This window comes from Engystomops pustulosus, chromosome 6, assembly GCF_040894005.1.
Source record: "Engystomops pustulosus chromosome 6, aEngPut4.maternal, whole genome shotgun sequence".
In the NCBI taxonomy this organism is placed as follows: domain Eukaryota; kingdom Metazoa; phylum Chordata; class Amphibia; order Anura; family Leptodactylidae; genus Engystomops; species Engystomops pustulosus.
The window spans coordinates 36551871-36696049 of record NC_092416.1 but is presented as its reverse complement, the minus strand read 5'-3'; the positions used below and the strand labels follow the sequence as shown (position 1 = coordinate 36696049).

The window sequence follows — 144179 nt, the reverse complement described above, 5'->3', positions numbered from 1 at the left end:
TGCCTTCAGAACTGCCTCAATTCTTCGTGGCATAGATTCAACAAGGTGCTGGAAGCTCCTCAGAGATTTTGCTCCATATTGACATGATGGCATCACACAGTTGCCGCAGATTTGTCGGCTGCACATCCATGATGCGAATCTCCCGTTCCACCACATCCCAAAGATGCTCTATTGGATTGAGATCTGGTGACTGTGGAGGCCATTTGAGTCCAGTGACCTCATTGTCATGTTCAAGAAACCAGTCTGAGATGATTCCAGCTTTATGACATGGCGCATTATCCTGCTGAAAGTAGCCATCAGATGTCGGGTACATTGTGGTCATAAAGGGATGGACATGGTCAGCAACAATACTCAGGTAGGCTGTAGCGTTGCAACGATGCTCAATTGGTACCAAGGGGCCCAAAGAGTGCCAAGAAAATATTCCCCACACCATGACACCACCACCACCAGCCTGAACCATTGATACAAGGCAGGATGGATCCATGCTTTCATGTTGTTGACGCCAAATTCTGACCCTACCATCCGAATGTTGCAGCAGAAATCGAGACTCATCAGACCACGCAACGTTTTTCCAATCTTCTACTGTCCATTTTCGATGAGGTGCAAATTGTAGCCTCAGTTTCCTGTTCTTAGCTGAAAGGAGTGGCACCCGGTGTGGTCTTCTGCTGCTGTAGCCCATCTGCCTCAAAGTTCGACGTACTGTGCGTTCAGAGATGCTCTACTGCCTACCTTGGTTGTAACGGGTGGCGATTTGAGTCACTGTTGCCTTTCTATCAGCTCGAACCAGCCTGCCCATTCTCCTCTGACCTCTGGCTTCAACAAGGCATTTCCGCTCACAGAACTGCCGCTCACTGGATGTTTTTTCTTTTTCGGACCATTCTCTGTAAACCCTAGAGATGGTTGTCCGTGAAAATCCCAGTAGATCAGCAGTTTCTGAAATACTCAGACCAGCCCTTCTGGCACCAACAACCATGCCACGTTCAAAGGCATCAAATCACCTTTCTTCCCCATACTGATGCTCGGTATGAACTGCAGGAGATTGTCTTGACCATGTCTACATGCCTAAATGCACTGAGTTGCCGCCATGTGATTGGCTGATTAGAAATTAAGTGTTAACGAGCAGTTGGACAGGTGTACCTAATAAAGTGGCCGGTGAGTGTATATATATATTGCTTACTAATCCACGTATACGCAGATCCACAGAATAAGATTGTTTGTGAAATGCGAGTACTGATGAATCACAAGTAATCTCATTTTGGGGGCATTTTAGGGGCAGTAAACGGAGTAATCTCCCCAGCAGTGGTGAGCACCACATTTCCCTATGACTTTCTCAGCTAAAGCCGCTGCATGAAGTCACCATGGGATTCCCCAACAGCCGCATAGACTACGCTACTTCATTATGTGCTTAATGACAAGCCATCATTAATCTGTTCTGGCTGCGCCATCTGCTCCTGTCCATTACAATATCGGAGAAAAACACAGACCTTTCACTGTCTGGCAGATGTGAAATTGGTTACAGAGTCCATATACAAAGCCATTTATATGTGCAGACAAGTTAATACTCAGGCAGCTGTGCAACAGGACTGTGAAAAATGTGCAACATCCCTCACTGGGGCCTAGCCTTTTTATTGGGGCCTGGAGGCAGCCGGGGCCCAGAATACCGAAGTGGCTGGCGGTTGCGGCCTAGGCACACTGATGTCACGGTGCTTGGTATGGGGACCGGATGGCCGTACTACAGCCTGGCAGGTCTCCAGCAGGTTGTGTGTGCAAGAAAATGTAGTATGAGTCCCTGGGTAGTCGATGGGGCATCCTTGGTGTAACAGCCGTACTTAGGGACCCAAACGATCTCGTTACAAATGCCGGATTGTTGGCAGGGGCAGACTGGGAATTTAAAGTGGCCCTGGAAAAAACTGTAAAAGTGGCCCCATTCTGTGGGCGGAGTTAAAACAAGTAGGCGTGGCCTTGTGGTGTGGGTGGAATTACTAAACTCCATACAAACTGTTAATAGATGGTCTAAATCAACATATACACCGCAGAGAAAGAGACTCATACTGACTCCTTGTAAAGGAATAACACTTTTATTTTAAGAACACACAACTTAATACTGCCATATATGTACACTGAAAACATGTTACAATACCTTCTCCAATAAACAAGAATGTAAATACTATAATACTGCCCCTAAGTAATATATATTGTAATACTGCCCCCCTATGTACAAGAATATAACTCCTATAATACTGCCCCCTATGTACAAGAATATAACTACTATAATACTGCCCCGTATGTACAGGAATATAACTACTATAATACTGCCCTCTATGTACAGGAATATAACTACTATAATACTGCCCCCCTATGTACAAGAATATAACTCCTATAATACTGCCCCCTATGTACAAGAATATAACTACTATAATACTGCCCCCTATGTACAAGAATATAACTACTGTAATACTGCCCCTATATACAAGAATATAACTACTATAATACTGCCCCCTATGTACAAGAATATAACTTCTATAATACTGCCTCCTATGTACAGGAATATAACTACTATAATACTGCCCCCTATGTACAAGGATATAACTACTATAATACTGTCCCTATGTACAGGAATATAACTACTATAATACTGTCCCTATGTACAAGAATGTATCTACTATAATACTGCCCCCTATGTACAGGAATATAACTACTATAATACTGCCCCCTATGTACAAGAATATAACTACTATAATACTGCCCCCTATGTACAAGAATATAACTACTATAATACTGCTCCCTATGTACAAGAATATAACTACTATAATACTGCCCCCTATGTACAAGAATATAACTAGTATAATACTGCCCCCTATGTACAAGAATATAACTACTATAATCCTGCCCCCTATGTACAGGAATATAGCTACTATTACTAGTAGCCAGCACCCCCCCCAGTATACAGTCAATGTGCCACCCCAGTATACATCCATCCCACTGTAGTATATATATATATATATGTATCTGCCCATGATACAGCCAGACTGCCCCTGTCCCAGTGTACAGCCAGACAGCCCATAGCCCCAGTATACAGCCCCTGACCCAGTATACAGCCAGCCAGCCCATATCCCCAGTATACAACCTGCCAGCCCATATCCCCAGTATACAGCCAGAAAGCCCATAGCCCCAGTATACAGCCCCTGCCACAGTATACAGCCTGCCAGCCCATAGCCCCAGTATACAACCTGCCAGCCCATATCCCCAGTATACAGCCTGCCAGCCCATAGCCCCAGTATACAACCTGCCAGCCCATATCCCCAGTATACAGCCTGCCAGCCCATAGCCCCAGGATACAACCTGCCAGCCCATAGCCCCAGGATACAACCTGCCAGCCCATAGCCCCAGTATACAACCTGCCAGCCCATAGCCCCAGTATACAGCCAGCCTGCCCATAGCCCCAGTATACAGCCCATAGCCCCAGTATACAGCCCATAGCCCCAGTATACAACCTGCCAGCCCATAGCCCCAGTATACAACCTGCCAGCCCATAGCCCCAGTATACAGCCAGCCTGCCCATAGCCCCAGTATACAGCCCATAGCCCCAGTATACAGCCCCTGCCCCAGTGTACAGCCCCTGCCCCAGTGTACAGCCCCTACCCCAGAGTACAGCCCCTGCCCCAGAGTACAGCCCCTGCCCCAGTGTACAGCCCCTGCCCCAGAGTACAGCCCCTGCCCCAGAGTACAGCCCCTGCCCCAGAGTACAGCCCCTGCCCCCGGTATACAGCCTGCCCCCGTATGCAGCGCAGTACATAAAAATAAAAACACATGAAACTCACCTCTCCGATGCCCCAACGCTGCTCCCCTGCTTGATCCCAGTCCGGCCGCGGTGACAGCTCCGTACGGGCCGGCGTCGCACAGACCATGACGTCAGCCGCTTGCCGACGTCATGGTCTGTGCGACGCCGGCACGTCCGTTGTTGTCACCGTGGCCGGACTGGGATCAAGCAGGGGAGCAGCGTTGGGGCATCGGAGAGGTGAGTTTCATGTGTTTTTATTTTTCCACCTGCTCTTGTGAAAGAGCTGGCAATTGATCACAGCAGAAGGGATAGGTCGGGGAGAAGCTCAATGCAAAGTGCTGGAAGCACAGAAGTTTGATGAAATATCTACTTGGAGATGATATAGTCCTGAAATATAAAGCCATTATTCCACAGTCTTGCTGCTACCAATAACACACATAAAATTATGGTTAAACAGGTCTCCAAGACCTATACCTAACACTGTCTGCAAGGTCAAAACTGCTGTCAGATTCCCTTTTTCCAGGAATTTTAATAAATGAACTAAAAGCAGGAAAGTTGATAAAATAAAATGCATATCCTGGTAAATGATTGAACCCAAGAAGTTTTGACTTATCCTGAAGTAATAATGTGAAGCTGTGACTTGCACATGTATGGCACATCCTCACTGTAGGGTAAGCCAAAAAAAGATTGGGGGTCCACCCTGGGACAGGAGATTTACCAGTTAGGGGTGGGGTTTTATTTGATCATAATTGCTGCTTCTAGATATGTGGTCATAGCTTGCAAAAATTGTACTTGGGAGTTTGTTTATTCCTTTGAATACCTCTGCTGCTGCAGAACCTCTTTTTGGAGAGAAAGGAAAGACTCACTTATTCATTAATCAAATAAACCGTATTAGAGTTCTTTGGCACCTTGGGGATTTGCTTCAAAAATGAAGCTACTATACTATAATACTAATAAAAGCCGACCAGAGTATAAGCCGAAGCCTCTACTTTTACCACAAAATAGTCAGGTGTATTTTTAGTGTGGGAAATAAATTGGTCACAACCTCCCCAAGTAATGAAATACCCAGCAGCCTCCCCCAGTAATGACATGCCCTGCAGTCTCCCCCAGCAATGAAATGCCCAGGAGTCTTATCCAGTAATGACATGCACTGCAGCAGCCTCCCCCAGTAATGAAATGCCCAGCAGCCTCCCTAAGTAATGAGATGCCCTGCAGCAGCCTCCCCCAGTAATGAAATGCCCTGAAGCAGCCTCCCCCAGTAATGAAATGCCCTGCAGCAGCCTCCCCCCAGAAATGAAATGCCCAGCAGCCTCCTCCCAGTAATGAAATGCCCTGCAGCCTCCTCCCAGTAATGAAATGCCCAGTAGTCTCCTCCAGTAATCAAATGCCCTGCAGCAGCCTCCCCGGTAATGAAATGTCCAGCAGCCTCCTCCCAGTAATGAAATGCCCAGTAGTCTCCCCCAGTAATCAAATATCTTGTAGCAGCTCTCCCAGTAATCAAATGCCCTGCAGCAGCCTCCCCGGTAATGAAATGTCCAGCAGCAGTCTCCCCAAGTAATCAAATATCTTGCAGCAGCCTCCCCCGGTAATGAAATGTCCAGCAGCAGCATCCCCCAGTAATGAAATGCCCTGTAGAGGCCTCCCCCACTAATGAAATGCCCTGCTGCTGCCTCCCCAGTAATAAAATGCCCAGCAGCCTCCCCCAGTAATGAAATGCCCAGCAGCCTCCCTCAGTAATGAAATGCCCTACAACAGCCTCCCCTCAGTAATGAAATGCCCTGCAGCAGCCTCCCCCAGTAATGAAATGCCCTGCAGCAGCCTCCCCCAGTAATGAAATGCCCTGCAGCAGCCTCCCCCAGTAATGAAATGCCCTGCAGCAGCCTCCCCCCAGAAATGAAATGCCCAGCAGCCTCCTCCCAGTAATGAAATGCCCAGTAGTCTCCCCCAGTAATCAAATATCTTGTAGCAGCTCCCCCAGTAATCAAATGCCCTGCAGCAGCCTCCCCCGGTAATGATATGTCCAGCAGCATTCTCCCCCAGTAATCAAATATCCTGCAGCAGCCTCCCCCGGTAATGAAATGTCCAGCAGCAGCATCCCCCAGTAATGAAATGCCCTTTAGAGACCTCCCCCACTAATGAAATGCCCTGCTGCTGCCTCCCCAGTAATAAAATGCCCAGCAGCCTTCGCCCAGTAATAAAATGCCTAGCAGCCACCCCCAGTAATGAAATGTCTTGCAGCAGCCTCCTCCAGTAATCAAATGCCCAGCAGCCTCCCCAGTAGTGAAATGTCCTGCAGCAGCCTCACCCAGTAACTAAATGCCCAGCAGTCTCCCTCAGTAATGAAATGTCTTGCAGCAGCCTCCTCCGTTAATGAAATGTCCATCAGCCTCCCCAGTAGAGAAATGTCCTGCAGCAGCCTCCCCCAGTAATAAAAATGCCCAGCAGCCACCAGAGTAATAAAATAACCCATGCAGTACTCCCCTGATATAAGGGATAATCATCATTTATTCATATACAAATCAGCCAGCAAGTCTACCAGGGGAGGGGCCTGATTTGCCTAAAGAGTGCAACAAAATAATTAGGAAAATCTTGGACACTGGAGTGTCGGATACAGAGATGGACTGAGAACAGCGGAGTTAAAGAGGACCTGTCACCCTGAAAAATGACACAAGGAGCTGCTTACTAAGTGCTAAAACAAACACAGCCATGTTACAATGTTAGAAACGCCGGACCGCTCTCAAAGTGGTCCGGCGTATTCATGAGGGGGCGGGATGAGGGGTGGTGAAAGCCGCATGACGTGTGGCAGTCACCGCTGGCCTATGGAGTGAGCCGGGTACTCCAGTGTAGAGCGCAGCGGTGTTTGCGGTGTTTTTGCGTTACCAGTCCTATAACGCTAGCAGTGTAACACTACGGCGTTTGTTGTAGCACCTTAGTAAGCAGCTCCTAGTGCCATTTTTTAGGGTGACAGGTCCTCTTTAAAGTGCTGGAAAGTTGGTGAAAGAGGAGATAGTAGAAAGTAAAAGATAGTAGAAGGTAAAAAGTATTTTTATATTGACATTCAATCTCATAGCCAACTAGCGCAAACCCAAGGACAAATCCTATTCTGTATAACTATGTAGTAATATTTTCTGAAGGATATAATATCTCCCCAGCCGTCTGAGCAAGTCACGCCGCCTCTTTTACAAGTATACGGGCGGCCGTTGTTCGCTTTGCGGCACTGCTTTAAAGATTTCTATCTCCTAACCATATTCAGGTGATTACAAGAGTTGAGGGTATTATTAACATAACTGACGTCAATGCAGGAATCTTATCCACTGACCAGGCTCGTAGCAAAAATAAACCAGACCTTGCATTATTAATAAGAAACCCAGTAGGAGCTGGGTGTCCGGAACAGTCAGCGCATCAAATAATGATTACGTCAAGGGCACGCTTTTCTGACAGTCCTTTTGAAACTGCCCGCTGAGACATCTGGAAAAATGCCGCCACTTATCACTTCACAGACAGATTGAGGACTGAATTAGGCTTCAGAGATATGAGGGCGAGAGGGATTTAAAGGGGAAGCGTCATGTACATAACCTTCGTAAAAAAGTATTGGTAAATCAGTATCAGTATTAGTAAATCAGTAAATCAGTATCTGCTGATCCAAGGATGTCCTCATGAGTACATAGCTTACTTATAGGCAGGGCTGGCGCTAGCACTGGGCTTGCCTGGGCAAGTATACCATGGGGGGCTGTATATAAATAACCATGAGAGGGCTGTATATAATATAACCATGAGGGGCTGTATATAATATAACCATGAGGGGGCTAGATATAAAACAACCATGAGGGGGCTGTATATAAAACAACCATGATGGGCTGTATATAAATAACCATGAGGGGCTGTATATAATATAACCATGAGGGGGCTGTATATAAAATAACCATGAGGGGTCTGTATTAGAGATGAGCGAACACTAAAATGCTCGGGTACTCGTTATTCGAGACGAACTTTTCCCGATGCTCGAGTGCTCGTCTCGAATAACGAACCCCATTGAAGTCAATGGGAGACTCGGGCATTTTTCAAGGGGACCAAGGCTCTGCACAGGGAAGCTTGGCCAAACACCTGGGAACCTCAGAAAAGGATGGAAACACCACGGAAATGGACAGGAAACAGCAGGGGCAGCATGCATGGATGCCTCTGAGGCTGCTTAATCGCACCATTATGCCGAAATTATGGGCAACAGCATGGCCATGACAGAGTGACAGAATGAAGCTAGATAGCATGTAAAACATCCAATAATTGACCCTGACACTATAGGGGACGGCATGCAGAGGCAGAGGCAGCGGCAGCAGGCTAGAGAGTGGCATGGCGACATACCCTAATTGGACTCAGGCTTCAAACCAATGGGTGTCAGAGAGGAACCAAAGGAGGTGAGCAAGAAGCGCTCAAATAATATCGGTACATGATAAAAGTTTGTAAAGCTCTGTATAATGCTGCACCCCCCTACCTCTCCTCTCTTATCTCAGTCTATCGCCCAACCCGTGCTCTTAGATCCGCCAGTGATCTTAGATTAACCTCTACCCTAGTGCGGACCTCCCACTCGCGTCTCCAAGACTTCTCTAGAGCTGCACCAATTCTATGGAATGCTCTGCCCTGGACTATCAGACTAATACCTAACCTCCAAAGTTTCAAACGTGCTCTTAAAACCCATTTCTTTAGGCAAGCCTATAACACTCATTAACTGCATGAAGTTTTAACTCTTCTACTAACCCGTCCTGTGTCGTCCTCCCATCTGTTATCCAGCAACCAACAGGCACCAGACTTCTCTGCAGTCCCATTCACCCTGGACCTGGTATATAAGATGACGGCTGAGTGGTTCAAGCGACAGCAATTCCATTTATTATATTTTTTTCTATTCCCTAAGAAGAATGGCTTGACCATTAAATATTCTTTTACCTCGTGTTACCCCATCATCTTCATAAACCGTAAGCTCTGGCGAGCAGGGACCTCACTCCTGTTGTTCCATACAAATGTTGTGCTCTGTTACATTACATTTGTATTTGTTTCCTATGATTTGTAAAGCGCTACAGAATATGATGACGCTATATAAATAAAGATTATTATTATTATTATTATTATGGAGGCAGTGAACTAGTAGTAGATTAAAGGTGCTGCAACTATGTTAGTTGGATCTTGGGATGGAGCTGGCGCTCTGCAGCCAGGCGAGCTTTTGCCAATCCAAGCCCCTGTCTCTAGGCTACTCCCCAAACAGCACTTCTAAGAACCTTTTGTATAAGATCAAGTGTAGTAGCGTTCTTATAAGTTTAGGATATGGCGGGTGAGGGGAATGTAAACAGATGCGCAAGAAGCGCTGAAATAATATCCCTAAATGGTAAAAGTTTGCAAGTATATTTTGTGGATTACACAGCAGGGTGGCGACAAAGTTAACAACTTTGATGTGGAATGCCCTGTAATAGCTCTTGGGCGGTGTGCCTTTTATCGCCTAGGCTCAGCAGTTTCAGCACCGCCTGCTGTCGCTTAGCGACGGCACTGCTGCTGTGCCTAGAGCTACCGACTGATGGCGCCATGCCCACGGATGGTAATTCGGAGGAGGAGGAGGTGGAGGAGGGGTGGGAGGAGGTATAGTAGGCCTTTGAGACCTGGACCGAGGTAGGCCCCGCAATTCTCTGCGTCGGCAGTATATGACCAGCCCCAGGGTCAGACTCGGTCCCAGCCTGCACCAAGTTAAGTGTAGTAGCGTTCTTATAAGTTTGGGATATGGCGGGTGAGGGGAATGTAAACAGATGCGCAAGAAGCGCATGATGCGCATGGAGCTGGCGCTCCGCTGCCAGGCGAGCTTTCGCCAATTCAAGCCCCTGTCTCTAGGCTACTCCCCAAACAGCACTTCTAAGAACCTTTTGTATAAGATCAAGTGTAGTAGCGTTCTTATAAGTTTAGGATATGCCGGGTGAGGGGAATGTAAACAGATGCGCAAGAAGCGCTGAAATAATATCCCTAAATGGTAAAAGTTTGCCAGTATATTTTGTGGATAACACAGCAGGGTGGCGACAAAGTTAACAACTTTGATGTGGAATCCATGAAAACAACCCAAATTTCTGCCTGACACACCTCGTTTGATAAAGGGACGATGTATGGAGGCAGCTATATGGACGACTTTTGGAGGTAGCAATGGAGACAACGTGTGGAGGCTGCTATGGAGACAATTTAATTTGGATAGTGCCTGTATGTGGCAGTCCCAAACATTTTTCAAACCAGAGGAGCAGGTAGGTGGCCCTCCAGTAAAATGGAATAGATTGAGTGCCTGTATGTGGCAGTCCCAAAAATGTTTCAAACCAGAGGAGCAGGTAGGTGGCCCTGCAGTAAAATGGAATAGATTGAGTGCCTGTATGTGGCAGTCCCAAAAATTTTTCAAACCAGAGGAGCAGGTAGGTGGCCCTCCAGTAAAATGGAATAGATTGAGTGCCTGTATGTGGCAGTCCCAAAAATGTTTCAAACCAGAGGAGCAGGTAGGTGGCCCTGCAGTAAAATGGAATAGATTGAGTGCCTGTATGTGGCAGTCCCAAAAATGTTTCAAACCAGAGGAGCAGGTAGGTGGCCCTGCAGTAAAATGGAATAGATTGAGTGCCTGTATGTGGCAGTCCCAAAAATTTTTCAAACCAGAGGAGCAGGTAGGTGGCCCTCCAGTAAAATGGAATAGATTGAGTGCCTGTATGTGGCAGTCCCAAAAATGTTTCAAACCAGAGGAGCAGGTAGGTGGCCCTGCAGTAAAATGGAATAGATTGAGTGCCTGTATGTGGCACTCACAAAAATTGTTTCAAACAGAGGACCGGGTAGGTGGCCCTCCAGAAAAATTAAATGCATGAAGTACTATAGCAAGAGCCAGTGGGCCCTGTCAAAAAATAGCCATTTTCCTCTGCTTTACTGTACAAAGAGGAGGAGAAGGAGGAAAATGAGGAGGAGGAGGAGTGGATCAATTATTCAGGTTGAGCTTCCTTCACCTGGTGGAGATTGGAAATTCTGAGAAATCCAGCCTTTATTCATTTTAATAAGCGTCAGCCTGTCAGCGCTGTCAGTCGACAGGCGTGTACGCTTATCGGTGATGATGCCACCAGCTGCACTGAAAACCCGCTCGGACAAGACGCTAGCGGCAGGGCAGGCAAGAACCTCCAAGGCGTACAGCGCCAGTTCGTGCCACATGTCCAGCTTTGAAACCCAGTAGTTGTAGGGAGCTGTGTGATCATTTAGGACGATGGTATGGTCAGCTACGTACTCCCTCACCATCTTTCTGTAAAGATCAGCCCTACTCTGCCGAGACTGGGGACAGGTGACAGTGTCTTGCTGGGGTGACATAAAGCTGGCAAAAGCCTTGTAAAGCGTACCCTTGCCAGTGCTGGACAAGCTGCCTGCTCGCCTACTCTCCCTCGCTACTTGTCCCGCAGAACTACGCACTCTGCCGCTAGCGCTGTCAGAAGGGAAATACTGTTTCAGCTTGTGCACCAGGGCCTGCTGGTATTCATGCATTCTCACACTCCTTTCCTCTGCAGGGATGAGAGTGGAAAGATTTTGCTTGTACCGTGGGTCCAGGAGAGTGAACACCCAGTAATCGGTGCTGGAATAAATTCTTTGAACGCGAGGGTCACGGGATAGGCAGCCTAGCATGAAATCTGCCATATGCGCCAGAGTACCAACGCGTAAGAATTCACTCCCCTCACTGGCCTGACTGTCCATTTCCTCCTCCTCCAACTCCTCCAACTCCTCTTCTTCTGCCCATACACGCTGAACAGTAAAGGACTCAACAATGGTCCCCTCTTGTGTCTCACCAACATTCTCCTCCTCTTCCTCCTCATCCTCCTCCACCTCCACCTCCTCCGATATGCGCTGAGAAACAGAACTGAGGGTGCTTTGGCTATCAACAAGGGAATATTCTTCCCCTGTCTCTTGTGACGAGCGCAAAGCTTCCGACTTCATGCTGACCAGAGAGTTTTTCAACAGGCCAAGCAGCGGGATGGTGAGGCTGATGATGGCGGCATCGCCACTGACCATCTGTGTTGACTCCTCAAAGTTACTCAGCACCTGACAGATATCAGACATCCACGTCCACTCCTCATTGTAGACTTGAGGAAGCTGACTGACCTGACTACCAGTTCTGGTGGAAGTTGACATCTGGCAGTCTACAATCGCTCTGCGCTGCTGGTAAACTCTGGATAACATGGTCAGTGTTGAATTCCACCTCGTGGGCACGTCGCACAACAGTCGGTGAGCGGGCAGTTGGAGGCGGCGCTGCGCTGCCCTGAGAGTGGCAGCATCTGGGCTGGACTTCCTGAAATGCGCACAGATGCGGCGCACCTTCGTGAGCAAATCAGACAGATTGGGGTATGTCTTGAGGAAACGCTGAACTATCAGATTTAACACATGGGCCAGGCATGGCACATGTGTCAGTCTGCCGAGTTGCAGAGCCGCCACCAGGTTACGGCCGTTGTCACACACAACCATTCCCGGCTTGAGGTTCAGCGGTGCCAGCCACAGATCAGTCTGCGCCGTGATGCCCTGTAATAGCTCTTGGGCGGTGTGCCTTTTGTCGCCTAGGCTCAGCAGTTTGAGCACCGCCTGCTGTCGCTTAGCGACGGCACTGCTGCTGTGCCTAGAGCTACCGACTGATGGCGCCGCGCCCACGGATGGTAGTTCGGAGGAGGAGGTGGAGGAGGGGTGGGAGGAGGAGGAGGCATAGTAGGCCTGAAACACCTGGACCGAGGTAGGCCCCGCAATCCTCGGCGTCGGCAGTATATGAGCAGCCCCAGTGTCAGACTCGGTCCCAGCCTCCACCAAGTTAACCCAATGTGCCGTCAGCGATATATAGTGGCCCTGCCCGGCAGCACTCGTCCACGTGTCCGTGGTCAGGTGGACCTTGTCAGAAACGGCGTTGGTCAGGGCACGGATGATGTTGTCTGACACGTGCTGGTGCAGGGCTGGGACGGCACATCTGGAAAAGTAGTGGCGGCTGGGGACCGAATACCGAGGGGCGGCCGCCGCCATGAGGTTGCGAAAGGCCTCGGTCTCTACTAGCCTATAGGGCAGCATCTCCAGGCTAAGCAATCTGGAGATGTGCACATTAAGGGCTTGGGCGTGCGGGTGGGTTGCACTATATTTGCGTTTCCGCTCCAGCGTCTGGGGTATGGAGAGCTGAACGCTGGTGGATGCTGTGGAGGATCGTGGAGGCGACGATGGGGTTTTTGTGGCAGGGTCCTGGGCAGGGGGCTGACTAGCAGCTGACACAGGGGAAGGAGCAGTGGTGTGCACGGCCGGAGGTGAACGGGCTTGTTGCCACTGAGTGGGGTGTTTAGCATTCATATGCCTGCGCATACTGGTGGTAGTTAAGCTAGTAGTGGTGGAACCCCTGCTGAGCCTGGTTTGGCAAATGTTGCACACCACAGTCCGTCGGTCATCCGGTGTTTCCTTAAAGAACCTCCAGACTTCTGAAGATCTAGCCCTCGCCGCAGGAGCCCTCGCCACGGGAGCTTCACTAGTTGACACATTTGGCGCTGATGCACCAGCTCTGGCCCTGCCTCTCCGTCTGGCCCCACCACTGCCTCTTCCAACCTGTTCTGGTCGAGGACTCTCCTCCGTTTCAGAAGCACTGTGTTCACCCGGCCTCTCAACCCAGCTTGGGTCTGTCACCTCATCATCCTCCGATCCCTCAGTCTGCTCCCCCCTCGGACTTCCTGCCCTGACAACAACTTCCCCACTGTCTGACAACCGTGTCTCCTCATCGTCGGACACCTCTTTACACACTTCCACTACGTCAAGAAGGTCATCATCACCCACAGACTGTGACTGTTGGAAAACCTGGGCATCGGAAAATTGCTCAGCAGCAACCGGACAAGTGGTTTGTGACTGTGGGAAGGGTCCAGAAAACAGTTCCTCAGAGTATGCCGGTTCAAATGCCAAATTTTCCTGGGAGGGGGCAGACTGGGGGGGAGGAGGCTGAGGTGCAGGAGCTGGAGGAGTGGCGATTTCGGTGACATGGGTGGACTGCGTGGAAGACTGACTGGTGGTGGACAAATTGCTCGAAGCATTGTCAGCAATCCACGACATCACCTGTTCGCACTGTTCTGGCCTCAACAGTGCTCTACCACGAGTCCCAGTAACTTCAGACATGAACCTAGGGAGTGTAGCTCTGCGGCGTTCCCCTGCTCCCTCATCAGCAGGTGGTGTCTCACCCCGCCCAGGACCACGGCCTCTGACCCCTGCAGTAGTTGGACGCCCACGTCCCCGCCCTCGTCCTCTACCCCTAGCCCTCGGGTTAAACATTTTTAAAATGAGAGTTATAACTTTATTTTTTTTTTTACTTTTTTTTGTTTTTTTTTGTGTTTTTTTTTTTTTTTTGTGTTTTTTGTTTTTTTTTGAGTTTTTAAAACCAAACAATGCTATCCTATTGCTATGGCTATTTTCTAGCCAAGTATCAAAGCACACTACTATGCCAGATGAGATGACACTGAGTTAGTGCCTAATTGAAATCCAACCCCTACTAAATTTTCCCACTTCGGTCTTTGCTATGGATATGTGCGTCACTAAGCGCAGAACACAGCGGTCGCAAGTCTCACTACAAATTGCTCAGAATTGGCTAGTACATGCACTGCAGAAAGTACAGCCACCAGCAGATCAACCAGAAATCAAATATATAGAACGCTACTGTATGCGTAAGTAAGCTCTTTGTATTCTCCTATGGCTATTTTCTAGCCAAGTATCAAAGCACACTACTATGCCAGATGAGATGACACTGAGTTAGTGCCTAATTGAAATCCAACCCCTACTAAATTTTCCCACTTCGGTCTTTGCTATGGATATGTGCGTCACTAAGCGCAGAACACAGCGGTCGCAAGTCTCACTACAAATTGCTCAGAATTGGCTAGTACATGCACTGCAGAAAGTACAGCCACCAGCAGATCAACCAGAAATCAAATATATAGAACGCTACTGTATGCGTAAGTAAGCTCTTTGTATTCTCCTATGGCTATTTTCTAGCCAAGTATCAAAGCACACTACTATGCCAGATGAGATGACACTGAGTTAGTGCCTAATTGAAATCCAACCCCTACTAAATTTTCCCACTTCGGTCTTTGCTATGGATATGTGCGTCACTAAGCGCAGAACACAGCGGTCGCAAGTCTCACTACAAATTGCTCAGAATTGGCTAGTACATGCACTGCAGAAAGTACAGCCACCAGCAGATCAACCAGAAATCAAATATATAGAACGCTACTGTATGCGTAAGTAAGCTCTTTGTATTCTCCTATGGCTATTTTCTAGCCAAGTATCAAAGCACACTACTATGCCAGATGAGATGACACTGAGTTAGTGCCTAATTGAAATCCAACCCCTACTAAATTTTCCCACTTCGGTCTTTGCTATGGATATGTGCGTCACTAAGCGCAGAACACAGCGGTCGCAAGTCTCACTACAAATTGCTCAGAATTGGCTAGTACATGCACTGCAGAAAGTACAGCCACCAGCAGATCAACCAGAAATCAAATATATAGAACGCTACTGTATGCGTAAGTAAGCTCTTTGTATTCTCCTATGGCTATTTTCTAGCCAAGTATCAAAGCACACTACTATGCCAGATGAGATGACACTGAGTTAGTGCCTAATTGAAATCCAACCCCTACTAAATTTTCCCACTTCGGTCTTTGCTATGGATATGTGTGCCACTAAGAGCTAAACACAACGGTAGCAAGTCCCCCTGCTAATTCCTCACAAAATGGTACTAGATGCAAATTAAAATAAAAAAAGTAGAACGTTATTGTAGCCCTAAGAAGGGCTGTTGGGTTCTTTGAGAATCACTCCTGCCTAACAGTAAGCTAATAGAACACCCTAACGCTTTCCCTGAGCAGCAGCAGCTCTCTCCCTAGCGGCATCCAGACACAGAATGATCCGAGCAGCGCGGGCAGCGGCTAGTCTATCCCAGGGTCACCTGATCTGGCCAGCCAACCACTGCTATCGACGTGTAAGGGTACCACGTCATGCTGGGTGGAGTGCAGAGTCTCCTGGCTTGTGATTGGCTCTGTTTCTGGCCGCCAAAAAGCAAAACGGCGGGAGCTGCCATTTTCTCGAGCGGGCGAAGTATTCGTCCGAGCAACGAGCAGTTTCGAGTACCCTAATGCTCGACCGAGCATCAAGCTCGGACGAGCATGTTCGCTCATCTCTAGTCTGTATATAAAATAACCATGAGGGGGCTGTATATAAAATAACCATGAGGGGGCTGTATATAAAACAACCATGAGGGGCTGTATATAAAATAACCATAAGGGGATGTATATAAAATAACCATGAGGGGCTATATATAATATAACCATGAGGGGGCTGTATATAAATAACCATGAGGGGGCTGTATATAATATAACCATGAGGGGGCTGTATATAAAATAACCATGAGGGGCTGTATATAAAATACCCATGAAGGGGATGTATATAAAATAACCATGAGGGGGCTGTATATAAAATAACCATGAGGGGCTGTATATAAAATAACCATAAGGGGGCTGTATATAAACAAACAACCATGAGGGGGCTGTATATAAACAAACAACCATGAGGGGCTGTATATAATATAACCATGAGGGGACTGTATATAAAATAACCATGAGGGGGCTGTATATAAAATAACCATGGGGGGCTGTATATAAATAACCATGAGAGGGCTGTATATAATATAACCATGAGGGGCTGTATATAATATAACCATGAGGGGGCTAGATATAAAACAACCATGAGGGGGCTGTATATAAAACAACCATGATGGGCTGTATATAAATAACCATGAGGGGCTGTATATAATATAACCATGAGGGGGCTGTATATAAAATAACCATGAGGGGGCTGTATATAAAATAACCATGAGGGGGCTGTATATAAAATAACCATGAGGGGGCTGTATATAAAACAACCATGAGGGGCTGTATATAAAATAACCATAAGGGGATGTATATAAAATAACCATGAGGGGCTATATATAATATAACCATGAGGGGGCTGTATATAAATAACCATGAGGGGGCTGTATATAATATAACCATGAGGGGGCTGTATATAAAATAACCATGAGGGGCTGTATATAAAATACCCATGAAGGGGATGTATATAAAATAACCATGAGGGGGCTGTATATAAAATAACCATGAGGGGCTGTATATAAAATAACCATAAGGGGGCTGTATATAAACAAACAACCATGAGGGGGCTGTATATAAACAAACAACCATGAGGGGCTGTATATAATATAACCATGAGGGGACTGTATATAAAATAACCATGAGGGGGCTGTATATAAAATAACCATGAGGGGCTGTATATAATATAACCATGAGGGGACTGTATATAAAATAACCATGAGGGGACTGTATATAAAATAACCATGAGGGGGATGTTGGGATGATAAACTAGGGAATATTTTAGGGAACAGGAGACTTTTTTAGTTTCTGAATTTTTGATGCCGACGCGTGAGTTCACTGGAAAGGGGCCTACTGAGGCTCTGTCGCCCAGGGGCCCAGGTAATACGATGTCAGTAATGATAATTTATTAGAAAGCCCTCCAACAATTAAAAGAATAATTAGAAAATTGTGTTAGTCTACTTTAAAAAGTAGGTGGGGCAAGAACAAGAAGAGCTTTGTGGCCTAAATGCTGGTTTCATATCCTTGTGATAAGGATTGTGTGGTGCCCGCATTTCACAAACTGACCCTGAAATGTCTTTGCAACATTGCCAATCTGAAATCTCACCCTATTACCTTAAAACTGCCAAAGTCATATCCAAATGAGCAGAGAAGAGTCACTTTTTGAGACTAATAATAAAAAATAGCTGTGCCACATAAGACACAGATAGTGGAACACCAGAAATCTGGAGAAAGGGGGATATGAAAGTTTCCTGAAGTGTTAAAGGAAAACACACGCACATATCCACCCTGCCCCCATTCACTTCTTAGGAACCTTTCCCCAATCCCATACATCTGGGTGAAAGTCTTTTTGGCACAACCTCTTTAAAATATTTGTACACACAACAAATCCTGTCATTTTTCTCATTCCTATAATTAGGAGTTGCAGAAATCTTTGCAATTTCCAGAAGAGACGATGAATGAAGCAGATTTATAGTTACAAAACTTTCGGTGACAAATCTGCCCCATCTGAACACAGCCTAATGAACAAGTAATGCTTTCTTTTAAATGACACCTGACCCCAGCAGGATCATCGGAACCCAAGATTCATCTTATTCGAGAAAAAAGATGCTATAGCTTAATTGAAACAGGGGTACAGGGTCAGATCGAGGTTGGTGGGGGCCCCTTGGGTACAAAATTACCCACCTAGTAATACATCTATATACAGCCTTTTCCTCAGTAAAAAATTTATATACAGCCGCTTCCCCCCCAGTAATACATCTATATACAACCTCTTCCACCCAGTAATACTTATATATACAGCTGCCTTTCCCCCATTAATAGGCTGTATATAAATGTATTACTGGGGGAGGAAGCTGTATATAGATGTATTAGTGGTGGGGAGGTGGCTGTATATAAATGTATTACTGGGGGAGGAAGCTGTATATAAATGTATTACTGGTGGGGAGGGGGCTGTATATACAGCAACCCTCCCAGTAATAAATCTATATACAGCCACCAACACCCCCAGTAATACATCTATATACAGCCACCTCCCCTCAGTAATACATTTATATGCAGCTGCTCCCCCCCCAGTCATAGGCTGTATATAGATGTATTACTGGGAGGGGGGTGGCAGTATATAGATGTATTACTGGGGGGGAGGCTGTATATAGAAGTATTACTGGGGGCAGGAGGATGTATATACAGCCAGCAACCCCTCAGTAATACATCAATATAGAGCTGCCTCCACCCAGTAATCGGCTGTATATAGATGTATTACTTGGGCGGAGAAGGCTGTGTATAGATATATTACTTGGGGGAGGAGGCTGTATATAGATGTATTACTGGGGGGAGGAGTTTGTATATACCGCCGGCAACCTCTCAGTAATAAATCTATATAGAGTCGCCTCCCTCCCAGTAATAGGCTGTATATAGATGTATTACTTGGGGGCAGAGAAGGCTGTGTATAGATATATTACTTATTGGGAGGAGGCTGTATATAGATGTATTGCTGGGGGACTATGACACAGCAGGGAATGTATTGTTTTTTCCTCTGCCATCGACAGAAGTCTACCGGCTTGGTGGAAATCCCTTGAAACAGTGGTAGTGGCCCTGGGAGCCCACCCTATAATCCAGCCCCACAGGGGTACAAGAGACCACCCCATAATCCAAAGAGCCACAAACCTCAAGATTTGGCATTCTTCCCGGCAGTCCAGTTATGTCTATACTATTAGTTGACTATTAGTTGACTTACTCTGTGCCATATTTTAGTGTAACTCTCGCCTGTACTGGTGCCTCTCCAGCAGATTTCTATGGTAGAGGGTATTGGGGATCACTAGAGAAATGAATATGACTAGTATTTGTATATGTACCCCATGATACGTACTGCGATGCACAATATGATGCCAATATATGTATATAATTATTAGGATTATATCTACCGTATATATATATATATTATTACTCCAATCCTAATAACAAAGTCTCCCCAGCCGGATGCTTCTCGGATCTCCTTTCCTAAACCTCTATAGAGAAGCAGCAGGATCACAGTCATCGGGCATCAGTGCACAATATGCTGGACGCGTTGTAAATGGTGATAAATTGGTAATGAAGGTAGGATGACCTGATGATGTCGGATGTAATGGGATACAGCACAGGAGATAGAAAAGGGAAGGAGGAAGAGAAGGAGAAGTCGGATTACAAGTAACTCTTCCATACAGAACTATCACGGTGATACCTAATACATGGAGTGAGTCATGTGTGGGCTGATGGACAACGGCACAGAGCCAAGACGTCTGTGTATCGCCTTAATATGGAGACATGTGAATTGTCTTTCAATGTTGAAAAACATGGCTGCTTTTTTCCCCAAAAAAACACCTTTCCTGGCCATGGGTAATCTATACAGCTGAGCTGCAGTACCGGCACTAGCCATAGTAACGGGTGGTGCTGCTTTGTGGAAGAAATCAGACATGTTTTTCAACTTGTGGACAACCCCTTTAAAGGTGTGTATTGTAAAAATGAAAATATATAGGATTTAGGATTAAGACATTTGACTCTTTCTTTCACCCGCCAGTTTATTTCGGTGCCTGCGACCACCGGAGATGAGTAGGTGATGTCCTGGGACAGACTAGATGCTTTGTTCTCCTTTATCCAGTCTAATTACTGGATCTCCTCTAACTCTACAGATTACGGCTATCTCATCGTCTTCCTCCATTTCTGCCGAATCAGTCACGTCCTTTTAGAAACTGAACAATCGGTTACGTTTCAGCCCAGTGAAGAGAGTCCAAATCACAGATTTTCATCTTCAAAAGTACAAAACATGAGAAAATAAAATTAAAAATACCCCTTTTCCCGGTTTTCAGGCTTATAATTAACAAATTGCTAAAACTAATTGGTAGAACTACGCTACACTTCATTCTGAGGATATACCCGCCACCGATTTGTGGGAGTAGAGGTTATATGAGGACATGGCCACCAGTGGAGAGGACTGTTCTATCCAATGACTCCTGCAGTTTTGTAGTCCACCATCCTATTACTGTCTGGCCATTAGTGGGTGCTTAGCAGAAGTAAATTCGGTATCACAGTGCCCATATCACATTCTGCCATAAACATTCAGCCATCGTTGCCATTATTTTAATGGCTGTTGTAGGTAAGAAACATGGACTGGAGCCAAGTCATGGGATAATTCCTTGGTTTTCTGTTTGGTATTACCACAATTATGGTTTATACTTTTATAGATTTTTCTCATTTTTGGCTCCCACTACGAAAACAAAGCAAAACAAGTACAGGTGGATATCAGTGGGACATTTGTCCAAGTGGTTCAGATCTCAAGGGTCCCAATGGCTTTGGTCTAGGTATAGAGGGCGCCTAGACAGGACCTCTTGCCTCACAAAATGAACGGAAAGGATTGGGTATCCAAATATGGAAGGTAATTTTTGGCTGTGACAGATTTTAATAGCTTTTGTTATGCTGATTTTTAAAATGCCCTTGGTAGTTCTAAATAATTTCTGTACTTTATAAAACTTTATTTCACATTACCTGGCTCCCTGCCAGCAGCATGTGGCGAGTCCCTGGGGAGGGGCAGCTACAGACTATGAGTCTCAGTCTCCTCCACATCCCCCTTTCTGTAACCTACATTGAGCAGGTAGGAAAGGAAGGGGAAGGTGGGGAGTAGATAAAGGATGCACACAGGCACACAGATTTTGCTGCAGCAGTCCCCTCCCTGGGACTCACCACATGTTGCTGGAAGGGAGCCCGTAATGGGAAATAAACTACTGAAATGATTCAGAATTCTGACAAAGGCATTTTTAAAAATCAGCATAGCATAGGCTAAAATTGACCTTCCTGGTGACAGGTTCACTATAAGCTTTGACCCATGAGCAATTTTCACATACTGCAAAGTTTCTGATGTTGACTTGGACAGAACTCTGACTCATTGATAGTCTATTGTTCTATGAACACATCAGGTGTTTTTCACAGTCCATTGATCTGATCCGTTCAGAATGAAAACCCAGCATGCACTACTCTGATCCGAATTGTGCTCTAAACTTGCCTTTTGTGGTCAATGGATGCGTGGAAAAACAGACGTTACCAGAATGCCAAAGTTTTTTGTGTTCATGTTGGGGAAAAGGGAATGGGGAAAAGGTCAAAACAAAAACTTGGATGCAGTAAGTCGCTCCCCCGTAGATGTTACGTCACGGTTCTGATCTGATGACAGAAGGTACCTCAGTTCTCTCATACGGAAACATCTTTATCACTTTGTAAACCACATTATCCATTACTCCTGCAATAACTGTAGACAATCTGTAATTGACAACGTCCCTTGTGCATTGAGATGAAAACAGTCAAACGACTCCGGTCATCACGGCATCTCAGCGACCTACCCCGGAAATGGCGATAGAGGAGGGAATCCGAAGATTGTACAGAACTGCCCCACTTTTCATGACGCCACCAGACTTTAACCCAGTCACCACCAGAAGGGTCTAGCAGTTCACTTCTGATTTTTTTTTATGGGTTATAGCAAATATGAAAAGAATAGCTGTGCATTGGGGGCAAGGAAGTGATGGGTTTTATGATTGAAACATTTTATTATGCTCACAAATTGATGGCAAAACTATGACAAAGACAAAAATAATTTACCATTATTTCTGATTCTATGGTCATTTTTAAGGGGATATTTTTCCATTTTAGATTGTGTCCTATCTGCAGCCAGAATTATATAGACCAGGAGGAGCAAACCAGGTTGTACCAGAGAGGCATATCGTCTGTTAGAGATTGTCAGGAGATTGTACATAGTGTCCTATCTGAAGGCAGCATGTTATAGAGCAGGAGGAGCTGAGCAGATTTTATATAGTTCCCCATCAACACAGAGCATGTTGTGAAGCAGATTGTACATCATGTCCTATCTACAGGCAGCATGTTATAGAGCAGGAGCCGAGTAGATTGTACATAGTGTCCTATCTGCAGGCAGCAGGTTATAGAGCAGGAGCTGAGTAGATTGTACAAGGTGTCCTATCTGAAAGGAGAATGTTATAAAGCAAGATGAGTTGAGCAGATTGTACATAGTGTCCTATCTACAAGCAGCATGTTATAGAGCAGGAGCCGAGTAGATTGTACATAGTGTCCTATTTGCAGGCAGCAGGTTATAGAGCAGGAGCTGAGTAGATTGTACATTGTGTACTATCTGCAGACCACATATTATAGAGCAGATGGTGCTGATCAGCATATAGTTTCCGATCTGCAGACAGCATGTTATAGAGCTGGAAGAGCTGAGCAGATTGTACATAGTGTGATATCTGCAGGCAGGATGTTATAGAGCAGGAGAAGCTAAGCAGATTGTGCATAGTGTCCTATCTGCAGGCAGCATTTTATAGTGTAGGAGGAGCTGAGCAGATTGTACATAGTGTCATATCTGCAGGCAGCATAATATAGAGCAGAAGGAGCTGAGCAGATTGTATTAAGTGTCCCATCTGCAGGCAGCACGTTATAGAACAGAAGGAGCTGAGCAGATCGTATATAGTGTCCCATCTGCAGGCAGCAGAATGGACACTTTGTTTAACATTACAGGCATGTATACCATCACACTTCACCAAACATTTGATACAGATACATACCCTTTAAATGAAACTTGCTGTTATGTGGTAACATGGGCACCGTTACTTGGATAGAATAGAGCCCAATGTATACATCCCAATTTGGTCCCAATGTGATTTATATATAAGAGGAGTCTTTGAATAGGCACCTTACAATATCCCTAATTATAATACTACATATTTCATACGAAAACCCATAACTGTTCTAAAACAAAGCTTAAATTAGTAAAAATCCCATTTTCCTTTCCCATAGTGATTGATTTTAATAACAATTTAAGTCCAGAGCTCATGAAATGTTAATTTTACTATTTTTTGTTTATTTTCTAAAACAAGGAAAAGAATGTATATTTTGGCCTTACTAAACCTAATTTCTCATTCTTCTACCAATTGTATGGATGACAAATGACAAACACAATGATAGTTTAGGGCAAAAATAAACTACATGTCAAATGTAAAAAATTCCCCTGAATTTCCCAAGAAATATAAAATATAGGATGCAAAATAATGTCAATGTTAGAATCGATGTTTTCTCCATTTACTTGTATTATGTTTGTCTCAAAGGATATCTGCCCTTTTGCAATTAAGATTTTAGTTTTATTTCAGAGCATCCCAGAAAAAAAAAAGTGTTTTCAAATCTCTCACTGTTTTGTGTAGAAACCTATGCATCTCCATGGTAACAGACTACATAGAATCACAGTGTAGTCTGATTCTCATTCCTTGTGTCCTTTATTTTCCATTAACTCACTAACCTGATTTGGCTTGGCTGAGATAATTGTGTTCATTCGGGAGCTACGGCTAATTTGCATATTTTGTCCCCATGGAGAATTCCCATAATCTGTAGATTACGAAGAAGTAGAAGAGATACTGAAGAAAGGAGGACTGCACAGGGTTTGTTAGTAGTGTGTAACCATGGCAGCAAATAAGTCTTAATATGAGTTTTATACAGTAAAGGGAACCTGTCATCAGGAATATCATTTTTAGCTGATGATAGGTTCCAATAGCCAATGCTATGCAGATTTTAAAAATGCCTTTGTCAGCATTTTGCATCATTTAAGTGCCTTATAAAAGTTTAATTTACATTATCTGGCTCCCTGCCAGCAGTATGTGGTGAGTTCCAGTGGGTTGCATTGGTAGCAGCCTGTGTCTCCTCATGTATGCCTCCTCTACTTCACACCATCACCATCCCTCCTCTGCCTGCTCAATGCACAGGAAGTGGGGAGCTGCATGAGTGTGGATGAGAGGAGACTCACACAGGCTGCTGCTACCCCTATCCCGATTCACCACATGCTGCTAGCAAGGAGGCAGGTAATGTGAAATAAAGTTTTATGAAGTACTGAAATGATCCAGACTGCTGACAAAGGCATTTTTATAATCAGCATAGCACAGGCTATTGGAACCTATCACCAGCAAAAAAAAATGACATTCCTGGTGACAGATTCACTTTAAACAATTAAATATTTTTAATCAAGACTATTTCTGGAATTACAGAATCTTTTCTTTCTTCGTGCACTGAAGCAAACTAAAACTTTGTTTTTACTTTTTATTGTGTGTAGTTTTGATATTTTGATTAACTTTGTCCGATATAACAGCTCATATCAACATCTAACGCAAGGTTCATACCATGTTATTGATCTGATTTTTGGGGAGGATTCCTGATATACTCTTACGATGGAGGGCTAGGCCATAACCACCTGTATGCTCATACACATGTGCCTGTTTCTTCCCCTTGAAGGCAGGAAGAAGAGTGATCATTGGCAGCAGCCAATTTTCTATGTATGAAGTTCTCAAATTGTGATCTCCTGCTTTAAACCACACATTGATCTACAATTATTTCAGTTCTGGGTTCCGCAGGGGTGTGAACACTGTGTGTTTATGCTAATTCTAGAACAGCCACTCCCCCGCAGTTCCTTACAGAGGAAGCAGCTAAGGAACTAGGAAGAAAACCGTTACCCAAGGTGCACTGCTCCGTCCAAGGCAAACTGCAAACCACAGGTTTATTGCACTACAGTATATATACAACTCTAATCTGCAAATTCAGAGAGGACAACATTAAAATAAAAACGAAAACAGCCTGGGAAATGAAATGATGCACCTTTACTCTTTACTTAGTAAAAATTAGTCCTAATGGGTGATGTTTGCAAGAATTTGTCATTTATTTACAAAAAAATAAAACACATTCCAATTTTTTCAGACGTGAACAAATGCGTGATTTCATAAATAAGAAGAAAATCCTAAACGCGGTTCTTTGTACCTTGCAATTATCTGACCATTTCGTTGACTTTTTACGCCTTCATCTAAATGCGTTTTTTTTTTTTTAACAAAACTTTATTATTGTCAGTAAGAAAAATGGGGCACGAGTGCTGCCAGGACGCTCTGCCACCTTCTTTGCCCAAAGTTCAGCACCAAAAATGTAACATCTAGGCTGATCTATGGTGACCGATATCACATAAACTGGATCGGTACGGTTCTAGCAGCGAGGATGAGGGAAGGTAGCGGGTCAAGCCCCCGGCCATTCTTCTTCTCAACAGAGTTTTTAATCAGATTTTTCTAAAAAATAACTTCAGTCCTAGAACAATGAATCAGGTTTGGGGAATAGAAACTCTTATTCCCAGAACCTTATTCATTTGTAGTCCCAAAGAACATTGTTCTCTACGAAGGGCACAGATTGGTTGAACTGAACTTACAGCATTGTAGTGATTTATGAAGCTTTCAGTCTGTCCCATACTCACAGAATCTCTTCAGTACAGAACCTGGGGTCGGCCCGAAATTCCACAGCATCATAAATCAATATAAATGCAATAAGTTTTGTTCAGAAAAGTCAGTCTAGGAACTGTAGCCGACACATGGACTGGATTTCTCGACCACCTGAAGTGATTTTTATATGTTTGTCCTTGTTTTGTCAATGTCAGTAACTTAACGGGAAGCCTTTGGTGGTGGTCAGTATAAGGGGGTTGTCCAAGATTAGGGAAAAAAAAAAAAAAGGTTATCGCAGCTCAGATCCCTGGTATAAAATCCATTGCTCTATTAAATCTAGACTTCCTATCTGCAGACCGAATGTTATAGAGCAGAAGCAATTGAGCAGATTGAGCATAGTTTTCAATCTGAAGACATCATGTTATAGAGCAGGAGGAACTGAACAGTTTCTACATGGTGTCCTATCTGCAGCAGGAACTGAGCATATTAATTGTCCTATCTGAAGACATCATGTTATAGAGCAGGAGGAACTGAACAGTTTCTACATGGTGTCCTATCTGCAGCAGGAACTGAGCATATTAATTGTCCTATCTGCAGGCAGCATGTGATAGAACAGGAGTAGCTCAGCAGACTGTACATAGTGTCCTATCTGCAGGCAGAATGTTATAGAACAGGAGTAGCTCAGCAGACTGTACATAGTGTACTATCTGCAGGAAAAATGTTATAGAGAAGCAGGGGATAAGCAGATTGAACAAAGTTTCATATCTGCAGGCAGCATGTTATAGAGCAAGAGGAGCTAAGCAGATTTCACATGGTGTCCTACCTGCAGGAAGGATGTTTTAGAGCAGGAGGAGCTGAGCAGATTGAGTACCATTTCTATCACTGACTAGGCCCACCCACCACCCAGGCATTTTATAAACAGACATGTGAATGAATAAGTGACAGGTAGAACCTACTGAATCTGTATTCTGAAAAGCCATACATCAATCTATTTAGCTTCTTCTGCTCTATAACATGTGGCCTTAATATCAGACACCCTGTTCCAAAATAAGCTTACCGTATTTTTCGGACTATAAGGCGCACTAAAAATCCTTTAATTTTCTCAGAAATCAAAGGTGCGCCTTATAGCCCAGTGCGCCTTATATATGAACCGTACTTGCAGACAACAGCTGCCTTGAACTGTGCACAGGTCTGCCATCTGCTGGTCATTCATCCTCATAATCAGGTGCGCCTTATAATCCGGTGCGCCTTATATGTGAACCTAGATATTTTAGCAGGCATTTATTGATGGTGCGCCTTATACTCCGGTGTGCCTTATAGTTCGAAAAATACGGTAAATATCAGACACAACTGTACAGAAGACATTTTTTTTCATATCTCGGACACCCCCTATAGAATGTATGGGTGCACATTTGGCAATACCAAAGAAAAAAAAAACCACAGCAGAACATGGCACCGATGACTTCCCGAGTCCAATTATGTATAGAAATGACTCGCTTCATAGCTCTGAAATGAATGCTGGGAGAGCCACCAATGTCATGTTCCCATGCAGTTTCTCATTGAACTATAGTACAATGTGCACATATACATAGAATTAGTGTTATGTGACCTGGAAGGGACACAAGTGATGTGTATACATTGATATGGGATGGGGCAGAAGTAAATGAATATAATCATACAGTCCTTCTTTTCCGAAAATGGTGGTGATATCATCGACCAATCTACCACGTTATGGCTATATCGAAACTTCAACTTCTACAGAAAGTGCAACATGTGATCCGGTAGGTATACTAAATCCGAGGTTACGTCTCTAGCTAGCGCAACCTATAGCGAATACTACTCCCATCGGTAGGTAGGGTACGACGACTCCCTCACTCCAGCTTCTTCGTGATACATCAATTTGCCACGGTTAATATCAACAGTTCATGACATTAAATAGAATTAAATATTGCTATAATACTTTTTCATCTTTTAAAACATTTTCCTTTCTACAAACGAGCGATCGGAAAAAAAAAAACCAAAAAAAAACCAAAAAAAAAAACCCATTGAATTCAACGCTTTTTGCTTTCCACACAGTGGAACAGACGTACACACACACAAACTCTGAATCGACTTTGGATGTAGCATTGATAGAAATGGAGAGGGGGATGGTCGAACGTAACTGGGTTTCATCCGGGGAAAAGAAAAATTAAAAAAAAAAAAAAATTATATCTCTATTATGAAAAAAAATGAACTTATAAAGGCACAAAACTACCACATATCACACAGTTTTTTGTAGCTCGTATTGAGTTTTTTCCTGACTAAAATCTAAATCGTTTACCAAATGTACAAAGCTTTGTCGACAAACAGCAACATATGGTATTACTGTGACCTGAAAACACAGTTGAGATTATTATTTCTTCATTATGCTAAAAATTGACAAGTTTCGTAACGACTGTGTCTTTCCCCTCCCCCCCCCCCCCCCCGAAAACCTCCTGTACCTCCAAGCGGAGGGAACGAGACAGAAAGTCTACCACCAACATATGAAACATCTACTGCCAGACGCTTATCTAAGATCTCAAAACACACGTTGTCCATGAAATATGGGAAGCTTATTTTTCTGTTCAGTCCAAAAAAAAAAAAATACGAGTCCAAGGTCATCGCACCGAGTCTGTCGAGGCTCATCGTAACGCGTGTACCTCCCAAACAGTAGTGTAGTAATGCGCTCACAAAGTTCTTTGCTTCTCCATATTGTTCTGGGAAGGTGCTTATCTCAGTAGCTTAGAATAAAAAGTTTTCCATTTAGAAGAAGTTTTTGGATTGAACTTGAATGTCAGGGTCACTTCCTGAAGAAAAAACAAAAACTATATTGCTTTCGATGGGGCCTCGTCACACACGAGAGCTCCATATTGCAGGTCCTCGGAGGACCAGCGTGCTAATCTAGTAGCAAGAGTTTGGTGGGTTATTTTTGGAAAGGTCCACGTTAGAAGATCTGTAAAACGTTCTCCTTTCAGGACGTCTTCCTCTCCAGGACTTGAGAAATCCCTCACGACCTCCGCCCGATTCCTTGTCAAGTAGACTTCTTCTTCATTCCAGCATTAGAAAAAAGTAGTTACAAGTAAACTTTCTCCTCCTACGTCGTTACAATACAGGAACCTTCCGATAGACTAATTGACCAGAACGTAGCCGCTGTGCTGAGAGTCTACAGTTTCCATCATCTCACAGTCATAAGGCTCATTGAGGTTCAACGTTTTATAAGATGTTTGAGGATCGTGGCCCGTAGGACTACCCTGGGTTTCGTGCAATGCCACTCCACCTTGGTGACTTGTATCTAGAGAATACTGGCAAGGGTTTGTATATTCTGATTCAAGTGTTGGCACCCCGGGTAGTTCGCATGTCTGGTAGGCATACTGTAAGGGTGGCTGCTGCATGTGAACTTGAGTTAGGACCTGCGGCTGGCTGGGCTGTACCATGTGTTGCATCTGCTGGGAATGCAGCTTGTGATACTGACTTAAGAATGGATCGTATTGCATTTCGTCAGATGCCGGCTCCAATACTGGACTCAGGGGCTGAGACAAGCTGAACTGGTTCTGTTGCACGGACTCCTGGTGTGACAATGGGAGCTGTTGCCCCTGCATCGGGTAAGTGTTTTCTGCTATCTGCATCTGGTTGAAATACGCCTGTAGTTGTGGTTGCTTCTGCAGGAAGAGTCGCTTTTGAAGAAGCCTGTGTGATTAATAGTGAAACAAATTACTCTTTGATGGCAAAAAATGTAAAAACATAAATGGAAGACAGCAGAACAATACGACTATACATTGCTAAAAAAAAAACCCCAAAAATAAGAAATTTAAAGGGAACCTGTCATCAAGAGCCTTTTTCTGGCTCCCCCGTGTCCCCTTAGAGAATAGTGTGCACATTGCCGAGAGTTTTTATAGTAAAACAGTTTTTTCTGAAAACAGGTAAGTTACATAAAAAAAGTTTACCTTTCTGTATGCAGAGCTCTTTGGCAATGTGTACACATGAGGGAGCTGTAAAAAGGGCTCCCCCCTTCACAACTTATAGCTTACAGTTTAAGCATAACAAAACTTGTAAAACTATTTTTTATCTGGCAAATCATAATGGTAAACCTTGTTACATACTATACAAGAGAAAAAAATCTCTTGTTCTTTCAGCTTTTTTCATTCCTTCCTGCAATTAGCAGTGTGTAAAAATCAGCTTAATTGATGGAGATAAGGAGAAGCTAAGAAAGTTTGTAATGTAACTCCTTATAGACACAGGCACTGGGAAGAGCTATTTCCCGATAGACACAGGCACTGGGTAGAGCTGTCTCCTTACAGACACAGGCACTGGGTCGAGCAGTTATCTAACAGGCACAGGAACTGGGTAGAGCTGTCTCCTAACAGTAAATAGGCTGATCTATCTCCCTACAGACTTAGTCATTTGGTAGAACTAGCTCCTTACAGACATAGTCACTACGGAGAGCAATCTCTATACATACATAGTCACTATGTAAGAGATGTCTCCTTACAGACACGGTCACTAAGTAGAGATATCTCCTTACAGAAAAAGTTACTAGGTAGAGCAGTCTCTTACAGACACAGTCACTAGTTAGAGCTATCTTCAAACAGGTGGTCACTATATAGAGCTGTGTGTTTACACAGCTGAATACTTAGTGGAATATTCCCAGCTGTGTAAGGAGTTATGCTTTGCCTTCTTCCCTTATTTGTCTACAATGTAGAATTTTGAGATACACTGCTCAATGCAGGAAAGAGGGGACGCAAACAAATAGGAAAAAGAAGCAATATAAAAGTTACTGTTACGACATGCACCATTCAGGACAATTATTTCAGCACTCCCGATCCTTTCTTATATAGCATGTACTGGGTCGTGTGATTACCTATGTTCTTGAAGCTGTTGCTCCAAACTTCTGGGTGTTTCCTTACAATATAGGGGGCAGCTGTTCTGTGCTTTCACCAGCAGAGTCCCTTTCTGTAAAATAAAGCAATAAACTTATTGACAATGGGAAGCAATACATGTGAACAAGAAACCTGAAGCGGTAAACTAGGATTCATGATAAGGAAACAAAATGGTATAAAAATATACATAAATGTCATGTAAATGATCAGCGGATTAGTGTTAGTCACTACACACCGGGTTTACAAGTAGGTCACCAACTATATTCCTAATACCCGTGACCGAGCTCTGCTCCTATGTCCACATACAGAACTAAGCTTAGCATCCGTACAGAATCATCATCCCTGTACAAAGCCTACATGTAAACTGACTATTCACACATCGTATACAGATACAACCTCATATCCTACCTGCAGCCGGTGCTGTAAATACTGCGTCTCCAAACTCTGACGCCTGGACAGTAGCTGAGGTTGCAGGTTATTAGGGAACGTTGAAATATTTTGAAGTTGTGCGGAGAGATTATTCTGCAAAAACAAAGGCAGATGAATGCGATAAACTCATAATAGAATATACAGATGTATCATAAACACCTAAATACAACATAAAAGGAATAGCTCAGATTTCATTGCCAGCTTTGTCTATGTGGCAGAGTACGTCAACCACCCTATTAGATATAGAACATCTTCGGTGGAATAAATTACCAAAAGGACTAACCAGTGGTAGGTACAGTGGCCACTACTTCTTCCAAAAACAGACCCTCCTGAACTGATCTAAGGACAAATCCAGGAATACCCAATTCCAGTCAATGGTAGGTCAACCCCTAATTTAGCATAGTAAGGGCAATAGGTTATCCCAGCATGGCTTACATTATACCTGGGGGTGATTGGGGTCCTGTAGATTATGGGCTGTAAGATTTGGATCTTCTGTAGGTCCCATTTGCTCATACAGCATCTGGATCTTGTTGAGCTCCAAGATACCCTTGGTTCTTGCCAAGTTCTGAAGGTGCTGCCGGAATGCAACGATTCCTAAAGATCGAAAAATAAAATACAAAAACAACATAAATGATAGAAAATCAAATCCATTCCTGTTCCCACAACCAGTGATGAAAAATGAAGGATGAAATTATTGATGGAATATGAACACTACCTTGTGTAAGTGAGGTGTCAGAAGCCCGTCTTCCTTCCCGAAAACTGACTGGAGATCTGTTGTGTGCTTCACGTTTTTGAGTGGACATGGCTGGCATGGCCAGGTTGGTAGGCCGTAAACCAATGTATGGAGGAGTAAGCCTGGTGACAGACTGGTTAGCCATAGCCACTTCTTTTAGAGCTCCAGCATCTTCCTGAAAGTTGAGATCGCTCTGGACAGATCCCATGTCATATTCAGAGTCTACACTTCCCAGGGATGGGTTGTTACCAATAGTAAAAAGTTTTCCTGCAATACATGATGAGATACATGAATGAAGTCCACCACAGTCTTTACTCGAAGATTTCACAGAAGCCAACATCACTACTCTCGGGGCTTCTCAGGACCCCATAATGAGTGACAGTTACAATAAGTAAGGACCGGTTCATATCTCTGTTAGGTCTTCAGTTATTTCCATAATTACTTTTGAGCCAAAACCTGGTGTGGTTGAACACACAGAACAGGTGCACGTTTTACAGTGACTATACAGAGGTAAAGGATCATGGAAAGACGAGCACCTGTTCTGTGCATCCAACCATTCATGATTTTGGATCAGAATAACTGAAGGAAATAACTGATCGCAGATGTTGACAATGCATTATATTGGTAGCTGGACATGAGTTTTCGAGACCAGATACACTTCATTTAAGTGATCACTTGACCAAAGAATGTTTATTAAAGTTTCACATGTCCATGAAATATACATTCCATACATGTTATCACAGAATAACAAAAGGTGAAGTACAAGTATTTTATCCAAACACCCCCTAATTCCCAACCCCCCTCCCTTCGCAGTCAGTCTGTCCCTCCACAGTCATATAACCAATCACTCCACACCATTCACTTTCTCCTATGTCCAAAAATCCTCCTGAATGCAGTCCCACCCAGCTAAGTAGTACCTGGTGCCATTCTCCGGCTTCCAATCCATTAGCTCCATGGCTTCTCGAACATCTTTACTGACCCCCTTTTAATATAGACCTTCAACTCTATCTGGACAGTGACATTCAGAAATCTTTCAGCCACTTTGTCTGGTGGGTCAAAATCCAGCCAATGTCTGGCTTTTAGTACAAAATACAGAATTTTTTACATCGACAGCTTCTCCATACTGGGCAACTCCATGCTCCCCACATGCCCCATTAGACAAATTTTTGGTTAGCATGGAAACCTAACTCCAAATGCTTTCTCCAGCAGTTGCAACAATTTGTCCCACAACGCTGGGCAGATCGTCTGCTCCATCCATCATACATTTTGGGCCTGCTGGTTACACTTAGGTGAAAAACCCCTTTAGCTTCATTACTCAAGAACTAGAATTTATAGTGACGAGCTATTTTTTCATGGCAGAATGCGAGGCCATATAAACGTTTCACAACCATTCATAGTCCCCCATACAAACATACTTGTTATTGTTGCACATGTTTTGATGAATGAGCGGTCAATGTCTAATGTGTGGAGGTCACCTTTACTTTAAATATCATTGGAGGTCTTGGCAAAATTTTCAAGGCAAATCAATGAAAAGCGGCACTTGTATAAAACAGCCCTTGACTGAACATATTTAGCTGAAGGATAGCACAAAGGCTGAATGTAAATGAAGCTAGAAAAATTCTAATAGCTGTGAAGGGAATCCGTACGCCTACAACCGATAACATTCTACTTAGCAAACAAATAAAATTCCTGATTTAACAAAATTCCGTGGAAATAGAATGTGTTATTGACAGCCTATCCTTAGAACAGGTCATCAATATTTTTAGCCTAGAAAAAACGCTTAATGGTCATCATACACATAAAAGAAAAGTCATCCAGACCTGCAGGTTACGATGGGATTGGTTGACTAATTTACAATGCTGTTAGGGCAAGGTAAATAGATACTGGATAAAATCAATACAACAGAATTTGGGCGATTTGGTTAGTCTACAACAAAAAGTTATGGCTTCTTTTACATGCCCTACTGGCACTCACTATCCTAAACCTGATATCTAAGCTACTATAGGTAAATCTACTTATACATAAGGATACCTGGTGTCAGGTTCTGCAATGGGAAACCAGAATAATGCTTTGAAAAATAATTTATTATAAGTTATTTTTCACTCACCTTCCATATCTGGTGCCATACTTGGCAAGACCACCAGCTGGTTGGTCACCTCTGCCAGAGTGTGTCTCCTTTGCCCACTACGTCTGCCTTGAAACGCTGCGAAAGTTGCAGCAGGATCGTCTTCAGAGTCGTCTTCGGTCTCAATTCCTTCATCGATGGAGGTCTCCATCATGTTACTAGGCAAAGACTGGCAAGCCTTTCTCATTGCTAGAGGGGGTAGAGGATCCATGAGGCAGCCATTAACCTGTAGGTAAAGCACAAGATAAAAGTTAGAATTAGTCTCCGATCCTCTATACATTGGAGTTGTAAACATTATATGTAGACATTGCATAAAGCAAGCAATGTCTTCGAAGGTGAAAGAAAATTATCCGCTCCCCATACACACTAAAGAAGACAGCTCAGCCAATCAGTGGTTATGGCCAAGACCCGCCTCACTTGCTAATTGGTTGAGTAGCCTCCCTTACCGTTTCCTGTCATGTCGGGAGACACACAGGAAGAGGAAAGGGTTGAGGAGCGGTAAGTACAGGTTAACCTCAACCAACCAACAACTGTGAGCATCACTTTCCTTCAAAGAGCATAGTAAAGGGATAAGAAGGGATAAGAAACTGCTATGACCACAGATTGGCCGAGTGGCTTCACCGACGGACAGTAAATACAGGTTATCCTCAACCAACCCTCCCCTGAATATGGGAGCATCACTTTATTCAAGAAAGCAAAATTAAAGGGAACGCACCTCTACCACCCCTCTGCTACTAGTGTCAGGAGATTCACAGATATTGGAATGCATCAGGATTGGGAATGGTGATACCAGAGTGACCGTGGAGTGTGGAGCAGTATGTATAGGTTTATTATTTGTTATGGGCCCCAAGCAGATCCGCTTTCCACATACTAATACAACCACAGACAAACCCTTTAATACAGATTCCCTCCTGTAACCTCAAAAGCTTTGGAGCTGTCACGATTTAGCATGAGGCAGTGTCTACAACCCACAGAAGCTGCTGAGGTAGAATGGTACATCAATGTGAGTAGTGGCAAGAAGGTAAGTTATGTTTGAATGTACGGTGTCCAGAGCATGGAGCAGATACCAGGAGACAGGCCAGTACTGCACTTGGTGGAGCCATAGCAGGGCAACAACGTTCTAATGTATGCAAAACCCTGGCAGGTATTGTATCATTGCACAGTCATGCTCAGAGTCTGACCCTCAAAAATGGCTGCGGCCTATGTGACGGGGCGCGTTTACGACTAAAACTAATTAAGTTTATGATTTCGTGTGAGTCCAAGGTCACCCTTGCAAATGATGTTATATCTACATAATTAAAAGGGGGGAAAAGTGTTCCGCTGAAAACTTGACATCAGCGAGGCTGGACCCAAATCAGCGAGATGACAACAATGCCTTTGGCAGGGAAGGAGCTTGAAAGAAAACCATGCAGGAAATGGTGGCAGAGACTTGGGAATTTAATCATTTCTCTCCAGGATGTGACTAAGGAATCGTTCCAGAGGAAAACTGCATCTGCGAGCAGCTGATCCTATGAACTTCAAAACCGGAGGGGGCCTCCTATGCCGTGTAATTTCTTTCCGGCCTTGATAATGCCAGCGCACGTTGCCTTCCCCTTTAACTGGATGTCCACGCCGCGGCGTTCTCACAGGAGGAATGTGCATGTTATGAGGACAGAAATTAAACAATTAGCTCTGAAGCTTCCCTCATGAAACAGGAATTGTACGCGTCTTCTGATGAAACGATTTCCAAATGTCACTTTTCCTTTGCCAGAAGGAGCGGAGCCGGAGATACGTGTACAAAGCTCTACTCATTATACCTTAAAGCGACAGCCCCCAATATCACACGCAGAATACGGGGTTTCTGACATTGTTTTGGATAACCTATGAAACAGTAAGCAGTACTTAGGAAACATGTTTTTAAATGCTCCATATGTTACTCGAATGCAGATATATCATATGGTAAAGTTTACCTGGCTCCCTGCCAGCTTATCCACTGAAGTCCCGGGGGTTGTGCTTTTCAAAGGGATAACGTCCGTCCCCATGCTCATTATTATTCCCCCCCCCCAACCTCCCTCTATTCCCCCTCCCCAACCTCCCTCTATTCCCCCTCCCCTTGTGACCTAGGTTAGACTCCGCTCACTGCGCATGCGTCCCTTTGCTACGCTGTCTTACTAGGCAGTGCAGAGGTAAGCAAACTACGTAGTAAGAAAGCACAGCAAAGGGACGCATGAGCGGTGAGCAGCCTTGCGGCTCACTGTGCATACCGGGATTAACCCTACATCACAAGTGGGAGGGGGAATAGAGGGAGGTTGTGGGAGGAGGTATGGGAGAATAATAATGAGCGGGAGGACGGGCCAATGCTGAATTTAATCTAGCAGCCCAACGTTATTCCCTTGTAAAGCACAACCCATGGGACTTCAGTGGGTGAACTGGCAGGGGGACAGGTAAACTTTACCATACAATATTTCTATATCTAAGTCATATATGGAATATTTTAAAACAGGTTTCCTCAGTACTGTTTACTGTCTATTGCAAGCTGTCCCTGTTTAAAAAGAGCCCTATGGTGACAGGTTCCCTTTAATCAAAAGGTACATAAGATAGGGGTGTCTGAAGTGACGCTCCCCCCGCAGCCACTAAACTTGACTCATCTCAGGCAAAATATCACTCTTCTCTGCTCATCTGCACATGACTTTGGGGGAGATTTCTTATAGGCGAAATTTCACAGAGGGAGTTCTAGAAAGGACATTTCAAAGTAAAATCTAGTGGCAGGTTCCCTTTAAAGGGGTTGTCCACCTCCTTGATTTTATTGAGTACCAAAATATTTTAAAAAATCAATCTGGGTAATTATCACATTATCAATCCCCTCTACTCAGCTTCAATTTCCTGTTTCTGAATCCTAATGTGCGGTCACACGCCGCGTTGCAACAGCTGAAGAGTGATTTGCCTAATTAAACAGCAGTTAACACTTGGGTTTACAAAACACAACCATTAACACATTGTTAGCGCATGCGTCAACATCGCGGTTAATGCGCATGTTTGTTAACACAATGTTACCGCGTGCGTTAGCACAAGCATTAACATTTGTGTTTTGTAAACGCATATGTTAACAGCTGTTTAATTAGGCGAATCACACTTCAGCTATTCCAATGCGGTTTTAAACGCATGCGTTAAAAGCGACGTGTGACTGCACCCTCACATGACATTTTTTGTCGACACTAAAAAGGTCATCAGTGATTGGGTACGGGAATCACATGTTCATGTTGAATATCATCACTGGAGACAAACAGGGGACTGGCATATCAAGTATTACTCACTTTCCTTCTAAGCAGCTATCTAAGTCAGTGGTTAAAAAAGTCAAGTGGCTAGAAAAACCCTTTAAGGCTACTTATGGATATACTTTAAAGAGGAACTATCACCAAGCCAATGGATAGCCTCTATTCCCCTGATCATTTTGGAGTTTGTTTAATCCAAATCTGTTCTGGCGTTCCAATGATGTGACCCCTGAGAAGTTTGTGTGTGAATGATCTCATATTAGCCAAGGGGGCAGTAACCTTTTCTTTTCTCTGGGGGCGTGTCTCTGTGTGCTATAAAACATAACCACACCCCTTAGTATGAGTAAAAACTTCTCGGGGCCATATCTTTTGACTGGGTGGACGGATCCTAAAAGAACAAACACCAAATGGATCAGGATCACAGGCTTATGAATTCTGAATTAGCTGTCAGGGCTTTTGAAGTGGCAAAATTTTTTTGAGAAAATAAAAAAAATGACCTAAAATAAGAGTAATATGTAATTATAAAGGCCTGGTATGCCGGATGAGTAATGGAGGGCACACGGTTAGATCATCAGGGCTATTAGGAGTCTGTATTAACAAATATTTACCCAGCAACTTTGGCATCTGCCTTTGGCTCCCCAGACAGAGCTAATCTTGTTAACATAAAAAAGAATGATTTTTTTTTTAATATCCCCCTGGTGCACTTAAAAAAAGAGGTTGCCGTTCCCTGTGTGTGGAAGCAGCAGCACATTTCTGAGAGGATCCCCGCGGTGAAGCTAAAAATACAGGATATTACACATTGTTTTTACAGCTCTCCGCGGTTCAGATGAGATTTTTTTTTTTTTTCTTAGGCTGAACTATCACGACTCCTCAAGTGATTGTTCATCGTTGCAACGTTTAATGTACCTATCATAACCTCCCCCTCGCCTAGGCTGGAACATGTGCATGTAATAAAACACCAATTCACTAACGCATTTCATGCCATGTGCCAGCTTTATGGATTTCTAATGCCGACCATTGGGCTGAAAATATCCCCGCCATAAAGTACAAGGAGGTTATGTATCTCTTATTATAAGCCCTCTATGTACTGGACTGTACTGTCATTTACTTATTGACAAAACCAAGCCATGTTTTAAAGGGGTACACCATGAACCATTTAGTTCATCAAAATGTTGATCAATTTTAGATTGGCGCAGAAGAGAGGGCACAGTCACTGATCAGACAAGTGTTGCAGAGACCACAGCATTTAGGAAAGGGGTGCAATCACTGTATGTTGTATAGTGGGCATGTTTGGTATTGCAGCTGTACCACATTTCACTTCAATTGGACTAAGCTACAAAGAGGCTTTAATAACTCTACAACCATTGAACTGCAAAGTGTCCAGTTTTAGATCCATGTCAATCTAATATTGATTTAAAAAATTCCAGTAATTATATTGATCTGTAGTTACTGGCAGCAGAACTTTGAAGAATGCATTTATATTCTAAGTTGTAACTGTACTTCTCTGAGGTAGAGTCCTCATATTCTGTGTTCATTGATGTCTACATTCAAACTGCTCCCCAACCTATCCCCCTCTGCTGTACTATCTAACCAGAAGCCTACTACAGCTTCTACTAGAGCAGCTAGGCTGTGTTCTGTGAAGAGATCCCACACCACAGTGCACCATAGCGCTCCAAGTCCAGTTACAATCCTGGTCTATAAAAGCATTTTTTCATATTCACAAAGGTATTTTTACACAGATCTCCTGGGCCAATCCAGTAACAATATATATAATACAACTTTGCATTGTAGTAAACTATAACTTTATAACTTTTTTAGGCTTCTCTTTCTCCAATATCAAAAATGTCTCCTAATAGTACGGTTACACTTTCAGGTTTACTCTGTTTCCCCAGCCAATCGATTTTGGTCTAACTTCCAGTTTTAGAGTAGACATAGTGTAACTCAGGTTCTGGGAAAGAAGAAGTGATGTTTGCAACTCAGACAACTCTGCAGAAACCATGAGAAAACTGAACGAGAAGACACAACAAATAAGGTCATCAAAGCAACCTGATGGTTTAGGAATTATCAACACAACTGTGTAGCCACTAAGAACAGAAAGTGGAAAAACCCAGCATTAGGGTCATCGAGCCAACCTGACTGCTCGGAAATGACACATCACATGCATTTTTTTTTTTACAGCCACCGGAAATACGTTGGATCGCTGGATGACCGGTGCCGCTATTCTCCGACGAGTAAGCTCCTACAACACTGAGTAGACGTGACAAGTCAACAGCAAGCACAAAATGACTAAACTGTGCCACATGGGGACAGAAACTGGACTAAATTATCCCCCAACACTTGAATTTTAAGGAGAAATTTGCTCCGACCTCCAGCTTGAAAGCGAAAAATTAGCTAATTTTAAACTAATTTAACCAAATTGAAAGTATTTGATACACAATAGAGGACATGGTATAATCCCGACATTCAAGACAATGGGTATTTACCAGTGGTGTATTCACAGCCTCCTCCTCTAGGAATGTGGTATCAGCCTGGCAGCTGGTCTGAGGGTAAGAGAAGGGCTCCACCGCTGAGGTTTCTGGGAGAACTGGTGTCCTCATCATCCTTACATTTTGAGGCAAGAGGTTCACCGGAGACACCACTGTGCTTGCCTAGAAAAAAGTCAGACAAATTTAGTGCTTAAACTTCAATCGGAAAATTGACTTATCAACAGTATATGGAAAAAGCGTTGGACCATACATTGAAAATTCTAATTAAAAAAACAATAAAAATACAAATGATAGAATGCCAGGATAACACATATTGATGGATATTTTTTATTTCTTACAGGCATCAAGATTTCAAGCAACTTCCTACCGGCGGGGTTGTCAAAATGATTGAAAGACAGATCTGATATAAGTAACCAGAGTATAACTTTCTTTTTTATCCATATTTTGTGTATATATACAGGCCCCTACTTAAAGACACTCGACTTACAGACGACTCCTAGTTAAAGACGGACCCATCTGTCTACTGTGACCTCTGGTGAAGCTCTCTGAATGCTTTACTGTAGTCTGTCTGTAATGAAGTTTTATTGATAATCCTTGGTCCCATTATAGCAAAAAATTTGGAAACTCTGGGGCAAAAATAAATTTTGTCTGGTGCTACAATTATAAAATATACAGTTTCGACTTACATACAAATTCAACTTAAGAACAAACCTATGGAACCTATCTTGTATGTAACCCTATACACACATACATACATACATACATACATATAGATATATATATATCCCAGCCTATACCATTAATGAAAAAACATAAAAATGGGTGTCCGAAGCCCCTGTTATGACAGTTGTGCCAAAGCAGGACTGCACTATATATCTGCCTCAAAAATATAACATAAGATGGCGATGTATGTTTGTGTTATTGTGCCCTCTAAATGCACAGACAGATATCGTTCAATACCAGCTGACTTCATGATGGTTTATTGGCTGCAATCCATGTTCCATCAGGCGTCTGATTCAATAACAGCTAGTAATGCAGATATCTATATATATGTGTGTGGACGTATAGTAACCAGCTGTAACATATGATACCCACAGCACATTCCGTATGTTACTGAATGCATCGCGCCGTATACCCATTACATGCAACATTTGCTGGTAAACAGCAGCAGGTTTGACTCATAAAACTAAAAGGTCAAGTATATAAATTTATATTGCGTCAGTCATGCCCTGAAATAATCAGTTAAATGTGTGAAATGTAGCATCTGGTGTGTTAAATGAGCTATACATCCACTGACATTCCGGATCTAATATGGCTAGATTTATCTTTATGCTATCTTTTTTTTTAACCCAGAATTTACCAATTCATTTAATACAAATCAAAATTGATTCGCAAAAAAAAAAAAAAATGGTACCTGACAAGGACATTGTCAAAGTCGCAATGTAATTTCGTTAAATGAAAAAGTAGTTCAAAGTAATTGGGAGAGGGCTTATTGACACCTATGAGTGATGAGGCGTCTCCAAGCCCCCAGACCCACTTTGTGCTTGTGTCCATGATAGGACAATGGATGTTTGCAAGGAAAGAAGAGGTTCTTCAAAGTCTAATTATAGAAACCTGAAGCCACGTTTGACCTACAAGTAGTAAAGCCTAATCCACGTGGGCACCACCTACATAGCTCCCAATAGTTGGTCCATGTAAAATTGAAAGTGGAGAAGTTGCATAAAGATTCCCCCTTTAATTTCCAAAACGTTATCAGTCTCCAAATTGTAAGCACTCCAGTTTCACCTCGGACCAGTCATCTGCCTGGTGTTATGTCTGGTTCAGAGCTCGAGGGTGACAACGCATGACACAGCAATGCAAATATCTAATGTCTTTGTAATGCTCTGTCTCCTCGGGACTTGATCATCAGTTTTGCCTTAGGTGTTCCTCTAACATTAGAAAACTTCTTTAATTTGAAACATGCATTGAGTAGGTTTTGTTCATTGTTTAAAAAAAAATCCACATTCCCCCGACGGCGCAGGGATCTGTCTCGTCTTTGGTTAATGTGTGGCAGCTCTTCACTGTATCACTATGGGAGCACATGGGCCTCATTTATCAAATCTGTCTGGGACATGTGTTTCCCTGCTTCAGCATCCACCGCACATACTCGTGCATTTCTATGGGCTGTGGTTTCTACATTCCCGGATGTGAGCCGACTGCCCGAGCCACAAATTTAGGAAAAGGTCTTATTCCTCCCGGTGTTTATGGCTAGGGAAACCTTATTTTCTGTCACCAGCACAAGAGCAAAGATGGGTCACAAACAATGGACCATGGATCTGTTGCCTACAACCCTTGAATGCATACTGTGGGGCCTATTTACTTACCCGGTCCGGCGCGATCCCCGATCCGGAATGTCCGCTGGAATGCACATCTGTCACGACTTCTTGCCTGTGTCGCTTCCCCGTTCAGGTCGGCCGGAGTTCACCATCTTCCTCCCGGTGCATGTAAGTGCATTGGATGCGACACAAATTTAAATGTTAAATCCTTATTCCGATTCCGTCTGATCCGACAGCCTGCCCCCCGAATTCTGTTGCATGAAAGCCGGTGCCGATGCACCAAAATCCGATTGTGTGCGGCACAATCCCCGAAAAGTTGAGAAACCCGACAGACTGCGGCAGTGGGACCCTTAGTAAATAAACCCCTTTATGTTCGTGTGTAGGTGGCTCGGGACACACCTGCGAGTTCACAGAAACTCAGGTTTGATTCTGCAGCGTCTTTTAGCCGTGATGGCTTTGCAAATATTAAAACCTGTGACGTATGTAAATCCCATCGACTATGCTTTGACTGTAAATCACTACGGGTTAGCTACCAGCAGTCTCCTAGCTGCAGCAAAAGTACCCCATGTGTCCCTGACTTTAGGCTGGGGACCCAACGGAAGATTTATACGAAGTCTAAAGTAAAACTCTTCTAGTTGCTCATAGAAACCAATCAGGACTCAGATGTCATTTTATAAACTGCTGTGGGAAAATGAATGCCGAGCTCTGATTGGTTGCCATGAGCAACTAGAACAGTTTTACCTCAAATGCATAGTACAAACCTCCCACACAGTTTTTGTTGCATGTTAATGCATATTTTGCAGATTTTTATTGAGCCACCGTCCACACCCTATGATCTACAGACGTTTTTTACAAAACAAAGGAAATGTGAGCACTCACAGAGAGGTTTATATCATAAAGTGCAGTATTTAATAACAAGGTAAAAATTCATTAAAAAAATACAATTTATACCAATTTAAAAGAGTTTTCTCTATAGTATATAATATATAAAACTATAGAATTTCAACTTCTAAATATAATTTTTATATATATATCATTTTTTTTTGTTATTTACTATAGAGGAAACTAGTGTATACATCCTAGAGGTGTTTTAAATACCGTATAAATCGTATTTTTCATGAATTTTTACCATGTTAATTAATAATGTATTATTATTAAATACTACACTGTATGATAGACAGGCAGTCCCTGGGTTACGTACAAAATAGGTTTGTTCTTAAGTTGAATTTGTATGTAAGTTGAAACTGTATATATTTTATAATTGTAGCTCACAATTTCAAAGTTTAAATTTTTTTTTGCTGTAATTGGACCAAGGATTAAAGCTTCATTACAGACACCTTACAGCTGATCATTACAGCCTGGGACTAAAGTGAAGCATCCAGAGAGCGCTACCCGATGTCACAGTGGGCAGGGAGGTCTGTCTGTAACTAGGGGTCAACTTTAAGTCCTTAAGTAGACCACCTGTATATAAATTCTGTAAACCTGTCTGTTAGTGGCCACTTTTCCTTTGTTTGCAGAATTTTTTTTAACCTGTTAAGGGTACGTGGAAGCACAATCAGATTGGTAACGTCAAACTAAGAAGTGCAAATATTTGTTTTTCACTAAACATCCTGCAAAATCTAAGTGAAAAACCTACCTAAAAGCCATTTTACGGAATAAATTCCTATTTCATGTGAGCACCCAAACCCTCCCCTATTGAAAAATTCCTGAATTATAACAATTAGCTATGTTACGTAATAATGCGATATAATTGCATAATATTTGAAATTGTTCATTGCAAAAAAAAATTTATTGGCAAAGGAAAAAAAAAAACAAAAAAACAATAACAGCAAAATACTTAATATATTACGTTATTAACAAGAAGAGATTCCCTGAAGAAGAGACAGCGGTATCTGTCAGTGACCTTCACCAAGGTCATGTTGCCTCTCCATGCCACAACAATGATAAGACGAAAATATTTCATGAATGGCTTAAGAAGCACAATAGGAACAGAGGCTCGTGCGTAACCCGATTGTTCAGTGACTGCTCCAAGACAAGAAAGAACTTGTTATGCAAATAGGAGAGCGAGTTTATCCCCGCACGGCCGTCACATGGCAGTCTGCGGTGACAGTCTGTTTCTGGGACCGCTTCTCTCTCTAAAAATCTGATTCAATTCTGATTCAACGATGGCTGTATCTGTTCCATCACAGTGATTTTTGGTACTGACTATTGATGTGGGTAATAGTCTATGTAAAGAGTTTATTACCAAGTCACCCTAAAAATACCCACACAATATTAGTGTTCAAATTATTATGGGAAACGCTTTTACTAAGTTCCGTGAATTAACATCCCTCTGTGTGGTTTCATTTGGTATGGTATTTATTCATTGTTATAGTCATATTTTTGCATGTTTTTTGTCTATTGTCTTTTAGTCTTGCATTACAGTGCACTGATGTTTTATGGCAGTCTGTATGACTATTCCACCTACCCTGAGGCTTATGTTTAGCCATCTACTCTACCACGCAGAGTTTTAACTTAATGTTGCTTGTCCAGTAATTGTCTTTATTGTGTATTTATTTTGCATATCCTTAATAAAGTATTTTCTTGTTGTTGATATACCGTATATACTCGAGTATAAGCCGACCCGAGTATAAGCCGAGACCCCTAATTTCAACACAAAAAACTGAGAAAACCTATTGACTTGAGTATAAGCCGAGGGTGGGAAATGCATTGGTTACAGCCTCCCAGTATATAGTCTGCCAGCCCCTGTAGCATACAGCCTGTCCCGCCCCTGTAGTAGGAAAAAAATAACACTGTACTCATCTTTCCGACGTCCCCCATAGGTCCTCTTCTGTCTCAGACTGTCTCAGACAGAAGAGGACCTACGGGTGACGTCAGAAAGGTGAGTTTTGTCTTTATTTTTTTTAGCTGACTCGAGAATAAGCCGAGATAGGGTTTTTGAGCACAAATTTTGTGCTGAAAAACTAGGCTTATACTCGAGTATATAAGGTACTTCTTTGAGTGTTATATCACTTATGATCAAGTTGTTGGTACATATAGGTTTGTTCTTAAGTTGTATTTGTATGTAAGTCGGAACTGTATACTTTATATAACTGTAGCTCCAGGCAAAAATTTTTTCGTTTCTGTGACAATTGGATTTTAAAAATGTTGGGTTGTCATAAGAACCCGGGTTAACAATAAATCTTCATTACAAACACCTCTAACTTTTATAACCGTTTATTGTAGCCTAAGGTTAAAGTACAGTAAATTACCAAAATCCAGAGGTCTGTTTGTAACTAGAAGTCGTCTGTAAGTCGGGTGTTCTTAAGTAGGGCGGCCGTCTGTATATGGACTGAACTCTACTACCACGAAACATGGACTCCCAGCACTGTAGTCAGGTATGACAGTTGGGGTCCGTTTATCATGGACAAGTTTACTGTAAAAGAGTCTTATGATTGGTGAATAACTTATGCGCCAATTAACAGAGTCCTTTACTCCTCATTACCTCTCACCGCTAATTAAAAAGTGAAATCCATACTTTAACACATCACCGCATGGGCCACAAGGTGACAAGTTCTTCATAATTTGGTTGTAGGGAGTAATGTAACACCTTCCTGAAACGCTATATCATGGGAAGGATCGGCTTCCATGTTCTCCTCCTCTATGATGATCACAGAAGAGTCCTATGGGGTTATGGTTCTATTCACACCAGGTTTATAGGTTCTCACTGTATCCTGTAAAGTCCCCATAGGTTTCCCTTGGATAAAAGTAGGACTCCTCAGCGATTGATTTAACTTTTACATAAGCCACAAAATTGTTTGAGATTTGGGTGACCCTACATTCGGTATCAATTGTTAAAACAGAGGTGGTTCAAGGAATTAGTTAAAAGCAGGATTCTGAACCAAAACTGTATACAGGCAGTCCCCGGGTAAAAAAAACAAGATAGGAGGTTTGTTCTTAAGTTGAATTTGTATGTAAGTAGAAGCTGTATATTTTATAATTGTAGATCCAGACAAAAAAAATGTTGGCCCCAGTGACAATTGGAGTTTAGACATATATTGCTGTAATGGGACCAAGGATTATCAATAAAGCTTCATTACAGACACCTTACAGCTGATCATTGCAGTCTGGGACTATAGTAAAGCATCCAGAAAGCTTCACCAGAGGTCAGGGGGGTCGGTCTGTAAGTCAGGTGTCCTTAAGTAGGGGACCACCTGTAATGCCATGATATAGTACTCTTAGTAGTTCGTTCTAAATATAAAGTGTTTAAAGGAAATGCAGGATCAAGAAACTTTGTTAAGAAAATCCTTGCTCTTTAGATGGAGACATTAGCTTCCCTCACCCTCGCCATCTGGTTCTTATAAGAATGACGGTGGCTACATGTCTTTACATCTCATGTCCCCATCTGCCCTGGATTCTTCTCACATAGCTGGGAAGGTGAGGTTGTACCCAGCCTCGGTCTTACATCATTCACCACATGTGATACCCTGGCCCACAGCCCAGAACCCTTTTCAATGACCACACCTGGATCATCAGTTTCAAGACCCACAATCCGTCTCTGTCTACATTGCAAAGATGTCATGAGAACTTGTGTGGTGCGGAAATCAAACCAACGTGCTGTCCCAAGACTGCAGATTAGGTATGTAATAAGGTCGTACATCTACAAGGTCCTAATCTGTAGCCTGAATTTGGTGTGTGTTCATGTCAATGTCACATCTTCCACCTATATAAATATCATCCGTCACACCAAATCGACACTGCTCCGCTCCCTATACCAATGTCCATGGTGAAATATACCTAAATTAGTAGAAATGTCAGTATTAGGAATGTACAAGAAGCTTGAATTCTTCATAGTGGTGTGATATTCCAGCATTGCGGTGACACACAAGTGCCATTGTCCACAGTTACCAAGTGATGTCAATAATATGATCAATCTGTCACTCTGAGTTATAATTACACTAGTTTCCATCACACTCCACCCCTTAAAAACAATGTACAGGACTGTTCCTGTAACATTACCTAACAGGCAGACATTACATAACCAGAACAGGTATTCGCTTTATTCCTTCTCAAAGGAATCGGGGGGACATTACGGTACGACTATTGTTTGCCACAAGTTTATGACCTTTGTCATTTCAAAGAGTCATTTCGCTGAGTATGAATTCTCGTAGAGATTCCTCTAAAGCTCTGCATGATTGGGATAAAAAAGCTTTAATGGGAGTATAATATACATGAAAAATATATTATAAGGAAGGTAAAAGTAAAGGACTTGGCCCCTAATACAAAAAGTTAACAGTTAAGCACAAGACCCAAATGCACAGCCTAATAAAACTACAGGTCACATGACTCACCAGCAGGGCTCATGACTTCCCGTGCCGTTCTCTGTCCTGCTGGCTTTCAGCAGATGCTGGAGGTGCCCCTCCAAGATGACTACTCCCATAGCAGTGGTTTAGGGGGTATGCCAAGGACATCCGCACACACCTCCAACCATAAATGGGAGCGATTTTCATGGAGGGGTCAGTATTTAGTAATGACAACACCCAGCCAAAATGGCACAGGGAGTCCATGGACCTCCTGTGACCTGCGGCTTCTGCTGGCCACACAAAAACTACAACATAGTAACTAGAGCTGAGCAGACTCAAACTTTAAGTTTTGCGTCCTCTGTCCGGCAGCAACACCTATCCCGGACATGCTGTTTGATCGGCTGCAGATCAGCCTATAAGGCAGCTTTACGCCCCTTGCATCTAAGCATGGCTGTGAATGGCCACGTGTGTCCACCTGACCAATCACAGCCATGCCTAGTAGTTAGGGGCATAAAATTGCCTGATTAGTTGCTCGGAATCCCATCAAGCAACATGTATGAGTTACGTGGAGCTTTTGAACTTAGGATAGCAAAACCTTAAAGGGCATCTACCACCAGGACAAAGGGCTGTATGCAAATGAGCCTCAGGGGCTCCAGGCCCCATAGGTGTTAATGGAGTCAGAAGCCCCTTAGGCTCATTTGCCTACAGTCTTTTATCCTGGTCGTAGATGTCCTTAAAGTTCGGGTCCAGTCATCTCTAATGGTAACCCCCTTTCAGTAGTAAGCTGAAGTTTTGGTGCAAGGACATTTTTGGGGTGAAATGTGTGACTTTTAGTGCACTTGTGTCACTCAAGAAAAAGGTTAAGTATTCAGTATTTATTCAAACACAAACAAGATATTTCAAGAAAGACCACAGATTCACACAAAATATTCTCAAGTAAAAACTGGGGCTGTTGCCCGTAGCAACACATCAAGGTGAATTTTTACAGATAATAAAAAAATGCACATCTCCAGCTAACTACAGTACCCTCTGTGTATTTAGTTATTATTACAATTGCATCTTTTTAGGATTCAAAAGACAACCCCTGTAGAAAGTAAAACATTGTTACCTTGGCAACGGTTTGTTCTGCAACAGTACTTGGCCGCCGTTGTCGTGCGTCGATCCGGGCCTCCACGGGGAAGCTACTTCTGTGAGATTTTAGTCTCTCCACCAGGAGGTAATATATGGCAGCAAAGTGATTGTAACTACGGTCCTGTAAAGACTGCAAGGAGAAACACGACGGCGTTAGCAGGTTAAACGCTACTTGGAGCCCCTGAGTTTCTAGGTATATGAAAAGGCTTTTCATTTGTTAAGAACTTTTATTTTGGATTTTTGGATATTTTTTTTCACTCAGTGACTTGGTAAAATGGAGGCTTTTTTTGTTAAACTCTTCAAGGGAACCTGTCAGCAGAAATTGGCCTAAAAACCAAGTCAGTTTGTTGTGAAGAAGGGTAACACCTTCCAGATCAAGTCTCTTTTATGATTGAATTTTCCAGAAAATTTTACTTTGAAGTAAGAGATGTAAAACTGATTGGATAAAGTCAATGAGGCAGCAGAAAATTTAGCGTTTAAGTCAAGCTCTCCCTACCACAGAATGCTTCATTTACTGTAATTGACACCACTGAATCCGTGAACATCAGTTAACGTCTCTCCTGAAGTCTGCCCATCACATCTTTCTAAGGTGGAGAGAGCTGGACTTCAGTGCTGACTCTGAAGGTGACTTTATACCACCAATTTACATCTCACTTCAAAGTTGATTTTCTGGATGATGATTGGACATGACTTAACTATAACCATAGAACCATGTGACTTGAGTTCTGCCTCTCTCTCTCACCTCTATGGTCTTTTGCTGGTCTATCCCCAAGCTGTGCATGAGCCTCAGGACTTGTTCATTGTGTTCCCCAATAGAAGTTTCCTTCTCTAGATTCTGTGCATACAAGACAGGTCGGTTCACCGGCACCTCCGCCATCATCCACTTGTGCTCTTTGATTTGAGCAATCGAAAGACGTTTTGAAGGTTCTAGCACCAACATCCTTCGAATTAAGTGCTCACATTCTACATAAGGAAAAGAAAGAAAACAAAACAAACGTATAAGCTAAAATATATATCTAAAAATGTATACAGACTTTGCCACACATTGCAATTTCAACGCAACGGAGAGGGGCAATAAGGCCAAGCCCCCCCCCCCCATTTAAATATTGTGTTTCAAAGCGTAACTGAAATGCGAGTGTGAACATAGCCAAATTGTTGAGAAAAAGTCGCCAATATTCTATGTTTATTCTGTGAAGTAACCAGGGATCTAACTACAGGTGGTACAGATCTGATCATCGTCAAGAGAAGGTTTGGGCGGCCACCTGGAACCTAAGGCTTCTAGGTGGCTCTTGGCCACATAAACCATAATCCAAGTTTGATGCTTTAGAGATAAAAAGACATATAGACATTGTATACATAGCAGTTCCATGGCTTGTATACAAGAGCCCTTCCAGGACCTTTGAAGGTCCTTAAACTGAAGAATTAAAAGCAGACAGAAGGTAACCACACCTCTTTTCCCAATTAGACTTAATGGGGGGCCCATACTTTTTAAAAAAAAGCTAAGGGCCCAGACTACAAAAAAAAGTCCAAGGGTGAATAAATGTCTTACAGATTTATAACAAAGCTTTAGATCATATTTTGGGTTCATTACACCATTCACTGACAGATCATCAATTAAACAAAACTGTGATTGGTATTTAATGCTTCTTTCTCACTGCCAAATTACATCCAGTTCTGAGCCTTGGAGTCGATAACAGACGGCATGACAGACAGGCGACATGTTGCTACATGCGAAAAAGGGGTTAAAGTAGATAGTGTGCCTCAGGGGATCACAGTTTAATGAATCTCCCTACGTCATCGCTTTAGCCTGAGGTCTGTGTTTCCACCACAAAGAATCTGGAGAAAGATTAGGGCTTTGTTTCCATTATTAATCCTGTCATTCTTTACTTGTAAACATTCGGACAGGAAGGAGGGAAAGTGGATAGGGACGAAGATGACCTACAAGTATTTCTGTCTGTCACACATTATGATGAGTGGGACTGCAGGATGATCACAGACACATACGGAAACAAAGTCACGTACACTATTAACCCAAAATAATGGAAATTTTCCAAATCTGTAAGAGAATAACCAAAGATAAAGTAAAGCTGAAGTTATTGGCAACTGTTCTTCTGTGCGCCAGAACTGTTCTTCTGTGCGCCAGAACTGTTCTACTGTGCAAACTTCTGAACCTCAGTAGGTTTACAATAGGTCAATGAAAACTTCCAGATAGAACTTTCCCTCATCAATGGGTTCTGCTGGATCTCTAAGAAATCCCCCAATGACGTAGTGAGTAGGACTACACAGACACAGGGGCAGATTTATCAAGCAGTCTGAAAGTCAGAATATTTCCAGTTGCCCATGGCAACCAATCACAGCTCCCCTTTAAATATTCATGAGCACTGGTGAAATGAAAGCTGAGCTGTGATTGGTTGCCATGGGCAACTGGAAATATTCTGACTTTCAGACTGCTTGATAAATCTGCCCCACAGTTCAGCATCTACTACTTATTCTACATAAATCCTTATTAGTACAGGGATTGTAAACTACACTGACTGCATCCCATGCATGTCTCTTAAATTAATGCAACCTTGTTTACAACCAATGGAACATTTGTGGCCAGTTATTTGGTGCCACCGCAGGAAAAGTCTGATGGCTCTTTCCCCATGACAAGTGTAAGGATATAGAAGAATTGAGAAATGGAGTTTAACAAACGTGATCCGTATGTTCTTCCAGAAAGATATTTAGTGTATGAAGGGATATGTAGAGTGCCTAAAGAACAGGGAGAAAAGTGGCAAGAATCACCGCAATGTCTGCAGGGACATTTCCAATCTCAAACAAAACCCACCTAAAATGAGCAGGTTTATGTAATCGAAATCCTCCACCACTTCCCTGCAGATTTCAATGTTCAGTTCCCTGTGTGGCTATTACCTTACAGCTGCTATTACTAGTTTTGTGTTTTTTTGAAAAAAAGATTATGTTAGAGCACTAAAAATGGCTGGCAGACCATTATAAAACTTTCACCAAAATTAAACATTGGGCCAAAATATATGGCCCAATGTTGACTGAACAGGATCCGTTGGCTGGATTTACATGGGGCAATCATTGCTACCTTAAAGGAAAAATTTACTTGGTCACACGGTGTGCAAGAATCTGTAAAAAAAAAACAAAAAAAAAACCCCATGTAGATAGGGGTGACCCAAAATAAAAATGAAAGCCAACTTGCTATATCTCCTTGTTGCAGCATCGGTTTTCCAATATTTGGTCATAAACCCACTGTAACCAATCAGGAGTTTCAACATAGATCATATGGTCCACATCAGTCGGAGAACCCTTGGCGGCCATAATGCTGGAACCGGAAGCTGTAGCAGGGTATGTAAATGTTTTTTTGTTGTCACTTCTCTAGCCCCCTTGGAGTTTTACAGGATTTTGGTAAAACCACATTAGGCTAGATTCACCCTATGATGTGGCCGCCGTATCGTAGCACGGTTGCACACGTTGGCGCCCTCTCCACAGGAGGTTGTTATGGCGGACTCTATGTACATGTTCAAGAGAGGCCTGGATGCCTTTCTGGAGAGAAAAAATATCACGGGTTATGGGGATAAAACATTTATTTAATTCTTAAAGGTTGGACTTGATGGACTTGCGTCTTTTTCCAGCCTTATATACTATGATACTATGATATGGTGCGCTGTGCCATATTACGGGAAAGGATAAGACATACCGCTCCCTTACGGCGCCATGTGCTCATTGGCGTGTATGGGGAATGTATATACGGCGTATATACGTTGGCCGAATATACGTCCCCCATACACCTGTGTAAATGTACCGACAATGAGCAAATAAATGGCACGTTTAGGCAGGCTAACTATTAGAAGGATGAACCAATGGTAGTTCCCGATAACTGTCCATGTAAGGGCCTTAGGGGCTCGTGTCTGATTGCTGCTTGTCACTTCGGGGCTCCAGATCCAAGCAATGGTAATCATTGTTATTCCATGCGCATTATTATCCGCAATCCCAGGAGGGATATTTTGACTACAAACATAAAGTTAATTAAATGACGTTCAGAAACAAAACACCATAGTAAAGATGCTTTGTAAATTGATAGAAACATACGAACACACAAAACCGGATCGATCCGCCAGTGTTTTAATTGTCAAGATACATTTCATTTACAGGAACGTCAAGCAGATGATCCCTGACGGTGATGTCTGAAAGGTTTGTCCACTCGGGAACAAGCTGCTTAAGAGATGGATGACGGGGAAGGGAAATCCCTAGCGCTCATCTAGTTACTGAGATCGCAAGAGCAGAGCATTGTGGGTAACTCGACTTAAAGGTCAGTGTCATGATTGTTTTTGTGCTCAAAATAAAGGCGATATAATTATGACTTTTAATTTTACCATAGAGAAATGGCGACTGGACTTGTTTTTACTAACATTTATACCACATTAGTGACCGCTTCTTATATCACTGTCTTAAAGGGAACCAGCTGCTCTTCAGACAGGGTATGAAATGTCCTTTCTAGAATTCCCTCCTAATTTTAAAAATATACCCATAAAAATCCTCCAAAGTCAAGTGAAAATAAGATGAGGAGTCATTTTTTGTCTTAGATGAGACACCGGTAGAGCAGGAGGGGATTTCATTGTGCAAAATATCATTTGTGGTTTTGTATGCTACAGAACCAGAGATACAGGCAGTTACAAACAAACTGGATCACAAAGTACAGAGTGTCCGAAGATAATGCATTCTGCCGCGATTCACTAAGATTGTGTGTCCTGCATGTGTTGCTTCCCCGCTCAGGTCCGGTGTATGTAAGTGCATTGTCTTGCGACACAATTTGAATCTTAAATCCTGCGCTCAGTCCGAATCAGTCGGATTATCCGGTGGCACGCCCCCCGATTTCTGTCGCATGACGCCATAGCAGCTACGCCACAATCCGATCGTTTGTGACACAATCCCCTGTTAAATACCTGTCACAGCGGAGCAAATCCCGAAAACTTTGAAAATCCCACGAAAGTGCAATCCGGGGACCCTTAGTAAATAAGCCCCAATGTGTTTTAAAAGATGTGATTCTTGTCTTTGCAATGACACCAGAACCATGATTCTAGCTGCTACAGAGCTCAAGGTAGGGGGATTATGAAGTAACGCTTCCCTCTTCAGCCTCCATGAACTGAGCCAGATGTTAGGTAACACTCTACAGCCCTTAAAGGGGTTGTCGCGCCTATTATCTATTATTAATAATGATGAACAATCTGCAGTATATGGAATGACGATTAAAGTAGTGGCGGTTTGACACCCAGATCCCACATCACTTAACTGCTTCAGTTGCCAGAACCTTAAACACTATAGGTAAAAATGAATGGATGGCATCCTATCCATTAGCGTTGGGCTAGATCTCATAGTGCTGACCCTGCAGAATTAATAGCAGGAGGTCGCTGATTGAAGGGACCTCTCAAAGGAGCGCCCGTACCGCTTCATAATGCATGGGGGGTGCCAGATGTCGGATCCCAAAGAATCTGGTATGGATAACATATCCTAAGAAAAGATCATCAATATTTAACCCCATTTAACCCTGAATTCTAATACAACCAGATTATAGGTTTAAATTTTGCAATAGAGCTGCAAAGTATTTAGCGGAATAATCTCTGACATCTTGACACGTCTCCGACACCCAAGAAACGATGGCCTTAATTTGCAGTAGTTAAGAAGAACAACAAACATTGAAGTCACCTGACAACACACTTCTCCAACACCTGAGTTTTCTTATCCCATGTCTTAGTTCCTGGCAGCCGCCTCCTTATTATGAAGCACGTGAAGATCTTGTCTGGCTTGTAATTATATTGGGCTAGACAAACAGTGCTGATGCAAAACTTGTCTCCTCAGCCTCACATTACAGGTTACTCAGGGCAGTGGAGGCTACTTATAAGCATCTTCCCAGCAAGGTGCGGTTTTATTTCGGAGAGACCCGTCTCTAAGGACCTTATTCTATATCAATGAAAAAGGAGGAAAAGAAAAATTCACCTCACGATGGTCTATGTCAGTGATAAAAGCCAAGAAACCCATTTTCTTATGTCATCTTATACCTTTGGTTTCAGCCTGAGGTTTTATTTGCGTACGTTAAGCAAATGTCACTTTAATTATCAGCAGGATATTCCCGCTCCCTTTCGTATATATAGAATTATTGTTAGGTACATGACAAGCGCGCCGTATAGATACAGGTAAATTTGCTGTAATGCATTCCTAGAGTCTGCAAAACTACGTGAAAAAAAAATTCCCTGTTTCCATAGAAGCAAGAAGCAGCCATTTTGTGAGCAGAGAAAACAAGTAGCTCACAAGATGGCTACTTCCGGAATTTTAAGACAGTCATAGGGATGCCCTTTTTGGGATAAGATGCAGGTACAGAGGCGGGTTAGACATCTTGGAAGTGGAATAACAGAGTACTTATATTATTATTACATTACATAATCGAGTCAACAACAACAAGCACTGCATTCAGCGTCTGAATCATCTTAGCTGGGTGTACATTATTCATGAAAAGCAAATAGTACCTTCAGACATGAAATATGGAATTCGGAATCTTCCCTCCAGCACTCGCTGTCTCAGGATAGGGAGGGTAGGACCGTCGAATGGTAAAGCGCCGCACACTAGGACGTAGAGCACAACACCCATACTCTGCAAGAGAAGAATCACAGGAGGACATTAGGATAGCCAAGGCTTTTCTCATTGTTAGGCCCCAATCACATTGGTGTATTTAGAATGGAGAATACGGATATAAGACGGCCATATTCCCTGAAGCCCACAGGATGTAGGTGGAACAGTGGCTACTAAGATCTTATATGACATTTGGCCTGGAAAATAGGGCCGACATAAGGTGCGAACGACACTTTAGTCATTAATACCCAATATTGTGCACTGGTGTGTGAGTGTATTGCTGCACAGCTCCTTCCCCTGAGTAACTGCTGTAGGATTCCAACAAAAATCTCAACTCTCTGCTGCCTGTGGCAAGCTATTGAACGGCACCACTTACGCCCCCATCCAGAAGTAATTTTTTATTGTTTTTTGCATGTCGGTTCTCTATACAGTGCTGATTTCGAGTGTCAAGTGACAATATTTTAAGGTGTCAGGTCCTGCTTTATAGCAGTTTATTGCGCCCCTGATGCTGGTGGTGCTGCCTGAGACAAGAGGCTCAATTCGCTTCATGGATGGTGCACCCTGGATCTCATACACCAGTGCACCAAAGTGCTTTGAGTTCAGCTACACTCCTGGGATATAAATGCATTTACACAGTCCTGCAGCTACTAACAACACACAGATAGGTATAGTTATACAGATCTTGAGGGTCAATACGTAAACTGTCTGAAGCTTTGTATGGTTAAAATTGCTGACAGATTCGCTTGAGATAACTACATACTTCTACAATTTCGTAGTTAATCCTGTTTAGTGTAAAATATAGGAAACATTTTGGATATTGATAAGTGGGTTAGCGCTAGTCATGGAAGTTATGTGTAATTTGTATTTATTATTAGGGTTTTTTTTAGTATTGTAACACACCTTTTAGTCCTTATACATGTATGGCTTATTCCTGGTAGCACATTTCTGTACGATAATATAGATGGGAGGCAGAGGAGTCCTTTAGTCACTGCCTGTCAGTGACATCTGACCTGGAGGGGGGGGGGGTGGACTCTCTGGGCAACCAAGTAAGTGAGAAATTAGCCCCAAGAGATGAAAAGTGCTGAAGACAGGAGGATTCTGGAGCACAAACTGCTGAGCTTAGAAAACCAAGGCTATACACATCACAGTTTGTATGTTATGATGATATACTGTACAAATACTATTTGGGGTATATGGGATGAAGCCTCAATCCAGTTTTATTGTTTTTATCCAAGGACATAGTAGACAAAGCTCCCTCTAATACACAACATCACACAAATATAGAAGTACCCATATATCCAGCTGGGGTCCCTCATACTGCTGTCCCTCGAACACTTCTGGTGCAGCATATGGTGGGCTACCGCACCACGTGGCAAGGGGTTCTCCAGTCTTGTAGAAGTTGCCAAAACCAAAATCTATGAAAAGATAAAAACAAAAATGTTTACAGCAACTTATATTTATCAATTTGTTAGAAACAAATAATAATAAGAAGAATAAGAATAATCCCTTTATTTATATAGTGCACACAGATTACGCAGCGCTGTACAGAGCTTGTCACATCAGTCCCTGTCCCCAATGGGGCTCACAATCTAATCAACCTACCAGTATGTTTTGGAGTGTGGGAGGAAACCGGAGGACCCAGAGGAAACCCACGCAAACACGGAGAGAACATACAAACTCTTTTGCAGTTGTTGACCTGGATGGGATTTGAACCCAAGACTCCAGCGCTGCAAGGCTGTAGTGCTAACCACCTTTTTTAGTATTTGTACATAAAGAATAATACGGCTTCTGATCATTATGTGGCTTGTATTTTCCAACTGCTCCATTCAGATCTGCTTCATGTACACCTAGCTGCTGAGACTCACTGCTCGCCCTCCCTTCTGCATAGAACTTCTATCTGGAACCTCAGTGAGCTTCTGTCCATCTTGCTAGCAGGACAGAATTCAGTAGAGATTTCAGAGAGTTTTGAAAGTTTGTGTTTTTCAGGTTTGTCTTAGAGACTTTATTATAGAACTATTCTTAGGATTTCCTTTAATGGCACTTAGATGCCAAACCTTGCATTAAGATATAGGAGGATTCATCAGTCTGGGGATAGCAGAAGAAGTCCCCCACCAATGACCAGACTTGAAACTGTTACACTGTTCTCATTTACTGACAGTACACTGATATCTTGAAGAAGTGAAGAACTAAACCACAAAGTACAATATATCGAAAAGTTGTAAATGTTCTCATGTATGCATATTGATTATGCGTTATTTACATATAAAAACAGAAAACCACTTTCTGTACTTCGAAACGTCCACAAGTTTGCGCCTAAGGGTCTCCTAATTAAATTACATGTCCTATGGTGTAATCATATTGGTCTTTGACTACCAAAGACGTAATGTCTGGACATTTGCCCTTAGGGCCAGAGCTGCACATTGTTGCACTTCAAGAAAGTATGAAGGGAACGTTAACTACGGTAATCGCCGTATCCTTCCATCACAACAAAAGGTAAATTGGATGCACAGGATTTGGTCTAACACGGACTGCGTCACATTTTGAATCTCTTTCTGAAAGATCGTGATGCTGTCTACACTTCAATAACAACACAAAGTTTGGAAAGATTATTTTTCCAAGTGTAATGTGTGATTCTACCCAAATTCTACCCTAGTTTTCCTTAATTTTTTCTGTAATACGGTAGATTTAATCCTCCATTCCTAGCATTCAGCTTCAGAAACAATATATGCCTATTTACAAGGATCAATAAAACTATGGACCATGGTCCTCGGGTGCTCCAAAAAGACAGATTGTGCTATATTGGCTGCAATTACAATGGGAGAATATTGGTTTGGGCATAGCGAAAATATAACATGCACATTACTACTTCCTATCAAATTGGGGAACTATTAGTATACCTCTACCTACCTTTTATCATCCGTGAGTAAAATCAATGAGCTAGGGCAAGTTTCACACTGCCATGGTCAGTGCTGTGTCCTGTTTCATGGACCAACCACCGTGCCAGGGATGGGACTCCTTGCATCATAGTGAAAGTATGATGCACAGAGTCCCAACTTGCAGATAGAATTTCACCAGATTCCCGTGCTGGACACTGTGGACAGTACACGAGACGGGACATTGCATGGTCCGTGATTCATAGACTGACCATGACCCTGTGAACCTGCCCTTAATCTGACTTGATAATAAGTTGTATTTTAAGGTTGTCCTCTTAGTAGTGAGTAGCGAGATTCCATGGACAAAAAAAAAAAAGGATTGGAAAAAAGCCAATCATCCTGCACACAAAATAGAGTTTCTTGTTACAAATATGTTCAATGCTCATCTTTTCGCAGAAAAGTTATCACCAGACAGGGGGTTAGCCCGGGACCGGCGGCAACGAAACAAAAAACAGCTGCGTTACTGTGGACTGGGGCGCTGACTGAACCATATCAACATTGCTTGATCGCTCTCAGACATGTGAATGCCATGTGGCCGGCAAGCAAACAGCAGAGAGACGCCCTGATGAAGAGCGCGGTCAGGATCCCTCCACTTCTGTGGAGCGGCTGCACGCAAACGTAAAAGCTAATTAACAGCAGAGGCTTTGTGATGGACAGATTGACAGAAATGTGTCTGTGCAGCCGTCATTATGGGAACATTGGCTTCCCCTCCCCGCACAGTGAGCTGTCTCATTTCTAGGGGCAAAATACTGACCCAGTCAACCTCCCTCTATTACTCAGGTTACATAACAAGAATCTGTAATTACTGGGATGGGGAATACAAGCTACACAGAGAACAGAGTGTTCCTGAACTTCTGCAGAAACGTCATCACTCGGACAGATCCGCACACTGTAAACACTGTACCTGACGGGTCAGGGGTGGGGGGCCATTTTCCAAACCATTCGGGAGACTATGTATTATTAAAATAAATACAATGCAGAGTCTTATATCGCTCAGAATCCAGCTGATGCTACAGCATGGACACAATGATTACTCTGTGGATAGAGAAATGAGAGCAAAAAAAGGCTAATTAAAAGTAGCATTTTGGTTGATTATAAGCTGTCTGCACACGCAAAGCCACTTTGGACATCAGTAGGCGTGTGGCCAGGGCCCCCGGTTTAACTAAAGCCTCTTCTAAAAAATGTCAGACTCCGGATTTTTAGACCAGCTTTGACTTGGTCTAGACTAGTCAAACCTGTCAGAAATCAGGAAAAACTGCTAACTGCTCTTTCGGAATTTACTAAGAGGCCGGAGCTTCTTCGTAAATCCATCCAATGCCACGCTGAAGGGTAGCTTCTAAAATGTCAGGCTAAGTAAATCCCACTCAGACAGTTCTAAAACTGCAGACTCTTTGCACCCCATTTATCAAGTGTTTTAGATCATTTTACCACTTGAACGAAAATTGGATGCATTGAATTAAGTTTATTATGTTCAACTGGTCAAGAGTTATTCGATAAACTTTGTACCTAGTATGAGTGAAATATCAAAGAAAAAATATTCCTTCTCCGTGTACACGATCCCTTCCCAATAAAGTGAGTTGCACTCAGGGACGTGGTAGCAGCCACTTTGGGGCCCCGGCATCTGGGGTACTGGGTGTGTAATAAGTATGTATATGCTGTATGTGTGTGTATATGCTGTATGTCTGCATATGGTATTGTATGTATTTGCTGTATGTGTGTATATGTGAATGGTATATGCTTCATGGGTGTATATGGTACTGTATGTATATGTGGTATGTGTATACTGTATGTATGTTTATTCTGTATGTGTACGGTATGTATACAAGTATATAAATGTGTGTATATATGAGTGTATAAATGAATGTAATTGTAACTCACATGTGTGAGTGTAAAAATGTATATTTTTTTTTAGGTGGAAGAGGGGCCCCTATTCAGAAGTCCGCTATGGGGCCCTGCCTCTACTAGTTATGCCCCTGTTGCGCTCTGAATTTTCTGCTGAAATGTGTCTCAAGACACACATATACATGAAGAAGTCTATGGAGATGGGAGGGGGATTCATAGTAAATAGTCCCTACCCTCCAGCTATGGAGGGGGGATGGGAGTCATAGTAGATAGTCCCTACCAACCAAAATTAAAAAACTTTTTGCTCTTATGCAGAATGCCATGCAGAGTCTTTTTCATGCAAAGCCAGAAGACAGAAGAGACTCCTACAAATCTTCCTGTCAGACTTATGCCCAGCAATTTTAATATCTTACCAGGACGATACAACAAAGAAAATGTTTTGGATACAAAGAAGCTAGGGCATTAAAAGCTTTTCAGTTTTTTTTTTATATTACGAAAATGTAATTTTGAATTTACCAATCTTCATCTCCGAAGCTGCTTCTTCGTGATTTATAGCGCTTCTACAGAACTGTGGTGTGTTATAAACCTTGAGGTTTGTTTCAATTCTTTTATAAAAACTTTAAGACACATAATTCTATCCATGTCATGTTGGAAGAATGTGGCGTTCTAGAATCACTGATGTGTGCCACGCTAGCCACGATGTTAGCTTGACTGGCACCAACGTGTGGATGAGGTAGGTGAGCTGTTTACATTGGGCTGCTGACCTGCCAGCAGTCACAAGATTAGCCATAGGACATGCGGTTAGCAGTCTCACATGAAATGTTGCTGAAACAGCTCCAAGTCATTACATCAGATATGGAGGTCAGCCCAGGAACACAGTCAGAAAACTATAGAAACAGCTACGACTACGCGCCCATAGGCACATGACAAACGGCTAATGAAAAACATCACAAAAAGAGAAAAAAACGAACAATAGAATACCTCATGAGAAAATAACCATATGTGCAGTAGTAATAATAGGGCAGATTTAGGAACATGGTTTTGAAGCAAAAATGTTTTTAACCAAGCAAAGAGCTGTGTACAAATTAAAATATGGTTTTTGTGGGCAACAAAAAAAACACTTTTTTGCTAACCCACTGCCTGTGTGACCCAGGTTTGAGGGTATTTCAAAGGACATGATTATACTGGTCCCCAGTCGCAGAACAAAATTTGGGTGTTAGTGTGACAACCCGATCATACCTATGGCACTGTAGGTAGGAGTGCACAGTTTCATGCAGACATGCAGATCTATTTAATGGTGCAGCTATAGAAGGTCATGTGACGAGAGCATCGGTAGCCGGTACAGAGTAACTGTACTTGAGTCACATGACCTTCTATAAGTGCCAGGAGCTGCAGCAGTAAGGAGCATAGAAGCGCTGCAGCTCATGGCCCCCGAAAGAGAGAGGAAGGTTTCATGCGTATTTATACGCATCATACTTTTTTCAAGGAGTAAAATTGCCTTTACAAACGTTTATGATGCTTGTACAGGCGTTAATGTGACCTCTCTCTACAGGTCTATCCTATAACCTCAAAACAGTAACAGGCTACCTGTCCATGAATGTGTGCAATCTTGGACTGGTTGCAGCCCATAAGATCTGAACACTCAGAGGGCAGTAGCAAAGACCCATATATGAGCCAACTGCCCAAGCAGCACATTATAGAGCAGGTCCTGTCTGGGCAGTTGGCTCATATAGGGGGCCATGTAAACCGCAGATATGTGTATGAGCCCATAGGAATACATAGGGAATATGTTAGCCATTGAAACAACAGCTGGCACATGCACCCAAAACCACACTTGGGAGCATGAGGCCTACAAGTATATAGGTTGGAGCTAAAGGATAAAAGTGATGTCAACCCATTGCAATGATAATCTTACAAGGTCAACCCAATAAACCAAGTCCTACACATTGTGCAGTCATGTATATATAAAGTGAATACTAATGGAATGTATAATCCAAACCAGACAATAAAAGTTCTTTCTCAAAATAAATTGACTACATATGTTGTACTATAGAAATATATTCACGGTAAGTGATCTAAGGTCTGGAGACCACGTCTAATGAATCACGGCATCGGAGGTTGTCAGTCATTCTGGTATATGTTAACCTTACATGCCTTCTGGGTTAGATTTTCTACAGGATTTGTGCATACCACTTTGATTTTCTTGGCTAGCACATGTTTATTGGACATGTCAGCCAGATGTACAACCCAAGTCCAAAAATCTGATGAAACTGCGTCACATTCAGCAGCCAAATGAAACCTGGCAAGTTATTTGGCTCAAACTTACGGGTCAATTTAGATTGCTGACATGTCTCTCAATTAAGTTGTGATTCACGATCATACAAAAGAGTCTTCACCTTAGGCAAGAAATCTAGTCACATGGAGAATACCACATTTGTTATGTTCGAGGAGACGTTATACTGTGAAGGAGCTTTTTTTTTTGGTGCTTAAATCCTTCCAACAGAGGGTGGGATAGTGATATAAGGGGGGATTTGGTCAGGTTGGGTACCCAAACTACTTCTGGTGGCTAAGAGACCCCAAACTTGTGGAGTTTGGAACCTTTCTACTTAGCACAGGATACATTAAGATTATCCAAAATTCTGGTAATCCATCCAACATCAGGCAGTATAAACACCAAAGGATTTAGTGTATATAACCACATGATGATTGAAGTGGTCTCATTTTATGGTTCTGGGAAATATCTTCGATTGAACCTCCCTTTCCCCCCGACTTGGGGCATTTGTATGGTTTTTTGGTTCATTTTATACAAATCTAACAGAAAAAAAAAACTTGGCATGCTCAACTGGACTCTGTATGTATACTAAAGAGAATGGGGCACATTCACCAAGGGCTTTGCGGCAAACTTTTTTCAGACTGTGCACCTTCTTCATGGCTAAAACGGCTTGCACAGGTATTTAAGAAGTGTCTGCATTGCAATTAGGTCGCATTCGACCCTTTTGTGGTGCAGCTGCGCTGGCTTCCATGCGACACAAATTAGGGGAGTCCTGTTGGTTGGTGCAAACTATGTTGCACGCCCTATTTTAGAGTTCAGCATCTTTTTTTGTGGTGCATCTTTGTCACACCCGTGTGGGGAAGCGACACATTCATGATTTCTGGCGCACAATGGGTCCCTGTCCCCATGGGGCTCACAATCTAATCAACCTACCTACCAGTATGTTTTGGAGTGTAGGAGGAAACCCGAGGACCCGGAGGAAACCCACGCAAACACAATGCACTTTTAGTGAACTCTGCTGACTTTGTAAATAAATGTGCCCCAATATTTCTATGCAACCAGCTTGTTTAGCGGTACACCGAAGGAATATTGTTATGTAAATCTGGCACATGCGATTGTGTCAGCCTTTGCGCCACTTTTAATAAACGGACCTTAGTCCGTATATATACAAGCGAGGCGCGAACATGGTTTTAATATTTCAGAATAATAAAAAAAACAGTTCAGCCTAGTAAATGTAGGGTTAATGCTGCATATCCAAGCCTCATTAGCATTTGTATATATGATATATGGAAAGTCCCCGGTTTGGAAAGCTGTGTAGGACATGTAGGATTAATTATTAGGCGCCTAATTACCAGCAGTCTGTGCTGTGCTCCCCTTTGTGATTATGGTAATGTAGAGGTAGCGGATGATTGGGCGGGAAGACGAAGCTGATAACGGGAAGGTAGGAGAGCGATTGGGACAGCTAATTGTCAGATCTGACCCATTTCATGCCCTGAATGTTAATGAGCTGTTCTTGACGTCAATGCCGGAGCGAGCTGTCCGTCAGCGAGACAGAGCCAGCTATCGGGGGAGCTGCAAAAAAAAGGAAAGCAGTCACTTTCACCTTGATTCACTCGCACACAGCTGGATGCACGAGCAGCTGCGCGCGAGGATGTCTACGGGTTGCTGATACACACTCATTCAGCAATTAATGAGACCACGCACAGAATCGGTGGAGCAGAAGAACAAATTAATTCAACAGATTTCCAAAGATATCATGTGATCTCACTTTCCTGCAAGGGAATTTCGCAAGACTGATGGGCGCAACGTGAAATACGGTTCAGGGATATTACAAATATAGCTGGGAAAACCAAGCACGAGGCTTAATATCCTAATACCTAATAAAGTTGTAACATGAACCCTCATGTTGTGGAAGGTTCACTTACATACATCTTCCCATTGTATATAGTACAACACGCAGACATCACGTATCTCTGAGACCTAATGTGATATATGTACAAAGACAGAACATTTATTTTGTTCCATATGGTGTTAAATGTTAATTCACCTGTTGGGGGAATTCCCATATGTAACACTGTAAATGCTATTTGAGGGTAGCTTGTTATAGAGCAGGGGGATCTGAGCAGATTGTACATAGTGTCCTTCTGCAGGCAGCATGTTATAGAGCAGGAGGAGCTGAGCACATTGTACATAATGTCCTATCTGCAGGCAACATGCTATAGAGCAGGAGGAGCTGAGAAGATTACACATAGCGTCCTTCTGCAGACAGCATGTTATAGAGCAGGAGGAGCTGAGCAGATTGCACATAGTGTCCTATCTGCAGCCAGCATGTTATAGAGCAGGAGGAGCTGAGCGGATTGCACATAGTGTCCTATCTGCAGCCAGCATGTTATAGAGCAGGAGGAGCTGAGCGGATTGCACATAGTGTCCTATCTGCGGGCAGCATGCTATAGAGCAGGAGGAGCTGAGCAGATTGCACATAGTGACATATCTGCAGACAGCATGTTATAGAGCAGGAGGAGCTGAGTAGATTGTACATAGTGTCCTTCTGCAGCCAGCATGTTATAGAGCAGGAGGGTCTAAGCCGATTGTATATAGTTTCCCATCTACAAGCAGCAGTTTATAGAGCAGGAATTGCTAAGCAGATTGTACATAGTGTCCTATCTTCAGGCAGCATGTTATAGGGCAGGAGGAGATGAGAAATTGCTGTGAGGTTTTTTTTTTTTGCCTTGTATTATTAGACTTTCCCTCTTGTAAAATTGCAACTCTGTACGGTGATAAACATATCTCATTTTTCCAATAGAACGGATGTCAGATTAAGGGAACTGCGCTGTCTATTCCCCCTAATAAGCACATTAAGCTTCTCCACTCCCATTTGTATAAACATGGAGAAACCCATATCCTGTGTGATATTTTCTTTCTCCCGGACGATTGCACAGTTTGCATTGCTATCTCATTATGTGGTTGCCTTTTCTATTTTTCATCTCTGCCGTTAGCTTTGTGGCGAGATGGAGCTGGCTTGTCTTTCAATAGAAATCAACATTGTTTGGTTGCTACCGTCACATGGAGAACATGTTGCCTGGATGCCATTTAAAAGTGCAAAGTCACTTGGCTACATGCGATCTCCGCACGGAGACACGAGAACACGATACTGCTCAGCTTATCAATCCTATGTACCAAAGGCGAAGCGCGTGAAATCGCAAAATAAAACTTTGAAGGTTCTATGTTTAAATTTGTTGCATTTACATTTTGTAGATTCAGATTCTTATTACCACAATGGAGATTTCCTAATACTTTAGCCTTTGCTAGAATTATCACAGATTCTGAGAAACCTGATGTCTAGTCCAACTTTTACTCCAGCTTTTTGTTCGTTTTATGCCAAAACAGAAAAGTGTGAAAAACTTTGCCGCATTTTTTGTGCATAGTAAGTATCGTAAAGTAGCTCTAGCTCAAGACAGAAGTGCTCAAAGCTGTAATTACATAAAATTTGTCTAATGAAAGTGGAGGGAAGGCAGCTGCTGGATGAATCAGAGTAATCCGGGGTTATTGAGACATTTATTTGCTTATCCAGACATCAGAGAAGTGACGCAAGTGTCAGATAAGGGATCTGAGTGCAGAAACCATGACATCAAAACGTTCAACGCAAGGCTAAATGTCCCCGCGAAGCAGAAGAAAGGGTTAAACCGAGGATGCCAGGTGCCTTTGGTCACATTTTTCATTTAGGTAAAATATAAAGCGGATCTCAGTGATTCATGGGTGTAGACTTTGTGCCACGTTGGCGATTCTATATACATAATAAATGAGTTATCGCCCATTACACAGATGGTGGGTATAGCCACCTAAAGCTCACGTGTAATGATCTGCACAGTTTTAGCCCAGACACATTCATATATTTTAGAAAGTCCAACAATGATGACAAAAAAAAAAAAGCTAAAAATTTGTATTGCTAGTATTGGGAGATGCCTATATTCACTGATCCATAAAAATCTATTCACACTTTCTGCACATATTTGGCAGCAAAATTCATGTGAATTTCAAGAACCCAGTTCTATGCAGTGGGGAAAATTTGCCCAAAATCCGCAAAAAAGACACAAAGGGATATGTTTCTGACCACGCGCGTTTATCAGACATGGACACTTGGGGGCCCCAATTCTTGAGATCAATGGGGGTCCCCTTAGATTTGGGATTATTATTTCAGATGGATTTGACCCAAAAGATAAAACTAGCGCTAAGGTTCTTGAGAACCTGCTGTGGATCTACACCTTCAGCACACACCGTACATGGATTGGATTTCTGCTGTGAATTTAATCGTCGATGGCCTTTTGAGTTTTGCCGTTCATCAGTATGACCCTAATGATATAAAGATGGGCGTTTTCGATCACTATTGCCTATTTGAAGGGTATACAGTATGCAAGGATATCTTCATACATAAGGCACCCGACAGACTGTTGAAGCACCCTGCCCATGTTTTCCTTGTGCCCAGCCTCCATCAACCCCTAAGAAATAGACCACAGTAGCCTTCAAAATAGGTTGTCTTCTGCTGGATCTTTGGGGTTCGGCGTTGTGTTAGAGTCAAACCCACCGGATGATCATCTGATACCCCGGTAGACTCTACAGTGGATTCACCTATGGTCACAGTTGTGAGTGGCTCTCTCCTCTCACTCTCAGCCATGGGGAAGAGGGTCAAGGACGGTGTACATAAAGTCCTGAGGAATATATCATTTATATGGACAGACGTTTTCAGACCATCAAACCCCCTGATCCTCACAGACAGTAAGCTCTTGCGAGCAGGGCCCTCACTCCTATTGTTTCATGTGACTGTTTGTACTCTGTAATGTAATATTATTTTTGTATATGTCCCCTATGAGTTGTAAAGTGGTGCTATATAAATAAAGATTATTATGTATGTGCAAAGAAAGCCTATTTGAAGCATATACGGTATGGATACCTTCATACATAAGGGACCCAACAGAGGGTTGAGACCCTTACCCTTGTGTTCCTTCTGCCCACCCTATATTAACCCCTAGGAAACAGACCCCAGTAGCCTCCAAATTAGGTTGACTTCTACTGGACCTTTGGGGTCCAGTGTTGGGTCGCAGTCAGTGCCTCATCATAGAATCATCTGATACCCTGGTGGGCCTGTCCAACATCAGATCCATCTATGTCCAATCATATGTCTGGGTGATGAGGTCAAACCCCGAACGTCAACGTCAAGTATGCTCATTACTCCAGGTGGGCCAATCCAACACTGGATCCACCTATGGCCACACATATGAGTGGCTCTCTCCCATCACTCTCTATTTTATATGGACGGACGTTTTTGGATCATCTGACTTTGTATGTTGCTATTCAATACACTATGTAAGGATACAGTATGTAAGGATCTCTTCAGGCACCCTGCCCATGTGCATGAGCCCTTATACCACTTGAAAATTGCGAGATTGACTAAAGGCTGGGTAAAATCTTTCCTTTAACAATGATGAAGCCTGTGTACACAGACTGTGGTAACACACAAATCCATCTGTACAAAGCCTTCATAAAGAGTCCTCACATGAGAAATTACTCACTCAACACGACCAGCGGCAGTGAAAAAGGCCTAAGTACATTAAGCGCATTGACTATCACTGTGACCTCAAGAGAGGGTCAGATCCTTCCCATAACTCTTCCCTCATCGTTCTGGTTGTCTAATAGGGGGTGGTTATTGTGGATAAACTAGAGGACAATAAAAGAGAAAATCTACCAGATCATTGGCTTTAGAGTCAGCAAATATCACATTAGGCATCTCTGTTTTTTTTATTTTTTATTTTTTTAATTCTTTCCGAGTGGAAAAAGTCATGGACAACAAGGGGCCGATCTGTAATTTTATTATATGCTTCTATGACGTACAGAGCTAATTTTGCCTGACATTATGGATAAAGATGTTCATACCATCTGAAGAGCAGCTGACTGAACGATCTTTCTGCCTATCGTCAAGGTGGCTGAGGGTGCATGTGTTTCATGTCCTTCAGGAATAACTTATTATGGCTTATCCTCAAGATGCATCTGGACACTGCTTCCATAATATTCATTAGTTATGGAGCTGGGTTGATCTAGGTAATGATATAATGTGATCCATAACTGATATAAAAACAGATGCACCTACTGGGCATAGGTTGTAGGTAGTCACAGGAGATTTCTATACGAAAATATGACAACACATCACACAGATGACAGGTGGTGAATTAGCTCTCTATATGGACACTACTAATCACCGGTGGAGTGTAATTTCCAGCCATATATCTATAGTCACTAGTGAGTATGGAAACTGCCGCCTCAGCATGGTGTACAGAGGTAATGAGACAGTGAGCCAACGCTATTACGTTACTCGTGACAAAGCTAGTTTCTCAATTTACACCCCCATGTTGGGTGCACACTTTTCCAACGATGTTGCAAATACACATCAGAACGTCTCTATGACCCTGACTCATTATCACGGGTTCTTGTGTAATGACATTATTATTGCATGGAAATGTGGAATGTGTAGACAGAATCCCACAGAAGACCAGGAGGGGACTGACTTCTGCCTAAGGCACAATTTATTACACACCTGTAAAGAGGGTACAGACAGTCCCCTACTTAAGAACACTCAATTTACAGACGACCCCTAGTTACAAACGGACCTCTGGCTGTTGGTAATTTCCTGTACTTTAGCCCTAGGCTACAATAAACAGCTATAACAGTTATTAATGGTGTCTGCAACTAAGCTTTATCGTTAATCCTGGACAATCCAACATTTTTAAAATACAATTGTCACAGAGACCAAAAAAAAATTGGGGTTACAATGATAAAATATACAGTTCCGACTTACATACAAATTCAACTTAAGAACCTATCTTGTACGTAACCCGGGGACTGCCTGTATTTCTAATGGATTTATGTCACAGATATCTGAAGATGCACCCAGTGATGAATTACAGCTCATTGGGCCCACTGGATAAATTAATTTGGGGGCCAGCCCTTCCTCAACCCCAGTAGCCTTTAAAATTAGGTTGTCTTCTGCTGGACCTTTGTGGTCCAATGTTGGATTGCAGTCACTTCCCATCAGAGACCCCTCTGAAACCATGTTGGGCCAGTTCAACATTGGATCCACCTATGGTCAAGCACATGAGTGGCTCTCTCCATTTACTCTCACAGCCAATTAAAACCACTGGTAGAGAGGGTCAAGGATGTAGGAAGAAAAGATCTGGAGAATATACCTTAACAATGGTATAGGGGCAGTGAACTGAACTTCTGCTCTGAGAAAAAAGGATGGGCTACCTGAGACTCTGTTCAGGAGACACCAATTTAGAGATGCAGTCCTGTGCACATGTATTGTACCATCTACAATAAAAATACCCTACCATACATCTTATTAGTATATTCTGTATAGCTATACACAACTCTATGTATTGTCCTAAAAAATGGCTTCCTCTTGGACCATGACTTTTTCTGATAACCTCTGAACACCGTCCTCTCTCTAAACTGGGGATGCCTTCACGGGCCTAAAAAGGGTCATTTAATGTCCATATGAAGAGACCAGTCCCATAACAATATATTATAGATGGGGTCCTGGTATACATTTAGCATTGGGGCCCAAATCCCAACAGCTTTAAGTTATACAACTATCCTTTTAAGATGTAACTTAAAGGGGTTGTCCGCTTTCAGCAAATACTTCATATGGTCTGTCTAATGAAAAGTTACAACATTTCTTTATGTATCGATTCCTCACTGTTTACTGTCATTCTATAGGAAGCTTCAATGTTTACTTCCAATGCATAGAAATCTGTCCATGGTCATGTGATGTCACACAGGTGCACCAGCCATCTGATACTATCAGCTTGTGCACCTGTGTAACATCACATGACCATGGACAGATTTCTATTCACTAGAAGTAAAAACATAGCAGCTAATTCTAGAAGCACAGCAAGCAGAGATCTTGAAAACTGAGAGGAATTGATACAGAAAGTCGATTGGAAATTTGTCTAACTTTTCCTTACACAAACCATATCAATTATTTGTTGTAAGTGGACAACCCCTTTAACTTCCTAATCCAGACTGCTGATGCCTATATATCTAGGACATTATGAAGATCAATAATGTAGAGGTGACATCACAGAGCTATGTGCCCATTTACCAGTCCATATATCAATTTACAAGTCTTCCTGAATCATTTATAGAGTAAGTGGTTCTCATCTTTGCTTTGATGGAGCCCAAGATACGTGAGAAATTCCGGAAGGCTGGTAAGAGTAGTGTGCAATGTGACGAAAGCTCAGCTCTGCTACATCAGTGGTCCACTCAAAAAGTCATTGTAATCCAATATCTCCCCATAACATAACTCACATATAGGAAAATAGATCAGGAACTGTTTACCTGCTATCTTGATGTTCATGTGGTTATCCAGCAGGAGATTTTCAGCTTTAAGGTCCCGATGCACTATATGGTGGTTGTGACAGTACTCCACTGCAGAGAGGATCTGCCAAAATTTCCTTCTTGCTTCTGACTCACTGAGGCGGCCATGGTTCGCCAAGTAATCTGCGAAGATAAATGAAACTCATTAAGTGATCGGGAATCTTATACATTCACTGATATAATCAGGTATATCTGCCCAACCATAGAGAGTATGGTAAAAACTGTCTGCCAGTAGACACCACTAGAGAGAGCTTGTTGCAAACTGTATTACTACAGATTTCAATGCATAAAATGTATGCAGACAACTCCTGAGCTCCCCCTAGTGGTGGACAAAGGCAGTCAAACCTTATGGACTAGTTTTAGGTGTATGTAGGGGGATTTAATATAATAAGAAATTAAGATGCACATAGGTTTGGACTGGAATTCACCTTAAGGAATAGTTTCCATTTAAAACAGTTATATATCTCTGATCTCAGAGTCCTTGAACCCCAGAAATCATGCAAAAGATGATCCCCGACTTTCTACATAACAGCCCAATTCACACTGGTCACTACATACAGTCTAAAGACACAGGCAACCTATGGGTGGATCTGTTTTCCCCCAATCCTAACTTACAGATTTAGTTCATTTTTATCTTGTTTTTGTTAATATTTTCTGTGCTTTTTGTTAAAGCGCAACACAAATAGCAAAAACACATTGGTAAAAATTTGCAATACGTTAAACGGGGTTAGTAAAAAAATGATGCCTTCCATAATAGACATGTTTTTCTGGCAATATTCCAGGAATAGAACGGCTTCTTGATTCCAGGAAATCTGACTGATTCACATTCTTATCACAACAGACATTCTGCTAGAAAACTTATTAGTGGAACATGTCAAAATATGGGTCACTTGTTTAAAGAGTTATTCTCGGGTCACAGGCTATCTATTCAATCAAGCCGAAACATACACGTGAAACAATTTTTCTAGCGTTTTTACATGTGAAATAGTATATATCACTGGTTTCTCCGCAATCCCGGGGCAATCAGACATAGATCAATCAAGGCCATATCTGCCGAGTTATGCAGCAACATAATAATGTATTATTGCATTGCTAGAATCATCTGAAGGGGTAAGCAAATGCTTGTGGGGCGACAGTTTGCCAAACTGCTTGTGGGGTTTATTGTTATTTAAAAGTAAATTGTAACCATGAAAGTGCAGTCCTATTGGCATACAGCAGGAGATACTGAGCAGATTTTACATAGTTTCCTATCAGCTGGCAGCAGGTCATAGAGCAGGAGGAGCTGTACAGATTGTACATAGTGTCCTATCTGCAGCCAGCATGTTATAGAGCAGGAGGGGCTGAGCAGATTGTACACAGTGTCCTATATGCAGGAAGCATGTTATAGAGCAGGAGGGGCTGATCAGATTGTACACAGTGTCCTATATGCAGGCAGCATGTTATAGAGCAGGAGGAGCTGTACAGATTGTACATAGTGTCCTATCTGCAGGCAGCATGTTATAGAGCAGGAGGAGCTGTACAAATTGTACATAGTGTCCTGTCTACAGGCAGCATGTTATAGAGAAGAAGGAACTGAGCAGAGTGTACATAATGTCCTATCTTCAGGCATCATGTTATAGAGCAGGGGAAGCTGAGCAGACCAAATTTTTCTGTTTGAGAATGTGGAAACAGATAACTGAACACCTAATAAAAGACAATAAATACAGGTTCCCTTTAAGGCAGACGTACAATTTGCTCTTTTACCTGACCCACTTTTGAGCTCATACAAAGCACTATATGTGCTGCTGGGATTGTGCATGCTGCATGATTGTGTATATTAAATATTAATTAACATTCGTTATGACACTGAGCGCTAGAATCGGTAATTCATTCAGGCTCTGTTACCCTGACGGACATGTGTAGGGCCACTTCTCATATGTACAGACCCAATTGTTCTGTATAGACAAGAGGGCAGGTATAAAAGAAGAATGACTAAGGACTAACACGTGATAGTCCGAAACGCGTCAACCCTGCCATTTTTTTGTCGCATGTCTTTCATTGTTTTTTTAAATGTATATTTTTAAACTTTTTAAATTTAAATTTTTTTATTTTTTTTTTGGGCTCCATGTGTATACAATATACAGGCGGTCCCCTACTTAAGAACACTCGACTTACATACGACCCCTAGTTACAAACGGACCTCTGGATGTTGGTAATTTATTGTACTTTAGCCCCAGGTTACAATATACAGCTATAACAGTTATCATAGGCGTCTGTAATGAAGCTTTAATGTTAATCCTGGTTCTTATGACAACCCAACATTTTTAAAATACAATGGTCACAGAGACCAAAAAAGTTCTGGCTGGGATTACAATGATAAAATATACAGTTCCGACTTACATACAAACTCAACTTAAGAACAAACCTACAGACCCCATCTTGTATGTAACCCGGGGACTGCCTGTACTTGCCTTTCATTTATCAAAAGCATAACCTATCGGCAATTAGTCATGAGATCCCAATGAATATCTCTACAAATAAATGATATGTCTTATATTAATAGAAAACTATTTGAAGTAATTCTTCATATCTTTTTTTCCCCTCTTGCTTCTATACCCCCTTTTTAGATAACCCATTACAAATTAAATGGGGGTAGATTATTAAATGCAGTTAACAGCTCTAAATGAGCACCATGTAATACTCCATGTGCCCTGTGGAGGCAGCGCAGGGAAGTTAAACACATTCTTCAGTGTTCTCTCTTACATCAAAACTGATCGTTTCAGATTCCAGAGAGCACAAATAATAGTTTTCTATATAATTCTAAAAATAATTTTATCTCTCTGTGATATTCGGTTTATGACCAGTCTGTATTATAAGACACCAAAAATGCAACCTGTGGTTTTTAATCTCTATAAAGGGACTTTTAACCCTTCTTGACCAGGAGGTTAATTGTTAGCAATTCTAAAAGCCGTTATTATTTGTCTATATAAACAGATCCCATGTAATACACATTCATTGCCCGCAGATGATCCATAATTAGGGGCTGAATTATTAGACGCTCACTGCTCTAGTTACAACGGTAATTACAGGAAGTTAATTAAAACCTAATCTAAGAAATAATATAAAGATAACGTAGCCATCAGCGTAACTTCCATGGCAATTATCTATTACAAGGGGAAGGTAGCCCTATACCCCCCCACCCCACCCCTTCCTCGATAATGAGTGCCATAAAGTAAGGTGCTGCCGTGTTATTATTCATGAGACCTGGTTTCTATTCATGAAGTATTAATTCTCAGAGAATTGATATTGGACACATTCTCAGAAAACTTAATTTGGTCCAAGAAGGTGAAAACTGTAACTCTGAGAAGGTGATGGATGTACTTTAAATAGCTCTTCCAGGTACAAAGGGTTTTAGATGTTCGAGGAAGAAGAAAGAGGATGAAGGATATAGGAGACAAAATATACCGTAACTTTTTATTATGTTACGTGAAAATTATTTGTTCTATTTTCTTATGATGCCAAAGTTTATTCATTTTTGGTAATAATTGTTGTTGTTACTTTTTTATTTGTTGGTGATAAGGTATATTCTGGTTGTATCAAGTTTTTACCTATCCACAATATAGGAAATATCCAGCAGATTGACCTAGGTGAACTCCCCTGATTATGAAAATGGGGGTTCCTTGTACCCCAAATATTTAGGATAAATGTGTCACTTTTCATTTATTCTCTAAATCAGACTATCCACGCGCAACCAGTTGCTCAATTCCCTTGGGATATAAAAGGAGACAATCGGTGTCCAAATAGTGGAGAGCACAAAACCTGATGTGACCAGAAAATTTAAGGGAACCATACGTAGAAATTGTAGAGTTTAATAAACAAGCAAATTCAAAAATGGGTCTACAAGGTTAAATTGATACCTAGGCCATGAGGCTATATCATATATTTTAGGAGAATCAGAGAAGAGGGGGAACGATAGGGCCTGAGAAAAGCAGATCTTTGAAGATCAGAGAGTTACGATGAGTACCTTGTTTTAGAAACGGGAGCAGAAAGTTCAGTCCATTGATCAAAATGAGTAGAAAACAGGAATAACTAAAATCCCACCTATTCAGCCGGTACCGATTACATCAGGGACAATGTACATGATGAATTTCAGCCTTCACGCCCTATACCCAGGGACGATCAACCTAAAGTCTACATCTAATGCACACAATTTCATAGGAAAATCATCAAAAGACAGAATCTGCAGGAGCCCTAAAAATTCTGAGAAGATCATACAAACTCATTGCAGATGTTGTCCCACCCATTGGCCCTTTTTTTCTCGAATGAAATAACATATAAAACCTACTGGACCCTACTTTTTTGGCGAAAATGCTATAAGATCACCCTCATGCCCAAGCCCTTCCCTGCAACACCTCACTTTTTTACTGCAAGATATTATAGGTATACTATATAATATATTCATAGGTAATAACAATTCCTTTATTTATATAGCGCTCAGATTACGCAGCGCTACACAGAGCTTGTCACATTGGTCCTTGTCCTCAATGGGGTTCACAATCTAATCATCCTACCAGTGTGTTTTGGAGTGTGGGAGGAAACCCACGCAACCATGGAGAGAACATACAAACTCTTTGCAGATGTTGACCTGGATGGGACTTGAACCCAGGACCCCAGCGCTGCAAGGCTGTTGTGCTAACCACTGAGTCACCGTGCTGTCCAATAGAAGACTTAACTACTGAAGATATGGAAAGAGATGGCACTAGGCCAGTGATGGCTAACCTATGGCACTGGTGCCAGAGGTGGCACTCAGAGCCCTTTCTGTGGGCACTCAGGCCATCACCAGAGAGGACTCCAGGTATCTTCCTGTAGTCCCAGACAGCCCAGGACTTGCTGTGTACAAAGCTATATTAAAGTGACAGCTCTACCTGGGACTATTTTCTACTTTATTGGTGTCCTCAGAGTGCTGGTATCAATGAAAACTGTGACAGAGAAGGGGTATAAATCACAAATTAAATTTCTGTGTTGGCACTTTGCGATAAATAAGCGGGTCATTGTTGTAGTTTGGGCACTCGGCCTCTAAAAGGTTCGCCATCACTGCACTAGGCCATCAAAAAAATTTCACTCCCTGGGAACCCTTTTGGTCATTTAAACCTGGTGCCCTCTGCAAAGATTTTACTACTGCTTTGTTTGCTCCCATTTCCCTTTTTGGCTTCACTACTAAAACCCTTCTTTAGAAGGGTATTGGCCCTTACAAATAGACCCCACCTATTTTCCCTTTCGATTGTTCCTATATGGAGGAGGCTACAGACTATATTTCTAGATTAAAAGTTAGATGTTCTTCAAAACTGCTTGTCAACAATCTGCACCTTCCTATGTAGCCAAAAGAAGCTCATTATCCATTGCATACATCAAATTCTGACTTCATTTATCTATTTTCACTGTCATTACTCATTATGGAAACTCGTTATTCAAAACAATATTTCATAAGTGGCAAGAAGACAACCAAGTAACCACATGCCAAGCTGCGCCCATCCCTCCAGGCATGGTAAAGTCACATGGATTCCGCATGGCAAGAGTCTACAACTAATGTTTACGCGTGTCTGGGTTTCTGATTGTCTAAAGATAATCTAACGTCTGTATGAAAAGTAGATTATTTTTTTTAATTACCAGTGTTCATTTATCAAAACAAGAAATATGAGTTTTATTAATAAACTTGCATCCAGGCTGATTAATAAATAGGTTAAAAAGCAGATACACGTGCCCATATGAGCAAAGTTCATCGAAATTTTGGCGTATGTAAGTTGACTCTTCACCAATTTTGGATTGAACTTGTAGAAGTTCATAGGAAAATCCTTTGTTCTTTTGAAAGAGTTAAGCCAGCCACAGATCTCTAGATACATGCATGCTCAGCCAAACCTAAGGAACATTGAATGTCCCCTAAAATAATTTGACAAATACTCTGCCACTGAAAAAGGTTTGAGCTTATCGTAACAGGATCCCTTCAAATTCTCCTCTCTCTCAATACATGCATGCTCAGCCAAACCGATGGAACATTGAGTGCCATAACCATAATACGACAAATGCTCTGCTCATGTGTTTGGCTGAAAGAAGGTGCGAGCTTGATGTATTAATACCAATATAAGTATATAGGACCTAAGTATTCCTAATCAATAAATCATATACATTACCACCAACTTCAATGAAATAATTGTACAAACTTTATTAACCCAAAAATACAAAATTAAAACATGCAATAAAATCCACAAGAACGGAGATGTGGCGATGATCACCAGTATTCAGATGCACAACAGGCATTTCACAATGCACAAGTTTACAATAATCAGGAGTAACCAATTTTAGCTGTAAACAATCACCCACCCGGGTGTTGCACGATACCAAAATTTCCAAAAAATAGTAGTACAAGACCACCACCACAGCACCCCAAAGTACATTTCGCCGTCGCTTCCTCCAGGGGGTGTCACACCCTCTGGAGGAAGCAACATGTTTGGCCAAAACAACAAAAATTGAGAACCCCAAACTATAATGTTCTACCCATGTTTGTGGCTATGCTCTCTGTACAAAGGCCCTTGTGTAGCCAAAATATATAGCAATACACTGCCCATAGATTTGAACTAGATAAGGTCCAGTAGTCAAATTCAACATCTTCAAGCTATCACAAATGCCATTTTTTTTCAAATCCATATATATATATATAAAATTCATCAAATATTTGCATATTTAGATGATCAGGAGATCTCATCATCTTCTTGTTTCACACAAATACAAATATAATAATTTTTTATTTATTTAGCGCACACAGATTACGCAGTAAAACCGTCCCTGTCCCCAATGGGGCTCACAATCTAATCAACCTACCGTTAGATGTTTTGGAGTGTGGGAGGAAACTTTTTTTTCAAATCCATAATTTTTTTAAATATAAAATTCATCAAATATTTGCATCTATTATTCTTTAGACGATGAGGAAATCTCATCATCTTCTTGTTTTACACAAAACGCAATTTTTTTAAAAAATACATAATTTTTAAAAAATAAATAATTAAACACCTGCGTGCATTATTCCTTACACGAGCAGGAAATCTTATGCTTTACCGCCTAAAATTGGGCTATTTCATTTATATTGTACAGATCTAAATTCGGCAAAAGGTGCATTTTTCACTGTCACATTCCTTTCTGGATTCCGTCTCTAGACAGACAAAAGAAAGACACTAGTGTGGAAATTCTCAACGCACGTCCGGACTAAGAGAGACGTTCGCAAGTAAAAGAAGAAGAAAAAATAAAAGTAATAATAACAGCGTTATAGCGTTTCGAGGAGGAACTGGGGATTTCGGGCTAAATGTTACTTTCAGCACAGCTCGTAATTACAATCATTTCCTAACAGAGAGTCCTATTGGAGGCTACTGACCTTCAAACCTCCTCTGAGCTGTTCCTAATGAGCTGGTTGAGTGATACAGGCAACCACGTCAGCGCTGGAATAATCTCTGCTAAATGTCCCAGTATGTTTCGGAGTCATTACTCAGACCCAGGGGTATACGCACCTGCATTCCTCCAGCTAACAGGCTGCACATACACAAAGCAGATTTCACAGAGCTATTAACCCCGCTGCATCTGGGTAAAATTCTATATCATCGGCTCGAAGGTATCAGTATAGGCAGCTCCGAGAATGCTCTACCGTTTTCAGCTCAGAGGAGAGCTAATTTGCATACAAGATCTGGATTTCTTCAATGTGATCCACCACCGTCTCAGATCAAAGAGAAATATTCACAACTCTTCTGTCTTAACTACGTTCACGATTATGGATTTATTTTTTAAAAGAATTTAGCTTTACCATTGCCAGAGGAGAAAATGAGTACAGTTACATAATGGCACAACAGTAGGAGCACCTACACAACTAAGGTTATCACTTTTTCCCCATTTTTCGTGTGTAGATAGATTCGCAAAAATTTTGTCATTTAAGCACAGTATTTGAATACATTTTTCTTGGCTGGTTTTAGAAGTTGAATGGTTTTGCAACAATCTTTTTTCAAAAATTGTAATTCAGTGCAGAGAACTTGACAAAAAGGATGCTAATACGACAATAAAAAGTTGCTCATGGGCCAAAAATTTATGAAAATGGATTAGAAGTTACCAGCGTTACAATAAATAAGGCACATTTATATCCAACGGAGATCAAGAGTTGTGTAGGAGATGCCAATTTTGATAACGTTCCCCAACAGTGTTTTAAGCAGGCTGACAATAATGTGACATTTGTAGTCTGAGAAGAGGATTAAGATGGGTGGAATAAATATGCTAAATAACATACAGCCAAATCATTGGCCACCACTCCCCCCAGATCAATTTGGTGTCCTGGGGGAAGTGACCCCCGTAATTTTAAATGTGAAATTGTGTATTTCAGTCCAGAGGTGGGTTTTTATGGGGGTGTTCTGTCTCCCCTCATATCTAATATTGGATATTTTATATAAAAATTTCCAGGTTGTGCAAGCAGATTTTGAAAACATCCAATTGATCAGGGGCCCAATGACAAATAGGAGGCGTTTTATTTACGTATTTGTGAGACACCTGCGTTCAGACCTCTACTATCAGATCCGTTAGTCTTTCGTTATTATCATTTTAGTGACGGAATTTATTAAAGACTCCCTTGATTTGAATAGACTTACAATGGCTTCTGTTAGAGTACCCTTTGCCCCTCTTCCATTACTCGAGGCTCCGGTTCAATTTTCTGCTCCATTAATGGAAGCACTAAGGGAAGTGATGCAAGCGGTTACTAACGGAAGCCATTAGAAGTCCATTGAAATCAAAGAACATTTTAACGGATCCATTAGTCTTCCATTATTATCGTTCTAGTGATGGAAGATAATAACATGGTACAAACGGCTACTAACGGAAGCCATTAAGGGGGCGAAAAGACGTAGCAGCCGTGATGTGGCTGGGACGCTTCAATTAAGGAATTGTGACGATTATTCAGAATAAAATGGTTATTTAGTTACAGTTTCATATACTGTTAACATGAAACTGTCGCTAAATAATAATTAGTTATGAATTATGTGACTGGCCGCATCACAACTGCATCACGGCCGCGTCCTAGCTATCAATTTCCGGTTGAAAAAAGACACATGTCCATCAAGTTCAACCAGGGAAGGGAAGGCATTGGATGAGGAAGGGATTTAGGGGAATCAATTCTATATAACATAACCATCAATGTTATTTAGGTGTAAAAAGGCATCTGGACCCTTCTTGAAGCTCTCTGCTGTCCCTGCTGTGACCAGCACCTGAGGCAGGCTATTCCACAGATTCTCATAGTAGAAAAGCCCTGTCGCCTCTGGTGATTAAACCTTGTTTTCTCCAGACGGAGACAGTGCCCCCTTGTCTTCCGATTTGATTTAATCTGGAACAACTTTCCACCACATTTTTTTGTATGGACCATTCATATAAATTAATCGTGTCCCCTTGTAGTCTCTTTTTTCCATACTAAATAAATCTTTGATTTTAGCAGAGTTCTGAAATAAAACTAACTGATAACAGGTCCTCTTTAAGTGCTTTGGATTCATTATACCAGGATCTATAAGATGCTTAGTCTAAACTCCCTATAGATATCAGAATTTTTCTTGCTCTATTTACGTGCATTGTATCTACACAAGTTTTTTCCTTTTTCTGAGGAAACAGTAAAGCTTGACCACCTAAACACTCACAAAAAGGACCCCACTTTCCGGGGGATACTTCTGCTTTGCCACTGCAGGTCAAAACTTAGATGGGTCACTTAAACCCCTAGACTTAGTGAGTAATGTGCTACCGGCCTTGGTGACACGGCGGGGGTTTGAACGTGACTTTCCTCAGCTAGGACGGCTCTCATGTTACACTTCACCAGGGAGGTGATAAATGATGGCTTGTTAGCAGTCCTATGAACAGAATATTTACAAAGTGCTGTGGATGACGCAGGAAAGCTCTTGGCATCTGCTTGTGATACTTATTCTTCGTCCGGCAGGGGAATTTAGCAATGAAGGGAGGGAGAACATTGAAGTCACACCAGAGATTACAATTTAAAGTTGAAAAAGAAAAATGAGCAACGACCTTATATAGTAAAAAAAAAAAAAAAAAAAAAAAAAAAATTGTAAAAAGATCTTCTCTTACGACTTACTATGTGCTCTAACTCTGTGTGATCAGCACAGCTACACACATGGCATACATTAAAATAGTTTCATATATAATAAAAATGATGGGATCCTACAATTTCAAAATACATTATATTAGTAAAACTTTACAAAAACTTCCTGAAGCACTCAAAGATCAGAATATTTTTTTTTCTCCAAATTTTCTGTAATAGTGTTATAAAGTTTCATTCATTTCATGACAAATAAAATTTATTGAAAAAAGAATTATTTTTAATTATATCTATGTACTGGCATAACATTTCTAATTTTTAATTTTTAGCTCAGCTATAATGTATTGGCAAAACGCAATGACAAGTATGGGTTATCACGATCTATCCGCTGTGCATGTGAATTATTAAAGTTGATTTCCCACAAATATATGGAAGGTGGGGATCCACAGCTTGGAGAAGTACATGGGAACCTGGTCATGAGTGGCTTTCTACCATCTCTCTCAATTACAGTCATTGGGAAATAGAAACATGGCTGAGCAAGTCAACTCCAATGATCAACTAGGTTACGGAGGCGATCGACTAGAAAACCCTACAATACTACACAAAGTATTAAAAGCATTGATTATGATACCTCTTCTAACTCTACAGCCAACAGAATGGGCAGGAAGAAACAATAAATGCTATGCCTAGGAATACAGACATGGCCAAGCGAGACAACTATAATGGTCAACTAGGTTATGGAGGTGATCAACTAGAAAAGCCCTTAATAATACACAAAAGTCTTAAAAACGTTGATTACAATACCTCGTCTAACTCTACAGCTAACAGTATGGGCAGGAAGACACAATATATGCTGCTTTGTCTCTGAATACAGACATGGCCAAGCGAGACAACATCAATGGTCAACTAGGTTATGAAAATGATCAACTAGAAAACCCTACAATACTACACAGTATTAAAAGCGTTGACTAAGATACCTCTAACTCTACAGGCAACAGAATGGGCAGGAACAAACAATAAAGCTGAGGAAAGTCACGTTCAAACCAAGGCCGGTAGCACATTACTCACCAAGTCTAAAAGGGTTTAAGTAACACCGTCTAAAGTCTTGACCTGCAGTGGCAAAACAGTATCCCCTGGACAGTGGGGCCCTTTTTGTGGGTGGTTAGGTGGTCAAGCTTTACAGAGTACAGATATGGCCATGAAAGACAGCTCCAATGGTCAACTAGGTTATGGAGATGATCAACTAGAAAACCCATGTTGATTATGATACCTCGTCTAACTCTACAGCCAACAGAATGGACAGGAAGAAACAATATTTGCTTCTAAGTCTCTGAATGGGAGACAGCTTGATGTGGCATAAACCTTCTTCCTTGCTTTGAAGACCAACATATTAGTCTGGAGCTCCTGGGTTTATCTCCAAGTAATTGTTATGAGCAATTAATGCAATATGATCAATAATGAACACTTTTAGTTAAAGTGGAGCATTGCAGCTACACCCCGTATAAAAAGAAAACAATAGACAAACATATGTCATGGGAAAATCTGATATAAGGCCCTGGTGGACCACATCAAAACCTTATGGAGCTGCCAACAACAACCAACTTTTAATAAGGTAGTGTTTTAATCACTAGTGCCTGGTGCCAGTATGCTGCAGGAAAGCCCTATAATATAATCCACCAGAGATGGCATGGAGCTGCGAAGTTAGAAAACGGGACTGTCAAAGGTTATTTGCATCATCGTCATACAAGTGCGATAAAAAAGGGCAAGAGATGGTAAAGATTAGCAGGCTGTAGTCATTGTGAAAAAGAATAGGGCTGCGTAGTACAGTATGGACACAGGACAGGAAACAGATAAAAAACCAAGATTAGTTTTTAACATGAAACTACTAACAAGCCTCAGCTTCACGTAACAAAATTCTCAAGGACTTCAGGGACTCCCGGAATAGGATGTGGCTAGAACAATACTCAAGGCTTGAAGAAACTCTGCATTGAACCTGGGTTTGTTAAGTAATGAGATAAATTTCTGGCTCCAAAGTTATGGTCTGAAAATGTTTTGGTGACTAAGCATTAACAATTTGACCTGTACAAGCGAATACCCAATGGGAGACAAAGCTGTCTCTGTGCTTCGAGGAGGAGAAAAAAAATAAAAAAAAACGTTTTATGTTTGCGAGCACAGGAAATCCTTACTTGACTTGAGCAGGTTTATGCATACTGATGCACAACAAGGAACATGAATATAGCACTGTGTTATGGATGTTTGGCTTTCCGCTGTCAAACCAGCAGGTCATCAAATGAAAGTGTCAGAAGATTGTGCTGCTTAATAAACCGCAACTTCAAAAGAGTTTTGCACTTTGCAAAAATAAAAAAAATTTAAAAAAAAGTGGTGTTGGAATTTCTCTAAAGGCCTGAGCCGCCAACCCTGGACCCAGGGACTATAGAAAGGTTTCATTTTAAGAGCACGATCTGAATATTTTCATATGTAGTTAAAGGGGTTGTCCAAGTGGCAGATTTACATATGATTCCTTTAGTTCCAGATATCAGGTGTCCCTAAATAGCGAAGTGATGCCGATGATTCTCCCAGACCAATTGTTAAAATAAAAAATTTGTTTCACTAAGGAACAGGGGAGAAGTGGGATGCTCAAACACAATTCTCTTCATGCTCTATAATGCATGAGCGTCCACAGGATGCCAATACGATATAACGCTATGGCAGAGAAGATTCTAAATCTTCAGAAGCCATGTGAACGAGTAAGAGCATGCCTGTCCACTTCAAGTTTATAGAGATGGACACACTTGTGGCCAATATACTAACAACTTTCCTGAAATATTTAAAAAGAATGGTCCTAAGAGAAACTTCTAAAAGCAATGGCCTCTGGGGTTGAGCTAATTGTCCCATGTCCTATTCTAGATTTCGTCAGTAAAACACTGATTTTGATAGTAAAAGTTATACACAGCCAGGACTCTCTACTCTATGTCGTAGTGGAGGGTTGCAAACAAGCTACCCTAAATAACAGGGTGTAAGAACAGGGGTTGTCTTCATGAGAAAAGCCCTTAAAAACTCTTACTTGCCAAATATGGTTCTCCAACAAAGCAACATGTAAATGAAACAAATACAAATAGTCTTGTCTAAATTTCCCTTAATGTATTGTTGTCTGATTGTTTGTAGCCTGTTGTCATGGAGACTCATAATACACAGGACAATAACTTTTTTTTAATTTGTAGCGAGATGCACTTGCTTGAAAAAGTGGATAAAACCTTAAAATATGCAAATAAATTCAACATCAGTTTAGAAAAAATGAACCCTTCGTTTTTTATTTCTGATAAATGGGTTGTCGTGATAAACAGCGGTGCAATGTCTTTGTGAACAAAGGCCGGTCTCCTCCCTTTCTCCATTGCACTGGAGTTTTTGGTAGCCATTACTAAGCATTCTAATGTTTGTGTATCATGGAAGCCAATGTAAGCCATCCATGTCACGGCACGTTTGATGCCGTTGACAGGCACAGGGAAGATGGATACAAAGCAGAAAGGAATAATGGAGTAAGGTCAAAAAATTGTTCAGATCTTCTGCCAGGACTATGTGCAGTCAATGGGAAATGACATTTCTGTTTGCTTGTTCACAGTTGGCTATGACCCATAATTGGCTGGTAACCCCACCCTGCTGCCAGTGGAGTTATGTCGAAAGAAGGAACCAATTTTTATAATTGTGGTGTAATTAAAGAACCAAGCCGTCATATTAACGAACCATCAGGATGAAGAACTTCAAGAACAATAAGAAGACTTATTTAATTTCAGTCATCAGTTCCCTACCCCCCCCCCCCCTTATTATTGCATTTTGCTATACAAGATTTGAGCATCGGATCTAAATAAAGTTATTTTGAATCTATTCTTATTTTCATGATGTCCATCAGTTAACTCTTCATGGATACATTTTACTTCACAGACGTCTTAATTTTCAGGTCCATATTACAGTCCCTGTGACTCCAATAAAATAAAACTTGTGACATCTTCATGTTGATGGTAGTCATAGAAACTGTACCATTACGTCTTACACAATCTATGACAAGTCCAGGAGATCACGGATGACTGTGTTTTCCTGGAAATTGTTCAATACGCCACCTTCTTCCTTAGGCCATTCTGGAAAACGCTGAATTCAATGACCTAATCAACACAATGTTATAAGAGGAAAATAATAAAATATAGCTGTGCTAGGGTAATGGACGGAGTTATAGTAAATTTATGGCTTTTTAGGTTAAGAACAACAGGATATGTCTAAAATTACTTAGTCATTTTTGGGCCCCATGTACAGAAATGTTTTTTCTTCAGGGTCCAAATGGTACGCAAATTAATTTCAATGGGCGCATGCACATCACCGATTCCTCTGGAGGTTGTATTAAAACTCGGAGCAGATCCAATTTGGACTTTCCCATGGAAGTCAATTAGGAACGTAAAAAATACAGAGTCCATCCATTGTTGCTATGACTACTCTCTAATGAAGAGGTCTAACACCTTCCTGTCAAGTAGTGGAGCCCTCTACCTGTCCTCCAATAAGGTCTCCTGGGTAACTTGCCGAGATGGCTGGATCCAGTTGAAGGTGGATAAATCGTTGTAGATACAGCTGCAAATTCACTTTAAGAACAAGCAGCTCCAATTTTCTCAAGGCACATGCCTCATTCTCAAACTAATAATTCAGTTCATAAATGTCACATTTTTCCATTTCTTGCCTTCTGAAGTCATACTGTAGGGTCGGCTCCGATTGAAGTTGTGAGCCAGCAGGTTGAGTCACATCAGCACTCGTTCCTTTCAAGAACTTTATCGGTTTGTGACACATGCTGGTAATGAGGGTGATCAACTTGCAAATGAGCGAGTCATGGATGCAATATTATTTTTGGACGCCAAATCAAATCTTCTAACACAATTAGGAGAAAGATGCCAAACTGGCGTAAAGTCACAAATACGTTTACATGGAGAAGTTTAAAGTGAGGTCAGTCTGAAATACGTAGGCTACACATCTCTGAATATAGTCTCAACTGACCTCAAGTACCCCCTACAATGTGTGTGTTGATTGTTGTTTCAAGTTTGTTAGCCAACAGATAGGTTAGAAATGTTTAGGGATGGGACCCCAACAATTGTGAGTGGAGTGTTTGGTGTGAAGCTGGAATGTCTCTGACAGTCCCTAAGAGTCTCAATCTTACTTACAACATTTAGTTTTGGAAGCTCCATTTTCACTAGTGACCCCTCTATTTTGGACCATGATTGATAACTAAAGTGCCAAAACCAAAATGAATCCAGTAGATCAGGTGCCCACTCCTCCTGGACACCGAGAGGTCTATGACACATCCTGGGAAAGTTGTTGAGTAAGCCTCAATGGAATAATAGTGTGCACACTTGATGGTCACTTGAAACACAGCAGCCGAGATCCATCTTTTTTAATTTCGGGAGGCAGGGGTGAAGGATAAAAAAAAAAGTAATTATACGTAACCTGCTCTGGCTCTCAGTTCCTGCGTTGCTCTGGTACTTATGGTTACCTGACAAAAGTTTCTGGTGGTTCAAGGGACCTGTTTTGGCCAATGAGTGGGCTCCCCGGACCTGGGGACAACATAGCAAGTGAAATCCCATGGTCCAAGGAGGCCACTCATTGGCCAAAGCAGGTCTTGTGACCTCCTGGAACTTGTGGTGGTATGCTGGGCCATAGCAATATGAGAAACAGAGCAGGTTATGGCTATGGGAAGTAAGAGGAATCATATTTCAATACATCCTGATCCTTGGATGAGCCCCAAGTCAACATACATTCCCTCCTGTATCATTTTCCTAAAAATACCCCTTCAAGAATCAAAAATACAGTTGAAATCTCACACAACTATTTTTAACATGAAGTCATGATGTTGAGTGGCTTCCTCCTTGGTCAAAATCGCTATCTTTATACCAGTGAAGCTGCAGTATGAAATAAGTGCCTTACGGCTGCACTCATCATGGAGTCATTAGGGACCGACATGAATGATGACATCAGCCCAGCTGTTATGAGTGGTGCCAAGAACACAAAGTTACTAGATTTGCTTCCTCGCCGCTGATTCCATTAAACACGGTAGGGTAAGGGGCATGTTACAGCACGACTTTAAGGTTTTTGCGTAGAAACAAAGTTGTCCGAGTTGTTTTCAAGCTGATACTGAGTAATGACATATCATCTGATCGCTGCATGATTCTGAGACTTGCATGCCCCAGGATGAGGGGAAGGGTGTTTACAGTATAAAGCGTACTCCAGTAATCACAAGAGGGTGACAAACTGGCTCCTCATAGTAGCAGTGTTATGTGCTCAACAATACTTAAAGGGGTACACACGTATTTTAGCAAATAGCTACTGGTAAATACTGAAGAGCCCCATCTTGCACCGCATCCTTTGGTGTAATATGGAAGAGTAAGATCATATATCCAGTTAGAAGGACAGGCATAGGTAGTAGAGACCTGGGCAACATCGGAATGAAACAAGACTGAATCAGCGAGGTTACAGATTACACAGAGTTCTATGAAGCCAGGAGGGGGAGCAGTGAGTCACAGCGGCTAGGTCACAGTGGCTTAGTGGTTAGCATTACAGCCTTGCTGTGATGGCACCTGGGTTTAAGTCCCAGGGCCAACATCTGCAAAGAGTTTGTATGTTCTCTCCAGGTTTGTGTGGGTTTCCACCGGTTTCCTCCCACACTCCAAAACATACTGGTAGGTTGATTAGATTGTGAGCCCCATTGGGGACAGGGACTGATTTGGCAAACTCTGTGCAGCGCTGCGTAATCTGTAGGCACTATATAAATAAAGGAATTATTTTCATTTTTATTATCTCCTCCCTTCAACTTTGAGGCAACAGCAAACTCACGGACAGAAACTGAAACAACGAAAGCTGCGCAAAAATAAAGAAACAAGTTACAAAATGACTAGAAACAGCGATACTGCTCATATACACAAACTAAACTTTTGATTTTAGGAAAGTTTGTTAAAAGTTGATGGGCCCAGTTAAATTGTTAACTGGCTTTGTCAGAAAAAAGATATTAGCTCTAAAATTATCATCATCTTTCAGAATTATTTTAATGAATTATTTTGTATTTATCATTTAAAGGATTAATGTCACACGCATGAATGATACAGGACAAGAAAAGTCCCTACTTTACCCACTGGAGACGTTCCAGAGCTGAGATGTTTACACATGCCAATGCACAGAACTCAGATCTATCCTAGGAGGAACTGCCCATATAAAAATAACAGGCTCCTTCCTACCACATCAGGTTATTTTTTAACACCCATGGGTATTAGACCTGCCAATGCATGTGCGTCACCTCGAATAAGAACACTGAAAATTTCCAAGAACAAATCACCACCAAGCAACAGGCCTGACAGCATCAACTCCCATAGCTCCGGGAACACAATATGCCAGAAGCCTGCAATCTACGGATACAATGCAAACTATTCCAAATTAGTGCTGCTAACTAACATTCACTTCACTGCAGCCCTCAGAATAAATATACTGCTGACCTTGCACAAGTAAATCACATGGACGCCAGATATTTGGCGTAATACCCAGCCCATAAATTCACCAGCAACTAGTGACATCATTGACATCATGGAATCCAATGCTTACTAGGAAATTATGAACCTCTAGAGGGTAAATGTTCCTTAATTAATACAACAAATTTTGCTAAATAGTCTGTATGACATAGAATTTCTTATGGATGCAGATAAAAATTTTTTTTTTTTTTTTTTTTAAAAAGCATCTGTAGATTCTAGAGAAAACAATATGTGGGATCATTCTGCCTCCCGAAACTAAAAATGAATCAATAGGAAAACAGCTGGATAGTGAAACTACTTCTATTTACCCAAAAAGGTGTAAAAAAAACTTGACAGCACACTCCCTAATCTCAGGGAGGGTAGCAGTAAATTGTCCTGGTCCATAAGGGGCATGGATTATGAAGACCCAACTCCTCAAAAGCAATGGGTCCATCTGGTTTAGGGATGAAAGTTGGAAACTTGTGGGGTTATGGCCAGAACATATGGCCAGCATATCCCAACACCACTTCAAATCCCTTTAACAACCTGGAGTTTAAGCCCCGGTCACCTTTTTCTTTCTTTACTGTTAAGGACTTTTTGGAGGACTTTTTCCAAGGCTGGATGCTCTTCAACTAAGATTTCCAGTAGGATCACATCTTCTTTTCTTATGTCAAAGGGAACCTGTCATCAGGTTTTTATCCAGAAACATAATATCAGGTTAAAAACTTCTCTAACGCAGACGAGAAGAAAATGACATTTGAATTCTACCTGGTTCAATGCAAAATATGTAACCTAGTCATGGTGTTAGTTTATCGTCCAGGTCCAGGTCCTAAAGTCCCTCCTTGCATCTCCCACTAACCTCTTCCCTTCTTTTCATATAGTTGCCCAGCACTGAATTTGTGGGAGGAAACTTATAATGGCCGTGCATGCATTCAGTTTAAAGGGGTTGTCCTCTTTCAGCAAATAATCTAGCAGCAAATAATAGATCACTGCTTGCTGTCATTCAAGAGGAGGTCCCATCGTTTCAACAGGAAGCTTCAGTGTTTACTTCCTGTGGATAGAAATCTGTCCCCGGTCATGTGATGTCACACAGGAGCGTTACACGGCTTGTTACAGTATTCAGAGCTGTGTAATATAACGAGCCATGCACCTGTGTGACATCACATGATCTGGGAAAGATTTCTATCCACAGGAAGTAAACACTGAAGCTTCCTGTTGAAACAATGAAACCTCCTCTTGAAGACAGCAAGCAGAGATCTAGAAAACGGTGAGGAATTGATGCAGAAAGTATATTAGGAGGTTACGTGCCTTGCCACTAAAAGTTATGTCATGGATATGGCGGTGAGCAACATATGTCTGTGGGTGATGAAGGTTGTCATGTCCTCCCGGAGCATTAATAAGTGCGACCACGGTGAGCGGTCAGATTCCAGCCGTCGTTCCTTCTAATGAAATGGACCCTCCCTTCTGTCACAACATTTGATTATCATGTCAAGTCCCATGTAAACACTGCCAGCCCGGTGGTTAAGAAAGTACACAGAAGTTGAAGCATATGGAGAAAACACTCAGTTCAGCTGACCGAGCCTCTGTTGAAAGAAGGAATAGTTCATTAGCGGTTAGTGCACAGCGCAAGCAATATCCTGAGTGAAGTCCAAGTGTAGACAGCTTAGAAACACCATTGGACGAGCGTGCGGATTATATGCCAACGCTGCTACTTTAATCCAGAACATGAAGTTACTAACAAACACCATTACACACAATTTTAAAATGAAAACCAGCAAGGCCGGGGTGTTCCAGAATGGTTGTTGCTTCCATGTGAAACAAGGACATTTTATTAGCGATGATGAAACTAAGCAAGTTTTACTTTACATCCTGAACTTTCCCTGAGCCAATAACTAAAAAAATGAGGAATGTAACAGGACTTTTTATGAAAAAACTTCAATAAAAGCAACGGCCCGTAGGGTTTCCCCCGATAGGACTTGGTTAAGAATGACCATGGAATTTTGCAACTAACTGGTGCCTGGGATGAAATGGTGGGACTTTGCCTGAGGTGAGGTCATGTGCGGTGTCACCTCAGTTTTTTATTTCTTTGTGTTTAATGATATGTATATGTGTGTTTTATTTTCCTATAGCCCCTCCCCGAATACTATGAAACAGCAGCAAAGTTTGCCTCAATGTGCTGCTAAATGTCCAGACATTAGGATCAACTGGTTGGAACTTTCTTTTTGTTTTTCAAAACTAAGCTAACTGGAGCCTAACAATTGACACCGATACCTCCTCCCCGCCCGTCCCCTTCCACAAACCCTCCAAACTCTTTTGACCTAATGTTGGCTTTGTTAACCCTAATTCAGGATTCTGTTTTAAAGGAAACTTACCAGGAGAAATCTACTAACAGAACTAGATCTGTTGGTAAATTCCTCCTGCCTGCCTCTGCCCTAATCTGTAATTTAATAACCCTGGAACCTAACGTAGCTTGTAAAAAACTTTTTAGTAATATGTAAATTTACTCCAAAGGCTACTGGGGTGTGTACTAGCCTGGCCATGCACTTGGAGCTAAGGTTATTCCACACCTCAGTTAATTTACATATTACAAAAATAACATTTTTTAACAAGTTAGTTTAGGTTCCAGGATTATTACATTACAGATTAGAGCAGGAGGGAGGAATCTACTATCTGCTATGTGATCTACTTCAGATAGCAGATACCTCATGGTAGTTTTTTTTTTTAGTATTCATAATTTAAAGAAAACCTGTTTATAAAAAACTGTAACAAAATTCTTAATTTTAAGGAATTCCCTTACAAAACCACACATGATAGTAGTCACCGACTAGATGCTTCCTCTATTTCAAGATAAGGTATTTAGGAGCTGCCAGGTCAACAGCTCCTGAAACCACATTAGCGAATAGTAAATCAGGGGCACATACTGTATATACAGCAGTAGATATTGGACTTCATGCTACCTTAACCCCTTCACAACTGTCATCATACGGCCATAGACAACCTGTTTTTCACATGCCTGGTTCAGGGATGAACCTAAAATCTCCGCTGCGGGAGGCGAGCCATCTCTACTTATACCTTCTCCAGTATACAGGACATATTTAAACTGAACTAAACCTCATTGTAAGTCATTCAATGCTAAAAAGTTCAGAAAAAAGCAGATACAGTTCAAATCAATAAATTGAAATCATCTGAACAGGACCCGTCCCCCTCCCTCCTTCCAGTTGTAATCTTTTGGCTCCAGACTAAGGCCAATGGGATAAGAGAATTACAGCAGCGGAATACTTTGTAACACTCCCTTGTTCTATCACGAATAGGATACGTTGTTGCGAACCTGTAAAAGAAATTGGAGAGGAGTTGAGCCGTTCCAGGAGCCTTTCCTCCTCCACTTTGTACTGGAGGATGCCGGATCCCAAGTTACAGTATAAGATAAACATATATAACCAGCCGAAGAAAGAAATAAAAGATCAAGTTTGTAGCAACTGGCAGGAACTGCTCCGAAAGAAAAGGAAATTGTTCCTTCACTTTGACAGCTGTTGATGTAGTGCACACGTGGGAAAGGTAGTGATTTCATGATAGATCTGTTCTTTGTCACTGGAAGCAGACGTACACAGGCAATGTAAATGGGCCAAGACGTGCTACTTAACCCCTTCCCTCCACCCACAGGCCGTAAGCCCCATTGTTGTGCATGGCCGCAGTAACCTAAGCTTTAGTTGCACATTTCACACCTATAGACGTATGGAGAAAGGGATTCGGACTTCATTCTTGGCATTTTGGGGTTTACTGCATGTATAGAAGTAAATTTCTGTTCCAGATGTCGATCGGCCGCGCCGCCGTGCCAGAAAGTGACTCAACATTCAACAAAACCGCGGTGCCCATATTTACTCTATGGAGCTTAAGCTGGCAATTTGTGGGAAATGCCATTCACGTTGCAATTAAATTACCTTTAACGAATCATGCCACACTTAAAAAGCAATTACAGTGCGTTTTTATAGGCAAACTTTTTCATCCTTGAAGCACCCGCTAGACCCCGGTAGGTTTATCACATGTAACGTATGGCAATTACAGAAAATAGAATTTACAATGACATTTACACACACGCACTTCATTACAGATGGAATCAATTTGCCATCCATCACAGAATCCATAATGTGAGAATACAGACAGCTAGTCGATGAAAACGTCCCGTCTCTATCGACGGACAATATTTTCAGACGTAGACTTCGCATTTCATGACGTTGCGCTTCGCCGCTGTGATTGGCTGGCTGGATGTGGCAGACGGAGCTGAATAGGATAACAATTTGCATGTAAGGTAAAAAGCTCCTGCATATTTTCCTTGCTAGAAATACAGAAGCAATAACTAAAATGGAATTTTGTGGGTAGCTCGAAAATCTAAACCGCTCTCCATAAAGTCAGTGCATAGGAAACTCGGATTTCCTGTAGTGAAATAAATGGATTGAAGATATTTGTGTCAATTTGGAAAATATTAACTTTATTTTCAGAGAGAGGGACATTGGTTATATATAGACATTTTTTGGATGTGTTTTCCCAGGGTAACTACACCCATTTCATTCGAGACTTGTAGAAGCAGCCAGGTACAGCTCTGTCTGAGAGCAGTGGGAAAAGATGAGATCTATCAGATAGAGTTCTACATGTTTCGGAGCGGGATTCTAGAATAAAATCCAGACAGGACTCCAAGGAGAGATGATGAGTCCTGATTACCACACCCACACACAGTGATTGACAGTTTGAGATCTGATTACCCCGCCCACACAAAGTGATTGACAGTGAGAGTACTGATTACCCCACCCACACACAGTGATTGACAGTGAGAGTCCTTATTACCCCGCCCACACAAAGTGATTGATAGTGAGAGTACCGACTACCCCACCCACACAGTGATTGACAGTGAGAGTACTGATTACCCCACCCACACACAGTGATTGACAGTGAGTCATTATTACCCCGCCCACACAAAGTGATTGATAGTGAGAGTACCGACTATCCCGCCCACACACAGTGATTGACAGTGAGAGTACTGATTACCCCGCCCACACACAGTGATTGACAGTTTCAGTCCTGATTACCCCACCCACTCATAGCAATTGACAGTGAAAGTCCTGATTACCCCAGATTCTGATTACAGATGAGGTTTAAATGCCTTAAAGTTACCAGAAAATCCCATTAATAATGGACAATGAGCTATTTCTACCGAATAACTTATCTTGGCTCTATCCATCCTATCAGCTCCTCTCTAACATGTAAGAATACACTGTACTACACTCCCTATCATCTTCCTATGATAAAGAACTAGGTTGGTACAAAATGGGAACATTTTTAGATTTATTGCAAAGCAAAAAAAAAAAAAAAAAAGGATTGCAATTTGTGGTTTGTGAATAGTCCCCACTGTAAATGTTTCCAATTTTAATTATCCGGATAAAACTTTTATCTCTACAGTAAGCAGTTGCCATACCAACCATTCCCGTAATTTCTTTAATGGCTTGCACTACTGAGGTATTTCCCTGTTGTTCCTTAAGATATCGCACACTACATCTAACGACTTGTAACACATCTATATGAAAGCACTGGCCACAGTGGAAAAAAAAATGAAATAAAAACACCATACAAGATCATTTGAAGCAAAGATGTAACAATTTTCTTGTCCATCTTCCTTCCTCCATAATATGGTGAATGGGGAGGCCTACATGGAGTGGTGTAAAGAGCATCATACTTCTTTCAATGATAATACATTTTTAGAATATAGTATAAGGTTGCAGAATTTTAAAAATACTAAAAATATATTCATTTTCTTTTTTTAATATATTATTTTTCTTTGTCAAAATGCAAATTTAATAGGTGTAAAGGGGTTGTATCAAGTTTTCACACTGATCAGTGAGGATATCCTAACCTTCCTGGTGTCCTAGATTTCTATTCAATTCTATTGCAGTGTCAAAAGCTGCTGAGCACTGTGCTCAGTTATCTCCAGCACTAGTATGTATTGTCTATGTGAGCACTGGAGATACCTGAGCGCTGTGCTCAGCAATTTCCAACATTGCCAGAATAGAGTGGAAGGATGTTTACTTGACCTGTAACTCCACCCATAAGTAAAAACTGGAACCCGTTAAATAGTTTTGCTGTGGGTCCTGTAATCAGATTACTATTGGGTCAATCATTTTAAAAATTAAAACAGATTTCAAAAACAAAACAAAAAAAAATTGTTAAAAAGAAGTGAAATTGAAAAATCCATGTAGTGGCAGACCTCCTATTATCACTGTCGGTCTCAGGACTGTCCTTATTGCACAATTACAGTAGCACAGGTCAATTTGGGAATAGTCGGGAATCTCCAGTGGAAGAAAGATGTGCTGATCATTTAAGGTCAAGCACAGAAGAAAATCCCAGTTTTCCAGCACTGAAGCGCAGGAAGCAAATGTTAAAACAATTAAGCCGGAATGAATTAGTCAGGTAGGGAGCAACGTCATTAGGACTTCCTGGATCTCTGCGATGAAGCATAATCATGGTAGAAAACAAACACCACGGTGTTCAGGGGGCTCCCAGACGTGGAAAATGACATTTTTATTCTTGGCGTGGAGTTATGTAGTATATCTTGGGACAGAACCAAAAAGAAAAGGAAAAGTTTCCATCTCGGCTTGTGCAATAAACAGCAATGGAGAAATGAAATGAAGATAAAATTGCGTCAATGCGAGGCTCCTATTCTAAGGTCCAGTTCACATTTGTATTACTGGGTCTCTATCCAATTTTACAGTGTTAGGCGAAAGTAGCATAATAAAGCCAATTTGGGGTACTTAAAATTGATTATGCCCCAACATCCTGAAATTCATTACAAACAGAAGCCTTAAAGGGGTTGTACCAACTTTGCCCTCAAAGGATAGGGGATAACAATCTGATTGTTGGGGCTCCAATCCATTATGAGGATATGACCCTCAGCAATCTGGATAATGGGGGTCCTGTTCTTAATGATGGGTGGAGAGGTAGGACATGCATGCAGGAGCGTAGGGAATGGTCAGTTATCTCTGGAGATAGATAAGCGCTATGCTTGGCAATTTCCAACACTCCCATACAATCCATGTACAATACCATACAATGAATGGTATAATTGACCTGTTGCTCCACCCATTAGCAAGAACTGGTCCCAATCTTGTGATCAGTCGGGCCCTCACCGATTAGCTTGTTATCCACTACCCCCTTTAAATTTTACGGATATTATGGATTCTGGTGGTTCAATTATCATCAATTAAAGGGCCATATAATGCCTTTACACTTATATATGTAACTAGCTGCTACAAGGATATCAATTGGAGGGGTGTTTGGAGGATTGATATCCCTGTAGCAGCTAGTTACAAATATACACATGGTGGAATTATCCTGAAAATCCACTTTGAAGTGATGTGAAAATTAGTTGTGTAAAGTCTCAAAGGCGGAGTTTAGCACTGAAGTCCTGTTCTATGACTTCAGCGCTAAACTCCGCCTTTGTGACTTTACACAATTAATTTGCACATCACTTCAAAGTGGATTTTCAGGATAATTCCACCATGCGGAGTCAGAACAGTGATCTGGAAGGTTTAAGTCTGTCTGATAAGGTCCTGGTAGTGACTTATTTGTAGGAAATATGTGTTGGACAGGATATGTGTATGGAGGTTCCTCAACTTCCCTCTGATAGCAGATGTCAAAATAGTATTGGGCTCTTTGGCTTCCACATGCTGATCCTTTCATTCAAGATAAGATAAAACACCTTCCCAATGACGATACATGCTCAGTCGATATGTTCTAGTCTCCGATTTGTAAACCTATATGGTGATTCGCTTTCTTAGACCGTGTGACATTGACTGTAATTATTTCTTAGCGTTAGATATGACGATTATCGGTTTATTATGTTATATGTGAGCCTTGGATTCCTATCTTTGTTTCATAGAGAGCAGGGTAACATCCAGCCCCCCTCTGGTATACAATGGTTATATATAGGGTGGCAGATGTACTGCATTAAAAGTCACTACATTCTAGAAGCATCACATTACAGTCACAGCCAATGAGAGGCCGGGGCCGGCCTGGCAAATTCTTGGGATTAAAATGTGTGAAATGTTAAATATCTATGTATTAAATGTACAGCCATGTACCAAGAAGAACATATGGACAATCTAACACCAAGGGAGAATCCCCATTTTCTTCAAGTAATTGACCTTTACAATAATGGTAGATATACAATATACATAATACACATTAAACATATGAATAAATAATAATGACTGGAATGGACTTACCAAAAATCTCCCCATTTTTGGCATATTCTGTCACAAGATAAAGCATGTTTTTGGTTTCCATAACCTTAAAAAGCAAATGAAAACATTTAGATATATAATAAAAAATGCAATAAAGTGGTATAAAAGGTTAGAATGGAACATCGGTTTTGTCTCATGTGCTACATATCAGGACAAACTGTCTTCATTGGGGGCACCGGCTTAGGTATCCCATCTAAAAGCCAAACTAGAGAGTCCTCCTACAGTCATTGATAGGTTAATGGAGGGGGCATGACCTATGGGACCCATACCAATCCGGATAATGAATACAAATAAGTAAGGTTTATTGCAATTCTACTTTGCAGTCATAAAAACAAAAAACTGTGCACCCTTTTTTTTCAGGACACCTACCATCATAAGAAGAAAAAATATCCCATATATAGGACAAACTCCTTATAAGGAAACTGTGACCTGTTTTTATACCACTAAATCACTACCCCCCCTCAGATAGGGTAGAATCCCCCTTCATATATTATATCTCACTTGTTTATCAATTAAAAAAAAAAAATCACATCATATGCAAATGAGCTGAGGACAGTCACTTTTTGCCTTAGCCGAGTCACTTTTAGTGGGGAGCATCATTTCAGGTGCCCCTGTCTTGGGCTTCGTGGTACCTAGGACCATGCTTTTGGTATCATATTGAAGATAAGAGTCTTTCAAATTGCATTAGGCTGTGTAGTAGGAGCTACAGAATGAGAGATACAGGCAGTTAAATACTTAGTTGGGAATGTGATCTGCAGATTAAGATACAGTTTCAGCCTTTGTATTTAACTACCAATATATCTCCACTTCTGAAATATAAGATTCTTCTCTTTAATATGACACCAGTAGCAAGTTTCTAGGTGCTACTGAACCAAAAGATAGGGATGTCTAAAATACCCTTAAACTGCAGGCTCGAAACTTGACTCATCTCAGTCAAAAAAGTGACTCTTCTCTGACCTTAGAGGATTTTTTTTTCTTTTTATAGGTAAACAGGCGAGATTTCACATGAAAGAGGGAATTGTTGAAAGAATGTTGCATCAGGGACTAGTAGTTCAGTGGGGCAAAACATCTTGTCAGAAATGACTCAAAAAATTGTATATTTTATAAGAATAATCCTGTAATATACATGACCCATTACATCTAAAAAGTAAAATAAAAAAGGGCTTAAAAAATTATATAAATTATTATAAAATTATTATATACTATATAAAATTCATCAGTTTTGTCAATCTGTAATAGTTGAAAGGTCTGGTCTGGTGATTTGGATCAATAGCTTTACTAAAAATTCACTATACGTTAATATTATTTCTAATACAGGTCAAAAAAGTTTAGTATTATTGTGATAATATTAGAAATACTAGAAGGCACCTAGTTGGAAACTTATCCAGATGACTCTCTCGTCCTGGAGGACTTGGAATATCCACATAACATGTTAACATCCCATTGATTTCAATGCAATTCTTCAGCCCTCCTGCAGGGGCGCTGCAGGAGAATTTTTATCATTACTTACGGTACATGTTTTCTATTCTATTCTCACCTGGTAAAGCTTGATAATGTGGGGATGATCCAGCATCTTCATTATTTGTACTTCTCTGTAGATTTTTTCCAAGTTTACAGCATCCAGCTGAGACTTGTCAATAATCTTTATTGCCACCTGCAGATTGGACAGAACACTGTGTGTTAGCCGTTTGACGGGATTGAAGCTTTATTTAATTCTAGCAGCATTACAAATCATTGCGCCTGCAAATGACACACGAAAATGGATAATTTCTTTCACGTGCACAAGACATTGCGACCATTGACATATAGAATAGAATTTGTCGATAGCAATTATCAAGCAGACTGACTGCCACCTCTGCCTAGTATGCCCCAACTCTCATAAAAACTTCTGGCTGCAATAATTTTAATCAGAATTATAAATGGCAAATTAATGGTGGGAACCGATTACACCCCTAGTGGATTATAATAGAGGCGGTTTGGGCGTTAGCATGAGGCCCAAGCCTTCTAGGGGGCCCATGGCCTCCCAAACCACCCACCAAAATTTATACTGAGAAGGACCTTCATCCATGAAATCTTCTTCCAATTTTTTCTGCTCTCAATACACATGTAGACAAGAGCCATTTCAGGACCTTTGAAGGTCCTCCAAAAGGTCCAAACACCGAAGATTGAAAGCAGACAGAAGGGACACGCGATCGGATTGTGGCGCATCGGCGCTGGCATGCACGTGACGGAAATCGGGGGCGTGGCCGAACGAAAACCCGACGAATTCGGAAAAACCGCCGCATTTAAAAAAAAAAAGTGTCGCGAGACTTGCACTTACCTTCACCAGGAATAGGCCGGTGAACTTGAGTGCATTTCGGCGGGCCTCGGGGAACTTCAGCGCAGCAGCGCCACCTGGTGGGCGTCGGAGGAACTACCTTAGTGAATCCCGGCCGGACTAGAATCCACCGCAGAGAACACGCCGCTGGATCGCGAATGTACCGGGTAAGTAAATCTGCCCCGTTCTCTATTCCCCAAGGAGCTTAAAGGGAACCGGTCATCAGAAAACAACAAAATTAACCATTGCCAGTATGTTGTAAACCAGATTAACACATGTTACTCATGTTTCTATCATGGCTCAATGTGATGGCATCATTCAGAAAACCAATCTTGAAGTGATATGAAAATTGGTTGTATTAAGTCATGGAGGCGGAGAGGTCAGCACTGAAGTCAAGCTCTCCTCACTTCAGAGTGAAGGAGATGTGGTTAGTGATGTGTCTGGATGCAGGACCATCAATTACAGTAAAGAAAGCATTCGGATGTGAGGAGAGCTTGACTTCAATGTTAAACTCTCCGCCTCTGTGACTTTATACAACTAAATTACATGTCACTTCAAAGTAGATTTTCTGGACAATGCCCCAATCTGCGCCATTGAAATTGACATGATCTAGAAGGTGTTCAGCAGCTTGATGACATACTGCTAGTGGTTTATTAGGTCAATTTCTGCTGACAGGTTCCCTTTAATTCTAGTACCATATATAGGAAGTAAATCTCAGACTTTCAGGGGTGACATCAGCTGCACATCAGCCTCTATATATTAAAATTACTGCCTCATCTTGCTATATGTGAGCTTCATAATGCTGCACAAACTCTGACAGCCACACATCAGGGTCTATATATTAAAAGGAGCACCTCCTCATGCTTTATGTGAGGCTCACAATGCTGAACCACCTCTGACAGCCAAACCTCAGGCTCTAAATATTAAAATAAATGCCACCTCTTGCTATATGGGAGCTTCACAATGCTGCCCATCAAGCTCTATATATTAAAATTACTGCCTCCTCTTACTTTATGTGAGCCTCAAAATGCTGCACCACCTCCAACCGCTGCACAGCAGTCTCTATAGCCTCTATTTATTAAAATGAGTGCCTCCTCTTGCTATATGTGAGCCTCACAATGCTGCCCAACCTCTAACAGCTACACATCAGACTCTATACCGTATATACTCGAGTATAAGCCGACCCGAGTATAAGCAGAGACCCCTAATTTCAACACAAAAAAACTGGGAAAACCTATTGACTCGAGTATAAGCCGAGGGTGGGAAATGCATTGGTTACAGCCTCCCAGTATATAGTCTGCCAGCCCCTGTAGCATACAGCCTGCCCAGCCCCTGTAGCATACAGCCTGCCCAGCCCCTGTAGTAGGAAAAAAAATAACATCTTTCCGACGTCCCCCATAGGTCCTCTTCTGTCTCAGACAGAAGAGGACCTATGGGTGACATCAGAAAGGTGAGTTTTGTCTTTATGTTTTTAGTTGACTCGAGTATAAGCCGAGTTAGGGGTTTTTGAGCACATATTTTGTGCTGAAAAACTAGGCTTATACTCGAGTATATAAGGTATATTAAAATGAGCGCCTCCTCATGCTATATGTGAGCCTCACAATGCTGCACCACTTCTAATAGTTGAATATCATCTTTTATATTGCCTCTATATTAAAATTAGTGCCTCCTCTTGCTATACGTGAGCCTTACAATTCTGCCCCACAGCCTCAGCTGTACATCATCCCCTATATTCCCTATATATTAATATAAGCGCCTCCTCTTGCTGTATATGATCCTGTCTGATCTTGCTCAGCATCATATGTGCTGGGGCTGCTCGGCGCAGTCACAATGAATAAAGCTGCTGACATTTCATGATTCAAGCTCTTTCTCAGAATTATATTCATCTCCTCCGGGATGCAGTGACAGCTGGCAGGGGAGCAGAGGGATTGCCACAGAGGCCGCCTGATTACTCCCGCACCCCACAGGATTCCTCTAGGATACACTTTTTATCCCTTAGCGAGTGGAGTTTTAACCCTTTGCTGACATTGAGTCCTAATTTGAGTCCTAAAAAGAATGATGCCTATGGTCCGGCTCAGTGTTTTTCCGGCATGCAAAGGATCAGAAGAATAAGCAGCTACCCCAACACTCATAGTCACACACTGCGTCCAATGTATAGCTGCAGAGCACCTGCCCTTATCCATGAATTTCCAAAACAATCCCATATTCCCTGAAGTGCGACCGACCACCAATCCATTCAAAAATTTCCAGGATTGCGGTAAGTGCACAGGATCAGTGGTCGGACCCTCAATTATTATACATCACCTATAGAACTCATTTTACCAGATCCTCATATGAGCCAAGTTTTGGACTGGTAAGATGTGGGGACGTGGGTGAAATGTAGTTAATATAATATGTCCGGACCATGACAACCCAAGATCTGCCTAGTAGACTGCTGGGATTTTGTCATCCCAAATAAAACCAAATAAAGGTGTTGAGCAATGTATGATTGGTGGGGGTCTGACTGCTGGGACCCCCAATGAGTGGCAGGTAGAGCCTATGTCCTGATGATCTATTCAATACTAAAGGAGTGTGAGAAATTGATGAGCACAGCGCTAGGGTATCTCCAGCACTCTCATTCACTGTCCATACCCGAGCGCAGTTCCCGTCAATTTCTGATGTTCCCAAAGTATTGAATAGAGTGACACGATGCATGTGATACACACCTGCCACTCCATTATTGAGAGTAGGACCACTACCCCTTCCGATGATATGTGGGGGGGTCCAACTGATCAGATTGTTTCCCCCTGTCCTGCAGGATAACAATTAGAACAATTTACAATGCATAAGGATTCCACATGCTTCAATGTTTTCCTCATGACATAAAACCAACTCCTCAGCTATCAGCAGATAAAAAGCTCATAGAATTAAAACGTTTATTAAACTCTTCAGGCGTTATTTGGGTTTCCAGCCATCAGCTAACAAGACAATCGGCGCCTCTGTGTTTCAGGCGCTGGCGGCGTTTAATCACAGGTTATCTGATGGATTTTAATAGAAACCAAAAAAAAAAAAAAAACTTAAATTTTTTTCTATCTTTTTTTTTTCATTCTCTATTTTTTTTTATAATTGTATTAACTGTTGTTTTAGAGGTTATGTAATATCTCCAGTCGCATGACTGAAGTCAACAGAGAGCAACCATCTCTTTGATGTCAGGCGCTCATTTCTGATATACGGGAGAGTTTAATAATAGTTTCTCTAGTTCCCGGTATTTTGTTTGTTTTTAGTCCATACTAAATTATTAGAATATGGATAATTGGTTGCCTAAATTTGAAAGTCATTTTTGTGAAACATCCACTGGTGGCAAAAATGGTGGAAAACTGATTAGGATGCACAAAGCTCCTTCCTGTCTATATGGTTTCTGTCTCTTTTTTTGCATTTTTTACGCAGCTTGTCGAGGCGGCATTATATAGTCTTGAATACAGTATAACATTGATACTCTACTTTATTATGACCATGGGCACATAAATTCAAAATGTTTGGCAACCACTATTCTGCTCCTAGTGATTATGTTGCTTGGTTTGGTTAACCTCGAAGCTAAGTGTAAGTCATACACATGTCCTGGACCAAACCATTAGAGGGGAGGTGTCTGTGACTTACAAAAGAAGGATTCAACAGCCGCTAAAGATGTCTAAGACCACCAATGGAGTCCACCGCCCCCAAAGAGCAGTCCACCGCCCCAAAGAGGAGTCAACAGGCACCTCAAAGAGGAGTCAACAGGCACCTCAAAGAGGAGTCAACAGGCACCTCAAAGAGGAGTCAACAGGCACCTCAAAGAGGAGTCAACAGGCACCTCAAAGAGGAGTCAACAGGCACCTCAAAGAGGAGTCAACAGGCACCTCAAAGAGGAGTCAACAGGCACCTCAAAGAGGAGTCAACAGGCACCTCAAAGAGGAGTCAACAGGCACCTCAAAGAGGAGTCAACAGGCACCTCAAAGAGGAGTCAACAGGCACCTCAAAGAGGAGTCAACAGGCACCTCAAAGAGGAGTCAACAGGCACCTCAAAGAGGAGTCAACAGGCACCTCAAAGAGGAGTCAACAGGCACCTCAAAGAGGAGTCAACAGGCACCTCAAAGAGGAGTCAACAGGCACCTCAAAGAGGAGTCAACAGGCACCACAAAGAGGAGTCAACAGGCACCACAAAGAGGAGTCAACAGGCACCACAAAGAGGAGTCAACAGGCACCACAAAGAGGAGTCAACCGCCACCAAAAGAGGAGTCAACCGCCACCAAAAGAGGAGTCAACCGCCACCATAGAAGTCAACAGGCACCAAAAAGAGTCTACAGCCGCCAAAAGGAGTCAACAGGTATGAAATAAACATTGGGGCCAACCAGGAGCAAAGCGGAGGTCGTTAGGTATACTGAATATACATGCCTACTGTATAGTCAAACAATGTCTTCTGGGTGGAGGGTCCTAAGCTTAAGCTGCCCATAGACATTAGACGTGTGTCAGCTGAATCCACCATCTGTACAGTGGATTAGATTCAACTGGAGGATTCTTTGCTTTCCAGGAAAGTCTATCTTCCTCCTTTCTCCCATCCGGCACACATACAGTATGCGGTAAAGCTGATCATACATGTAATAATTGAGGCTGAACAAAGTTGAGAGCTAAAAAGTGTATGTCCAGGATATAACAAATTCAACCATGGATAAACGGCATGAATGGGTCCCAACAATCAAACCACAATATAAATGTTTTTAACATACGTTTACAATAAATAAAGGTTGACATGGAGCGTCACGTTCAGATGATACAACCCATTTTCCTGCAAGCTGTACGCAGCCATAATGATCAGTTTGTCATCCTGAATTCCAGAATTATCGCAAGGGGCTACATGCATGACTCAGCCACTGTATGAGCACAGCGAGTCCTCAATATCATAAAAGCCTCCAATAAACAGACAGAAAATCTAATAATGACCCGCGTCTCATATTTTGTAGTAACCCACAAGCTGAGTCAGACCCTACGAGAACCTAATTTGCTAGTTGCAAATGTTGTTATATAAAATGTAATGAACCCCTGATATGTCCTTATTATTTAGGTGAAGAGACAGAGAACAAAACATTGGCTATTGGGTATTTTTGCACAAGAAAAACAGCTAATTTTTTCGTAGTCTGTTCCCTCGTTGTGGCTTCATCTTATTTTGAAGGTTGGCTCCCGTTTCCTACCTTTCACGCCATGTTCCTGGTTATTCATTGTCTCGAGGACTGAAGACAGAATGATTTTGTTCTTGGCACACACATACATTGTATACACAGCTATTTTATGCTCAATTCTTTATTATCCTGACAGCTACCATCCAATGCCGCTATCCGTCTACCCTGGCATGCCCATCCATATCTGCTACAACTCAAGTGTCATCTGGCTTCCAGTTCTGCTATTAAAGGCCTGTCGTTACCAATCATTCCTCACAGAACAGAGTAAACCATCTCAGATTGCCACAAAAATCAATAAAATCTTTCTGTGTTGTCTACAAGTCAAGGGATATTGTCAAGGTAAATTGCTGTATATATCATGGAACAGATGACCCCCTATGGACTGCGCCATCATGCAACTTTATAAAAAAAGGGTTTACACAATAAATGGGATTTCTTAAAGCCAAATATAAAAAATAATACGCAAAAATATTAAGAGAAGCAAGAGTAACCTAGAGAAGCATTAGATTGTGTCCTCATAAAAGGATTAAAGGAAACCTACCATTTAATTTCATACATTATGAACCAAACATACCCTGAGAATACTGTAGCTACACTGAGGCAGAGACATCTTGTTTAATCCCTAAACTGAGTGGTTTTGCTAAAAAAAAAAACAATTATAAAATTATGCTAATGTCTGCAGGGAGGAGCTGTACAGGAGCACAAAGGTGGGGGCTGAGAGCTGAGGAGTTTGCAGTATAGACAAGTCACATGTTGCTGTTTTTTTAAATACATCCAAACCAAAGCCCAACCCCAACCCCTGGGACTACACAGAGGATTCTGTCAGGGTGCAAGGTAAGTTATAACACACAAGTATATCGTAATGCAAATGCATATTTGAAATTCAGCTGCAATGGGCTTCTGTAACCTGTCTTTAGTGAAAATTAGGTCCTTGGTGACAGGTTCCTTTTAAGGGAAGAACATTTCTGTGACCCATCCACAGTAGGCAGCTGCCTACACTGCCTGACCTTGATGTTGTAAATTGATCTAGAATACTAGGTGGCTACAATTTAGGTAAAGTAGTCTTATATAGCCCAGTAATACACTTTGCTTTTGCCGATCAGGCATTAACTTCCTATAGAAAACTAACATACTAATGAGAAGTGACGAACAATAGGACTAAATTAATTGATTTCCTAAGTAGGAGCATTTGCCAGTAATCCGCAGCATGTTGCCTAAATACATGTCCTACGTAGTTGCACAGATGAAGCCTGTTTTGCTCCAGTACATTAAAGTCCTGGCACAGTGACTGTATCTAGGACGTGTCCCGATGGTTTGATTCCTAGTCTGGAGATAAGCCGCGGCTCGCAATCGTTACGTTCCAGCTCATTCACGCTCTCTCTGCGCGGCGGCTTCCAAAACTAAATGAGCAGACGGCCAAAAGCAGGAGAAAAGGCCTTGTGGTTAAATAATGAGGGTTAATAAATAATAATAAAACAAACAACGGGGCTTTGTTATAACTTGCTTTGGCTCCGTCGTGTTGGTTTTGTGAAGCTCGCATGATGACATCGCTATAGTCCTGATGACCTTAGTAACTCAAGCTCTACGTTCACTTACCATCAAGTGTCGGCAAACATTAAAAAAAAATATAGCACACAGCTCAAAGATCCACATGAGACTATATATTGTCATGCAACAATCCTGGAAGAAGTTGATGATTATTCACCCAAAATAATAGTAAGGTGCTGCGTTCCAGCATACTTGAAAATAGCTCCAATGGCAACCAATCACAGCTCCCCTTTAAAATATTCAAGAGCACTGGTAAAATGAAAGCTGAGCTGTGATTGGTTGCCATGGGCAGCTAGAAATATTCTGACTTTTAGACGGCTTGATAAATCTGCCCCAATGAGTTCAGCTCCTTCAACATTATAACATGCTGCCGGCAGATATTGAAAACTGCTTGGGCCATTAAAGGAAATCTACCACATGGATCCAATATTGTGCACATAGTACACCTACACGCTGGTGTGTGGGTTTCCCTTGAAACATGATCTGTTCTTCCTTTATGAAGAAAATCGTCTTTTAAAATTATGCAAATGAGCTTTAGGCCTCCTGTCAATATCACAGAAGTCCCTTATGGCTCTGTTTTCTGTTAATTATGTATGGTGTTTCATGTATGGTGTTTCATGTATGGTGTTTCATGTATGGTGTTTCATGAATTTATGAATTGTGTTTTATTATAATTAACTGATTTAATGAGCCATTTGCTGTTTGACCATAAAGTATAGTGTTTTATGTATAGTGTTTTATGAATTGTGTTAATGCCAGCCTCCTCCTTCCCCTCCCCAGGGGGTGACATGACACAGAGCTAGAAGGGGCTTCTATGATGCAGACAGGAGCCCCTGAGGCTCATTTGCATTGCTTTAAAAGACCATTTTCTACAAAACTAGGCCATTAGAAGATAATGGAAGAACGGACCCTGTTTCCGGACACATAGACATTCAAAGTGACAATAGCTCAAAAACACCTAAAACACCACAACTATAAAATACTGCAAATGAGGATTTAGAAGTCAACAAACGCTTTCTATCTCCCAGCCGGTCAGTGTAAAGGAAGCAAATGTCACTGAATTCCAAGCTACGCAGTTGTGAAATGCTAACAAGTCGCTGTTGGGAAAATGATGACTTCCTGTGACCTCAGTAGGTTGAAGCACAGATGAGATAGAGGCCTAAAAATGGGAAGAAGCATTTCGTCATCCCCGGGCAGATCATTAACGTACAACGTATTCTGTTCTGTCCTCAAATAAAAAGGACATAAAACTAAAATAACCAACAAAAGAGATATTATTAACCATTCCTAACACAAAGCATCTGTCAGGGGCTGTTACTGAGTGAGGAAACAGGAAATGTGGAATATATATTCATCTTGTCAGGAATTTTATATACAAAAACAAGGGGAGGGGCAGGGGGCCCATAATATTGTGACGGTAAAGAAAAAAAAACATTTCTTCTATACAAATTCCCTTCCAAAAGACCCTCCTAGCGCCCTGATTTAAGTGTGTGTCTGGTAGAGTTAAAAAAAGAAGCGTTCTTGTCCACCTTGTAACAGCGCCACTCTTGATTGTGGGCCGTTTATAATATTGCAACTCAGACAAGTATTTTCATGAAGATTCCAGGATGGGTCATAGCATTCATGTAATTAGAATCTTGTTATTTAGTATACAAAATTAGTAAACATTTTGACCCACTACCACAATGTACATGTAGAGCACATGTTTGGGTTTTGGAGACAATAATGTCCTACCACTCTTTGATGTGAACCTGTTACTTGGTCGGTGTCTCTAATTCATCAGCATACACTGTTTGTTGCCAGGTTTGGCAAAACATTTTTATACGGCCATAAAATCATTCATGCATAATTGAAGTTAACAAGGGAAAAGTAAACTAAAAGGGGTTGTTCTAAGGTTGAAAAACAGGGCTGCTTTCTTCCCAACCATTGGTAGTGAGTGGTATTGGAACCAAAGTCCATTAATTTTCATAAAGCCGAGCTGCAATACCAGCACAAACCATAGTCAGTTGTGGAGCAGTAGGTGGAAGAAAGCCAATCCTCTGGACAACCCCTTTAACTGCAATACTAAAACGCACCGGTACACTGTATAACAGTGGGGGGGGGGGGGGGGGGGTTCAAAAGTGCCCTATTTTCTTGGTTCATGGCTTCATGTTAATGTAGAACCTTATAAGCTTTGTCAGTGCCATTGGTGGCCATCCAAGTAATTACTAAGAACTTGCCAAACTCTGGCTCCCGAGATGTTCCTGTATTTCCAAGTTTGGGCCCGAAACTAGGGGGAGTCGGGACTCACTTCATCACATGAATGACACCCTTTGGACAAAAAGACGTAACTTACGTTCTGTGCTGTCCCCTGGTCAGAGGAGGCTTCTCGTTAGACGAAGGGGTTCCCCTGACCCGAAACTTTCGGTTTGACATAGGGCCCACAACTGGAAGTACCAGTATTATCTCTTATCCCAGTCCCCGGGGGGGGGGGGGGTCCATATTCATAAAGGGGAAAGGGTAGGGAGTGCAGTTGATTTGTACAGAGATCAGAAAAGCATTATAAGAAATTAAAGTAGTTATACTCCATTTACCGATACCTAAAAATTCTGGGGGAAGATGGGTCATTGTCTTGCTTTAGCCAATGAGTGGCCTCCTCGCACCACGGGACTTCCATTTTCCAAGGGACTTCAATTCTTGTGTTGTTCCCCTGGTCCGAGGAGGCCACTCATTGGATGAAGGGGGTTCTGTGACACGGAACTTCTGGTTGGACACAGAGCTGAAACGGGAACTACCAGTTTTTTTCTTACTTTTTTTCTTGTTTTCCATATCAATTAAGGGTACATTTGGTGGTACATTTGGTTTGTAAAGGGGGCAACATGGCATTATTTGGTGGTACATGTATTTGGTGATACATTTGGTTTGTAAAGGGGGCAACATGGCATTAAAAAAATTAAAGTGGCAATACTCCATTCACCGATACCTTACCACACCTGTTGCATTGCTATTGGTTGGTTTCTACTTCCTGTTCCCTCCCGAAACACAGGAAGTGACCTTTCCACCAATCACTGGCTGGGGCAGGCTACCACTTTAATAAAATAAAGTTTAAAAAAAGTTGCATGTAGTTGCGGTAAAGATGTAATTCCCAGCTACACCAGCAATTTTTTTTTTAATACAGAAAATGAGGGGGAAGATAAAAAGAATAAAAGCGGGAGGAAGAAATTGAATGAATATCCATGGTTGTTCTTGGCTTTAAGGAGATTTATTTTTATTAATTGTGGAGTTAATAAAAAGGCTTTTTTCAATAAATAGAGGATTAGTCATTCCACAGGCGAGCAGACTCATTCTGCATGAAATGCCAACCACAGCAGGGGTATCTGGATGGAGGTGTGATGAACAATTCAATGTCTGTTATTTATATACCAGGGCTGTGCATTAATGATTCGCAACGCTTTGTAATAGGCGCCTATTTATTCCCTCTACCCGCTGCCTCTTGGACATTACACAGAACATTGTGATTAGAGGAATTTGTCGTAATGGCAACATACTGATATGTTAATGGCTGAAGATTCATTTCCAGCTACGGCAGAGCCGTAAAATCTATTATAAGAGGTTTGAAGGAGCCACGTAATCCCAAGGTATAAAATTAAGAAGGTGAAATATTACTGGAGTCGCCCGCTTTATGAACTGCTTCATTTGATTTCAATTGTAAATATTTTATGGGTTATTAATGGAAAATGGCTGAAAAATGTGACCCTGTAGTGGGTACCCAGAGTTCCAGGTTGAGTTCATGAGCAGGCAGATGTTACTCACAGCAGTATCTGCCCCTACTTTGTTCATCTTCAGTGCCCTGTGCTTAGAGGGTGTAGCAGCTCCTCCTTGTCTTCTCCGACGCATATTCTCTCCGAGCTTCCTTCTAGGACTATCATTGAACAGCTACCAAGGTGAATGACTGATGAAATGATGAATTTTGAAACTGTGTGCATTATTGCTGTACTATCATTGAATAGATTATTCTTTATCTGTGACATCACTGTGTGCATTATCCCTGTACTGTGACATCACTGTGTGCATTATCCCTGTACTGTGACATCACTGTGTGCATTATCCCTGTACTGTGACATCACTGTGTGCATTATCCCTGTACTGTGACATCACTGTGTGCATTATCCCTGTACTGTGACATCGCTGTGTGCATAATCCCTGTACTGTGACATCGCTGTGTGCATAATCCCTGTACTGTGACATCGCTGTGTGTATTATCCCTGTACTGTGACATCACTGTGTGTATTATCCCTGTACTGTGACATCACTGTGTGTATTATCCCTGTACTGTGACATCACTGTGTGTATTATCCCTGTACTGTGACATCACTGTGTGCATTATCCTTCTACTTTGACATCAACTCATAAGCTTTGAAAGTTTTGAAGTTACTACTGAATTGGGCCATGGCAGAAAAGGTTGCAAATTCCAGCTTTATAAATTGGACCATACAGTGATGGGATAAGAGACCTGGACCTCCAGATTCAGGATTTAAAGGGAGGCGCTTTCTGAAATATTCAGCCACGTAAAACCAAAGGAAACAGAGAACACCCTATTTTGAGAATTGGTGATACATATTTCAGCCATATTTGAAGAACATGACAAGAACGAAGCATGGGACTTTAAAATCATGACTAACCACCCACCAGGGTTTTCTTATCAGAAGATTAACTTTAACCCAGACTATGTTTTTTTATTTTTCTTTAAATTTTTCTTTAGAAGTTCTGTCATGGTTTTTTCAGTACATATTAATACAGACACGGCTCTAATATTAACATCAGGCGCGTTAAGAATGGTGTTCAAGAACACTTAATCCGTGCATTAACATGTCCTCTTATATTTAATGCCTTTGTAGCTCCGGCTTATTTGAAGGGGAGCAATCTATTGTTTCAAGCACAGATAAATATTTGGCAAAGCGGACTACGTCAAGGTCCAGAAAACAAGTGTGAGGGTTTATCCTTGACGGCCTTCCTTGGAGGTTAATGTGGAGGAATTTCAGCCAAACCCACCAATGATATAATGTGTACCATGGGGTGTCAACTCTGCCCCAAAATCTGCTGAATGTCCACATACCTGATCCTTTGTTCTCAAAGGAGATAAACCAAAGTTTGGCATTGGTTTATATCCCTTCACCTCTTGGCACTTTGGTGGCCTTCAATGGGCCACCAAAGCTTGTTGGCCTAGGCGTGGCCACCCGATTCACACCCCTGAATACAGTTTACAAAGTGGTTGCCATCCCACTAAGAACCATTAATTGTATATTTATTTTCACTACTGCCCTGTTTAATTTCCTCTACTCTCCACTCTTACTTTTTCCATACTATTGGGGATTATCATTTTATCATGTCAAAAGATAGTTATGAGAGATCGGAAAGCAGCGATTGACCGGCGGTCAAATCTTTAACCTTCCTCATGGATACACACCCTGTTGTCTAAGATGACGCTTGTGTACTGGCAAGGGTTCAGTTGGGATCATTCACAAATGCCCTTGAGGGAGAACCTTCCATCCTCGTGAATTTCAGAAGAACCTGCCAACCTTATTATGTATTCTGGAAAGGCAGGATGAAACGTGACTAAAAGCCTTGCACCAAACAAAGAGGAAAAAAAAAAGCACAGAACCAAGAGCAAAACGCTTCCAGATTCAACCCGAGGCATCAAATTCTGAACATGGAGTCAAGCATATCACATGAACACGCTTCACCACCAAGGAAGTAGAACATACACAGGGCTCTATATAATCTATCTATCTTCTATAGATGGCCGGTTATTAGTTGACATGATGAAGACTTGGAATTTGTGAAACCTTGGTAGATATTGCTACAATGAGGGTAAACATAAACCAATACCAATACAAGGCTACAAATCCTTGTCAATCTCTAACGAAAGTGTAAAAACTCATATTTTCTTGAACGAGGGAAGTTGATTTGAAATGGATCCCCCCCCCCACCAATGGTGAAAATTCTTCACCACACACTTATTACTGTACAATGTGACTCCAGATTCCCAACCCGAGCTTCACAGATCAAACAAAATTTTATTGAACGTTTCCATAGCAATTTTGCCGTATCAGTAACAAATCTGGTTTCGGATCTGCTGTATAATAGTTAGAGATCAGGAGAATTTCAGTCATTTTACATTTTCCAGTCTAACACTGTAATCTGCATGAAGACCGGACAGCTCCAGAGGACACAAACCTGTGTTGATTCATTATTATCCCTGTCTGGATTTCTGTCTGTTCTCGGTCAAAAAGGGTAAGGATCCTTAACAGCTTACACCTCTTAACCTAATTATTATCCAATGTAGATCTCTCAGCATCAAGGTTAATTCCTCAGACCTACGTACAGCTTAGTACAAAAAAATGTACCACATCTCCATTCACTAATCCATCAGGAGGAATTATATGGAGGCAGTTACTTTGTGCCCGAGAATAACCCTTCAGTGGAAACTCTAGGCCAAGACTACAATGGAGAATTTAGAGGTCTCCTCTCAACTAATAACTACCCGGTGTCCTTAGGTGGAACATCAACTAAGTGCCCCTGCCCTTCAGGGCTGCTTTCAAGGTGGTTGTGTCTTTTCAAGAACCACATTGTGTTTACAGTCAACCAATATGGTGACCAAAATTCATTACGAAAGGATGTTTACTGTAGGGTATACCTGATGTATGATATCCAAAGGGCAAATTGTGATCCAAACTGGAGTGCACGTATGCGCCAATAAAGGAGACATGTAAAAATATACATAAAATTCTCTCAAAAGAATCCTTCAAAGTTAGACATACAATCAAGAAAGCTTTAACCCAAACTCCAGGAGACTCAGCTTGGAAAAGTGGAGGAAAACAAGAAGGGTATCAGGACAGGTTTGTTCCATAACATGATAATGTCGTGATGCCCATTCTTTGTTATCTACCCATGGGGGCATATGGGAAGGCCAATACGCTAACCGGGATTGAAACCAGTTGTTGTAATGCCCAATCTTTGTTATCTACCCATCGGGGCATAGGGGAAGGCCAATACGTTAACCGGGATTGAAACCAGTTGTTGTAATGCCCAATCTTTGTTATCTAGCCATGGGGGCATATGGGAAGGCCAATACGCTAACCGGGATTGAAACCAGGAATCCAGAAAAATGTTATCCAAGTTGGATAATCCCTAGTTGTTATATAGGTCCTTCGACACTAAGCAGATGACTACGGGTCCTAGTTGTATGTATTAGGGTCAAACCTTTGGGACAGCTGCCGACGATTGCATGGTGGGTGGTTTTCTCAAAGAAGAAATTTTATAACAGAACTAAAAATTGTATCGAAGGGGATGGTCTCCTCACAGAGATCTTTTTGAGAGATTTCACTGTACAAATAAACATTCAAGAGACACCTCCCTACAGATATGAAGTCAAGTAAAAGGGACAACCAACGCTCAACCCTGAAAAGTCTTCTACACAGAAGGTCACAAGACGCTTACGCTACACAACGCAATTGTATACTCTGCATAGTTGGTAAAGTCTCACCACCATTCTCCTGTCCTTAGAGAACACGTCTGTTATCTCCAACACTTGAAGATCACTTACATAACTTTTGATTTATCACATGACTCATTGATGCAAGATGTAGTTATCACCAATAGAAGACAATGAGTGTAGCCTATAGAAGGTCCTTGACGGATGGTGAAAGGTGACTATACATACGCAGTTTCAAAACAAACCTGACATTTGGCACGGACTGGGATACAATAGTATTACTTCAGCAGTGTTTATGGGAGTAGTAAAGAACTTTTCAATGCAGATTCAGCGCTTTTCAATAAAACTATAACCCCGGAAAACAGTATTTCCGTAAAGTTTTATGCGGCTATAATGTTTTCTGTGACATGTGCGAATGAATGTAAGACTATAGCACAGGTCATATATGATGTATAGTAGTTCATGTGACAGAGGTAAAATTGTAACTGTTTATTGTGTCACTTGCACTAATTATGCATAGTATCAGTTAAAATTCAGTAAAGTTCATTCATTTTAATATTGATATTATTATGAGCATTAGTACAGGCGGTCCCCTACTTAAGGACACCCGACTTACAGACAACCCCTAGTTACAGACGGACCCCTCTGCCCACTGTGACCTCTGGTGAAGCTCTCTGGATGCTTTACTATAGTCCCAGATTGCAATAGTTAGCTTAGAAAGTGTCTGTAATGAAACTTTATTTATAATCCTTGGTCCCATTAAATCAAAAAATTTTGAAATTTTAGTTGTCACTTGGGCAAGAAAAAAAAAAAAAAAATTGTCTGGAGCTACAATTATAAAATATACAATTTCGACTTACATACAAATTCAACTTAAGAACAAACCTACGGACCCCATCTTGTTCCTAACCCAGGGACTGCCTGTATTAATAATGTTATTATACACATGGCCACAATAATGCATGGTTTCTATAGGGTCCTCCTGTCTTGGCTTTCAAAATAAATTTATTTCCGTACTAATCCAACAAAAAAAGCAACTATTTTCATCAGATCCAGATATTGGTGAAGAGATAACTATGAATGTATCCTACGTCTATATGAGCTTGTGTCAGTGATCCAGGGCTCACTCCTTATTCAAGCTATTGTGAGGAGTAAACTAGAAAAATGTAAGTAATCCCTCTTAGTATATCACCAGGTGTACAGTACATCCAAGCAGAGAGCGCTCTAAAGACATAGTGACCTAGAACATAGACAGCATCATCCTGCGATTACTAGAATTGGTTGACGCAAGCTTCTCGTGCTAAATCCATGATGCCCCAGACACGGAGAAGCTTCGATCTTAAAACAACAAGCAGTTCTTGACCCAGACAAATCCTTTCCTCCTGTCTGAGGTTATTTGGCACTGACCTTCTTTACAACACAAAACTGTTTAGGAGACTCTCCTCTCTTAGCTCCAAACACTGTATATGGCAAAGTAACAGATGTACAAACAAAAATACCGCCAACTGATAAGTAATTTACAAAAAAAGAAAAATAAATATAAATCAACATTTTATGTTTGTAGGGGTTTTTTTTATATTTAAGTCAAAGATTTTTTGAAGGGTGAACTTAAGATGTAGACGTCCTGATGCCAAAATCACAGCTTACAAGATCCATAATCCAGCAGGATAGGATGTCCGCTAGTGTTGGGTCACGATAATGGATGGGGTTTTTTAAGGCAAATTTTACCCAACTCACTGAAGAAATCCCATAAAATAATGTGGGTCTAGGTGTCTACAGTTCAGTAATGATAGTAATGATGGATTAGGATCCTGGGATGGGGCGAGGAAGGGAATTCTTTCCTATTACCGGGTCTATAGCATCTTATTGGGGTTTTTGATTTTGTGGATCAACACTGTAGGTAGGATTATAGGTTAGCCTTCATTCTCTATAGTTTAGTCTCTCCCGAGACTCATTGTGCTACCATATAATCTCCCTGTATCATTATAGGGGTTAGCCACTTATACTAAATTTTAACATGGTAAGTATAGGATCCTGTTAGGGTCACCCATATTAATAACCCTGTAAAAGTTTGCTGCAGGTCACGTGATCCCTGGGTAGCAGGACCTAGAACTTCCTGTTACGTTCAGTGTCCTCCCGATTTTCGGTGGATGGATGGAATCTTGAAGGTATTAATGTCTATATGCGCCCTCCATCATAACTACCCCGTCTCAGTGGTTGGAGAGACATGCGGATGTGATGAGTACAATATGGCTGACCTAATTAGGGTCTTATTATCACTCTGTTAGCGTTCAGTATAAGTGGCCAACCCCTTTACCTGTATGCCCATATGGATCGGAAATGTTCCATGTAGTGGATTATGTGCAACATTTAAGGCCGGTTGTAGTTAACCAACTAGCATGATCCACATGTCTGCGCGATTTATCGTAGAACTGCTGAACTCTTTGGGTTGGTAATTCCTGAAGACACATTTAGCGAGTTTGTCGGAACAAACTTCCTCTTGTACAACCGACCTAAAAAGTACCAGCATTGTTGATGATATCTTCAGAAAACTCTTTCGTTTGTGTGCCAAAAAATCTTGCCGTGTCAATCGAAATCGTCCACAAAATTTCCCTTCTCGCTGAAGCAAAAGTTGACAAAATTTACTCCTACTATTTTATTTTTATTTTTTGCAGATGGATAATTTATTCATTCTTATTTTTTTTTTTTGGAACCGTCTTAATGGCCTACACCAGGTCACCGGCCTACACCCTACACCAGGCAGCAATATCCTTCTTTTCTCCCAAAACTACTCTGTGCAGCTGCAAAGCAACAACCCAGTTTACTCAGATTTCCACGAAAAATGTACTTAGGTATGTTGCTAGGACAACGCAGAACGGGCCCCAGGTGTCCATGGAGTTAATGTTTGAGGCATGGAGCTGGCCATATAACAACATGCGCTTTATGTAATTGCTGATGAAAGGAGATAAAATAAGGGTGAGTAAATAAACGTGGAGTTTGAGATGCCTATAAAAAATGAGAAATATTTGCACAAAGTAAACAACTTTTATTCTACCACAGTTCGTCCTGCCAAGATTAACAAGAGTCAACCTCTGCCTGCGCTCTGCCTGCGCCTTCAATGTCACAATCAATTCTTCACGGCTTCCTAACATTCCTGCATGGTCAATACCCAGCATGGTGTGACGCTGCAGGTAAGAACTTGGCTCAAGGTTTCCAGAGGCCACATCATCAACTTTTTTTTTTTTACCCTGAAATTATAAATGATAAGTAATTTGAAGTTTTTAGTGCTAGATTACATTTTACCAATAACTAATAACCCCTATGTTGCAACTTAAAGAAAAATCTAAATCCAGCATGATAAACCAAGAACACTTACTCATAGATCCAGGCACCATGACTGTGGTAATCTTCTTATATTTGTTATCCATGGCCTCCTTCTAAAACCAAGTTTTAAAATTGTGCTAATGAGTTAGAAGGGCTCTGGGGGTTGTAACCATAGCCCCTCTGTGCTGTAGCTTTACAGGTGCAAAAGCACATTTCACCCTCCCCTCTTCTCCCTTAGCACTCCTCCCTATGCCAGCTGTACTCTCACAAAGTGGGATGTGGAAAGTGCTCCTGCACAGTAGAACAGCCTGTGAAGCTACGGAACTTTGGCATGTAGTACTTTATAGGCCACACCCCTTTTTTAAAGAAGGGTCTGAAAAATGTCTAATACTGTTCATAAATGTGGGGCAGACAGTTTAAAACAAATTACGACAGAATTCTGTCGTAGTCAGATTAATGAATCTCCCCCATTATGTCCGTTCTTGTGATCAATGAAATCAGAAAAATGTATACATTTATAACCTTGTCCAAATTTAACAATAGTGGGGGGGTCATGACTATGCTGTATAATATATAAATCTTGATGATGTAAACGTAGTGAAAGTCCAAGTCAGTACAGTTTGCAGACTCCTTAGAAGGAGTTTAGAGCCCCCAAAGGTCCTGGCCTGGTCCACTTGTGGATAGAAATTGTAAAAAGTGGCAGCACTCCAAGGATCAAAATTTGGTGAACTTTATTGAACAAGTGGTGACATTTTGGTGTATGACACCTTTTTCAGGCTTGAATTTTGAACTTTGGAGTGCTGCCTGCTTTTTACAATTTCTATAAATCTCAATGGATTTCTCGATTACTCATTAAGGAGCGACTTGCACAAGGGTTTTTTTTCTGCAGCAACCAACCAATCGCAGTACAACTTAGATTTTCTCTTGTGTTTTCAAAAAATAAAAGCTGCTCTGTGATAGGTTGCTATATCAACAAAGACAGTGTTAAAAAATACAAAGACATTGTTAAAAAAATCTGCCTTATATTACATAACCCATAGGCTCACATGACCTGTAATAGACAAACACATCTATATATCATAAATCTACATAAACCTTTGTGTGGAGTTCAGTAGAATATAGTACTCGGCATTATTAACATTAATTTCCCTGCAGACACATGATTTTCTGATCATCTTGTTCGTATAATCTGATAATTACAATAATTAGATAAGCAGAACCATGGAAAATACAGAACGAATTATGGCAGAAAAATGACTGTTCACAGGTTTCTAGAGAACCATGGAGAGGCCCAAGCATCAACACGTCTTTGTGTCTGGAAATTCGTTATTATCTTCTTAAAATCAATAAATTCTTCTTAATCTACTATAATTACCAGATTTTGTTTGGATGCCATGAATTTCCAGAATACAATTAGATTTGGAAATTAGATATTGCACTGGGAAAGTATAAGGAATGAGAGGCCAGTGACAAAAGTACCATTAGACTTAATCACTAACCAAAATTTTGTCCCAAAAACACTAGTGGACCTAATACTCTCACCCAAGATTGAGTATCTCAAAAGATTTCCATGGTCCTGTGCTTGGGACTGCCCGAGTCACAAATATAGGAGCAGGTCCCATTCTGGCTCGAGTTTGCGGTTTGGACATTCCTCTTCTATTCCCATTGGTGCATGAGTGGACCCGTTGGCACATACACAGTCAAGTGTGCGCAGGTAACCTTACTACCATATATGTGAACCTGTTAAGGACTAAGGCCTAAGAAACCTACGATGTCCTAAAAAAGCCTGTCTGAAGGCCTCAGAAGCCGGTCTGAAGGCCTCAGAAGCCGGTCTGAAGGCCTCAGAAGCCGGTCTGAAGGCCTCAGAAGCCGGTCTGAAGGCCTCAGAAGCCGGTCTGAAGGCCTCAGAAGCCGGTCTGAAGGCCTCAGAAGCCGGTCTGAAGGCCTCAGAAGCCGGTCTGAAGGCCTCAGAAGCCGGTCTGAAGGCCTCAGAAGCCGGTCTGAAGGCCTCAGAAGCCGGTCTGAAGGCCTCAGAAGCCGGTCTGAAGGCCTCAGAAGCCGGTCTGAAGGCCTCAGAAGCCGGTCTGAAGGCCTCAGAAGCCGGTCTGAAGGCCTCAGAAGCCGGTCTGAAGGCCTCAGAAGCCGGTCTGAAGGCCTCAGAAGCCGGTCTGAAGGCCTCAGAAGCCGGTCTGAAGGCCTCAGAAGCCGGTCTGAAGGCCTCAGAAGCCGGTCTGAAGGCCTCAGAAGCCGGTCTGAAGGCCTCAGAAGCCGGTCTGAAGGCCTCAGAAGCCGGTCTGAAGGCCTCAGAAGCCGGTCTGAAGGCCTCAGAAGCCGGTCTGAAGGCCTCAGAAGCCGGTCTGAAGGCCTCAGAAGCCGGTCTGAAGGCCTCAGAAGCCGGTCTGAAGGCCTCAGAAGCCGGTCTGAAGGCCTCAGAAGCCGGTCTGAAGGCCTCAGAAGCCGGTCTGAAGGCCTCAGAAGCCGGTCTGAAGGCCTCAGAAGCCGGTCTGAAGGCCTCAGAAGCCGGTCTGAAGGCCTCAGAAGCCGGTCTGAAGGCCTCAGAAGCCGGTCTGAAGGCCTCAGAAGCCGGTCTGAAGGCCTCAGAAGCCGGTCTGAAGGCCTCAGAAGCCGGTCTGAAGGCCTCAGAAGCCGGTCTGAAGGCCTCAGAAGCCGGTCTGAAGGCCTCAGAAGCCGGTCTGAAGGCCTCAGAAGCCGGTCTGAAGGCCTCAGAAGCCGGTCTGAAGGCCTCAGAAGCCGGTCTGAAGGCCTCAGAAGCCGGTCTGAAGGCCTCAGAAGCCGGTCTGAAGGCCTCAGAAGCCGGTCTGAAGGCCTCAGAAGCCGGTCTGAAGGCCTCAGAAGCCGGTCTGAAGGCCTCAGAAGCCGGTCTGAAGGCCTCAGAAGCCGGTCTGAAGGCCTCAGAAGCCGGTCTGAAGGCCTCAGAAGCCGGTCTGAAGGCCTCAGAAGCCGGTCTGAAGGCCTCAGAAGCCGGTCTGAAGGCCTCAGAAGCCGGTCTGAAGGCCTCAGAAGCCGGTCTGAAGGCCTCAGAAGCCGGTCTGAAGGCCTCAGAAGCCGGTCTGAAGGCCTCAGAAGCCGGTCTGAAGGCCTCAGAAGCCGGTCTGAAGGCCTCAGAAGCCTGTCTGAAGGCCTCAGAAGCCTGTCTGAAGGCCTCAGAAGCCTGTCTGAAGGCCTCAGAAGCCTGTCTGAAGGCCTCAGAAGCCTGTCTGAAGGCCTCAGAAGCCTGTCTGAAGGCCTCAGAAGCCTGTCTGAAGGCCTCAGAAGCCTGTCTGAAGGCCTCAGAAGCCTGTCTGAAGGCCTCAGAAGCCTGTCTGAAGGCCTCAGAAGCCTGTCTGAAGGCCTCAGAAGCCTGTCTGAAGGCCTACTCTAGTAGTTCCCCACAGACACAGGGCATGACAGCAGCCTCACAGCCACTAGATGTCAGCTGTCACAGATGACAGCTCACATAGAATGCATCACAACATTTGACGTCACTTGACATTTACAGTACACCGGCTCTGAGTTTTTCCGGATACGCCTCTCCTATTTGCACATACTCAACCTGTTTAGACAAGATCTGTTTTCAAACTGGAAATGCTTAACGCACTTTTTGTTATGTCATTGTCAGAGGTTCAGATGAGGTGAAGGATCATATGAACAGATTTCCTAATAATGATGTCAACAAATTATTCAAGAAATTCCTTGGTAAAGCCTTCCTACACTGAGATGACCGGTACATATGGTACATATGCTGGCCTCCAGGGACGACACAGGCATCAGTGTATATTGTGCACCACCACCTCAGGCCCAGTAATATGTTCTTAATTTTATTTAAAGAGGACCTGTCATGCATATTTTAGAAAAAAAATACGGACATACAATCGAAATGATTTTGAAATATACTTCTTTTTCCACTGATCCAGTGTCCAATAAAAAAGTAGAACCTGTACTTTTCTATGTAAGCGGATCACAGAGGGAATAGGAATCTATGGGTCCAAAAAAAAAAAAAAAAAAAAGAAAGACCTATTTTTTTTTTTTTGCATGAATGATGCTGGGGAACAAGGTGTTACGTTTTCTAACCATTTTTTTTTTGTGGACATGCACAAAAACATTACGACGGGAGCATTTAGGATGTGGAAGAAATGGTTGCTGACAGAAAACCAAAGCAAAACTGAAAAAACGTGCAACGGACACCCATCAGAGCTCAGCTTTCATTTTCCCACAGATGTTTCTAAAATTAAAGCTGAGCTTTGATTGGACAACTAGATCAGTTCTGCTCTAAGAGACTTATGATAAATCTCCCCCCCCCCTCCTGTGTCCATCGGTCCTAAAGTTGATGTATTAACCTTATGGATGAGGCTCTTTAACCAGCTGAGTGTAAGGCTTTCATTGTGGATTTTTTGGGCCAAATGTGCCGGTCATGTTACTAAAATTTGGGTGGAAACGGCAAGCTTAAGTGCAGGAACACAAGTGGGTACGGTAATGCAGAAAGGTGTTTTTTTTTTTCTGCCAGAACCGCCTATGAGCAATCCAATAATGGTGGCATGTATTCCCCTGGATCAAGTCCAATACAGATATTGGAGTTGTGTTGGGACATCTGAAATGTCAACTTTTTGTTCAAAAGTTGGAAGCCCCTTCAAAAAAATATTGCCCCAATTCTAGTTTAAAATCAAAGGTGGCATCCATATTACATCACACATTCTTATGTAAATATGGGGGGGGGGTATAATACCCCAAATGACTAGAGACTCCTCAGATTTACAACAGATAAGCAGAACATTGCAAAACAACTAACATCCCGAGCCCGATACAAAAATAAAAAAAGAGAAGCACAGTAATATTACCCTACATTGTGAGTCCGCTCTGGGAATAGTCAACCGCCCTCTTGTTATCTTTGGTCTCATTTCAACACGCATCCAGCAAATTACTAGGGACAGATTCCACTGCTGAGCTCATTCTTCCCCAGGGGAAAAATTCAGCGTGTTGTGCTTTTAACAGTAACTCCTCAGACACCTGAATTTATTACACAGCGATCCACATAGGGGACAACATCGAGAATCGGTAATTGTTTAACTACTACAAAATGAACAATGTTAAAACACGCAAGGATGAAAAAAAAAAAAATTTACTGGATGAACAGAACCAAATACTACACCATTAAGTGTAATTTACCATATTTTTCGGACTATAAAGCGCACAAAAAATCCTTTGATTTTTTTTCAGAAATCAAAGGTGCGCCTTATATAAGAACCGCACTTACAGACAACAGCTGCCTTGAACTATGCATAGGTCTGACACCTGCTGGTCATTCATCCTTATAAACAGGTGCGCCTTATAATCCGGTGCGCCTTATAGTCCGAAAAATACTGTATATGGAGACTTTTGCTTCCACCTCCATAGGTGACACTTGCAAAGTTAGTAAAAAGTTTGCTTAATAAAAGAAATGGGGATAGGACATGCTACCAGAGCTTAGATGTAATGTGGAGGGTGTAATAGAAATTTCTATATCACGCTAATAATAGAAATGTAACAATACAACACAAAAAAAGGTAAAATAAACTTGAGAGATAAATTTTTTTTTTTTGGTTAAATAAAAAAAAAAAAAAAAAAAAAAAAAAGACAGCTTAAAGATACAGGGGCAAAAATACATAAATTAGCATTTTTACTTTCTATCCTATTGCTGAAGAGTCTTGCAGACATGCTGAAGGCTTGTTTCCATATAGATCCTTCTTTACAACCATACCACGAGTACAAATAATAATTCTTTACATTTTATAGTTTGATCTATATTTTGAGACCATATGAAAAGAACCGTTAAAGGGGGAAGTGGAGACATTTAATTTTTTTTTTTTTTTTTACACCTTTTTTCTGTTTTGTGTTAATAACAGCATTGTTTTGTAAAGGCTCCAAAAACTCATAAACGGTGTATACAGTAATTGGTTGTAACAAATAAGAAGTACAAGAATTTACACATTGCTACAACAGGGGGTGTGGGGTGTGGTTGCAAGAATTACAATAGAGCCTAAATGGAAAAAAAATCTTATTTTATAGGAATTTTGAAAAGCCAATTATCAAAAATAATTGTTTAACAAAATGGATGAAAGAATGTGATTCCTTTTTGTTAAAAATTAACACACAAAAAAATTAAGTAAAATTAATAATTTCTTTATTTATATAGTGCACACAGAGTACGCAGCGCTGCACACAGCTTGCAAAATCGGTCCCCAAAGGGGCTCACAATCTACCGTAATCAACCTACCAGTATGTTTTGGAGTGTGGGAGAAAACCGGAGGACCCGGAGGAAACCCACGCAAACACAGAGAGAAAATACAAACTCTTTGCAGATGTTGACCCTGAGACATGAACCCAGGTCAACAGCGCTGCAAGGCTGTAATGCTAATCACTAAGTAGACATTGATTAAAAAAAAAAAAATTTTGCCAAAGAAAATGACAAAACTATTGTCACGTCTAAATAAGTGAAACATAATGTAAAGGAGGAGGATATGTCCCCATCTATATGATAAAATAGCTCTAGGGTTCTGAGCTCGGTATAACAAAAATCATCCTGTGTTTCCTGTATGAGGCGACGTGTGGAAGTATTCTCAATGATAATACAGGCGTAGAAGGCGACCATTGTCCCCCTACGATAATGTATCCATTTATCCTAAACAGAACTGACACGGCCTCTAATTGATTGAATGCTGGTTCGGATTATTTGCTACAATTTGAGAGCCAAGTGGAATTTCGCCTTCTACAACATGACATTTAGTGTTACATTCCAGCGTGCTTTCCCCCAGACTAAAAAAAAACACTTCACGCTGCAAAATGGGACAGGGGTTTTAAAGGCCTCGCTTCACCCTCTGCCTAATTTCCATAACTTCTCATAATCCACTAGGAATGTAAGAAAAAAAAATTGCTTTGCTTGCTCCAGGCCAAACTGGCAACAAATGTTTTCTTACTTCATTGTGAATGTACTGAGAGGAGAAAAACACAGAAAACACTGGTATATAAAACTCAGCACTTAGTGGATAAGCACATGCAAAGAATGACAAGCCCATAAATTATAGGGATGACATTCGCTAAAATAGTGCTGGGAGAAGAACGTATATATATATATATATATATATATATATATATATATATATATATATATATATATATATATATATATATATATATATATATATATATATATATATATATATATATATATATGTGTGTGTGTGCTTTAAGGATTTATTTAATTGGGTAATAATACAACCCCAAAAAGAAACCTTGATTATTAGGATCCCCTGAAAACCTTTCCATAGCAATCAACTATAATTAACATGAAATTAAGGTAGATTGTCTTCTATTTCCCACAGTGCCTCCGCAGGAACAATGAAGTATTACACACCTTAATCTAAAAATCAATATATACAGAGGTTTTTGGTTCTCTCTCTTTGTAGCTACTACCTCTGGGTAATTAGTAGGGAAACTTTATATAGTCAGAATTTTGTTATTAATAAAAGTTACTTGGAAGTGGCTCTGGATTTCCTAATCAATCCTGGGTTATTACAGAGTCAAAAGAAAGAAAAAATAAGGATTGAGTGAATATCATGACAGTGTTTCTGGTTCAGTCCTGATGATATTCCCAAATGGAAAGTAAATATAGGCGGTCCCCTACTTAAGGACACCCGACTTACAGACGACCCTTAGTTACAGACGGACACCTCAGCCCATTGTAACCTCTGGTGAAGCTCTCTGGATGCTTTTACTTTAGTCCGAGGATGTAATGATCAGCTATAAGGTGTCTGTAATTAAGCTTTATTGATAATCCTTGGTCCAATTACAGCAAAAAATTGTCACTGGGGCAAAAAAAAAAAAAAAAAACCCATTGTCTGGAACTACAATTATAAAATATACAGTTTTGACTTACATACAAATTCAACTTAAGAACAAACCTATGGAACCTGGGGACTCCCTGTAATATGGCAAAAAAGAAGTATAAACAACAGTCATAAAAGCCTTTAAATACGCCAATCTGAGCATCGGGTTCTGAAAATAGATCAATTTTTGGAACATGCAGAAGGAAACCGCACATATTCATATCCCTCCTTTATAATAACCGCTACTTAAAGTCATTCAATGGACATAAACCAACAAGGACGGAGAGATAACACAGATAAAATACAATGGTACATGTAAAGGTATCCTCAAATTTTGCCACCAGTTAACATCTCAGTTGGAAATTCTATTTTTGAATTTCTTATCTTAATAAAATTGCAATTAAAAGCAGATAACATCATTTTCAACTTTAAAAGAGACTCCCATAACACCCCGGGCTTTCCTTCCCCCAGTATGTTGAGGAGGTATATAATTAATAGATATTACTGGCTGTAAAACAATGGAGCACAATGCTGAAGAGGTGCAAAAAAGAAATTCCATGACTCAGTGGTTATTTTTAAAGTGAATAACGTTCTTTTCGGAATTTTTTTTTTTTTTCTTCTTTTTATTTCTTTTTCACAGCGAAGACTTTTCCAGTGCTACTTGTTACTGTACGTATAAATAGCTCCAGAAATAGGAAGTTTTAACCACTTCACGTTTGAACTTCCAGAATTATATTTTTAGGGTCATTTGGTTTTGTGACCCGCAATGAATATGATTCATTTTTTTTTCTACCAGTAAGATCAAATGCAAATAGTCCCAAAATTTTTTTTTTACAAAAGTTTACGAGGTACCAAGTTTGATTGTTACAGAAAAGAGGGCGGAAAATTAGAGTAGGAACGTGGCCTTAACCTCCTGTGCATGCTCTGACCCACCAACAATCTCATCTGTGGTTGTCTGACTGCTGGGACACCAGTGATCATGAGAAATGACCCCCAACTACTCATACGACTGAGAGCCCCATTGTTACTAATTGAAAGCAGTAGCAGGTTGCGCATGCATCCTCCTTTTCCATTCAATACTATGGGAGCGGGTGTAGTTTCCGAACACATCTCTCGGGTATCTCAGCCAATCCCATTCACGGTTTTTAAATGTGCAGATGAAAACCAAGCACTTCCAATGTCCCATATTATTGAATAGAGTAGCAGTACGCATGCTGCTCCTGCCGCTCCATCCAGTTACTAAGAATCAAACCAACCACATTGTTGTTCCCTATTCGGTGAAGCGGTCTACGGGGTTGGAGTTTTCAGCCCTCTTTAAAGGGATATTCCCTTTTCAACAAGTAATTGATATTATTTGTATTATAAAAAGTTATACTAATCGAATAATTTTATTTTTTTTATCATAAAAACAATAACATTCATTTGTTGAAATGGAAACATTGAAGGAGTAAAATGTAACCATGGGACCTCATCAGAATGCAAATACTGTGACCCCCTGAGAGTAACCTGGGGACATCAACAATTTCAGTAGATTAAGGAAAAATCTAATATAATGTATTAGGTTTGCTATATAATACATTGCACTTTCCTGGCAGATCTTCTGTACTTCTGATATATAAAAATGAATGTAAATGTAAAATTCAGGTGAGCAGCAGTAGCATACAGAAAGTCTATAGTAGCATCCTTTTATTGCCCACTGACAAGACAGCCCTTTATTGTGATGGACAGAAGATGATTTTATCTAATAACTTCTACTCCACCATGGATTAGACAAGTCTCCTATGTGCAGTCATAACCAACAGGATTGAATCTAGGCCTTTAACACGTTTTCAATCACGGGAGGATTACGTTCCATCAAGTGATGTCTGTCAAGTGACAAATGAATTAAAATTAAAATTAAGAGGTAACATTAAAGAAAGTGCCACCTGTAGACTACTGACAGGTCTGCGGGGCAAAGACGAAGAAGTCGACCTGTAGATTATTACAGGTAAGCCCCAACAGCTAAAACGGAAAAAATTACAGCAACTAAGACGACTCCTTAAAGGGTCTAGGATTTAATTCCTAAGAAAGGTCAGTGGGAGTCTGCACTTGTGTTCATAATTTATAGGACTGAGATGTAATACCAGGCACAACCATAACGCAATGTGGCGCTAAGACTTCGTGAATAAGAATGAGTTGAAATTTTGCAGTTTTGAACTACCACTTTCCTACAGTCCTCAATTTTCTATATTGCTTTATGAAAAAAAATATATATTTTTTTTTCTACGGGCATAAAAGTATCAAAAATCACATCCAGCTGTGCAAATGCATTGTAGAAATCCAATGTAGAAAAGTCTCCCATTATATTTACCTTACGAGCAGGGTGGTTGCCCCGAATGCACTGGTAACCTAGAAATGCTTCCCGCTCCTCCCGTCCGTGCCTTTCATTTACTAGGAACATGGTGTTCTACCATAATTAAGATAAAGTAATAGCGTAAAAGGCGATAAGAGGATTCTGAAATGTGCCGGAGCTGCTGATCCTCTATGTGCAATGGGAACAGGCTGAAAATCAACACAAATTCATTTCTTTTCAGATAACTATATATATATATTTACCGTAATCCTGCCCCTTCATTGCTCCGAGAAAAAACACATTCCGCCACGGAATTGAAATCACCAATGGATCAAGGTTACATAGTGGTTACTGGAAACTGGAACTACCAACAACCTCTCAAGGTAATTATGGTCAGGGCAAAAATTTAAAAGGCAAAACCTTTATACTGAAAAATATATTTTTGGCCAGGTCTGGCTCCAACTTTCAAAAAATTCCATGTGTCCTGTATTTGATATGGCAAGAAGTAGTGGTGGGAGTATCTATAAAAGGGGATTGGGTTAAAGGCCATATCACCAGTGGGTAAATGTTTGCAGAACTTCAAGTATTCAGTGGTTTTGTAGAATAGATCTTGACCCCCAACCTTTTAAAGTTTTTTTTTGGGCCCCCTAAACTTTAAGCGACCTATATAAAGAGCGGATTCTGAAATCGGAGCAGTTTGCTTCTATCTCTATCTGTAGAATCGGCAAATGTTCCGGGTGTCGCTACCCTACTGATCACCCGGTAACGGCTATATTATCGATAAAGCTACATTCACATTTCATTATTGCTCTCCGTTGTAAGGATATGTTGGAGGGCTAGAACGTATCCCACTGTATGCCCAATCAGGTTTGGCTTCTTCCCCTGAAAGTGGGAGGAGAAGTGAACCTCTGAAGTAGCTGTTGATTGGCTGTTTCCAGCCAGAGTGTATGCTCAGCAGAGGTCGGGGGTGAATGCAATGCAGTTGCATCCATCCCCCATGTTCTTTATTGGCCTCTGCTGTGTGTATACGTTGCTCATCAGGAGGGAGAAGGGTGAAAAGACACAGCTTTCTACCTCTTTCCACCCTGTGTTTCCCACAGTATACAATTTACCGTATTTTTCGGAGTATAAGGCGCACAAAAAATCCTTTGATTTTCTCCAGTGCCCCCCAATATATGAACCATAATTACAGACAACAGCTGCCTTGAACTGTGCACAGGTCTGCCACCTGCAGGTCATTCATCCTTATAATCAGGTGCGCCTTATATATGAGCCTAGACGTTTTAATAGGCATTTATTGATGGTGCGCCTTACAGTCTGAAAAATACGGTATATGAAAAAGGATGTCTCCATCTATCAGTATATCTCTATGGATATCAGTACATACTCTGGGAGTATCATGCCTTATATACTGGATGCACAAAAAAAAAAATGTAGTGTGAATTTAGACTAAGCCTTTATTTGTCTAGGCGGCTGGAAATCCCCTTTAACCAAGGTGGATTTTATCCCAATTCCATAATCCACTGAAGAGGCATTTATAGGAACATATATGGCCAATCTTAAAATCACATCTTATAAGCTGTCCACCAGGAGAAGCGTTTAATATGCTGCATACAAAATGGGTTTGGCTGTGACTACCCTTCATGGATTACATCACGTGTCCCCAGCCTAAGGGTGAAGACACACATGGCGTTTTTGGGCCGTTTTTACTAATTGCGTTTTCAGATCGTTAAAAACGCATGCGTTAAAAAATGCATCCGTTTTTTAAAAACGCATGCGTTTTTGTCCGTTTTTCATTGCGCAATTTCGGAAAAACGGACAAAAACGCATGCGTTTTCAAAAAACGCACTTAGTAAAAACGGCCCAAAAACGCCATGTGTGTCTTCACCCTAAGGATCCTCATACAGTATTCTTACCTTAATATAGATTTTGGAGAAAACTGCACAGATTTTTTTCCATGAAATTACAGTTAAACTACAAAATCCTGCCCCCCCCCCGCCTCCTAAAAAAGACCCCTAGTTCCAGCTTTATTCATCAGTGGTCACATTTTCCTGTATAATCTTGTAAATATGTGACTGGAATATAAATGAAAGTTTTGTCAATCTAAGAATCTAACACTCATCTTCCTGCAGATCCGAAAATGCAACCTGCCGCTAATTAAAGGTAATTTCATCACAAATCAAAATAGCTGATTATAAACATGCCAAGGTTATTAAAATCAATTTTGGTCTTATGAAGAGTTCCTAATTACCTGTATGGCTCTATCCGGCTCTGAGGCAGGTAATTTGAGGATATTGTGCTTCTTCAACACCTCCTTTACTAAATAGGTCGTTTTGGTTTCTGTCATGGGTGCTGTATGCCAAATGTATTATTTTAATTATGATAATAGGAACCGCCGTGTAACCAAGTTGCTGTTTAAAGGGATTGTCCACTTTTAGCAGTGGATATTGTTAGTGTAAAGAAAAATAAATACATTTTTCCAATATACTTTCTGCATCGATTCTTCACAGTTATCTAGATCTCTGCTTGTTGTAGTTCGACAGGAAGTTTCATTGTTTACTTCCTGTGGTCATGTGATGTCACACAGGTGCACGGCTCGTTATATATCATACGGCTCTGATTAATATAACTAGCCGTGTAATGCACCTGTGTGGCATCACATGACCATGGACCGTTTTATTATCAACAGGAAGTAAACAGTGAAGTTTCCTGTTGAATGTCAGTAAGCAGAGATCTACAAAAGAAGGAGGAATTGATACAGGAAGTATATTGAAAATTGTATAACTTTTCATCATAGAAAACAATATCAAATAATGTACTGATAGCAGGCAACCATTTTAACAGCATTTAGGGATATGGTTTACAGCAGCTGCATGGGAACAAGAAATCTCTGTGGGAGAGTGTTGAGGATATGCTCTGTGACCTGTGCAGAGGTCATTGCGCAGGAAAGGGAAGGGTGAAGAGAGGTCATCAGCACTTCCTATGGTACATACTGTATACATTCATATATGAATGAGGCAACGTCACGTGAGAGGCTGGCGAAGGTGTACATAATTAGCAACCCGGAATGCCGCACATCTTGTCCTGTGCTCCATGCTGCTAATTATAACTTTCATTTCTAGGTGATACCGGCGTATCAAGACTAGCGGCGGACAGCGCTGGGATCAAGATGAAGAGGAGCGGAGGTATTTGTAGGGGTTTTTTGTCTGCTAGATTTCCGTTAACTAATTGGCTCAGTTTTACCTTATTGTACAAGGTCACGGATGCCCTTTGACAGGTTACGCTATTTTCCCACCGCTATTTTTCTAACAATTTCCACCATTTACCAAAGGAAACAGGTAAGAGGGAAGCAGAAAATACGTAGTAGTGTAGCAGCAGCTGGGTCTAATGCAATCTTTCTTTCTCTTGGGCATTACTTGAGTACGTCACAGGGAAAGGCAGCTATGACTGGTATGAAGATGTAAGTAGTCAGGTACCAGAAACACCTCATTGTCCAGCACAGAGGTAGCGCTATAGGGAACAAGAAGGCAACTGTAGCCACTGGATTATGTATTATTTTGGCAACTGTATACTGTCTCTGTACATTAGACTCCTATATAAACTATAAGTATTGGTTATTCTTTGTCAAAGCTCCGCTCTGTAGACTGCCCAGCCCCGGTACACAACATGCTGAACATACAGATTGGGTTACAGGCACATAGTGTACAATGCATACCATACATCAGGCTGTAGTATTTACGTAGTACGCTATATCAGAGGAACAGGTAAAGCAAGGTTATGCTGACACCTACCACCCCCTACGAAGGTGGACATCCAGAAATCCCGAGTGGGGGGAATAAACTAATACAGCACCCAGATATAACTAATGGGACCAGAATTGGTATAACGAATGGGACCCATCCATGTAATATAAAGCCTTGGTATTCCTAATTATAGGGAGCTGAACTGTCCATGCATCAACTTTGTGTGATAGCACCATACGGATAACAAAGGTCTTACAGAAGATGAGCAGTGGATGTGGTGGAACTGATAACCCCCCACAGGAAATCTGGCCTGGATAAGAGGGTCTTCTAAAAGGATAACGTGGCCTTTCAGAGTTGAAGTCAATAATTATATCTATATGTTATACAATGTAGTGAACTACAGGCGGTCGGTCCCCTACTTAAGAACACTCAACGTACATACGACCCCTAGTTACAAACGGACCTCTGGATATTGGTAATTTACTGTACTTTAGTCCTAGGCTACAATAATCAGCTGTAACAGTTATCACAGGCGTCTGTAATGAAGCTTTAGTGCTAATATAGATTCTTATGACAACCCAACATTTTTAAAATCCAGTTGTCAAAGAGACCAAAAAAGTTCTGGCTGGGATTACAATGATAAAATATACAGTTCCGACTTGCATACAAATTCAACTTAAGAACAAACCTACAGACCCCATCTTGTATGTAACCCGAGGACTGCCTGTATAAGGGTATGTTCACATAGTAAAATAATTTCAATGAGCGCCATGGAGCCAACAATGGAAATTCAAAATTGAGATGTCATGGTAGGTATCCACTGTACATCCATCAACCCAAAGCAACGGCTTAAGCCAAAATGTAGCCGACCATCTATAGCCAAAGTGATGTCTATCACGTCTATCATGTGGCGATAAACATACCATAATGTAGAGGCTCCTACACAGATTTAGAATTTTCTTTCTAGCCCCCATACTTGCTGAGATATCAGTCAATATACCTGAAAATTATAATCCTCTCCATTGTCAGAGAGGAGGTGCTGGAGCAGAGGAGGAGGCATGTTATATGATAATATTTTATAAAAACTATACCCAAGCCATGCTGAGAAGCTTATCACAACTCACCAAAACAACACAAAAATAACACAATAACTAATGTGTATATTGGTTCTGTTTACTTATCATTTCCTAGAAAGGTTGAAGTTACATTTGTTCCTATTGTTTCTGGAGAAAAATTTAAAAAATCTAGCCTATAGCAGGGTGTAGCAGTGAATCACATAGATGAGCGGAATACAACAATTACTGTAGATTTTCGTCATTACATTGTTTGTGCAACATGACTCGCAGAAAAGAAAAGTAAAAAAAACTGTAATAAAATTCCAAAAATTTCTACATATCAAGATGTGCACTTCCTGCTGCTGCTAGATTACACAGGCAGAGGGAGGAGTGAGAAAGCAGGGGGTTGGGTGACACATGTTCTGCTCATTGTAACAGCCTGTGAATCTGCAGCACTGGGGGGGGGGGGGCTCTATAATGCTCCCAAGCACTTCAGACTCATTAGCATAATTTTGAAAGTTGATTTTAGAGAGAAGGAGGCCATGGATAACAAATATAAGAAGGTTACCAAAGTCACGGTGCCTGGATCTATGGATAAGTGTCCCTGGTTTATCATGATGGATTTTGATGAAAGATATTATTCAAATTCGTTTTTTTTCTTGGACATGGAACAGAAAAGTGTATAGCTTACTGGAGATGTCAACACTCCTTGTATGTGGGTTAGATAACTTTTAACAATTACCAATCTGGCAGTCTAAATATTCAACACTGAACCCCGTGACAGTATAGCATCATCAATTATTATAGGGATTTCTAGCATCCAGGATGGATATTAGGGTGAGAGTAGTAAAGTTTGGAGTTTCATCCATCTGCTCACAACTCAAGGTCAATATAGTAAACTAAAGTGATACTGAAACACAAGTAGTACCCATATATACTCAAGTATAAGCCTAGTTTTTCAGCACAAAAATGTGCTGAAAACCCAAACTCGGGTTATACTCAATTAAAAAAAATATATATATGTTTTACCAGGATTTTGTGGTAAAATTAGCAGCCCCGGCTTATACTTGGGTCGGCTTATACTTGGTAGATCATGTCCTACCGTCTAATAACTTAGTGGAGCCAAACTCACTATAGAATTGTAAGGAGATGGTATAAACCACTTTAACGATCCCATGTAAAGTGACTTCTTACAATACATTAAAACCCTACATAGGAAATCCTGTAGACAATCGTCTATATAGAACATATAAATACAGAACATATAGACAATATAAATCCCATAGTAGAGAAGGACTGATATCAACGGTTCCATCCCAAACACACTGGGGGACATTTACTATGGTGTTTCCGCCAGTTTTGTGGCGCTCTCACCGCATGTTCTGCTCTCAGACCTATTTATTAGCTGTCGGGGACAGAAAAAATGACTTTTTCCGTCTGCTCCGACTCTTCTCCAAAAAGGGGCGTGGCTTTGGCGGAGTGGAAACTCAGACAGAATTAATATGTGTCACAGCCATTTTTGGGCGCTGTAAACTGGCGGAAAGTAGACCAAAAGAAAACTGGTCTAGCAGGGACTGTTGGACACATTTCTGGTGCTCGGGACAGATTTTGGTCCCAGGGACAGAAAATGGTCTCGGGGACAGAAATGTCTCTGCACAGCTCTACAATATTAAATGTGTATCTTCTTTCCGAGAGCAGGTCGGTAACAAAGCCAATGCAGACACCGACACTTTAAGTAAATGTCCCCCAATGTGATGGAATATATTGCTGTTATTTTAAAAGCGATACAAAAGTTTGATACATTTTATCAAACGGGACTACTCGCAGGTCAGTTGTAGGAATGCAGAAGAGACAACTTGTTGGAAGGTAGCAGAGCTGATAATGTATTCTTTGAGGTTTTAGGTACGGCAAGTTGTGCGACAGGATCTCAGCCACAAGAGTCAATGATGAATTTCCATGCACAAATTTAGCAAATTTTACACCAAGTCGACAAAAATCATTGCCCTTATATAGGGATGGAGAACAACCTATAATATTACAATACCAAACAAAACAAGTCGTTCCTTAACTTTCCTTGAAGTTTGAGTTCGGGGGTCAAAATTTACATTGTAAGAAACTTTGCTGATTTCTATGACAAATTCACTTCTGTACGTTAAGAAAAAAACGGTACAATGACCACAAAGTCTTCTATATAGTGGGCTTATAGATGTGCAGAATATTTGATGTACACATTCCAGCGTAGACAGGGATATAACCCATGAATGAGGGGCTTTACACTGAAGCGCAGCCACAGATATAGGAAGTCTGTCCAAAAATCTAGAAGATCTATGCACAACCAAAAAAAGAAAAACCAACGTGACCTGAATTCTGGGTCATGTCAACTTGCGCAACGTGAAAAAAGCAACACGTCTTGTGTCCAAACAGGAAATTAATGTAAACACCGGCCTCTCGCTATAGATCTAAGTGAAAGACAAAGTTATAACATAAAATCCTGCAGAGACACTAAGACGACTCTACACTACTCTCCATCCAAAAAGCTGTAACCCAGGACACGTACATAGAAGATATTATATACCATGCACTGCTGGGGTGCATCAAAATACCAGGGTGATTTTTCAGGTTATAACTTATACAGATCAACCTTTAAAAACCACATAGGACTTTATGCACATTGAACCGATTTTTTTTACATATTGATAATGGTAAAGAAATATGTGTGTGATAAAAATGGGCAATTAATTGAAGTTATATACAACAGAACTAATAATTATAATGAATTTGGTTGTGACCTCTTGTATTAATATTGAAAGAGATAGGGAAGTGTCTATTAGATACAACAGATAGATGGGTTGGAAGGATGAGATAGATAGATAGATAGATAGATAGATAATATGATAAGAAATAGACAGACAGAGGGTAATTTTATACCAGAAAGAAAGTGACGGAGTATTACCGTAGTTTGAAAAAGATAGATAGATAATGATATTAGTAGATAGACTGATAGATAGACACTAGATAATCAGATTGATAGAAAGAAACAAATAGATAATAAATCAGCTAACAGATGGATGAATAGATAGATAGATAGATAGATAGATAGATAGATAGATAGATAGATAGATAGATAGATAGATAGATAGATAGATAGATAGATAGATAGATAGATGACAAAATAGACATGAGACAATAAAAGATATGCATGAAATATATATGGGGTTAACAGACATGTTAACTGAACTGTATAACCAGATAGATACAGAGGTAGTAGATATGGGATAGATAACCAGTAAGATAGATAGATACATAGATAGCTAATAAATGGGATTGGTGATAGATAGACTGACTATCCATAAAATATTGACTACACAGTTAAAATTTAGCAGAGAAACCACAATACAAATCTTGAAAACTTCCTAAATGTATCAAAAAATATGTAACCGAACATAAATATGAAATAGCCAATATGTATTTTACATCCATTTCAAATATAATATTGATACAATCTTTATATCAGGCAAAAACCTAAATACTACTTGGGTCTTCTAGGGTTAAAGAAACTTCCGAGCTCGAATCGAAAAATGAAAAAGAAACCACAAATGGGGAAACATGACTTTGTGTCATTGACAATGACAATGTTCTAGAATTAGTTGCATGAACTTGGATGTAATGTACATAGTCTCACATATTTTGGAGCGCTATTCCCATGTGTGATACAATTATGGATGGAATGTCACAGACACAAGGTGACCTAGAAATAGGTAAATGAAGTCTTATTCAATGTGTTCGCCCATCATGGAAACAGACAATGATACAATGAGGTGCCAGTGCTTGCACTCCAAACACTGTTGCTAGTAATCAGTTACACTATATACTATACACTATATTTAGGGGCTGATGAATGCAAATATATATCAATACAGATGAATGGTGAACTGTACTGTATCCCTACGGGGGAAATTGACACCAATTTCAATTATGCCAACAATCAGACGCCATTTATTAGATGGCTATTTGCTTATAATTCATAGAATTTCCTCTAGATATTATAGATTTTATGTTCAATAGCTTTATGTATACAAGTGCATGCATACGGCGCTGCAGAATGTCAATGCTATATGTAACCTATACAAGTGCATTCTCTGTACAGCGCTGCAGAATATGTTGGCATTATATGTCACCCATACAAGTGCATTCTCTATACAGCACTGCAGAATATGTTGGCGCTATATGTCACCCATATAAGTGCATTCTCTATACAGCGCTGCCGAATATGCCAGTGCTAAATGTCACCCATATAAATGCATTCTCTATACAGCGCTGCAGAATATGTCGGTGCTATATGTCACCCATACAAGTTTATTCTCTGTACAGCGCTGCAGAATATGTGAGTGCTATATGTAACCCCGATAAGTGCATTCTCTATACAGCACTGCAGAATATGTTGGTGCTATATGTCACCCATACAAGTTCATTCTCTGTACAACGCTGCAGAATATGTGAGTGCTATATGTAACCCCGATAAGTGCATTCTCTATACAGCACTGCAGAATATGTTGGTGCTATATGTCACCCATACAAGTTCATTCTCTGTACAACGCTGCAGAATATGTGAGTGCTATATGTCACCCATATAAGTGCATTCTCTATACAGCACTGCAGAATATGTTGGTGCTATGTCACCCATACAAGTTTATTCTCTGTACAACTCTGCAGAATATGTGAGTGCTATATGTAACCCCGATAAGTACATTCTCTATACAGCACTGCAGAATATGTTGGTGCTATGTCACCCATACAAGTTTATTCTCTGTACAACTCTGCAGAATATGTGAGTGCTATATGTCACCCATACAAGTTTATTCTCTGTACAACTCTGCAGAATATGTTGGTGCTATGTCACCCATACAAGTTTATTCTCTGTACAACTCTGCAGAATATGTGAGTGCTATTTGTCACCCATATAAGTGCATTCTCTATACAGTGCTGCAGAATATGTTGGCGCAATATATATCACCCATATAATTGCATTTTCTATACAACTCTGCATTATTTGTCGGTGCTATACGTAACCCGTAAAAGTACATTCTCCGTACAGCGCTGCAGAATACGTTGGTGCTATATAGATGACTAGAGGAGGCAGAAGCTGTAAAGGATATAGTGTCTCGCACGTCGTGAGCAGCTGCTTTTTAGCTTTTCCTATACCAAGCACATAAAGATACAGGGATAATGCAGGATACGGCTCCATATGGTTGTCAAAAAAACGTAACAATAAAGTATCTCAAGACAAAGAAAAGACATGACCGCCACCTGTAGCTGTAAGGGCGATAGTGACCCTATAACAGCCCGCTGGGGTTACTTGCCTCAGTTTTGGTAATGCGATGCCTGGCCAGCTTCACCACGGCGAAATTCCCTTTCCCTAAAGTGCGTTCTATGTCATAGAATCCGACCCGGACAGGACCCCGGTGTACATGCCTCTGACAATCCGCCATGACCATGCTGGGACCCAGGCCAGGGAGGCAAATGACAAAGGGGCAAAAGACATCAACCGTGGCACGATCACACCCCCACCCTGCAGCAGATGCCCACCGTCACAGGTCACCACAGGGGGGGCTCTGGGGCAGGTACAAAGAAACAATGTCCAGTCCAGTCTGTAAAAAAAAAAAAAAAAGAATTCAGGAGTCCAGGATACAGATCATCCCATGGGGAATGCACAGACACCTTGGAGTTCTGCTCATTGTCCTGGAGTTGTAGGGTCACATCCAGCAAGGGAGGAAAGTCACTTTAATGAAGTTGTAGCAGCAGCAGCAGGCAGTGTCATGGAGGGCTGTGCAGGCATGGAGCTACTGCTGCTGCAGGAGGCCAGTGAGTGGAGCTCTGCACAAGCCGCAGCCGCTGCACACCGCTTCATGTTCTCAGGCTCGTGTGCATTGACGTCACAGCTGCAGGAGGTCTCCTGGGCGGGGCTTAGCTCCTTCACAGCTCACTTGCCAAATGGGTTGCCCCTAGCAACCCGAGCCAGCTCTGACGTCAAGCGCCCTTGTGCCCGGCCTGTCAGTCATGGCGGGAGCGGGAGAGGAGGAGGAGGAGGAGGAGGAGGAGGAGGAGGAGGAGGAGGAGGGTGAATGTGTGTGCGAGCATGGCGCGGTGCTGCCGGCTACCACACACACAGCTCACCCTCCTGCTGGACTGTGGGAAACAATAAACTCTTACTTTACACTGGTCTATGATATACATATATGTGTCCTGTATGTATATCACACAATAAAGACACGTATGACATATGTAATGTATATATCACACTATAGATCTGTATGTAACATATATATCACACTATAGATCTGTATGTAATGTATATATCACACTATAAACTTGTATGTAATGTATATATCACACTATACACCTATATGTACTGTATATATCACATTATACACCTGTGTATAATGTATATATAACACTATAGACCTATGTGTAATGTATATATCACACTATAGACCTATGTGTTATGTATATATCACACTATATACATTACATACAGGTCTATATCACACTGTATGTAACATATATATATATCACACTATACACCTATATGTAATGTATATCTCACACTATAGACCTGTATGTAATGTATATATAATAATAATAATAATTCTTTATTTATATAGCGCACACAGATTACGCAGCGCTGCAAGCATTGGTCCCTGTCCCCATGGGGCTCACAATCTAAACAACCTAACAGTATGTTTTTTTGAAGTGTGGGAGGAAACCGGAGGACCCGGAGGAAACCCACGCAAACACGGAGAGAACATACAAACTCTTTGCAGATGTTGACCTGGGTGGGATTCGAACCCAGGACCCCAGTGCTGCAAGGCAGATGTGCTACTCACTCAGCCACCGATATCACACTATAGACCTATTTGTTATGTATATATCACACTATAGACCTACACTCACCGGCCACTTTATTAGGTACACCATGCTAGTAACGGGTTGGACCCCCTTTTGCCTTCAGAACTGCCTCAATTCTTCGTGGCATAGATACAACAAGGTGCTGGAAGCATTCCTCAGAGATTTTGGTCCATATTGACATGATGGCATCACACAGTTGCCGCAGATTTGTCGGCTGCACATCCATGATGCGAATCTCCCGTTCCACCACATCCCAAAGATGCTCTATTGGATAGAGATCTGGTGACTGTGGAGGCCATTTGAGTACAGTGACCTCATTGTCATGTTCAAGAAACCAGTCTGAGATGATTCCAGCTTTATGACATGGCGCATTATCCTGCTGAAAGTAGCCATCAGATGTTACAGGGTACATTGTGCTCATAAAGGGATGGACATGGTCAGCAACAATACTCAGGTAGGCTGTGGCGTTGCAACGATGCTCAATTGGTACCAAGGGGCCCAAAGAGTGCCAAGAAAATGTTCCCCACACCATGACACCACCACCACCAGCCTGAACCGTTGATACAAGGCAGGATGGATCCATGCTTTCATGTTGTTGACGCCAAATTCTGACTCTACCATCCGAATGTCGCAGCAGAAAACGAGACTCATCAGACCAGGCAACGTTTTTCCAATCTTCTTCTGTCCATTTTCGATGAGCTTGTGCAAATTGTAGCCTCAGTTTCCTGTTCTTAGCTGAAAGGAGTGGCAGCCGGTGTGGTCTTCTGCTGCTGTAGCCCATCTGCCTCAAAGTTTGACGTACTGTGCGTTCAGAGATGCTCTTCTGCCTACCTTGGTTGTAACGGGTGGCGATTTGAGTCACTGTTGCCTTTCTATCAGCTCGAACCAGTATGCCCATTCTCCTCTGACCTCTGGCATCAACAAGGCATTTCCGCCCACAGAACTGCCGCTCACTGGATGTTTTTTCTTTTTCGGACCATTCTCTGTAAACCCTAGAGATGGTTGTGTGTGAAAATCCTAGTAGATCAGCAGTTTCTGAAATACTCACACCAGCCCTTCTGGCATCAACAACCATGCCACTTTCAATGGCACTCAAATCACCTTTCTTCCCCATACTGATGCTCGGTTTGAACTGCAGGAGATTGTCTTGACCATGTCTACATGCCTAAATGCACTGAGTTGCCGCCATGTGATTGGCTGATTAGAAATTAAGCGTTAACGAGCAGTTGGACAGGTGTACCTAATAAAGTGGCCGGTGAGTGTATATGCAATGTTTATATCACACTTTAGATCTATATCTAATGTATATATCACACTATACACCTATATGCAATGTATATATCAGACTATAGATCTATATGCAATGTATATATCAGACTATAGATCTATATGCAATGTATATATCACACTATAGACCTATATGTAATGTATATATCACACTTGTAAGGGATTTCAAAAAATAGACCTATATGTAATGTGTATATCACACTATAAAGCCATGTATGTAATGTATATATCACACTATAGACCTATATCTAATGTATATATCTAATGAAGACATATACATGTAATTCATGTATCATACAATAAGGACATGTATGTAATGTAGATATCACACTATAAACTTATAGGTAATGTATAAATAACACAATAAAGACATGTATATAATGTAGGTTTCCTATGAGACAATAAACACTTATATGTCATGTATATATCACATAATAAGAATAATGAGATGTATATGTGATCACATAATAAAGACATGTATGTAATGCATATCACATATGTCATGTATGTATCGGGAAAATATCACTACCGTATGTAAAATGTACAAAACATGTAATAATAGCATAGTATCCTAGACCCCCCCCCCCCCCCCATCTTACTGCTTACACACTGACTAAGAAAAATATAAGAATCCACATATAAAAACTGAAATCTGCGTCCCCTTTGTTCGCGTCTTGTTTTTTTTTTGGTGCCATGGTTTAGGTATAAACAATGTAAAAATAAAATGCACACATTGAGCGTTACTTTGCATATTTGCCACAAACCATTGTTTTGTTTTTTTGGCTGTGCGTTAGCAGAGGGCCCCATCTATTTCTATGGGGTCAGTCACACAGTTCTGATTTCCGCGGTGCTGTGTGTGAGCCGACTGCCTGAGCCGCAAATTATGAAGCAGGTCCCATTCCTGCCTGTGACTGCAGCTATGGATCAGACTTGTTCTACTGTCATTGATGTGTGAGTGCAACGGACATGGGGGGATCCTCTTTAACCGCCGGAGACAGGTTTGTTTTTTTTTAGCACAAAATATCAGTAGATATTGGTAAATGGTCGAGTTTGTGCTTTGATTTCTCATACAATACATTGCAGTTCTTCTGTACTGCAATGTATTGGATCTCTCAGTGTTTTACTGACAGTTTGCCTATTAATAGGCCACTGTATATGGCATACACAGAGGTCTTTGTCAGACCTCTGGCTGCCATGGCAAGCCCCCGCCACCAAGCAATCTATCTTCCCGCTGTCTCTCATCTTAGCTGCCATGATCGTGCTTGATCGTGGCAGTTAGGGAGTAAAACTGCCCGGCAAGGAGAGATCTCCCTGCCGGGCAGATGCGGTGGGGACCAATGCAGGCTTGGTAATCCTGACATGGTGGCTCTCCGTGCCACGCTGATCACCGCGCATGCACCCTCCGCTACACTGTCTTTCTAGGCAGTGCAGAGGTACACAAATTGCACAGTCACCGCCCCTAGCCACGCCCCAACCCCGCCCCCTCATGAATACGTCGGACAGCTTTGCGAGCTGTCCGACAATTACATCCTACCCCGCCGCAATGTTTGATAGCGTTACCGGATGTTTCCGGTAACGCTATCACTCTAACACTGGGGCCTTTGATCGAGCACTAGTACAGTAAGCAGCTCCTAGTGTCGATAAATTGGGTGACAGGTCCCCTTTAAGTTGCCTGGGACTGCAGGAAGATTTGGAGGATTTGGTCCTGTTTGGTGAACTCTGTCCTGGGGTCGATCGCCTGAGAGCCCACAGAAAGGGCTCTGAGTGCCACCTCTGGCACCCGTGCCATAGGTTCGGCACCACTGGTTTAGGGTCCCAAAACTGGGTGACAGGTCCTCTTTAAAGAGACAAATACTGTAATTGTTTTGTAATAAGTGGAACATGTTGCCCCACAGATAAGTTCTTTTTCAGAGATTATTTTATGTTTCCAGAAGTTTCTGTTATTCAACTCAAAACACTTGTCAGTATGGAAACAGACACGTTGAATTCCATTTGTCATTTTCCTGGTCTCCGATGCTTCCAAGTTATGTGACTGCACATGTCATGCTCTATCACTCACCACTGTGATGTTTGTGCTTGCAGGCCCTGAACATCTCTCATTTTGAAATCTGTATTTCTATTAAACTAAAAGCTTTATTTCTTCAAAACATGAGGCTGCATGTGTATAGTTTATTGGTAAATATATTAAAGGGGGCCTTTCATCAACTCCATCAACTCAAACTCTTGGCACCCTTTAAAAGTTGTTGCTATATTGGGGCACATTTACTTACCCATCCCGTCGTGATCCCTGAGGAGCGTTGTCCGACGAGGATTCGGGTCTGCCGCGATTCACCAAGATCGTGCGTCCCATTTCCTGCATGTGTCGCTTTCCCGATCAGGTTCACCTTTTTCGTCCTGGTGCATGTACGTGCTTGGCTTGTGACACCATTTTGAATGTTAAATCCCACGCATTGTCCGAATCCGTCAGATTGTCCGATGGCCAGGCCCCCCATTTGTGTCGCGTGAAAGCCGGCGTCGATGTGTCAAAATCCGATCGCGTGTGACAAAAAGCCATTCTAAATGCGGCGCTAATCGGAAATAGTCGGATATTCCGACGATAGTGCGGTCCGCGGACCCTTAGTAAATGAGCCCCATTGAGTCTACCATAGTTGACATACAAAGGATCAGTGGTGACGTCACATTGACATCGCACCAAAGCCCAACACAGGTCGCAGAACTTCACTGAGGCCACACAGGCCAGCGGGGAACCAAAGATGTAAGTATAAGTTCAGGGGCGTAACTAGGAGAGGCCAGGCCCCATTGCAGACTTCTGAATGGGGCCCCTTACTCCTTAGAAAAGATACATATTTTTTTTCTAAAAACATTTATGCACTGGTACATACATTTATACACTTACACAGATCTGACCACATGGGGGAAATACACAACAGGAATTATAGATGAGAGATCCCTAGTCCTGTGGTTCTGCTGTTCCCTCCCTCTCCCCGACATTTCTTATGTGAGGCACTGATTCATGCTGTGTACTGTGGAAGATGTGCACTAGAATAAAAATATTATGATGTACAATGTGCAGCATAACATGTATATAATGGTACACATCCCACATTCTTGTGTGGTAGTGTGTCCGGTCAGATACCAGGGCCCTCTGACACTGGGGGCCCCATAGCAGCTGCTAGGGCTTCTACCGCTGTATTATGCCTCTGTATAAGTTCTTTATTATTTTTACACCACCTGGGATCAATAAAAAAAAAACTTCTTACCAGATAATCCCTCAAAGAGGTAGTCAAATATAAAGAAAATGTGGTTATAGTGTTCCATACATAGCACCTTACATGTCCCATCACATCACTATTGCAAATCAGTCCAATTCACTTTGCTGGAGCTGAACTGTAGGAGGCGTCACTTTACATGTCAAGCAAGTGGTACCGAACCATTAACCCTTTCCCAACGCACGCCGTAATAGTACGGTGCGCGTCAGGTGCATGGCGAGGGCTGAGCCCTCTCCATAGTCGGCAAGTCTTTGCTGCATATTGCATAAAAGAAGTTAAAGATTTTTGAAGGTAGGGAGTGAAAAATGGAAATGAAAAATACAAAAAAGGGCCAGGTCATTAAGGGGTTAATAGATGTGTATTGCTAAATTACCTCATATTGTTTCCCCCACAAAAGAGGAGGTAAAATGGCCTCCATTGAAGGATGTGCTCCTTCAATGTACTAGATTATCCTTCGCCCTCCACTCGGCGCCCTCCACTCGGCCAGATGCGCCCCCCCCCCCTCACGCCCCTTCACGCCCCAGTGACGTGAAGGTGGCGGATTGGGGCAAATAATCGCAAGTGCTAGCAATGAGCTAGCATTTGCGATTATTTCAGGGCCTCTGCGCCACACCAGGTCCTGATAAATATGCCCCTAAATGTCTATATCTATCAATCTATCTATCTGCCTATCTATTTTTGCTCTATGGGTGATTTATCATCTTTTTTTGCGACTTTTTGGTGTGTTTTTTGAGACTTCTTGGCTGAAGTATATATTTGCATCTTTTTTTGAGACTTTCCAAAAGTTAGCGGCGCATGGCGCACTTACGTCTCATTTAACTTAGTAATCCAGATGTTTTCCTAATTTATGACATGCAACTTTTTTAAAAATGTCTCAAAAAAGTGCTCCTCACCAGAGCAGGCGCAGATAACCAAAAAAAACAATCAGACACATTTGATAAATCAACTTTCTTCTTTTTTTTTGGTTTATAGGTGCATTTTTGCGATTTTAATGCAGATTTTTTGCATGCAATTTTTTTCCTCTTTTTTTCCCATCCGTTTTGACTGAGAATTCTGCATGGAAACTGCACATTGATGCAGATTTTCACTCTCCCATAGACTTCAATGGGGAAATTTATTTTTTTTGTTATTTTGTAACTTCATGTTTATTTTTCACATAAAAATTTTGTCATAAGCATCAGGAGCATCAGTCATACAGCTGTTCTTGATGTTTTGTTAATATATATATTTTTTAAATTGATTATTTTAAAAAGAAAACAATGATGATAGCTTACCAATATAAACCATCATAATATGGGGCTCTTCACATTAACCCCTCCCTCCCCTTGCCTGAACACATCCCGCAGGAGGGAGGTCCCCAGTTATTTCAATCTCCATATAAGGGCACTGACCTCAATGGGAAACAGCCAAATACAATGGCATCAGCCAATCACTATCTTTTGCCGAGGTTGACTCCTCCCCCTGCTTTCATATTGCCCTCTATACGCACACAGT

The 144179-nt window shown here is 41.6% G+C and overlaps 1 protein-coding gene across 1 annotated transcript; it reads right to left on the bottom strand.

The window, feature by feature from the left end:
* Window positions 1-28167: 28167 nt before the first annotated feature.
* Window positions 28168-137168, bottom strand: SIK2 (salt inducible kinase 2). Its single transcript, XM_072155741.1, has 15 exons — window positions 136584-137168; window positions 97917-98033; window positions 96362-96425; window positions 70431-70592; window positions 56286-56410; window positions 54893-55016; window positions 49108-49328; window positions 48343-48495; window positions 39635-39799; window positions 33883-34126; window positions 31758-32042; window positions 31485-31636; window positions 31022-31135; window positions 30595-30686; window positions 28168-29423 (listed from the first exon to the last, which is right to left on the bottom strand). The coding sequence occupies exons 1-15, from the start codon at window positions 136716-136718 to the stop codon at window positions 28865-28867; spliced, it is 2712 nt and encodes a 903-aa protein (XP_072011842.1). The 5' UTR covers window positions 136719-137168; the 3' UTR covers window positions 28168-28864.
* Window positions 137169-144179: the final 7011 nt, after the last annotated feature.

What these genes read in the sequence shown, in the direction of transcription:
- SIK2 (XM_072155741.1), bottom strand. Translation starts at nt 136,718, where the DNA reads ATGGTCATGGCGGATTGTCAGAGGCATGTACACCGGGGTCCTGTCCGG. An exon ending in CATGAACATCAAGATAGCAG is followed by an intron (nt 56,411 to 70,430) that starts GTAAACAGTTCC and finishes ATCTTTTCATAG; the next exon opens with ATTTTGGTTTTGGCAACTTC. An exon ending in TGACACCTCACTTACACAAG is followed by an intron (nt 31,637 to 31,757) that starts GTAGTGTTCATA and finishes TTCGATCTTTAG; the next exon opens with GAATCGTTGCATTCCGGCAG.